This window comes from Lampetra fluviatilis, chromosome 1 (assembly GCF_964198595.1).
Source record: "Lampetra fluviatilis chromosome 1, kcLamFluv1.1, whole genome shotgun sequence".
In the NCBI taxonomy this organism is placed as follows: Eukaryota; Metazoa; Chordata; class Hyperoartia; order Petromyzontiformes; family Petromyzontidae; genus Lampetra; species Lampetra fluviatilis.
Window position 1 is genome coordinate 26467641 of NC_136275.1, and position 144179 is coordinate 26611819.

General features: G+C 51.3%; 2 protein-coding genes across 4 annotated transcripts; one reads left to right on the forward strand and one right to left on the reverse strand.

Annotated features, from left to right (window-relative positions):
- The first annotated feature begins 4079 nt into the window (after positions 1 to 4079).
- Positions 4080 to 99460, forward strand: PDE11A (phosphodiesterase 11A). 2 transcript variants are annotated; one of them, XM_078860076.1, is made up of 20 exons: positions 4080 to 4987; positions 12964 to 13122; positions 47417 to 47506; positions 50559 to 50699; positions 51577 to 51641; positions 52321 to 52441; positions 53941 to 54019; positions 56412 to 56479; positions 56669 to 56761; positions 58159 to 58209; positions 68465 to 68611; positions 69800 to 69907; positions 71051 to 71160; positions 71541 to 71631; positions 73802 to 73902; positions 75142 to 75219; positions 76762 to 76825; positions 77824 to 77898; positions 85247 to 85330; positions 98343 to 99460. In XM_078860076.1, the coding sequence occupies exons 1-20, from the start codon at positions 4094 to 4096 to the stop codon at positions 98505 to 98507; spliced, it is 2784 nt and encodes a 927-aa protein (XP_078716202.1). In that variant the 5' UTR covers positions 4080 to 4093; the 3' UTR covers positions 98508 to 99460. The 2 variants fall into 2 exon arrangements, with proteins under 2 accessions (XP_078716202.1, XP_078716211.1); XM_078860085.1 differs by lacking the exons at positions 4080 to 4987; positions 12964 to 13122 and adding an exon at positions 33019 to 33023.
- Positions 99461 to 124249: 24789 nt separating this feature from the next.
- Positions 124250 to 143232, reverse strand: LOC144934392 (coatomer subunit zeta-1-like). Of its 2 annotated transcripts, XM_078860100.1 has the most exons (10): positions 143128 to 143232; positions 139172 to 139240; positions 137447 to 137528; positions 136133 to 136224; positions 135308 to 135363; positions 134558 to 134635; positions 133366 to 133417; positions 131570 to 131608; positions 126571 to 126603; positions 124250 to 125167 (listed from the first exon to the last, which is right to left on the reverse strand). In XM_078860100.1, the coding sequence occupies exons 1-10, from the start codon at positions 143143 to 143145 to the stop codon at positions 125120 to 125122; spliced, it is 567 nt and encodes a 188-aa protein (XP_078716226.1). In that variant the 5' UTR covers positions 143146 to 143232; the 3' UTR covers positions 124250 to 125119. The 2 variants fall into 2 exon arrangements, with proteins under 2 accessions (XP_078716226.1, XP_078716236.1); XM_078860110.1 differs by lacking the exon at positions 126571 to 126603 and having other exon boundaries at positions 143128 to 143231.
- Between the last annotated feature and the right edge of the window lie 947 nt (positions 143233 to 144179).

Here is a 144179-nt window from a genome sequence, read left to right on the forward strand (position 1 = left end):
CAGGCTCCAGTTCACAACTATTGTCTCATTTATCTCTCTGGCCTCTCTATTTATATGATATATAGATGGTCCATTGCCAGAAATGCTGCCTGTTATATACTCTTCCTTTGACGAATGTGTAAACTTTTTTTCACCTTAAACCTGGAGTCGTGGTCTATCCACTGCTCGATGAAGGCCTCTTTGCAATCCCATAACCATCTCTCGCGGCCCTGTGACGTCAGGGATTATCTCGCACCCCTACACATGTGGAGCTGATCCCCAGCGTCTCAAACTCCGGCGTGGGATGTGCATGCGCGGAATCTCGCGCTTAGGAGGAATTCATCACAGCACTTACGATGCATATGTGGTTTCTCCTGCTCGCGCCTCCGAGCCGTCCCTTCTCTCTCTGAGTCACCCACTCTGTCTCTCTCTCTTTCCGAGTCACCCCCTGTGTGTCTCTCTCTGAGTTGTCCCTTCTCTCTGCGTCTCTACGAGAGTGATGAGCGGACACTGCGCGGCGGCGGCGCAGTGTTACAAGTTAAGTGTGTATTCTTATTTATATTGCAAACTAAGGAAATGTATAACGTAAGATACTTTACGTAGCCGACCACAAGTGGTAATTTGGGGGCAGCTACCTCCCCCTCTATTTCCTGGGGGGAGGGGTGGGTGGGTGAGAGGGGGGCCCAATTGAGTCAAATTCCATGGGTGGGTGCGTGGCATGCGAGAAGAAACGGGAATACCAGGGGAAGCCCCAAGCGTGAATCACCTTCCTTTCTGAGCACTTTCAGCTTACTCGACGCGAGCATCAGCGTCACCGGTTGGGTTGACAAACTTATCTCCCTTCTCTCCCTACATGCGGAATCGTTGTCGCGCTCGCGTGGACGAGCGAGTGGGAACGTGAGCGGTCATGGGATTTCTCCACCAAAGAACGATGGCTTTGCCCATTATATGTACGTGGTATCTTAATGTATTTTCCATTATAATTGTTTGTTGTCCTTTCTCCGCACCTCTGGTTAGCACGGTTTGGCTACGTACGGTGTGAAAGAGGTTCAACATACATCATCACCACCATAATCATCAACATCATCGATGAGGTCGGCGTTATAACGGGCAGGTTCCCGTTGACAAGATATTTTTGCGGGGTAGCCAGGATATGGCAGCATAGCAAATGCATTCTTGAGTCTGTCTTTGCGGCGCTGGGGTGGATTATACCCCTCGTGCACGTAGGTATGCCGGTTCCCTTCACCCGCACGCTAAGCCAAACAATCATTAATAATAACAACAAAAACACAATAAAAAAAAGAACTGTCAAGCATCGCAATGCTGCAGAAACATTGCTTAAAATAATAATCTTGAAACTCGGCGCAGCGGTTCCTGGATAGATAGATTACTATTATTACCACCGTTAATATCTAATCCAATTCAGAATCATCAGACCCAGAGTGACTGTGACCGCACACGTGGGCGTCGGGGCGACGTTGGTGCCTGCGTGTGAAATTGTTTAATGAGAGAGCGCCATACAGTGGGTGCCAAAGGATAACCGGGTACAGGCACTATTGTGTAATTGGCATCCAAATCTAAGAGGGAATAACATCTGGGTGACGGGCAGAGTCGGGAAGGATGCTTCGGGAACCATCGGGAAGGAGGGGACTCGTGGTCGGTGTGGAGAGCCTTGGGTCCGGACTGCGTCGCTGCTCGTCAACTCCTCTCTGCGCCACCAACCACGTGGCGGGTTCCCCAGCGAAGCTCGCCTCTTCTCTCCGGTGCGCCGCCAGCCAACGGCGAGTCCGGGGGAGCGGACCGAACCTCACTGGTGGACCAGGGAAAGATAGACGCTCGTCTGTGGTGTTGTGCAAGGGAAACTACCCGGAGACCGAAGACGCGGAGCTGTGCAGTAACCACAGTTAATACAGAAACTCTGACAAAGATCGTCGTGGAAGTCGTTTATTACAATTGTAACTCTATCCCAGCACCGCGCTCCCCCCAAGCTCATCGGACCTCCCTCCCTCGCTCCCTCCATCCCTCTCCTCCGCGCCCCCCCTCCTCCGCGCTCCCCATAACAGCGGCACTCCACTGCACTCGCCGCACCACTCAATGCACACCGCTCGCTCGCCACGCCACGGTGCAAGCGAGTCTCCCTGTAAATAGCCGCGCGCTGTCAGTCGACCTCTGCTCTCGTCTCCTCTCCCGACGACGAATCACTGCAACGAGGACAGCGATGAAAGAACGGAGAGAGCCCCCCAACTGACCACTCTGAAGGAGGCGGGGGGGGGCTGCGTAGGAGGGGGGTATTGTCTGGTAAGAGCTGGTGCGAACACGCACGCACACACGCACTGGCCTCATTACAACGATGGGGTAAAGTTATCTCCGCGTTATGTAATACGATACGTGATGTCAGCTAGCTGGCTCTCAAAATGTGCTCTATCGTGCCCATATATATATTTACAGTGTGTATACTCGTTACGCCTCTGAGTAGATCGCTGGCGTTGTTTTATGCTCATTTCAGCAGTTCGCTTTCCATGGTTTGCGCAAATTAACCTTTTTTTTATTCTTGTGCTTAATCGTCTACGTTACCACTTTAGTCTCAATGGGTAAACCCGCGTGGTTTAACGGTCAAGTTAACGTTGATCTGCGTCTATACGCGTGCCAGTTATAAGGAGCCGTCCATAAATAACGTCACGCATCTAGGGGGTGGGGGGTCAGACGTTTGTGACGATGTGTGACGAGATGGGGGGGGGAGAAATGTGACGTCGCGTAAAAATGCGCAACTTTAAATAAATATAGACAACACGTTCTACTTAATTAAATAGACTTTTAATACATTTTTCTCCTACAACATCAGAGTGCAGCGCCACATTAAATACGTACTATGACAATAGTTTAAAGCGATTTGAAGCATGTTTTATTTGGGGGGGGTGGGGGTCTGACTTTTCGTGACGCCGTCTGACGAAAATTGTCCAAAATCGGGTTACGTAATTTATGGACGGACCCTAAGCACACCTGTTCGAGTCATGTTCGCCAAAATGCGTGCCGTGTTCGTGCAGTCCCGCGGGAGCGTAACTATGCGTAACGCAACGTGCGCTTTCATAATTGTTCTTACCCGTACGCCAGCAAACTGAACGCGTGTTATATAAATACTGAACACCCCCTTCATCTCGACGCTTTCATTCAATAGTTACGCATGATAACTCAGACGCTGAATAAATGCAAGTTATGGACATTAATATTGATTTGGCAACCAGTGCCATTTTACCCAGGACCGTCAATTAATTCCCCCGGGGACGCTGCTCGTCCGAGCGAAGGGTGAACCTCACTGTCCTTTTGGCATTTAAACAGAGGAGGTGAGGGGGGAGGGAAGTGAAGTCTCCACCTTCATTCGCACTCCTCATCCGAGGCTTGACTTTTGCGCGACGCGCCGTCCTATTCGAGCGCCGCGTGGGTGTTCCTCTCTTCTGCTTCAGCGTGCTGCGGCAGTGCCACCGGGGGCTACTGGGCGGCCATGGAGGATTGGACGGGAAGAGGAGGAGGCGAACGAGGAGGAGGCGCACCGATTTCAGGAAGCTGAGTGGCCGCCGTTGTTCCCGCGGTGTTTCCATGATGAATGCACCGCGTGTCCACGCATTGACTATCACCGTCGCCTTGTTCTCTACACTTTAAAAGCAGACGACTCTATTAACAAAAATAATCATCATAATTACAATCGAGTGGTGGTCTCCGTGGCTAATGCCATTGATGCCACCGCATCTCGCCACCGCATCTCGCCACCGCATCTCGCCACCGCATCTCGCCACCGCATCTCGCCACCGCATCTCGCCACCGCATCTCGCCACCGCATCTCGCCACCGCATCTCGCCACCGCATCTCGCCACCGCATCTCGCCACCGCATCTCGCCACCGCATCTCGCCACCGCATCTCGCCATCGCTTCCTTCTGCCCCAATCGCGCATTTATTCCACAGTCGTCAACCCGGTCGACTGTGCTCCCACGCCTTCACATTTTCATCACCATCATCATTACCACCACTACCCACCCGGCTTTGGCTCTTCCACCTCCGATTCGTAACTTAACAAGGCGCACGTGCTCCTCACTCACCCAATCACACCCGAATGCAATCATGAGCGGCCTGGACTGCACGGCTATCGAGTTGTTCCTTGACAATCACCCGGATGTGTTCGAGGACTACCTCCTGCGCAAAGGCACCTGCAGCTCCGTGGAGAAGTGGCTCAAGCTACACAACCAGGCGGTCGTGCAGCAGCAGCAGTCGCCACCACTGCCACCACTACCATCGCCGCGTGTCCCGCACCTGCCCAAGTCTCCCTGCAGCCCGGGCAGGGCACCGGCGCCTCCTCCTCCTCCGCAGGTCGGCGAGACAACTCCCACTCCGTCCGAGGAGTTCAGCAGGGCGCTGTCCATGACGGTGGACGGCGCCCTGCCGAAGCGCGCGTCGCAGAAAGAGCTGCGCCGCTGCTTCGCGCGCTCCAAAGCGATGACGGTGCACAGGACATATGACGAGCAGGCGAACCCGCGCGAGCAGGAGTCCCTCTCCAGCGTGCGGCGCAGGGCGCTGTTCCGCAAGGCAAGCTCCCTGCCGCCCAGCACGGCGCACATCCTGAGCGCCCTGCTGGAGTCGCGCGTGAGCTTGCCGCAGTACGCCAGCGCCGCCATCGACTGCAAGTTCCGCCTGAAGGAGAGCAACGAGCACGAGTTCTTTCTCGAGATGGTCAAAGATATCTCCAACGACCTGGACCTCGCCAACCTGAGCCGCAAGATCCTCGTCAACGTGTGCATCATGCTGGAGGCGGAGCGCTGCTCGCTCTTCCTGGTGGAGGGCCCGCCGCGCAAGAGGACCCTCGTGTCAAGGCTCTACGACGTGCGCGCCAGCTCCGCGTTCTTCCCGTGCGGCAGGTGGGGGGAGACCTCGAGCGAGGTGCGGGTGCCCTGGGGCAGTGGCATCATTGGCTACGTGGCGGAGCACGGGGAGACGGTCAACATCCCGGACGCTTACGAGGTAACAGTGGCGGTGGTGCTGGCGGTTAAAGTAGCGGCGATGGCGTTGGTGGTAGTCGTGGTGGCGTTGACGGTGGAAGTGGTGATGATCATGGTATTGGTGGTGGTGACAGTGATGACATTAATGATGGTAGTGATGACATTGATGGTGGTAGTGGTGGCATTGGTGATGGTCGTGGTGGCACTGGTGGTGATTGTGTTGATAGTATTATTCGTGGTGGCAGTGATGGCATCAGCGATGGTAGTGATAACTTTTGTGGCGGTGGTAGTGATGACATTAGTGGTTAAGAATGCCATCCGTCCTGGTTTTCGCAGGATCGTCCTCTCTTTTAAGATAGGTGTTGTGAGCAAATCTGTGCGTTTCTAAGCATTCAACGTAAAAAGTCGCGGTTATTGTCAGTTGCATGCAATCCTCGCCTCTTTCGCTTTTGTGAGATATTCTTCCCGTGATACGTCCCTTTTTATTTGTACCTCAGGGTAGCAACCCCGGTGGTGATGGTGTTGGTGGGCTCTCACCTATGTTCCCCTGTTAATTGCCCGTGACTCTACTCACCACCAGGGCGAATGGTGAGGCGGCCGGGTGGTTCACGGGTCAGAGACACTGCTTGGCCACTACTGAGATCCTGAGTCCAATTACGGATAGAACCCTCCCCCCCTGCACACACATGACCACAAAACCACTTTTAACTTAGTTTTCTATTTAATTAGAATAAATTCCAGCTCTGAGGATGTAACATTTTTAGTTTGATAAACAGAATCAGATTATTTATTTATATTGGAGGAATCCGAAGAGCGATGGAGCTCTTTTGCACGTGCCGAACAATGTTTGCATGGCAGGTAAACGGTGTTGCCCCTTGACTGAGGTGACCTCAGAAGTAGTTATGATGGAACGTCATCTATGGGGATGGCAGGTGGGGAGGAGGAAATTGGGTAGGGGGTGGTTATCAGCTCCACGCTTATTTGATGACATTTGTCAAAAAAAAAATTCAGCCAAAATTGAAAACAAACTTACGTGCGCGTGTATATATATATTTTTTTACACGATGTATTCTTGTGCCGATGCCATTTGGCAGCATACGAGGAGATCCAGTGGGTTAAACAAATGTCACGAGGCGTGAGACTCATGCGTCGCTTGCGTTCTGCTCCGGCATGAGAGCGGCATGCGGGTGAGGAGCAGCTTCCCTTGCGACCACGCTTTACTACGTACGGTGCGAAATAAGTTAAACACAGACACAGACATACATACTGGGAGAAGCCAGAGTGTCGCCAGCTCCCTGACCCATTCAACGACACGGAGTTTGAATCATTCCCATTTACTTTATAAACTATAAACTATTTATTTTTTATTTTAACAGGTAAGGCACACTGAGCTATATAGCTCTTTTTTTCAGAAGCGACCTGGCTACAAATGATAGCCCAATAAAGTGGCTTATCATGTGGACATTTCTAGGAGCTAAATATTCTAAACGCAAGTTGATCCTGAATGTGGAGGGAAAACCCGGAGGACCCGGAGAAAAATCCACGCGACTACGGGGAGATAGAGAGAACATGCAAACTCCAAATATATAGGAGGCGTCAGGGTCGGGATCGATGAAACCGTGCCATTTCGCACCCACTAAGAGCCGGCTTCTCGATCGGCGCACGGGTGTCGCTCTGCACCGCATCGCCTGCACCATTGTTTGCTGGTAAAGCTGCAACCCTGAGATTACTTGGTCATGCTACCGCGAGAGGGAACTCTTACAAAGCCCCTCTAGTTTACATTTTGACTTAAAACTTTTGTGACTGCAAACAATAATATTCTTTGGTTCTTTTGATAAAGTCACGTAGGTAGAAAAAATCATAATAAAATAAAGTGAATAATAAAAATAATACTGTAGCCTGGTTCTTAATCGAAGTGAGTGTACTCACAGTCTATAATGTAGACTGTAGCCTGAAAAAAAAGCCACAACGTTTCGATCGCATCACAAGCGGTCGTGTGCTGAGCATTAGACCACTGTGACAGTATCCCCAGCGTTTACTCTTCTTCTTCCACGCGTGTGTCCCACTCATGTGAGGTCCGCTGTCCTTGCCAACCTTCTCCACGCTGCCCTGTCCTGCGCCATCTCTCTTTCCGCTCTCGGGCCACCGTGTCCGATTGCACCACATACCCCCCCGCCCGCCCGCCCTCCTCTTCTTCAGCTTTCCTCATGATTTATTTCCTTCCCACTTGCATCACCTTCCACATCATTTTCCTGTTGTCTCTCCACATAACGGAACTACACCAGAGCCTTTTCTCTCTCATCTTCTCTGTAATTTATACCACCTTGAGTCTTCCTCTCACTTCTTAATTTCTCACCCTGTCGTTCCTTGTTAAACCCAACATCCACCGCAACATCCTCATCTATCTGACTTCCATCGATTGATTCTCCCTCTTTCTTTTGCCCCAGCACTCGGCCCCATGCAACAGCCCCATCCTCACCACCGTCGTGTACTATACACTACACTATACACTCCTATACACTACACTATACACTACTATACAGTATACACTACACACTTTTACCTTCAACTAAACTGGGGCCCTCTTATCGCACACCACATAAGTCATCTCTCACCATTTCAGCCATCTAGCCCTTGTTCTTGTTCTCATTTCTCCTTTTAGTGAACCATCAGCACACATTGTTGCACCCAGGTACTTAAACTCATTCTTCTTCATTAACTGATCACTTCCAATTTGCAATCCTCCTTCTGCATTATTTCCACTGAAATTTGCCACCACGTACTGCGTCTTTGTCCGACTGATCCTCAACGCAATCTCTTCATCTTTTGCACCCATATCTTCAAATCATCTTCCACTACCACTCTACTCTCACTGCATAGCACAATGTCGTCAGCAAAAAGCATACACCAGGGGGGTTCCCTCTGAATATCTCTCGTGAGTGTGTCCAGCACCAGGCTGAACAGGAAAGGGGCTCAGGGCAGAACCTTGTTTCACTCCCCCTTTGACTTGAAGCTCTCAAGCGCTCCATAGCTGCTTTGCACATGCATTTTTGCTCCTTCATACATATCCTGGATCAGCCGGACATTTACCTCAAAAATACCTCTTCTTCTCATCCACCGCCAGATGAGCTCTCTAGGCACCCTGTCGTACGCTTTCTCTAGATCAATAAACACCGCGTGCAAGGGCCGTTTTTTCTCTCTGAAATTCTCCATCGATACACTCAGTGCAACGATTGCATCCATTGTTGACCTTCCCTGTCTGAATCCAAACTGACTCTCGCCAATAATCACCAGCTTCCTCAGTCTCCTTTCTATGATCCTTTGCCAGAGTTGCATGGTGTGACTCATCAATGCTATTTTTCTGTAGTTCCCACACTGTTGTACATCACCTTTCCCTTTAAAGATGGGAACCAATGTACTCTCTCTCCACGCATCCAGCATTTTCTCCTCAATCCAGATTATCCCAAACAGCCCCATCAATATTACAAACACCCTTTTCTCCCATAAATACGCACACATCACATTTACAACCCCACTGTCCAGTACCAGTCTGACTATCATCAGTATGTCATTTTCTCTTCTGACTTCTATCAACCTTTGTCTTCATCTCCTCACTCAGCACAATTCCAACCACATTTTTCCTTGTTGTTGTTAAATGGTATAACAATTTAAAACCATGGTAAATCTCTTTCGCTCTGCTGCCTTTCCATTTTGTTTCCTGGATGCATGCGATGTCGACTTTCCTCCTCCTCAAGCAGTCCGCTAATTCCTGACCTTTTCCTGTCATTGTTCCAATATCCCATGTGGCCAACCTTATCTTCCTCCCGAACAACCTTCTGCTCTTTCCATTTATTTCTCCATCTTGATATGTGCAGACACCGTACTACCACCGCCCGGGTCTGCACTCCCAGCAGCGGCAGTCACTGGGTCCCGAGATTTTTCGCACACTGAGGGACATTTGTTTAGGACTTTCCAATGTTTTGGCTTGAGGGTTGTACGGCCGGTTACCACCAGACGCCAACCCTCCTCCTTTATCCTCGCTATCAGACATAAATGTATGTGTTTATACATAATCTCATGTCCGCCGCTCTCGCAGTGAGACGTGATGACATGCTGCGGAGATGCCGTAAAACGCATTGGCGAGGGGTGGTGTCCCCCTTTCCGGCTAGGATCAGCCAGCATAAGCCACAGGGGGTGCCTGTCACTCGCCAGGGAGGTGGAACTTCTCCCGTGCAGGGCTGCTTGCCCCCCCCCCCCCACTTTCCCCACGTCGTTAGAAGACCACGTGCCCGTTACCGACATGGCATTGTGTGGCCCTCGCGTCACTGATGCGGAGTGCGCGGGTTGTTGCTCTTTTTTTCCCGAGTTCAAAGGCCAGGATGCCAGAAAGTGCAAAACAACACGTCAATTCAATTGATGGCGCGGATTGGGACTAGGATGAGACGCAGAGTAGTAACATTGCGAGCAGAGTTTAAAGCCAGTGCCACCCACGTGTAACAGGAGATTTTAGACTTGTGTTGTTTCTTTTTTTCTGGCCCAAAAATGCCTAATGCCATAATTCACTCTATCTGCTTGGTTAGATGTGCAAACGTGGTGTCTTCATAAAGGCCCCCACCCCCTCGAATTTCTAAATCATCTAAACTCGCAAAACCCATCCATCCAGTTCACCATGGAAGTGGAAGTTGACAATGAAAGAAAACGCATACTGACGTCTATCTGAATGCAGTCACACCATCACCCCGCACAGAAATCTGCTCTTATCAAGACGCTAATTCATCGAGCAAAGAAAGTGTCAGATGGTGACAATCTGAGAAGAGAAATTAATAATGTTAAAGTAGCGCTGCGGTTACAATGATGCACAAATAAACAGGGCATTGAATGCCAAAACCAAATCAAATAACACGAACATTGAAATTGCCCAAGTAATTAAAACGATCAAAATAGTGTACATTGCGGGAGTAACTGCTAAACTAGCCAGATGTTTGGAAAAACAAAACATCCAACTCAGATTTGGAACGGTGCATAAAATACAGAAATTAATATCTGGTATAACAGATATATTACCGAAGCTATTAACAGAATGTGTGTACAGGATTAACTGCACTTGTGGCAAATGCTATGTTAGGCAAACAGGACGAATGATCAGCACGAGACTAAAATAACATCAGAGAAATATTAAATACTCCCAAATACAACTGTCAACAGTAGCAGCACACGTGTGCCAACAAGGACACTCAATTGACTTTGATAATGTTGAAGTTCTGTGCAAAACTAGTTACGACTGGCCAAGACTAATTAGAGAATCTATTGAAATTGAAAGAAATAAAAATATTCATAATCAACGTTTTTGGGTTTAGATCGCGTTATTTATAAATCTGTCGTAACCCTCCACCACCCGACACGGCCAATCAGTAAAAAAGTGTCACGCTGACAAAAGACAAATAGTTCACTGCTTTAGCCCACCGGTGTGTTGAAGCGTGAAACCATTCCCTCTTTAGTCGGGGCGAATTTTTACTTGAAAAAATATATATGAATGCACATAGCTCTTTTTCAGAAGCGACCTGGCTATTACAAATGATAGTTCAACAAAGTGGCTTATCATGTGGAAATGTGGAGGGAAAAACTGGAGGACCCGTAGAAAATCCACTTAACTACGGAGTCACGCAAACTACAAATATACAACAGGCGTCAGGGTCGGGATCGAACCCCCGACCTCTTGTATACCAGGCGAGGTAATTAACATCTCGGCACGGCGAGATAACTATAATTTCAGCTGCTGGGAACCACCGCTTTAAAAAAAATGTATACAGATATATAAAATAAACCACAACAAACATTGGTGAACAGGGTTCGAGGGTGATTTAGCACTTGTCCAATGGGGAAACTCACAGCCAAAGCACTCGGCTCGCACTCAAACCCGTCTCAAGGTCGCAATGACGACTCGCTTATCAATCATGTTCCAGCCCGTGGGTCATCGCGCTATAATTCTCGTTTCTTCCCCGCGTGGCCTCGCGCCAATCTTTTTAAATAACATTTTAATTTGTTTCCTGACTCTGCCAGGCGATTGCACTCGTCTGCCTAGGCGCCCTCCCGCATGCATGCACGCGGTGTCCGAACAGATTTCTCTCTGTGGCGCGTGCGAGTGCCAGCCGAGTGTGTTTGAGAGTCGAATAGTTGGTGGTCATTAAGAAAGTAGGGGTTCTTTGTTAGGTGCGGCTTAGTGTAATTGCGTTAAATATTCGCAATTTCTGCACGTGCCCCAACCGCATGATTTTTTTTTTATTATCACGGTATCGCTGAGAACAGAGCCCCCTGTAAGGCACAGTTGCCACCTTTTCATCTGTATACCAATTATCCATTGGACATATCGTTGACAGTCAGCACTCACTTTTCTTATCATAACTGTGCTGTCCACTGTCAATAAAGTTCAACACAATACCGCTTTTTTGTGTTGAGTTGGTTGTCCTTCCCCCCGCACTTCCGATTGGCAGGCTTGGCTAAGTACGTTGTGCGAAATAAGTTCAACATACACGGCGGTGGCTGTGGTGGTAGAGACGGTGGTGGGTTTGGCGGTGGCAGTAGTGTTGGTACTCGGCTGGAAGGTGCCTGTTTAATGTCAACGTCAGGGTCTAGAGGCTGGGGTCGTTCTGGCCTCCTTTCTCTGACCTAGATAACAAGGCGCGCTTTGCCTGGGAGCCGGGCGGGCCACGCGCCGAGCGCCTCGAGACTCCGTCGAGCGCGGCTTTTGGCTTCCAACCTCCGGCGCGTCGCATTCAACGATGCCAGGCCAGGCTGACGTCGTGCCTCTAAGGCACTTCCTTGGCTCTTTGTGTGGGCGCCAATAGCCGTAGCGGCGGCAGTGGCTGCGCGGGTTTCCCCTCCTCCACCCACAACTCTGAGCCCACGCCATCGCTGCACTCCAACTTCAAGAGCAGTGTCACACGCATCGCCATTTTTAATCTGCACGTATTGCGTTATTGTTGAAGATAAAATAAAAATTTGTATCCAGCGGATGGACTTTCCCCTGTCATCGTAACGTGGACGTTTCACCACTGATTACTCGCCACCAATTAAAGAGAGCACCAATGCCACCCATGGAGAAAATGCCAATTTTGTATCTGATGAAAATAAGCAATCTGAATGGGAATGATGCCCTATGGGCATAAAGCTAGTTAGATAATCTTCGTATTTACATGTGTGTGTCTGTGCGTGTGCATGTGTGTGTGTGTTCATATGTGTAACAGCACTTGCCCTAACCGCCTGTTAAGGCTATACGGTGGATCTTTACCTTTGTTCACGTGTGTACTCTTGTGTACTCTTGTGTTTGCGCAGCGGTGGCGAAGTGGTTTGCGTGCTGCAATACGAACCCGGCAACCTCAGTTCGATTTCCGGCCATGGCTACAATCAGTGCCGAGCGATATCAGAACCAGTTTGGGGCACTTCCCTCGTTCGATTCCGACTGAAGTGAGCACCCGGTGCGGTATGCAAAACATCAGCACCGGAGAGACTGAAAAAGGGTGGCCCTTCACGACACAGGGCCACATCACCCCCATCCTGCACCGCGTCGGCCTTGGGGACGTTTTCTCGGCCGACAGCACTTGCCAGTAGCGCAGTGACGACATAATTATCAGCTCAAGGGGTGTGGCAGTCGGTCAGGTGGGGCCCCCAATTTTGTGGATGTCAAACGTTACCGCTGTAATTGTAATAAACAAAAAAAAATGCAATGTGGAACGTAAATGAAAGCGCTTTCTTTAAATAAAAATGTAACCGCGTTTTAAATAAGTTGTTCTTTTATAACTGTTGTTGAAAACATGTTTAATGGTGGTTGTGAAGAGGGCCTCAACTCGTAGCTTTGGCCACCAGGTGTGGGCGGGGGGGCAAGGCATCCCTGGGTCCCCCACGCTCATTACGCGACTGGCACTTCCCCTTGCCTTCCCGGTAAAGGGTACACGAGCGGAGTGGGGGCATCTTGTCATTGCTTCGCGTGTCTCGCCAAAGGACCGGCGATTCAGCGACGAGATGGACAAGCTGACGGGCTACAAGACGAAGTCTCTCCTCGGCATGCCCATCCACGACAGCGACGGGCAGGTGATCGGAGTGGCCCAAGCCGTCAACAAGACACCGGGATGGGCGCCATTCAGCGACGACGACGAGAAGGTGGGTGCGGTCCAACTACAAACGAGATCGTCCGTATGTTTGGAATTTATTTCCTTTCCCAAGCTTGGGTAAGTCACGTAATGTTAACTTGTATACGTTTCATGTATTTATGTCAGGGACGTCACGGTGGTTGTGATGTTATCTTCCACACCTGGTATGCAGGAGGTCGGAGGTTCAATCGCGACCCTGACGCCTGCTGTATATTTGGAGTTTGCGTATCTCTTCCCCCATGGTGGCGTGGATTTTTTTTCTCCGGGTCCTCCGGTTTTTCCCTCCACATTTAGAAACTTGCATGCTGATTATTTTGCGGTTTTACATTTCAACATGATAAGCCACATTCTTGAGCTATCATTTGTGGCCAGGTCTTTTTTGATAAATACGTTAACTTCAATGGGCTTTACATGGTAAGATAGTTTGGTTTTGTGTATATTATTTTAGGTGATGTGTTTACCTTTCCTATACTTTGGATTCCTACCGTGTTTTTTGCATTGCTTGTTGTTGTAACGTTCTGACCCACCCTTACTGGACATCTATGAAAAATAGCTTCGTAGCTCATCGGATTCCACCAACATTAATCAATATTTTGATAATTGTGAGTCTGAAGGTGCCGTGTTTGATAGACAATTGGAGCGACCAGTGAGACTTCACATTCTCACAGCGGTTGTCAGTGAAGGGACGTTTCTCCGAGACTTGATCCACGAGCGAACATATTCATTTGGCGACACTGTCACTTGCGTTGGCAGTGGTGCACAAACGCAAACAACAATGCGACATTCGTTATTAACAACACCTTCAAAGGGAAACACGTATATTGTGTGAGTGTAATAGGTCACATTGTGGGGCTTTTAGGGACTGGTTTTCAAATATTGTCGAATTTTGACCGAGACGCCAACATGCGTGGCTACACTTCTTCGAATAACGTTACCGGGATCTTCACCATCCAATGTAAAAGCATGCAGAGTGCGTACTTATGTATTTATGTTTTTATTCGTAACGGTTAATACATCCGGCAGTATTAGCCAAAGTCGGCTGCCAGGACTTGAACCGCGGAACCGTGCACAAAACATGCGGCGGACGCGTTATAACCCCTCCCTCGCTTACGTGGTCTGCCCTGGGCTCCGACGGAGGAATCCTCCTTACACCGGCGGTTCACCCGTGACCCCCCCCCCCCCGCGTTTGATACGGAGATTAAAGAGCTGCCTTGAACGACACCCGCGGATTGGGGAGAGTGTCCCGTTCCGTGCCATGAAGCGCGCGCACACGCGCGTCCGTATCACGAGGACAGGTAACAACGGACTGGTGGTGCGGTGTGTGGGTGATGTGCGTGGTGCCGGTGGTGCGGTGGGGTTGGTAGTGTAGTGGTTAACGCGCTGCGCTCCGAACCGCGCGACCCGATTTTCTGCTCACGGCCAACACCAGTGATGATTATTTGAACCGGTCCTGGGCCTCCCCTATGTCGACTCAGCCTCAAAATGAGTACCTGGTGCGGTGTGTAAACATCACCACTCGGGAGACAAAGGCGGTCGGGTGTGGTGCTGGCCACCCACCCCCTCGTGTGCCATTCTGACCTTGAAAGGTGCTCGCTAACAGCATTTGCTCCTACAGTCTGTTACGGCTATACAGTGGGGTGGGTGGTTTTAGGTGGTGTGGTGGTGCAAATGGTGTGGTGGTGTGGATGGTGCGGGAGGGGTGTGGGTGGTGAAACGGTATCTTTGTGTGTAGTGACATCGAATCGGTCACGTAGTAGCATAGCGCTAGCTGCTGGCAGGGAAGGGATCTGTAGCTTATAGCAGCCCTGAATGACAACAGGCCACATGATAGACCCAAGAGGAATCTATGGGAAAGGTTACGGAAGGAGCACATTGGGAACCCGCTAGAAGGATGCATAAGGGGGCGTGGCCGGGGCGGAGCCAGGCTACGCTGACAGTATAGGAGGGGTCCCAGGAGGGGACCTCAGGGCTGTTGTTTGGAGTGGAATCCCCGTCGTTGCTGCTGAAGATCTTCACCATCATCGCTGTTGTCTTGCTGCCTTCATCGCTGTCGTCATCACTTGATATTGCGCTGCTAGATGGTAGTTGGCTGTCTTAGTTCAGCGCCGTCATAGGCTAGCAACCAGCGAGAGACAGGAGTGTGCTAACAGTGTAGGGTATGTATTGTACAAAGTGTGCTTGGTGTTAATTAAAGAACTGCCTCCACGAACTTACGTCTCCAAGTCAAGTCACTACATTTGTTCCAAGAGCACACACACCACCGTGCACAGTGTTTGTAAAATCACAAAGCCAACAGAGCTCGTGAATGTTGTTAGGCTGTTCGGTCATAATATCATGAGTGAAATCGTTCATTTGGGTCGTCGCAGCACTGTTGAGACCTCCTTGTCGCAGACTGTACACCATGCATTAGCAGAGCGTGAGGACAATTAGGGGGTATGCTTGGTTAATTTCATGATTATTTGGCTTCTGTCAGCGCGAGCTATTAGTAAATAAGTCACGAACAAGCGACCGGCTGCCCATCCTCAGACTGGAGATGCTTAAGGGGGTGGAGCGAAGTGGTGGTAGTAGTGGTGGTGTGAGTGGTCAGTGTGCTGTGCTATGAATCCTGCAAAAACCGAGTTTGATTGCCAGCCAAAGCTGCCACGGTGGCGAGAGAGGGGTGCCACGATGGCGAGATGTTATCTGCTGAGGTCGGGATGGATTTTTTTTATTTTCTAATTCCTGTTGCTCCGTGCCCCCAGTGTAGCATTTCTGTGCTGCTGGTACCCACTTTATTGAGGGTGATATTGGCACGTTCAAATAAAGACTGATGTGACTGATTGATTAACGTTAGATTGTTTTTTGGGTTTTTTTCTGCGCCGAGTAGGTACAAGTTTAACTGCTGTACAGACTCTTCCCATCCCTTTGTTGTATGGTCGAGGGGACACCTTCATCCAGCAGCAGGTCGACAAGAGCTGTGAATTGCAGCCGTCCGATGTGTTGGCAAACAAACAAAAACACTCCACAAGTTCAACAATAACTGTGTGTATATGGCTATAAAATAAACAAAACATTTATGTAATAGGCAACGTTTCGGGCAATGGCCATTCTTCACTGCGCATTAATATAGAGGTCAGAGAGATATTGAGTGGTTATTAAAAATGCACTGTACACCGTGCGGCCTGATGCGAGTTAAATAATATCTTTTTAATCACCTCATGAATAGTTACACTTATAGAAGTGTAATAAAAGACTTCATCAGGCACTGCTGGTCTCCGTTGGACTTTTATTTAGTTTCCTCCTCGCACTCCGCAAACCCTGCTTACGCTCGCATTACATGACCCCCCCCCCCCCTGATGTAAAGACCAGCCGTCCCGGCTGAACCAGGATAAAATAATGCGAGCGACGGAAACACATACAGGAATCACACCAGACACAACGGAGAGTACAACGATGAACACAATCAACGAAAGGGAAGGGCTTTGGAATGAGTGCGGGTCGCCGGCCCGTCCTTCACGCGAGGCGGCGCCCTCGAAGGTCGCAGTCCCGACAGGGTTTGAGGAGCAGCAGAAACGGAATCATCCGCCACTATTGGAGGCCTGTCCTTCCCAGCACCCCGTTCCCCAGAGAGGTCCGTAATCGGGGCCCCCTGCAACTGCAACCGCGGCGGGGTTGGAGGGGCAGTGGGGCCAGGTGTCCCCGTTGCCGTGGTAGGCCCATCCGGTGCAGGAATCTATCTGTCCGGCAGGATCACCGCCGGGCCGTCTACAGGAGGCACGACAGGCGCGCTTGCAGGTTGAACAGGCAAGGGCAGTGGCGCGTCGGACGTGACAGACACCGGCAAGGCAACGTTAGGAGATGACGCATCGACACGCGGGGCAACGTAGGGTTTCAATCGGGACGTGTGAACGTACCAACGTTGCGACCCGACCCGAACGCGTGCGGACTGTGGGCTAGGGACCTCAATCAGCACAACCGGCCCTTGCCAGGGTTTGTGCAACTTAAGGGAGGTCCCCACCGGCACCTGTTGGCAGTGGAGCCAGGCCATGTCCCCCACTCGCCAAGGGGACCCACGATGAGAGTGCCGGGTGCACCGTTCGTTCGGGGCCTGGGTCTTGGCCGCATCAACAAGCCGTCATGGAGAGCTGCTCCCGGCATCCCATCAGACGACGCAGCCTGACTCCGCAAGGCCCCAAGCGAGTCATCAAGCAATTGCTCCCGAACCCACACGGAACGCGGCAAATTCAAAACCCTGTCGGCCGGTTCCGGACACGTGGAAGACGCGGGCATCTCCACAGCGGACACGACAGGCCGCGGGGGCTGTGGAACCCGTGTGCACCTATTCGTGCCAGAGGCACAGGCGCAGGTGGATCCCTGCGGCAATCGGGAGAGCGTGTCCGCATTAGCGTGACGCGAGCCCTTACAGCATTGAACATCAAACGAGAACTCCTGCAAAGTTTCCAGCCATCGTGCCAGCTGGCCAGATAGCTGGTCAACTTTCAGGGAATATTGTAAAGCCGCATGGTCCGTGCGCACAATGAATTTGCGGCCATACAAATACGGGCGGTATTGACGGACAAAATGCACAATAGCCAACAATTCCCGGCGGGTGACGCAATAGTGGGTCTCCGCCGGAGAGAGAACGCGGCTGCCGTAAGCCACAACGCGCTCGATGCCACCCTTAAACTGCGATAGGACGGCGCCAATACCCGTGTCACTTGCGTTGGTATCCACTGACACCAAGCGAATCGCGTAAGCCGTGAAACGCCGCCGCCTCCTCCGCCGGCCCCCATTTGAACCTCTGGTTCTTTGCCGTAAGGAGGTGCAGCGGCCTAGCGATCGTAGCAAATTTTGGAACGAATCTACGGTAATAGGAAGCGAACCCGACAAATCGACGTACGTCTCCCACCGTGGCCAGAGTCGGCCAGTCCCGAACACACGCCATTTTGTCCGGGTCCGTGGCCACATCATCAAGGCTGACAATGTGACCCAAATAGCGCACGGATCGTTGCAAAAGGTGACACTTCTTGGGCTTAAATTTCAAATTGGCGGAACGCACCCTAGCAAACACAGCATCCAATCTCTGAAGATGCTCCTCAAAGGTGCGGCTGAAAACAATAACGTTGTCCAACTATATGAGGCACGTGTTCCACTGCAGACCGGTCAACACGAGTTCCATCAACCTCTGGAATGTAGCAGGGGCGGCATTCAACCCCATGGAGAGACAATTAAACTGAAACAGGCCCTGCAGCGTACGGAAAGCTGTCTTTTCCCTCGACGATTCGTCCAGGGGGAGCTGCCAGAACCCCGATGAGAGGTCAAGAGTCGAACAAAAATTTTGCTCCAGACAAGGCATCGAGGGAATCATCCATACGCGGCAGGGGGTAAGCGTCTGCAACCGACACTTTGTTTAACCTTCGAAAACCAACACGAAACCGCAGGCTACCATCTTTTTTCTTTACCAGGACCACCGGAGCGCCCCATGGGCTGTTGGATGGGGAGATAATGTCGGCGGTCAGCATATCATCCACTGCACCGCGGACATGATCCCTCTCGGCTGGGCTCAACCGATGCGGATTCATCCGAATGGGACTAGCATCCCCGGTATCAATGTGATGTGAGATCAACGAGGTGCGTCCCAGATCGAAATTATCTTTGCTAAAGACGTCAGAATATGTGGACAGCAGCGCGCGAAGCGTGGACCGTTGGTACATAGTCAGGGACGTGTTTTCCTGACACAACCTGGCGATCCATCGATCGTCCTGCGACGTCGAGACCAAAACCCCCGCTACGAGGCCCTGGTGACCCGGATCATCATGGGCCGTGAAGGCGGTCGTGGCATGGGCCAGGGCCGTACCGGCCGACACCACAATATTGTCCGCGCCTCCGTTTAACACTTGCAATTACGGAGGCTGACCCGGCCGAACAATCGTCCGGGCTGCGACCAGCGCCAGGCCACCCGTAACAGCATTGGATGGCGACAATAACACACCCGCCGCCCCCTCAACCCCAGCCATGGGCTTCCGATAGCACAGCGGAATGAGCATCTGCGAGCCTGGCGGAATGTCGACCAAAACGTCGGACAGTGCCTGCACCTGGCGGTCCGGGGCGGACCGGCCCCACGGCGATGGCAAAAAGAAAATCTTCCGGCCCGCCAGTAACTCAATACCACCTTGATCGACCCTTATCTGAATCGGCGTCTTTGACAGGAAATCGGTCCCCAATAAGCAAGGCACAGCGAGGGACCTGGAGATCAACACCGTCCCCGAAGCCGACACATCCCCAACAGAAATGCGTGCCTCCACCTGACCCACGATGCCCATACTCCCTCCGTTAGCAGCAACACATGAATCGAAAACCGGTCGTACCCGCGACGGCGGGATGGATAGGAGATGGAATATAACGTCCGAGATGATAGTGGCGGACGCGCCCGAATCGACCAAAATCCGCACGTCAATCCCCTGTATTGAGCCCGGCATGGTCGAAGACCCAGTAGAGGCTGCGACCACCCTTCGAGCTAGTTTCCGCCACTGTGTCATCGTCTGACGCGGATCCCTTAGAGTCCCCCCCGTTAGAACAGGCCCCCGGAACGCACTCCGACGGTGATGAATGAGATGACAGGCCTTGCCGGGTATCTGATGCGTACCGACTTGCCTGGCGCGGGTGACCCTCCGACGTGGATGGCGCGTCCCTGGTCGGGGACTCCGGGCGAAGAGTTGGACGAGGGCGACTCCGGCAGTCACGCGCGAAATGTCCAAGACGTCCGCAGTGGTAACACGCCAAGTTGGCCCACCACCCAGTTCCCCCGGCGTCCCGGCGATCCATCGACGGGGGCCCCAAGCATGACACCGCTCCCCCTCGAGGAACCCACTGGGCCGCCGCCGCAGTGAGATCGCCAGGCCCCCTCTCGTCCGGGACGAAGATGGCCTTCGACGGTGTCCAACCGACGGCGTCTCCCTCCACGGTTGGACCCCCCTTCCAGGCGGCCATTTGCGCCCAACGGCGCAAGTTGAACTGCGCGTCGAGGCACTTGGCAGCCAACCGGGAGGTCAGCTGCTCATGGCCGCACACGGGCAGTGGAATGCCCAGGTCCTTGGACAGCTTTAACATCTTACCCAGTATCAAGGGCTCCAACAAGTCGGGCTCGGTCTCGGGATACGCTGCCATGGCCAGCTCAACCACAGCGCCGCGGAAGGCCACAGGTTACTCCTCCGGCGCCCGTTGTCTCTGGACAAATCTACGGTGTGCGTCGTCCAGAGGCTCGTATGCTTCCGCCATCTCGAACGCCCCTTTCAGCGTTGCCTTCTTCGCAGCCGCGATGGAGCGGAAAAATTTCAAGGACTTGTCATCCAGGAGCATCGGCAGAACCTCCAAGGCCTCTGCATCCATCCACTTGGCGGATCGGACAGCCGACTCAAAACGCCAAGCGAATGCGCTCCAATCCCCACCGACTGTAAATTCTTTAATAGTCGTCAGACAATGGCTGCGAGTCCCCGAGCTGCTGTCATCCGAAGTGGGCGCCCCACGTGGCGGTGACAAGATGGCGGCTTCCCGCCATTCAGTCGTGGCCACTCCCAAGATGGCGGCGTCCTGCCACGTGTCGGGAAAGGCGGGAAGCCTCGCAGAAGCCACAATGGCGGTTGGCTCGGCCCCACCCGAAGTTTCCCCCCGTAAAGGCCCGACGCATGGCTGTCCCGGCATCGTCGCTGGCGTGACCAGGGTGACCAAATCCAGCAAAACGGCCCGTAGCGAATCAATTTGCTCCGCCACGAGCCGCCAGCCGTCCTCGGCGCCCGTCGACGCAGCCACGACCGTGTGAGGTCTTGCCACGTGTGTTCTACCCTACGAGCGGGTCCTCCAATTTTCCCCTCCACATTTCGAAGCAAACGTCTAGATTATTTAGATAATTATTTTTCTGCTGTGGATTTGCATGTGAGAAGTCACTTCGTTGAGCTATCATTTGTGGCCAGGTCGTTTCTGCAAAAGACGCTAATAGCTCAGTGGGCTTTACCTAGTAAGATAAAAAAAAACTTTTATTCGTAAAAATGTTTCAAGTGATTTGTTTACCTTGCCTATAATTTGCACTCCTGTCGTGTTTTTGCATTATTTGTTGTTGTAACGTTCTGATCAACCCCTACTGGACATCTCTGAAAAATAGCTTCATAGCTCGTCAGATTCCTCCTCCAATATCAATAAATATTCCGATTCTGATCTTGCCACGGAGACCATTCCCATTCTCTCGTTGGCTCCACCAACTTGTCTGCTAAAATTGCTTGCAGGGTTTCGTACCGTCGGCTCATTGCTGAGAGTGGCAGCAGTGCCGGCGGCGAGGTGAGAGCGGGCATCAGAACCTCGAGCTGTTGCCAAACGCACAAAGCGGATGCCAAAAACGCTCGTTAATGGAATTGGCCATCTGTTCCTCATGCAGGACGCTCCTGAAGAAAAAAAATTAGTCTTGAGACTCACTGATGCTTTACTGGGTAAATAAAGGTCATCATCATAATTATCATCATTACCATCGCCTCATCAGATGGTGCAAACTAAGCAAGGTTAAGGCCGGATCGCGCGTGGATGAGCGCCCATAATACATAACGGGTGTAGAGGCTGTAAGCCTGCTATACTTTGTGGCTGGTGTAGCAGCATTTTGTTGTTGCATTGAACTTCTATGCTCCCAGGTTTATGTAGCCCGCCTTCACCAACTCGCACCGTCCGGTGTAGTGAAATGTGGTTACACAACAAACAAATACTCTTCATCAATACTCTTTGGTTCTTTCTTTCATCAAGCAAAAGACTCAAAACGAGCCCGTACATCATTTCCATCATCCTAATTACCTATTCTATTACTTTGTCACCACTGGAGGTAATGTGGGTTTTCTGTGGGCACTCCAACTTTTTGTCACGTGTGAAACCTAACACTCATTCATGGAATTGGCCAAAACATCCCCACAATGTTGGTTTATATTTTAAGGCCTTGAGAGGGCTGTGCCTCCACTTAATATAAAACAATATATATATATATTTTTTTACCAGGTAAAGCCCACTGAGCTATATAATTATTTTCCAGAAGCGACCTCGCCACAAATTGTAGATCAACGAAGTGGCTTATCACGTGTTTCTCAATGTGGAGGGGAAAACCGGAGGACCCAGAGAAGAATCCATGCTACCACGGGGAGAGAGAGACACGCAAACTCCAAATATACAGGAGGCGTCGGAGTCGGGATCGAACCCACGTCCTCCTGCGTACCAGGCGAAGTAGTTAACATATCGCATTGTCATATTGTTTTGTGTTCGTTTTGCAAAGAGCTCTGGGCAGAGAGCAGTTTGCTGAAAACGTTGGGGTCCAAAAACCTCATTGGGAAAAAAATTAACACCCGAAGGACCAGGGGAGGACATGAATGAGTGTGGAGAGGCCCTCTACATGGAAGCTGTTTTTCACGCTACGTAATTTATTACCGCCTCAGTGAGCCTCATAAATTAGGCATCGGTAAATTAACATCCCTTTAAATAATGCCCGTCCATCACTCGTGACCACACTCAACCGCGCGGCTCTTCCGCGGGGCCGGGCCTTGCCTAAACGAGACAATACTGCTCCTGCCAAAGGCTAAATTCAATTAAGCCGCAAACACCATTATAGATAGTGTACTTTATATATAAAAAAAACTAAAAAAAAATTGTACATATTTACAATGTCGGCCAGCATCTGCCCAATTCTTAACGAGTATTCTTTGGGCCTTTCAGTAAAGTCACGGAGATAGGTACAAATTAATAAAAATAATACATATAAAATAAACAAAAACTACGACGTTTCGATCACAACACAAGCGATCGTCCTGATGATCGTCCTGACGATCGTTTGTGTTGTGATCGAAACGTCGTAGTTTTTTGTTTATTTTCTCTGTATTATTGTTATTAATTTGTATCTATCTACGTGACTTTACCGAAAGACCCAAATAATATTAATCCCTGCAGTCACGAAAGCTTTAAGTCAAGATTATTAACGAATAGTTTGCATTACAAAAAAATGTATAACAGTCGAATGCAAAAGGGCAGAAAAAAACCCTTGGTTAAGAACGTCCTAACAAAAGTGTAGCTTGGTAGAACACAATCCTAGGTATGTCGGCATCGCAGCCAACGGAGGTCGCCTTACGGTGAGACTGACCTCGGCCGTTGTAATTGGGAATTTCCACCAATTGTTGTCAGGGCTGCCAAGCACCGCTCGATGCTCACTTCATCAAACATCTGGACCTTGAGTGGCACGACCCTCGCAAACAAAACAAATCAACAAACGCTTGAGTTGATGTTCGTTTAAAGATGAAGGCGCAGCCCTGCAAGTGCTTGCTCACAACCACTGCCGGTGGAAGGGCTTCACTGGAAAGATCTCGAGAGAAACCCCCTATGGAGACTACTTTGATCTACTCTTCTACGCTCGCCAGATATCCCGATCGACTAACTTAGCGTGGTGTCACCCACCTACTGGACATCTGTGAAAAAGAGCAGTAAAGCTCATCGTATTCCTCCAGTATAAATAAATATTCTGATTCTGATCTGTACTGCTGGGTGGACAGAGGCCGCGGGGGGGGGGGGTTGGAGGTTTAAGACATCTGTCACTAGAGCAAACAGACGGCATATGAATTCGGCAAGTAGTCCCAGTGTACAGTCGATTTTTCTGCAACCCAAAAAACTGGCGTGTCAGCGATCCCTGTGGCAGCGCGAGTGACGCTGGTTGAGGCGAGCCGCCACCTCACCCACTCACCCAACCATCCACGAACCCACCCACTCACCCACCCACTCACCCAACCATTCACCAACCCACCCACTCACCCAACCATTCACCGACCCACCCACTCACCCAACCATTCACCGACCCACCCACTCACCCAACCATTCACCGACCCACCCACTCACCCAACCATTCACCAACCCACCCACTCACCCAACCATTCACCAACCCACCCACTCACCCAACCATTCACCAACCCACCCACTCACCCAACTATTCACCAACCCACCCACTCACCCAACCATTCACCAACCCACCCACTCACCCAACCATTCACCAACCCACCCACTCACCCAACTATTCACCAACCCACCCACTCACCCAACCATTCACCAACCCACCCACTCACCCAACCATTCACCAACCCACCCACTCACCCAACCATTCACCAACCCACCCACTCACCCAAACATTCACCAACCCACCCACTCACCCAAACATTCACCAACCCACCCACTCACCCAACCATTCACCAACCCACCCACTCACCCAACCATTCACCAACCCACCCACTCACCCAACCATTCACCAACCCACCCACTCACCCAACCATTCACCAACCCACCCACTCACCCAAACATTCACCAACCCACCCACTCACCCAACCATTCGCCAACCCACCCACTCACCCAAACATTCACCAACCCACCCACTCACCCAAACATTCACCAACCCACCCACTCACCCAACCATTCACCAACCCACCCACTCACCCAACCATTCACCAACCCACCCACTCACCCAACCATTCACCAACCCACTCACCCAACCATTCACCAACCCACCCACTCACCCAACCATTCACCCAACCATTCACCAACCCACCCACTCACCCAACCATTCACCAACCCACCCACTCACCCAACCATTCACCAACCCACCCACTCACCCAACCATTCACCAACCCACCCACTCACCCAAACATTCACCAACCCACCCACTCACCCAACCATTCACCAACCCACCCACTCACCCAAACATTCACCAACCCACTGACCACAAGCGACGTGCGCATTGCGGAGTCGGCCGGCCCAATATATACGTCACCATCGCTCGCTCGCTCGCCCTCCATCCTTCTTCACTCGTCAGCGAACAAAGCCCCCCCCCCCCCCCATCAAGTGCGATCCGCACACACACACACGGAACAAAATAATATCTCAGCTCAGCTTTCTTCTCAGGCGAACAATAGAGAGAGGAGAGATGTGGTGGGAGGGAGCGGTGGCAATTACGTGAGGATTCGTGACGCCAGGATTAGATGCGCCGCTGGTGTGAGCGAGCGAGCATGCGTGCGTGCGTGCGAGCGTGCGCCGTGACACGTTGGTGTTGTGCGCGCGCGTGCCCCTTTTGGGATCGCGACCTCAAAAGCGCACTTCTCCGAATGTCGCAGCGTGTCGATTTTTAGCGCGGTAGTCCCGCCGCACACCATTGCTACGAGCGGGCTCACCTGTAAAGTGCTGATTTCAAAACAAAACTATTCAATATGTTTTGCCAGGTAAGGCCCCAATGAGCTATTTATAGCTGTTTGTCAAAAGCGACCCAGCGATCGCAAATTATAGCTCAACCAAGTGGCTCATAAGGTAGGAATGTATAGCGTGCCAAATGCTCTCTAAACGCGTGTTGATTATAAATGTGGAGGGAAAAGATTGAGGACCCGGAGAAAAATCCACACGACCACGGGGAGAACATGCAAACTACAAATATACAGCAGGCGTCAGGGTCGGGGGATCGAACCCACAACCTCCTTCATACCAGGCGAGGTAGTTAACATCTCGCTACCGTGGCGAGTGATGATCCGTGTTGGTCCTGGGGCCTCCATCACCACCGCAAAACCTTCACCGACTCAACCCGCATTGACGCACTGACAAGCGTGGTGGTGGTAAATAGTCAAATAACTCCAGTGACCGGACATGACGTGGGGAGGTCTTCATCCAGCAGTGGACTGGCATAGGGCTATACATTTTATTATTATATGAAGCTCATTATGATTGGTTAGCGAATCTCCACTCTCCGCATCCATATCCGCGCTAATCGTAGGGATTCAACATTTCTGTGACAATGAGCTAGGACCTTCGTAGGAAAGTAACTGTCGCGACTTACCCCGAAAAAATGGAATCGTATTTTATCGATCCTGGAGAATGATGTTGATTGGTGGTTGATACGCAGAAGTTGACCTGCACGATTCAGATTCACAGTCTTCTGATTTAGAGTTTGGTCATCTGTGTCACCGTCGCAAAAAAAAATCATATATATTTTAAATATCACGCTGGTCTATGTGGCGAGATCGACAGTTATTCAAAGACAATGCTCTATCTCTCTCTTTCTCTCTCTGAAATTGTTACTGCTGACCCATTTTTTCAGTGCCGCTGCTGTCCCGAATGTTCTTTGTAGAATAGGGTCCGTAACGTGCTGTTTTCAATCTGCAGCTCTTTTGAATGTTTCCATTCAGTGTTAATCTCCATTCAATGTAATTTTAACAAAGAGCTAATTCGGTAGGTGCTGCATTGTTGCATGAGTCTTGTGTATTACTCAACCCATCATCTCCCTGTGTTAGATAAAGTAAGAACTGTACTACTTTTCTGGAAGTCAAAATCAGTTCTGCTGTTTGATAGATGAGCCCCTCCCACCACCATAGGAATTTACACCACTAATTCTGATAAGCACCACCCCATGCTCATCTGAGCAGAAATACATTTTCAAATGAAACTCCTTGATTTGCTTTTCATACATGTTTCAAATATCACTTTTATTTAAACACGCAGTATACGTGCGTAGAGGATGTCCAAAGATAATCCTCACACTTTATGCAATCCACGAAAGTTCATGTACTCATCTCACTTCACACATTCCCCTCCGCCTCGGTCGGGGAACAACGTATGAGGACAATTGGTTGTACCCTTTCTGGTAATAAAACAGGAGGTGCTAAGATGTTAAAACACCAAACATAAACCTTTTGCAAGGAATCGTATCTGCATTAACCACGCATACTTGTGGTGAACATGCAAACAAAAGGTCCAATGACGGGGAATAACGTGGCAGCATTCCGAACTTGGTGGGAGGACGTGGTCATTTGAGAGGCCCAGTGACAACAAATACAAAGATCCCCCGTATAGCCTTAACAGACTGTCGGGGCAAGTGCTGTTGGCGAGCACCTATGAAGGCCGCCACGGCACACAAAGGGGTGGGGTGGGCAATACTACGCCCGGGCGCCTTTGTCTCCCCAGTTTGGATGTTTACGTAGTGAGTTCAACTGAGTCGCAGACGTACTCTTTGGAGGCAACACATGTATTAACACCAACACACGGGGTAACTGCCCCTTAACAGAACAACAACCTATGGTGGTGACCACCAGGCTAATTACACTAATTACACCGTAACTAGCTACAACGGACCGCAGCTTGGGTCCAGGTCCACGATTTGGAGACTCTGTAGGATGTAGAATGTAGATTTCTTCAGGATGAACAACAGCAGCCGGTCCCTCCTCGGGGACCCGGCTTATATCCTCTGTGGCGGAACTGGCCCCGCCCTTAGCCACGACCACCTTCTAGAATCCTCGAGCAGGAACTCGACCCTGACACGTGACCACCCCTAGCCCCCACTTGGGGGCCCTGTGTAGCAGAGGCGTAGCTAGAGGAGGCAGGGGGGTACATATGTCCCCGGGCGCCAAGGTAAAGGGGCGCCAAAATGAGGCTTACAACGTTACATTATAACTTATTGCGGCGGGCGCGGCAACCTGAAACTACTGCACAAATCTACACCTCAACCTAAAAGTTTATATATCCCGCCACACACAGCCTACATGTCATGTAATTACATTTTGGTGCGCGCGCCTATTAAGAACTTACATGGAAGAACGTCCCAAACAACAGACAGGCGCAGTCTTTCAGCCTTAGTCACTGGCCTGTTTTTTGGTGGCGGAAACTACGACGGCCTATTTTTAGTTCTTATTAGTGACACCACGCTCCAGGCGGCTGCAGTAGCCAGAGCAGCCCACGCACGTCAACATAGCGTGGCCTTCATTTAGCAGCATTTACTACAAGGCTCACTTTTACGTGTACGTCGCTCGTACTTATATTTGAACTGACCTAAGAGCCGAGCCATGCTCACTGGCGGACACTAAGTGAGAGTGTTACTGTGTTAGCTAGACCACCGTGCCACGACTACAAGCCACCGGACGAGCGTCAACCTCGGCGGGTAAGTCTATGCCGTTACATGGCCGCGTACGACCGACAGTATAAGCTTATAGGTGGTGGCGTCCAAAGCGGCGACCTATTTTGGTTACTTGAACAACAAGAGGTATGTTTTATGATATTTTTTGATAAATAAATTAAAACAACATTTTTTATATAGAATCAAATTTAGTATATCGATATTTTTAAATATCTGCAGCATAATCTGCCTTTAAGCGTATAAATTATGTACTTTTAATCTGCATGTATAGCCTATTATTATAATAATGATTTATTGTAGTAGCACTATGCCAGTGCCACTATGTTATTGTCTAGGCCAGGGGTCGGCAACCTGCGGCTCCGGAGCCGCATGCGGCTCTTTTGAACCTTGACCGCGGCTCCGGGGCGGATGCTAGCGAGGGGAGGAGGCGCACTGTGACACCTGCTCTGGCGTTGCCGCTGCTGACAGGTCGCCGTTCCGCTCCACACTGCCCGCCCGGTGACAGGCAATAACGTTGCCGTTGCTTTGTCACATGTTTGGAAGAAGTAAAAACCTTCCTGGGCAGCAAAGAGCTCACCTTTGCTGAGCTGGAACAGCCAGAGTGGCTGGAAAAATTACATTTTATGGTAGACATGACAGCACATCTAAACACGCTAAATACAACCCTTCAGGGGAAAGGAGGCACAGCCCTGCACATGCTGGAGGAGGTTTTGGCATTCGAGCGCAAGTTGACAGTGTTTGTCAAAGATTTACAGAGAGGTACACTGTCTCACTTTCCCTCTTTGAGAGAGTTCAAACAAAGTCATGATACGATAAATTTGGAATATTTCAAGTCTGCAATCACCACAATGCAAAGTTCGTTTGGGAAACGATTCTGTGAGTTCAGAGAGGAAAAAACGACATTATCCTTCCCTGTCACTCCCCTGGCGATCGATCCATCCCTATTGAATATGACTGCATTTGCAGGTGTAAGTCAACCTGATCTTGAGATGGAACTGGCCGATATAGCCGACAAAGATATATGGGTGTCCAAGTTCAAATGCTTGACCTCTACTCTTGAGGATGTTGCCCGTCAGAAGGCCATTCTGGCTCAGAATCATAAATGGAGTGATATTGAAAACCTTCCCAAACAGGACAAACTTGTATTCGAAACATGGAATGCCATCCCCAACACTTATATAAACATGAAAAAGTATGCATTTGGAGTCCTGTCGATCTTCGGCTCCACATATGTATGTGAGCAGGTCTTCTCCAACATGAACTATATTAAAAACAAACATCGATCACGCCTCACAGATGACAGCTTGCAAGCCTGTGTGAAAATGAAGGTGACGTCTTACAGCCCTGATGTGCAGACACTGTGCACTGAGGTTCAGGAGCAAAAATCCCATTAACCAGGTAATTTAGATATTAATTTGCAAAAATATATTTTACATTGTTAAGTGAAAAAGTCCTTTTTTTATTCAGATTGACAGCTGACTGCACGATCCTGTATATAGCAATAAGGTAAGAAACAATATATACAGTGTTATATTTGTTTTAATAGTTGCAATGGTTTTGCGGCTCCCAGTTTATTTTTTCCTTCGGAAACGGGTCCAAGTGGCTCTTTATGTCTTAAAGGTTGCAGACCCCTGGTCTAGGCCTACACATATTTTTTTCACTTCAGTGTACTCCGTGATATAATAATATATTTATAATTTTTGTCAGCCATGTCAGGAAGAAAACGAAGTGGCGCTCAATGTCGTAAAATAAAAAAAGAAGCTGAAATGGCATCAAAAATGTCAAGTACATTACTGGCTAGCTTTTTAAAGATAGCCAAGAAGAAAGAAGCTGAAGCTGCAAACTCCAACTCTTCAGAATCAGAAGATGGCGGCTATCAACCACCTATTTCAGAGCATGTAAACGAGAAGGTTGAAGACATTGCGGACTCGGAGAAAAATATGGTTCAGACAGATGTTACTGTCTATGCTGAGGAAGACTCCGAAAACACTGAAGACCAGGGCGTCGTCATTGAACAGGTTCAACATGATGATGAACTTGTTGACAGTAACGGGGAAGATGAGATAGAAGAATCTTCTGATAGAAGAGCTGAAAATACTCATGTATGATGCTGTTCCTGCTGTACTAAGGTTTCACGATGTTGGCTACTTAGAATTTGATAAAACGACAAAGCTATCGAAAATATCACAGCCTCTTCGCAATGAAATGATTACTCTCGGATCCTTGCCTTTTAAGCACAGAGACAATCTATCATCAGTATCCAGAGAACGTTAAATTACATCAGCATGGTTTAAACGCCGACTAGCGAACGGAGAGCAAGTCAATCGTTCGTGGCTATTATATTCACCAATCAATAAAGCTGCTTACTGTTTTTGTTGTCTATTATTTACATCATCGAGTTCAAACTCACGAGCTTCGTTTGAGCTAACAAACGGTTTCAACAAGTGGAGAAAGCCAGAAAAACTAAATTCTCGTGAAAACAATCCTAGCCACCGCACAGCTTTTACTTCTCCTCCGAACGAAGGATAATTGATGGCACTGGAATTGATGCAGTGGTTCAAGCTCAAATTCATTTGGAAAAACAACGTTGGCGAGATATATTGCAAAGAATACTCACCTGTATTAAGTTTCTGGTTTCACAAAATTTCGCACTACGTGGCCATGAGGAAAATTTGAATGCGGATGAGGATAAAATTGTTTGAAACTTTCTCGCGCTGATCAAACTCGTTGCTCAGTATGACCCATTGTTAGCAAAACACGTACAGCACGCAGGAGAAAATCCGGGATCAGTTTCTTATTTGTCACCGGAAATCCAGAATGAATTTATCCACATACTTGCGTCGACTGTAAAGAACCAATTGTTGAGTGATATCAGGAAAAACAAGTACTACGGTATCTTACTTGACTCAACTCCTGATCTAGGTCAGCGGGAACAGCTTTCTCAGGTCATAAGATTTGTGGATGTGGATTTTCAAACTAAAAAAGTATCAAAGAATCAATTTTAGGTTATATCGAGATATATGCAAAAGATGCAGCAAGCCTAGAAAGAGTCATCGTCGAGAGACTGAAATCTGACAACATACCTCTAGCCGACTGTCGGGCACAATGTTATGACAATGCTGCTGTGATGACTGGGCATATATCCGGCCTTCAACAACGAATATGTGACAAAAATCACAGAGCATTGTTTGTCAACTGTGACAACCACAGCTTAAACTTAGCAGGAGTACACTCAGCTAAACAGGATCCACTTGTCACATTTTCTGGAATAGTTGAAAGTATATATTTGTTTTTCTCTCGTTCAACAATTCGTTGGGAAGAGTTAAAAAAAAGCTGTGCCCATCACAGTAAAGCGGGAGTTTGAAACACGCTGGAGTGCACGATCAGAAGCTGTTAAAGCAATCTGAGGGACTGGATGAACTAGTAGGGCTGCTAGACAAATTATCTGAGGACGTAACTATGACGCCTGAAACCAGAAGTGATGCAGAACAGTTACAGGCATGCGTATTAAATTTTAACTTCATAGTTTTATTACATTTCTGGAATGTCATTCTTGGAAAAATGTATCGTGTTCAGAAGCGCTTACAGGATCCTACTATGAATTTCAAGGAAGCAGCAACTGATCTTGAATCTTTGGAGCATGTATTTGTCAAGCTTCGTGATGATTTGAGCCAAGTTGCTGTAGAAAACGCCAAAACAAGATGCACAGCCTGGGGGATCGATGTGGACAGAAGAATTAGGCGACGTCGGAAGATGCCAGGAGAACTGGCAATAGATGCAGGACTTTCAGCAGAAGAAGAAATTGTGCGCGTTATGAAGGGCGTATTTGATCGACTTCAACAGGAGATGTCAACACGGTTTTTACGACTAAAAGACCTGAACACACAATTTTGATTTCTGCTGGACGTCAAAACTCTTCTATCCGACACCGATGTCGATGCAATTCGTCGAAATTGCACAGATTTTGGAAATTTCTATGACACCGACATCAATGGCCACGAACTTTTCACAGAAATTGGAGATTGCAAAATGCTGCTCAGTAACCGGAATGAAGTTCTACCAGAAACTCCTTTGGATCTTCTTGGTTTTATTGTGTTTTATGGAGACGACATATTTCCGAATTTGCGAATTTCACTGCAAATTTGATTAACAATAGCAGTTTCAATTGCAAGCTGTGAGCGGTCGTTCAGCAAATTGAAACTTATTTTGTCGTATTTGCGGCTTCAATGGGACAAGATCGTCTCAGCGATCTTGCTCTTCTTAGCGTTGAAAGAGAAACATTGGAAAAAACTGATTTTGATTACGTGATTGACCAGTTTGCGACAGTGAAATCAAGAAAATGTCATCATTTGTAGACTATGTCAACCAGTCTACGACAGTGACTGAGTGAGCCATGAAATATAATTTCTATTGCTTCTTCAAATACAATGTTTCATTAAAATTTTAATTGTTATTCCTTATTCGATGTAATAGGAAAATGTGATTAAATATCCTAGCTACGCCTCTGCTGTGTAGACCAGAGTGCCATGGCCCTTAGTAACCCCATTTCCATGGCCAGCACTCCCGCACCCTATCATGGAGGGGCCGGCACTGCACACAGAGCGTGGTGCCATCCAGCACAGCCGGTGAGCGCTCACCGAGCCCCTCTAGGGCCGGCACTGCACCCACATCCACGTGGTGTCCGCGATGTCCCTACATCGCACACCGTGCCTCTCTAGGGCCAGCATCACACAGTGACTACCGCGATGTCACGACATTTATTCACTGCACGAGGTTTTACTCGTTTAAGGGTGAGTCGACCTCGGGGAGAGCCCAGGACCGCATCGATTCTTCGCCACCGTTATGCGTTCGGAGCACAGTTCGCTCACCACTGCACGACCGTTTCTCCGACAAACAAAGATCCCCCATATAGCCTTAGCGGAATATTGGGGACAAGTGCTGTTGGCGCACACCTATGAAGGCCAACACGGTACACGAGGGAGTGGGTGAGTGGCCAGCGGCATGCATACACGCGCGCGCGCGACCACGCAGAACCAGTTCACTGGGAAACCCATTTACGAGCAAGGGGAGCAAGCGAGTTGGCTTCCTGTGGCGGCTGCTGCTGCCGCTGGCTGGAGTGCTCGGCCGCTCGCTCGCCGCGCGTCTCCTCTTGATCGATATCAGCGGCACGTGGAGTGTGTCCCTCAAAAGCCGGACGCGGCGCGAAGGACGCAGGCCATCCCCGTGCGCCGGTAGATGGCAGCCCCGTCCCAGCCCCCCCCCCAGCACCCCCTCGCCCCCACAGCCCTCGCTGCCTCTCACCCTGCCCCCTCCCCCCCAAATCTGCATGGCTCGCTCTTCCGACGTGACCCTTTAATGTATTTATTTTTTGTTCCGTCGTGCCACTGTAACCGCGTTAGAGGGGTCGGGAGGGGTCGCGTGTGTGCGTGTGTCTGTGTGATGTGTATATGTTGGGGGAGCACGGTTAAAATCGGTGACGAATATCTGAACCTCTCCTGGGCCTCCCCTAGGTCTAATCAGCCTCAAATGAGGACCTGGTGCGATATGTAGCAAACAACGCCACTCGGGGACAAAGGCGGCCGGGCGTGGTGCTGGCCACCCACTCCTGTGCAGGCTTTCATAGGTGCCACTCGCTAACAGCTCTTGCCCCAACAGTCTATTCAGATTATACGGAGGATCTTTGTTGTATGTACGTGTGTGGCCCGGTCGTAATGGCTTTTTTTGTTTTGAGCCGTCAGTCATGCGGCTAACGTTAAACAGGCTCAAAACAAAGCTGTAGCCTCGAACAGTATTCCCCTGCCACGAAATACACTCCCCACCCCACACGCGCGCCTGCGAGAGAGAGCGGCATAATAGGAGTTGGGAGGGTGGTGAGCTAAGGACAGATGGTGGGTGGGCGGGAAGCGGTAGTGTGGCGGTGAGCGCTACGCTGCGCTACGAACCCAGCTACCCGAGTTCGATGCCCGCTCACGGCCAACACCGGTGACGATCATCTGAAGCGGTCCTGGGCCTCCCCGAAGTCGACTCAACCTCAAATGAGTACCTGGTGTGGTGTGTGAAAACCATCGCCACTGGGGAGACAAAGACAACCGGGCGTGGTGCTGATCACCCACAACCTTGTGTGCCGTGCCGGCCTTCATAGGTGCTCGCAACCAGCACTTGCCCCTACAGTCTGTTAAGGCTATATGGGGGAGCTTTGTCTTTGTTTTTTTCGTGTAAGTCTAAAGTCGATATCTGTGTGTGTGAGTCTATATGTGTATTAGTGGGTAAGTCGATGTGTTTGTATGTGTGTGGGTCGATGTCTGTGTGTGTGTAAGTCGATGTGTGTGTCTGTCTTTTTCACCCGGGCAACGCCGGGTACTTCCCGCTAGTCTTACCTATTAAAGGCATTTTTTGTCTGTGTTCGTCTGTCTCTGTGTGGGCGCAACTTGTGAAGGATTTGGCTTGCAAACCATGGAGTTTACGTTTGAAAAAGGTAGCCGGGTACCACGCCGTAAACCTCGAGGTGAGCCAGCACTATTCCGTTTTCCATCCGTCAAATTTAAAGTAGTTAAATTAACTATTTAGTGATATTATTTATTATTTAAATATTTCCTCGCGCCGCCAAAGCAACGCACACGCGTCATCGGTGGAGGGGGGGGGGATTTCTCATTCGCGTTTAAAATGCAAAAAAAATACACACAACGCTGAGGTAAATTCATCAAAGTGTCATGTCCTCTTCTCCACCCCCCACCCCAATGTGTGCACTTACTACTATAGGGTTGGTAGATACTAATATTATAGCACTTAGATAGTATTGTAGCGCAGGCGGGGGGGGGGGGGATGGTGGGGGGCGGGGGTAGCGGCCCAGCCCCCAGCCTGCCAAGTTGCCACCTCGGCAGGCTGGCCAATCTAGGCGAGGCCGAGGGCTCTGCACGGGACTAAGCCTCACCACGCCACTCTTGTCAGGTGAGTAATTTGTGCTATAAAGTCGATATATACTGCTAGAGAGTCAGCATGTACTCCTGTGGTGATAGCAGGTCCCACCACAAAATGTACTGCTGTAATCAAAGCAGGTACCACGACAGTGAGTATGCACTGCTGTTATTATAGAAGTACCAGCACAGTCAGTATGCTCTGCTGTAAACACAGTCGGTATGCACTGCTGTAGTGATAGCAGGTTCCACCACAGTCGGTATGCACTGCTGCAGTGATAGCAGGTTCCACCACAGTCGGTATGCACAGCTGCAGTGATAGCAGGTACCAACACAGTCGGTATGCGATGCTGTAGTGATAGTAGATACTGCTATTGAGTTGGTAGATACTATTATAGTTAGTAGATACTAAAACAGTCAGTATATACTGCTACAGTCAGTAGATATTACTATAGAGTCAGTAGATATTACTATAGAGTCAGTAGATACTACTATAGAGTCAGTAGATACTGCTATAGAGTTAGTAGTTACTACTATACAGTCAGTAGATACAACTACAGCATCAATAGATACTACTTACTCTGATGTATATCAGGTGTGTAGGTATATATATATATACCTACGTGGGGGTAAACACATTTTTTTTAGGGGGGAGGTGGTCGACAATTTTCGGAAACCTTTTAGATCAACTATTTACCCCCCCCTTTCTATAACTTTTTGGACTTCTCCAAGCCTTTTATAATTTTATTGGAGAAAAGGACAAACGGCCCACCGGGCTTTCACAATAGCTTAGTATCTGTGTATGTATATGTCAGGTTTTGTTGTCTCTCTCTCAAATTTAATTCTACCTGATGACGGTTGCTTGTGTTGCAATCGAAACGTCGTACTCTATTATTTAATTTATTTTCTTTCTACGTGACTTCATCGAAAGAACCAAAGAATACATTGCTAATTTAACTTATAAGTAAGTTGTTTGCTGCGAAAGTTTACTACTACTACGACTAGGTGTTGAGCAGTGTAAGTAGACGATCGATAGGCAATGCCTCGGTCTCTAAACGCTCCCCAGTCGCGTGGTGCTCAGGCACTCTCGCTCCCAGCCCTGGTGGCAATTCAAAATCGAACGCACGTGCCGGTTTTCAATCGCCGCCTTAATGGCGCCTTACTAAAACGCTCTTAATGGGCAATTGTTCAATGATTCATCGTGTGTTTTATATATATAATTAAAATAGCGTTGCTTATTCCAGAACGGAGAAAATGTAAATAACCGCTCAACACCTTCCATCCGGAGTAGCTGCGTTGGGAGCAGCAGATGGGCAAAAATAACTTCCATCGTTGCACTGTACTTCTGGGCTCCTAACGCACTACCTACCCACACTGAGCGACACGTGGTGGTAATGTATGGTCAAGTAACCCCCATGATCCGCACGTCGTGGGGAGAAAGGCCCTAGTCCAGCAGTAGATTGACAAATGGGCTGTGCATTTTGCTGAACGGAGAGAGCTTAACGCATCTAATCTGTGTCTATTTGGCAATCGGTAACGCAGCTCGCTATCCGGGCTAAAGATTGCACGAACTCGACCGGGGGGGGGATTCAGTTTCAAACCAATCCAACGTCAATGTGACAATGTGTGCTGTGCGACGAACCTGGCCCACCTGAGTTTCGATTCCCGCCCACGGGCACCAACACCAGTGAGGATTATCTAAACCGCTTCTAGGCAGTGGCGTAGAAACTTGTACATGATCAGCTCAAGGGGTTGCGGCAATCGTGTCAGGTGGGGGGCCCCAACACTGTTGTTGAAAACATCCCTTTGGGGGGGGAAGGCACACCCCCTGCCCCCACGCTAGTTACACTAAATGATTCTGCGCCTCCCCTAGGTCGACTCAGTCGCAAATTAGCACCTGGGGAGACAAAGGCGGCCGGGCCTCTTTGAATGTGGCTGGTGCACTCCAATTGCTTGGCAGCCCCAATACAGGAGTGGAAATTACACATTGCTATGGCTGGGGCTCGCCTTTCTATAGCATAGTCTGCGTGCTCCTGTCTACCCATGTCTGCACAATACGAAAACACAATTTGTCAGTGGGTTAGTCAGTCTGTCAGTCGCACATTTCGCTTGAGGAATTGTCAATGTGCTGACGTGAGTCGAATTGAGTCTTTACTCAGACGGGAATGAACCGAGGACCTCTGTTATTGATGACTAGGGGGGAGTACCCGGCGTTGCCCGGGGGGAAATATATTTTAAAACTTCTCAAAACTTAAAAACATAACATATACAAATTTAAAGAATACTTTGATCATTACATAATTGATTAAAATTAAAATAAAACCCAACGCGCGGTGGAGAAAAAACAACTTAAGCTCGCGCGCCAAGATTTTATTCTTTAAATCGCGCAAAATAAATCGAAGGTTGTAGATTTCTTTAGAATCGGCCTATTCCCGTTTAATCGATACTACAAACGATTACCATATATCTATTCTCGCCAGTCCTGGATGTGGGTTGACGCCACACATTTCATGGTCATCCCTCCCCCCCCCCCCCAAATATTCAAGTAAAATGTAATACTTTTTGCATTGTGTAGTCTGGAAGCTAACCACATGCCAAATTTCAAGTTTGTTGCATGTCGGGAAGTACGCTAAACATTTTGAACAGACATACATATTCACAAATTTCCATTTTATATATATGGAGATATAGATTCTACATCCTCCCTCACATCATGCATTGGAACATCCTGACGTTTTGGACGGCATTACCATTTGCATCGACGGTATCAGGCATACTGGACTCATTATAGCAGGCAGGGGGGGGGGGGGGTTCTTTGGGGAAAGGGGGAGGTGGTTGGTCAGGTCATTGCCATTCTGGCTCAGGTATTTAAGACTGTTCTATGGTATGGGAATAGACCCCATGCACGTGTTGTATTCTTTACCCCTGTTTTTGTTCAGACGCTTTTTCTGTTATTCTAAGTAAAGAGTTCAGAAGTTTGTTTTTTAAATATATAATAAATAATCGTGTTTAATTAAAATCCAGGTAACGTGGAAAACGAATTGAATCTTTGGGTGAGGACTCCCCAACAGTAAAACTGGACTTTGGAATATTTTATAATCGACGCTTTCGAATGCACGCAATTGCAGCTGAATATAAATCCGAGCCGCCACGCTCGGCACCGTTGCCGCCCCTGGGAGGGGGAGGGCAGGAGCCCCCCCTCCCCGTGCCCTAGCCCCCCCTCCCCGTGCCCTAGCCCCCCCCCCTCCCCGTGCCCTAGCCCCCCCCTTCCCCGTGCCCTAGCCCCCCCCTTCCCCGTGCCCTAGCCCCCCCTCCCCGTGCCCTAGCCCCCCCCTCCCCGTGCCCTAGCCCCCCCCCTCCCCGTGCCCTAGCCCCCCCCTCCCCGTGCCCTAGCCCCCCCCCTCCCCGTGCCCTAGCCCCCTCCCTCTCCGTGCCCTAGCCCCCCCTCCCCGTGCCCTAGCCCCCCCTCCCCGTGCCCTAGCCCCCCCCCCTCCCCGTGCCCTAGCCCCCCCCTCCCCGTGCCATAGCCCCCCCTCCCCGTGCCCTAGCCCCTCCCCGTGCCCTAGCCCCCCCCTACCCGTGCCCAAGCCCCCCCTCTCCGTGCCCTAGCCCCCGCCTCCCCGTGCCCTAGCCCCCCCTCTCCGTACCCTAGCCCCCCCTCCTCGTGCCCTAGCCCCCCCTCTTCGTGCCCTAGCCCCCCCTCCCCGTGCCCTAGCCCCCCCTCTCCGTGCCCTAGCCCCCCCTCCCCGTGCCCTAGCCCCCCCTCCCCGTGCCCTAGCCCCCCCCCCTCCCCGTGCCCTAGCCCCCCCTCTCCGTGCCCTAGCCCCCCCCCCCTCCCCGTGCCCTAGCCCCCCTCCCCGTGCCCTAGCCCCCCCTCCCCGTGCCCTAGCCCCCCCCTCCCCGTGCCCTAGCCCCCCCCTCCCCGTGCCCTAGCCCCCTCCCTCTCCGTGCCCTAGCCCCCCCCCTCCCCGTGCCCTAGCCCCCCCCCCCTCCCCGTGCCGTAGCCCCCCCCCCCTCCCCGTGCCCTAGCCCCCCCCCCTCCCCGTGCCCTAGCCCCCCCCCCCCTCCCCGTGCCGTAGCCCCCCCCCCTCCCCGTGCCCTAGCCCCCTCCCTCTCCGTGCCCTAGCCCCCCCCTCCCCGTGCCCTAGCCCAACCCTCCCCGTGCCCTAGCCCCCCCTCTCCGTGCCCTAGCCCCCCCCCCCTCCCCGTGCACTAGCCCCCTCCCTCTTTGTGCCCTAGCCCCCCCTCCCCGTGCCCTAGCCCCCCCCCTCCCCGTGCCCTAGCCCCCTCCCTCTCCGTGCCCTAGCCCCCCCTCCCCGTGCCCTAGCCCAACCCTCCCCGTGCCCTAGCCCCCCCTCTCCGTGCCCTAGCCCCCCCCTCCCCGTGCCCTAGCCCCCCCCCTCCCCCTGCCCTAGCCCCCTCCCTCTCCGTGCCCTAGCCCCCCCTCCCCGTGCCCTAGCCCCCCCCTCCCCGTGCCCTAGCCCTCCCTCCCCGTGCCCTAGCCCAACCCTCCCCGTGCCCTAGCCCTCCCTCCCCGTGCCCTAGCCCCCCCCCCCTCCGATCTCAGCACCGCGCAATCGTTCCAGTCGCGCACATCCCCCGCCCCCCAGACGCGTGCAGCGCACCGCTCGCACGCCCCGGTTTAATTTCCCTGGGCATCGACAGAAATCCATGGCTCTGGCGACCTGACCCCTTTGATTCGTCTCCGGCCATGCACCGGAGGCTCCCTCGCGGATGAGGCGGCTGTGGCAGCTGTTTTTATTTGGGCCATTCAGCACCGATCAGAGCGGGGGACTCATATTCTTAGGTTTTTTCGGTAAAGTCACGTAGGTAAAACATCAAAATTAATGAAAAAAAAATAAAAAAAAATCACGACGTTTCGGAGGCAACACAAGTCTCCGTCATCAGGTGGGACCGTCACAGCCGAATTAGCTGCATCAAGTGAGGCAATGATTCAAGAAGTAATCCCTTATAATCAAGTTGAAGGGGGGAGGAGAGGGGGGGGGCTCATCAGAATGTGGTAGCCAATGAATGGAACGTATCGGGAGGGAGGGGGGCGGGGCTCATAGACAGCACGGAGTGCTAAGTACAACGCATCGGGAGGGGGAGGGGGGCGGGGCCAAAACAATGGACGACGGCTTGAACGCGGTTGCTGCTGCACACGCCAACACAATGGACAGAGAGGGGGGAGGGGAGGTCTGATACACATGATAGACAAAAGAACGAAAATGCCCATGTTTATACCAATGCTGGCTGAACAATGAAGAGAGCACTGCCAAAAAATAACTGGGGATGTTAACACTCGGTAAAGTAAAGTAAAAGTAAAATAGTGCCTGTCAGATAAGATGGTCCAAAAAAGTGTAATTAAGTCTTTTTTGCGTGGTTGATAACATCTTTCCAATGATTACTAAGTTTGTACCCATCATCACGGTTGAAATTATGTCTGTGTTTGAATATTTGTATGGCTTCGTGTACAAACCTTTGATGGTAGCCAGGAGGTTTGCAGAGAACCCTGGTCTCGGAAAAGACAATTTCATGAGAGCCCACCGAGTTGTAGCAATGATCGGCAACGGCAGAAGAATCACTTCTGCCGTGTTTCAGATCTGACTTGTGCTCGCGGACACGATCAGAAACATGACGTTTCGTTTCTCCAATGTAGCAATCACCACAAATGCAACTCAATTTGTAGACTCCAGGATACTGTAAGTCAGGAACGACATCCTTCACAGATGGAATCAGATCACGGATTTTATGCACTGTACTGAATCGGACTTGGATCTTATGTTTGTTTAGAATTTTGGAGATCTTTTTGGTCACGCCTGCTATGTATGGTAACGTGATGGTTTTGGTCGGAGTTTCAAGTGGCTGTTTCTGTGTGGTGGGAGAGACAGCTTGGCGGATAGTACGGTCAGAGTATCCGTTCATCCTGAGGGCCAGATGTACATGTCTTAATTCACCGGTCAGGTGGTGTTTGTCAGAAATGCCATGGGCTCTGTGGTATAGCGTTTTGATGAGAGAATCCTTTTGAGATGGGTGGTGGTGGGAATCCGGTTTCAAATAGGAATCTGTGTGGGTGGCTTTCCTGTAGACAGAATGTCCCAAGGATCCGTCAGGCCTCCTCTCAAACAGAATATCCAAGAATGGTAGTTTACCGTCTTTCTCCACTTCCATGGTGAATCTGATGGATGGGTGTCTAGAATGTATGTGGTCCAAGAAGTGGTTCAATGCTGGGAGGCCATGTGGCCAGATGACGAAAGTGTCATCCACATACCTCTTCCATAGGGAAGGACGCAGGGTAGATGTCTGGATGGCGTCTGATTCAAACTTTTCCATGAACATGTTGGCTATAACTGGTGACAAAGGGGAGCCAATAGGGGTACCCTCATTCTGTTTGTAGAAGGTGCCATTCCAGGTAAAATAGGTGTTGGTGAGGCAATGCCTAACCAGCGCAGGTGCATCAGAATTCAATCCATGTTGGACTAAGTCCTCAATTATTGTTAGGGTGTCCGGTACTGGGACTTTGGTAAACAAAGATACTACATCAAAGCTGACGAGGATGTCATCAGGAGATAGTACCATGTCCTTAACCATAGAGACTAATTGGGTTGAGTTGAGTACTGCCGAAGAGGTCTTGCCTGTGAAAGGGAGCAGAGTATCTGATAGAAAACGGGCTAGTTTGTACGTAGGAGAGTTTATCGTCGACACAATGGGTCGTAGCGGGGTGCCTTCCTTATGGATTTTGGGAAGACCATAGAGTCTGGGAGGTCTTGCCGCCGATGGTTTTAGAGAAGGACGTTTGCTTGGTTCGATTAGGGAAGTCGAACTCGTGATGATACTGTTGGTTTTCGTCGTTAGGCTTTTAGTGGGATCGTTTTTAATTTTGGAGTAACTCCCATCATTAAGAAGGTCCAGGATTTTGTTGTTGTATGAATCTTTATCCATGATGACCGTGGCATTGCCCTTGTCTGCCGAGAGGATGACTATATCATCTCTCTTTTTTAGGTCCGCGAGTTCAGAGCGAACGCTCTGAACTCGTCAGCTTTGATGTAGTATCTTTGTTTACCAAAGTCCCAGTACCGGACACCCTAACAATAATTGAGGACTTAGTCCAACATGGATTGAATTCTGATGCACCTGCGCTGGTTAGGCATTGCCTCACCAACACCTATTTTACCTGGAATGGCACCTTCTACAAATAGAATGAGGGTACCCCTATGGGCTCCCCTTTGTCACCAGTTATAGCCAACATGTTCATGGAAAAGTTTGAATCAGACGCCATCCAGACATCTACCCTGCGTCCTTCCCTGTGGAAGAGGTATGTGGATGACACTTTCGTCATCTGGCCACATGGCCTCCCAGCATTGAACCACTTCTTGGACCACATCAATTCTAGACACCCATCCATCAGATTCACCATGGAAGTGGAGAAAGACGGTAAACTACCATTCTTGGATATTCTGTTTGGGACATTCTGTCTACAGGAAAGCCACCCACACAGATTCCTACTTGAAACCGGATTCCCACCACCACCCATCTCAAAAGAATGCTCTCATCAAAACGCTATACCACAGAGCCAATGGCATTTCTGACAAACACCACCTGACCGGTGAATTAAGACATGTACATCGGGCCCTCAGGATGAACGGATACTCTGACCGTACTATCCACCAAGCTGTCTCTCCCACCACACAGAAACAGCCACTTGAAACTCCGACCAAAACCATCACGTTACCATACATAGCAGGCGTGACCAAAAAGATCTCCAAAATTCTAAACAAACATAAGATCCAAGTCCGATTCAGTACAGTGCATAAACTCCGTGATCTGATTCCATCTGTGAAGGATGCCGTTCCTGACTTACAGTATCCTGGAGTCTACAAATTGAGTTGCATTTGTGGTGATTGCTACATTGGAGAAACGAAACGTCATGTTTCTGATCGTGTCCGCGAGCACAAGTCAGATCTGAAACACGGCAGAACTGATTCTTCTGCCGTTGCCGATCATTGCTACAACTCGGTGGGCTCTCATGAAATTGTCTTTTCCGAGACCAAGGTTCTCTGCAAACCTCCCGGCTACCATCAAAGGTTTGTACACGAAGCCATACAAATATACAAACACAGACATAATTTCAACCGTGATGATGGGTACAAACTTAGTAATCATTGGAAAGATGTTATCAACCACGCAAAAAAGACTTAATTACACTTTTTTGGACCATCTTATCTGACAGGCACTATTTTACTTTTACTTTACTTTACCGAGTGTTAACATCCCCAGTTATTTTTTGGCAGTGCTCTCTTCATTGTTCAGCCAGCATTGGTATAAACATGGGCATTTTCGTTCTTTTGTCTATCATGTGTATCAGACCTCCCCTCCCCCCTCTCTGTCCATTGTGTTGGCGTGTGCAGCAGCAACCGCGTCCAAGCCGTCGTCCATTGTTTTGGCCCCGCCCCCCCCTCCCCCTCCCGATGCGTTGTACTTAGCACTCCGTGCTGTCTTTGAGCCCCGCCCCCCTCCCTCCCGATACGTTTCATTCATTGGCTACCACATTCTGATGAGCCCCCCCCTCTCCTCCCCCCTTCAACTTGCTTATAAGGGATTGCTTCTTGAATCATTGCCTCACTTGATGCAGCTAATTCGGCTGTGACGGTCCCACCTGATGACGAAGACTTGTGTTGCCTCCGAAACGTCGTGATTTTTGTTTTTATTTTATTTTATTTTCATTAATTTTGATGTTTTACCTACGTGACTTTACCGAAAAAACCTAAGAATATGATTCCTTGCAGTCACGAAAGCTTCAAATCTAGCGGGGGACTCCTCCAATTACCAGCTCGCTTAGTGTGCACGGCGGTGAGCAATGGATGCAATAAAGTCCACGTTTTCCCCTCTGGTTTTGAGATTTTTTTTGGGGGGGACGGGGGGACGGGAGGGATTGTATTTCTCCAGCACGGACATCAGTCACGAGGATCGTGCCAGTTAGCCGCTTGGAGCCCCGGCGACACTGTTGGCGCAGGGGTGATGCTTGCGGTGATATCCTCGGCTAGGGCGATGGGAGAGGCAGCAATCGCCGCCCGTTGTGCATGTTCCTCGGTGTTTATTTTGGTCCAGATCTCACCCCCCGCCCATTGACAAAGAGGTGTTTGCTCTCGATGCGCAATCGCCTGCTGTACCAAATAAAGCTCGCTGTCTATCTGTGGTCTGCAACAACAACGAAACGCACCCGTCAACAACGAGACTGGGGTCTTAGAAGAAAAAAGGGGCGGCACGGTGGCGAGATGTTGAATACTTCGCCTGGTATGCAGGAGGTCGTAGGTTCGATCCCGACCCTGACGCCTGTTGTATATTTGGAGTATGCATGCTCACTCTCCCCGTAGTCGTATGGATTTTTCTCGGGGTCCTCCGATTTTTCCCCTCCACATTTAGAATGGCCATCGTGCGTTCAGAGTAAATGGTTACTGCTCTAAAGTTCCACGTAATAAGCCACTTTGATGAGCTATCATTTGTGGCCAGGCCAATTCTGAGTAAAGAGCTATCCAGCTCAGTAGGCTTTAGCTGGTAAAAAAATAAATAAAAACATTCATAGTTTATACAAAAAGTATATATATAGAACAGGCGACGTTGTTAGCGATGGTCCTTTCTTCATAGCACGTATGCTACGAATTTGTTTTTGTTGTCTGTACTTGTGCATTATTGCCAGCAGTAGCACCACCAAAGAATTCGTCGTTGTAACAGATGACCACATCACACAGAATGTCATGCACATATATATACACTGCGGGACGAGGGCCTACCCGCGATGTTTGCGTGGTGGAGGTAATTTGAACAACATACTTCACCACGCCGGTCAGTGTGAGTTGGTAATGTCGGGAAGAATACAACGGGGAGCGCATAACAATGGAGTCTTGCAGCACTGCTGACCACAGCGTAGCCTCGCAACAGCCTATAACGCCTGTGTTTTTTGCATTTTGGGTGGCCCATTGTTGTGTGCTCGCTGTCCAAGCTCTAGCCTTCAAAATCTTCCGAGGTCTGGCGAGAATCGGGCGCATTCCAGGCGATTTGGTCAAAACGCCGTGGGGTATGGGGGGGTTGCAGCGATTGGCGCCGACCAAGAAACGCGTGCAGAGACAATGCTTAGGCATGAATCAATGCGAACACAGCTGAACTGGTTCCCCTTCATTGATCGTCCTCATTGAACAAATGTTGCGTGCCGTCGTCAGTGTCTCTGCCTCGCTGTGCGCTGTGTTGCACCGCTAGCTGAGTAGTTAACCTCGTGTCCAATAAACCCTCAGAGCCAGGATGAACGTCCGACTCCAAACGTCATTTATTGAATTTAACGAGGTAAAACTGGTAAGAAATCAGCACAGATACAGCATTTGTTAATACCCGGAAACACCAAAACAATGAATGAACACCACAGCATCATAACATTGTCTTAGATAACTTGTTTCTAAACAATAGATTCTGGATGGACCAGGCCCCTACATTACCACTGAATAACTATACAAGAGCATAAGCTGCTGTGTTACATAAAGGCACATCGTGTATTCATCACACTGCACCCCAAATGTACAGTATTACACATAACACTAAATTGTGGATGAGATATTTCGTCGTCCTTACTCTCAGGATCGCAATATAGTTGCTTGGGTACAAGTTTGACTCGACTTATTAAATTACAAGTAACATTCACAATAAGTAGCAGGCTTCGTTGTTAACTAGGCCTCGTATTTATCATAACAATTTAACAGCATTATAAAGGCATTTACATCATTATAACGGTCATTCTAACATTATAACAGCATTGCCAATATTATAAGAATAAAAACGAACTTACAGATAATGCTTCTTAAAGTCCCACAATGGATAATTGCAGCTGGCTTCACTGGGACGCGATGTGTGCCGCCATCTTGAATTATGTGTGTAATGGCCGACGCCCGCGTGGTTGAGCGGGAATCTCAAATCGCAACTTTCTGGTCACGTGACCAAAATTATCATCAAAAACAGGAAATTCATGTGTACATAACCCCCCCCATCTGCCGTGAGGCAAAACCCCTGCCGTGAGGCAGAACAGTTAGCCTTCAGTAAAGCAGCGCAATGCGACACCCGACTTGAGTATCAGCTAACGCTGAATCTAACCACACGCAGTCTTCGGGCGATGCTACCGCCGCCGCTGCTGCATTGGCAGTGGTGCATACGCACAGCCAACAACAAACACAAATCATTGTGGCACACCCGTCATTAGCACTGCACTAGAAATAAAATAAAATTAATATAGGCGATGTTTCGGGTAGTCACCCTTCTTCAGTGCACGTGGAGAGGCCAGAGAGGTCGAGATTTCCAGAGGCAGAGGGGCATTGTCCGACACGTCGCCTATTTTCGACATCCCTGGTCGCCTGCATCTCTGGCCTCTCTTTGTGCTGTGACGGAAGGGCTGTTGCCCGACTGTGTGTCGGGTTGTCTTGTTGTTTTAACACGTAGTAGGATTTCGCGACCACTATCCTCCGCCACCACCCGACACAGCCAATTAATAAGATTTGTCACGTAAACAGAACATGCCAATTCGTCACTAGTACAGCAACACCGGTGTGTCGGAGAGCATAGCCACAACGTTTACAATCTGAGTACGACTCTTCGAATGTAAATATCAACTTTCAAGCACATTGCACTTGTGCATCCTGTCGGTTGTGTGTACTAAAATAATCCCTATTATCGTGTAATGTCAACATCACCTAACGCTGATATGGCAGCTGATGAGATTATGTCGTGCGCAGGAGCCCGATGGATTGTTTAATCGCAAGAGTGCATGAGATGGTTTCACGGCTTAGGGATGCTGTTACTTATCGAGCAATGGAAAGATCGTCCCAGCTGCTGATGATCATGATTATACAGCAAGCAGTGGCGCAGTTGTTATCTCCCAGCGCAACGAACCCGGCGACCAGAGTTCGATTCCCGCTCGCAGCCACCAACGTCGGTGACGATGATCTGAACCGGTCCTGGACAAGGGCAGCCGGGCGTGGTAGCTGGCCACCCACCCCTTCTCGTGTGCTGTTCCGGCCTTCATGGCTGCCACTTTCCAACAGCACTTGGCCGCCGATAAAAAGGTCTGTTATGGCTATACGGGGGAATCTTTGCCTTATCAATACAGTAGAGCAAGTGAGTTTTTGATAATTGGTTGTTTGCCCTTTTATCTGGCAACAAAACTGACCTTTTTTACAAGGAGTCATGTTTGCATTGACCACAATACCTGCAGTCGGAATGCAAACAAAAAACATAACTGATGATGTATGCACTGTCCTTGAAATTGATTGGTCCACACCCGATACAGCTTTCCTTAGAGCCTAGTCTCACATGGTGTTGGACCAGATGACCCCAAAAGGACCAAGTGAGTTTTGTTTTGTTTTGTCCCATTCAGTGTGCTGAACAGGCCGCTCACCAAAATCACGGCGCATGATTTGTCCACGCAGGTGCTGCAGATGTACCTGCCCTTCTGCGGGATCGGCATCGCCAACGCTCAGCTGTTCGCCGCGTCCCGCAAGGAATACGACCGCAGTCGGGTGAGCAGCTCTCGACCCACTCCACGCGATCCATGCATGCACCCACCCCCAGAGAGAGTCGGAGAGAAAGAGACCCAGACGACGGGGATACCCGGCCGTACTACGTGTCCATGGTTGAAAATTATCGCACCCCCCCCGCCCACCACCACCACTTTTGGGTTACGCGCCGCTTATTGTTTACAAACAAAATTCATAGGACTTGAGTGGACCTCAAAGGACAATTTATCTGCGCCTTAACCCCATGGAATCTCAATGATGGATTTGTGTGGTACGCTTCTCAAGGTGCCCGATCAGATACGGTTCAATGTTTTGATTAATCGCTGGGCACGTCCAGAGCTCTCAATTAAAAAAACCCAGCTCATTGCCAATCAATCCATGGTGGCGAGATGTTAAATACCTCACCTGGTATACAGGAGGTCGTGAGTTCGATCCTGACCCTTGCTCCTGCTCTCTATTTGGAGTTTGCATATGCTCTCTGTGGTCAGGTGGATTTTTCTCCGGGTCATCCAGTTTTTCCTTCCACGTTTAGAATAAACACCCGTTTAGAGTATTTGGCTGCTATACATTGCTACATGATAAGCCACTTCGTTGAGCTATCATTGGTGGCCAGGTCGCTTCTGAAACAGAACTACATTGCTCAGTGGGTCTTACCTGGTAAAATAAAAAAATATTTATAGTTTCAATTAACTGCCTCTTTGTTCCCCAGGAAAGCTCACTTGCTCTTACAAAATTAAATAAAGTTTGTGGTAATGCTGCTGCGTTGGCAGTGGCGGCACAAGTGCAGTTAACGAAAACACGCAAAAAACACTCATCACTTTGTCAACAACACTGACCTAAAAGATTAAATACAGGGTCATTGCCCGAAACGTCGCTTATTAATTTTTTTCGATTGGGGGCCAGTGTTGTTGACGATTTATTTGGTCACTTCCTCTCTGGTCTTCTCTCCAATGAGCGATTTTTTTTTTTGCGTCACTCACACCTTAAACAAATACTGGTGTCACTAACACCAAAAAAAATCTACCAGCATTACGAACGCCTTAAATTATACTGGCATCATTAATGCCTGAAAATATACTGGCGTCACTAATGCCTTAAAATATATTGGCCTGATTCTAGATGGCATCGACCCACTTTTACGAGACACCAACAGTCACACTTCCGCCCACGCAATGTAGCAGGTCTAAATGTATTCCTCGAGTTCTTAAAATGTAATAACTGGGCGTTTCTTTTAATAAAAAAAAACTATGTATTTGCCGTAGTTATGCCTGCCGATAGAAACTGCCCATATATGTAGCTGCTGCCGTGTTCGGTGTGTGATTGTAAGCAGAGCAGTCATGTTTTATATTTGGCGCAATATATTTTCGTGTGGATTTTGTCATTTAACACCGTAAGTTTTAACATTCCATGGAATTATTTTCCGGTCATGACATTTGGACCGTATTTTTGTTAGTTTTCCTTCTCACGAAAGGGGCCTTTAATCCCAATTGACTCTTGTCTCGGCCTCACTGTGTGCTGTGTTGCACCACTATCTGAGTAGTTAATCTCGCATTCAATAAACTTTCAGAGCCAGGGTGAACATCCGACTCCGACGTATTTAATTAATTGAACGAGGTAAAACTGATGGAAAACACAGCACAAAATACAGCATCTGTTAATACTTGGAATATCAATACAATGAACACTGCAGCATTATAACATTGTCTTAGATAAAATGAAACTCAACAATAGGTCCTGGATGGACCAGGCACCTCCATTAGCACTGAATAGCTATACAAGAGAATAAGCTACTGTGTTGAATAAGGTCACTTTGTGTAATCACCATACTGCAGCCTAAATGCACAGCGCTGCACATAACATTGAACTGTGGATGAGATACTTCTTCATCCTTGCTCTCAAGATCGCATTAAAGTTACATGGGCACAAGTCTGACTCGACTTATTAAATTACAAGTAACATTCACAATAATGCAAGTGGCAGGCTTCGTTGTTAACTAGGCCTCATATTTATCGTAACAATTTAACAGCATTATAAAGGCATTTACAGCATTATAACGGCAATCCCAACATTATACAGCATTCCCAGTCTTATAAGAACATATACGAACTTACAGACAATGCTTCTTAAAGTCCCACAATGAACAGATGCACCTGTCTTCACTGAGACGCTATTTGTGCCTCCACCTTGTACTCGTGTAATGGCTGACACCCTGCTTCATGGCTTAGAGAATGTTAAATCGTAACTTCCTGGTCACGTGACCAAACTCAACACCATATCAGGAAGTTCCTGTGTAATCAACACCCCCATACCTGCCATGGGGCAGAACAACTCTCGAGCCATGTTTTCAATTTGTAAACGCTGATTGTTGAAAAGCGATGTCTCTGCCTTCTGTTTCTATATATGTATGTATGTGGCACGTATGTTGAAATTCTTTGGTGCCATACACTAATCTGAGAAGGGGAATTCCTTTCCCTGCATGTTTATGGTTTCAAGTCAAAGTATTCCCTCTACTCAAATGAGCATTGGCAGCTTGGAGCCAGTGAGAATACAATTCTATATTTCCATGACAGGACCAAGTCTGTCCACACCACCACGAATGTTACTCTCCACGAAGGGAAGCTCATTACGCTGACCCCTTAAATGCTGTTGGAGGAGCAGTGTTGTCGCATGAGTTTGATTCCCGGCGATGGCTTACATGAGTGGTGAGTGGTATCGGAACTGCTCCTGGGTCCCCCTTCACAAACACGCACTGACCAGCGTGGTGAAGTATGGCCAAACAACCCTCGTGACTGACAGCATGGGGAGGCCTTCATTCGGCAGCCGATTGGACAAAGGCCCTTTTATTATGAATCTTTAATCGAACCCCAAAGTGATGATGGGCCGAGGTGATCAACTGAACCACATTTTTTGAAAGTGTAACCTTCCCATGATGAGTCAGTTGGTCTCAACACCGGTGCCACCTAGCTAGACCTTTGTGCTACAAGGCCAGGTGAATGATGGAAGTGACAAAGTGTCATTCGGGAGTGGGTGGCCTGCTACGCGGAATTACTTCTAGGCCCTGCTGGAGGTGGTCAACGACCTGTTCGAAGAGCAGACACACCTGGAGAAGGTTGTCCACAAGATCATGCACCGTGCCCAGGCCTTGCTCAAGTGCGAGCACTGCTCCGTGCTTCTGCTGGAGGACATCACGTCGCCGGTGAGCAGGCGGCTCCGCAAATTTGGCAACCTCACGGTCAAATGTTCCGATATCGTCCCTATAACACATGCGGCGATCGTGACATTGTGAAGATAATGATCCCTTTTCAATTTCCAATGACGTATGTGTACGTCATCAGTTTTTCACATACGTCGTTGGACCAGAATCAGAAGTAAAAGGCCATGCGGGAGGGCATGTGGCACAGTTTGGTGCCAGCTATTGTAGAGTGCGGTCGTGTCGCTACGGTTCTTTGCGGCGAGTACAATGTCTCAATAAAATTAACGCTCAACCGCTTGCGCGATCCGAGATTCAGCAGTGAACACGACCCACCCTGCAACTTGCAGACGTCTCCGAATGGGAAAGGAGTTATGTACGGTAAAAAAAATATGGGTTGTTTATGGAATAGTTTGATGGCATGCATGAAACTGACTTTGCACTATTGCCATCCCAGCGTGCATGGAGAGAGGCAGTTAGTCCACGTATGTCATAACACCATGGTATTTTACGGGCATGTATCCCTTAATAAGAAGAGTAGGCAAATTATTTATTTGTGAATTACAGTCCTAATTGGCTCGAAGTGTTTGTCATATTGTGACAAACACACAGGTGATGCATCTGCCTGTCATCTTGGTCAGTCAATCCATGGCACCTAGGTCTGTCTCGTGATCTCCTGTCAGCGAGCGTTCGACACTGCACGTGGCCTCAAAGTGCACATAGCCTGGCATTAAGTGCTGTGGTGACGTCACCGCCACTTAGTGGCGAATGACGGTTGTTGTTGTGCATTAAGCCACTTGATGATTCAAAACTATTTCTGTCCGAATTGTAGTCCTGGAAGAAGAAGAAAAAAAATCGTTGAATGCCCGTTGCCTCTCTGCAGGTCGTCAAATTCAGCAAAACCTTCGAACTGATGTCGCCCAAGTGCAGCGGCAACACGGAGAGCAGGTGATGATGTCTCATTCCCCAGCTGATCGTTACCAAACGTTGCATCAAAGTATCGCACGGCAAGACTTCACCATCTCATTGCGGTCCTTCGCCCGCACCTCCAATTAGCACGATTGGCTACGTATGGTGCAAAATAAGTTAACCCATACGTACGTACTGTACATACATCTCCTCCTACTGCACTCTTACCCCATTAGGGATGGCCTCGCAAGTGTGCATGCGGTCACCAATATCAATTCATGGCCCACGTCGTGAAATCAACTTTGCTGATCAACCCCCCTACTCCTCCCCTCCGCCACATCAATTCCCGCACTGCTCTCAGCCTCGCACTAAACAGTTCATGCCAAGGCCAATCATTAATCGTGCACTCTCGGGGTGCGACGACGCATCGCGATTCGTTCATAGGATCACGGTCGATACTTCGGCTCACCGTGCGTTCACGCGCGTTGAAGCAGCTCTCGGCAGGGGGGGGGGGGGGCGCTTGTGGTGCTGCACCGCCTGCCGTTTCGTACGATGATGTCTGACGTCTCGCATGCGGCCGAACGACATTTGCAGAAGCGCGGCAGCCGACAAACTCGCCGGGGGCAGCGTCATCGGGAGCGCAAAGCTGTCGCCGTACTTAGACATTGTCACCTTTGTACGTCACGTAACGGCTGCCCTCCCCCCGGTGTGAAGGCAGCCTGGAGAAGGCCACGCGCTCTGACTGGCTGATCAACAATAGCATCGCCGAGCTGGTGGCCTCCACAGGCCTCCCCGTTAACATCAGCGACGTCTACCAGGACCCACGCTTCGACACAAAGGTGAGCGAACGGCCCACCCCTCCTCCTCCACCACCGCCACTCACCTGCCAATGACCGAGTCGAGGCCCACCACCACCACCGCATAGGTTCGCGCCGCGGCGGAGCGGTGTGGATCTCAGATTTCGATATTGGACACACCGAGCCCCGTCCGGTGTTTTTCGCTCCGCGGGCTTCGGGAGCCCCCGCAGAGAAGTGAGCTCGCCCCATATGGGCTCCTGAAGACGTTCCCAGTATTAGGAGCGAAACGCCGGACCTTGGGCCGCACAAAACCGTGGCGTATGGAGCGAAAGCGCTTCCGAGAGCTCGGTCAAAGATTCTGCGCTCATGGATTTGAGACGCGATGAAGGTGCTTGACACATCTCACCTTCCCACCTGAGTTCACCTCTCCCTCTTTCTGCAGCTGCTGCTTTGTCTTATTGATGTCAAGTGCTTCTGCTTTGCTACCTTTAATAATAATATGGCGCCATGGTGGCGAGATGTTAACTACCTCGCCCGGTACACAAGAGGTTGCGGGTTCGATCCTTACCCTGATACCTGTACATTTGGAGTTTGCGTGTCTCTCTCCCCATGGTCACGTGGATTTTCATCTCGGTCCTCCGGTTCCCCCCCCCCCCCCCCCACATTTAGAATAATAAATTTCCACGTGATAAGCCACTTTATTGAGCTATCATTTGTGGCCCGGTCACTTCCAAAAAAGAGCTATATAGCTTAGTGGGCTTATCTGGTAAAACAAAAAATTGTTTAGTTTAATAAAAATCGATATTGCTTCGGAGCAGTGCTCATCTAACATCCTAAGCCAACGTATGAAATTCCACATTGCTATGGTAGGGACCAATTGTTCAATAAGACAACTGCCGCTGACTTTCCCACAAAGCGGTACTTAATTATTATTTTATAACCCTGATTCGAATGGATGGTGGGTTAAGCGACCCTCCCACAGAGGGTTGGAATGGGCAAACTTACCAATCACGATTCGAGCTCAGCTAACGGTGCCACCGAAATCATCAACACAGTCTTTCAAAACAGAGGTGGTCAAGCAAGGGGATATCACAAAAATGTGTTTGTCCTATGGATAGACTCGCCCCCCCGCCATATGGATGTGGAGTTTCTACCACTGGGTCAAGGCTATAAATGTGAGATGAGCAGTAGAAACTCACTCATGGTACATGAGTATGCTAACATCGGTAATCCTTGCAGCAGCAGCTTCTGGCTAGTGATCAAACAAAGACGGTCACCGCACCATGCACTTTCAGATGCGCTTCTGTGGACGGCTGGAACGCTCTACCTTACGATGTTATGAAGCCATTGAAGTTATGCACTTTTAAATCTAGATTGAAAACTAATTTCTTTAGAACTGCTTTTTGTGTTTAGTTTGTTATACTTATCCCGCACCTCCGATTAGCACGGTTGGCTACGTACGGTTCGAAAGAGGTTCAACAAACATATATACAACGATACCACTTGTACGTGTGTGCATGTGTGCATGCGTCTGGACACAGCTCGCAGACCAAATGTCCGGATTCCACATCTGCTCGGTGCTGTGTGTGCCAATCTGGAACAGCAGCCACGAGATCATCGGTAAGTCCCGTTCGTGCCCTCATGCCCATCATCGCTCAATGGATAACGCAAACAGAACAGACTAATCACTACACGGTATAGACTTCCCCACAAATTGGTTGTGATTTTAATCGACCTCAGTGGGTTGATGGGCTAAGTCAACCCCCCCCCCCTTTGTGATTGCGAGTTGCTCGCTCTGTCGCCGAGCTACGTGGTCAAGTTAACAGATTCCCCAGGACCCGTCACTCATTCTTCATGAAGAGTTCCAATCACCAGGGCCGTGCATCACGGGCTCAGGAACGATTCTGCCTTGTCGGCGACGAACTCCCCCCTCCACTCCCCCCGGGTGTGCAGGAGGAGGCTCGATCGATCGCCGCGTTGCGAAATCGTTCAGGGAGGGGGCAGACGGCTTTTGCGTGCAGAGGGATGCCTTCATCCGGCAGAGGATTGATCATTGCTGATGCGGACGACGGTGACGATGATAATAACCTTCGTCGATCCCCGACCGGGACTTGGACACACAACCTTTTGCTTGCGAGCGAGGTGATTGGCAAGCAGTATTGGGAGGAGAAACGCAGATGCCCTGAGCTCAATGAGGTCACGAAGTCGAAGCGTGCGTTTTCCTAGGGAGTTTGTGAAACACTCCCCATTTGATGGAGTTTAATTAATTCCTGCCGAGACGGCACTGCCTCCTGCTTCCTCCTCCACCGCCGCTCGCAGTGGCAGTGTTCATTTGACAGCTCCCAGCGGACGCCCGGGGGAGGCTGGTGAAAGCCACCTAAGTGGCCGTTCAATAGCGGCTCGGAGTCTCTCGCCGTCACACGTGCGGCGGTCTCGCCGACTCGAGCTCCGTCAACACGGCGCCTGTGCCAGGCGAGGTGCACTCTGAGGGCCACGTGAAGTGTCGAAGGCTCGCTGGCAGGAGGGGTCATGGGACAGACACAGCGGTGCCATGGGTTGACTGAGATGACTGGCATACGCACCAGCTGTGCCCCCTACTGAGTATGGTAACTATATGACCCGCATTCAAGAGGACGAACCCCACCGAAGGAGATGGAGTGATTCAATCCGTTCGTGTGCGGGTGCTGGGTGGATTGCTCACATAGCGGGATCGCAGGAAGTGGTTGGTGGCAGCAGCTTGGAGTAGACCTTCGTCCAGCAGTGGATTGACCTCGGCTGATGGTGGTGATAATGATGATGATGAAAATGGAACTGAGTGGCGAACATGGTGCTGTAACCTCGGCCACCTGAGTTCAATTCTCGACCATGGTGGCCAGCGTCCGAACCGGTCATGGGTTAACCACCCTGGCAACATCGACACCCACTAAACAGCATGGTGAAGTATGACCAGACAACCCCGCCCCCCCCCCCCCCCGGACCGACATGGCGTGGGGGAGGCATTCAACCAGTAGTGGATTGAGACTGTCCAATGTTACATTAGCCATTGTTTGTGCTCGCTCACCCACGCCTGCTAATAATGCAGTGCTTGGGGGTGCGTTGGGGCTTAGCGAGTCGCATCTCACGGGCTATCATCGCTCGCCTCCCCGTGAGATTGTGGCTGGGTGTCTCTGACTGCCCGGGCCACTGTGGTTTGGGGGCAGGGATGGTTTGTGGGCAGGGTATCTCCTGATCGGTGAGGGGTTTGGATTGATAGGAGTGGATGGAACTTGGGAAAGGGGAACCAGGTGACAGGGGAGGGACGAGGAGCGAGGGATACGCAGGGCGGCCGTGTGGCCTACAGAATGCGAGTTAGAACATTTGGTTTCCTGGAGTGAGGGCCATTGGGGCATGGAATAAGATAAGTAGTGACAGAGGAAAATTTCGGGAGCTGAGAAAAGTGTCAGGTGAAAAAGAAACATAGCGTAGGGTGTCAGATATTCAAACTGCGTCACAGCCGCGGTGTGCCCGGGTGTATTGGTGAGGCGGCCATCTTGAAGAGGACAGTCTGAAGTTGGAGCCGGGAGTGGTGGTGACGACAACCTGCTGGCCTGTGAGCGCGATCGACTGGGGTTTTGCTGTTGACTGCTGGTATGCTCACAAGTGTGTCATCCCAGCAAGCATCGTCGCTAATAATGATGAGATGTTAACTACCTCGCCTGGTATACAGGAAGTCGGGGGTTCGATCCCGACCCAGACGCCTGCTGTCTATTAGGATTTTTCTCGGGATCTTCCGGTTTTCCCCTCCACATTCTATTCAAAGTGCATGGACAGTTTTTGCCTGATATAAGTTTCCACATGATAAGCCACTTCATTGGGCTATCATTTGTGATAGCCAGGTCGCTTCTGAAAAGCAGCTACATAGCTACACTGGGCCTTACCTGGTAAAATAAAAAAAATTGTTTAGTTTAATTTAAGTCAGGAATCGAACCCCAGGCACTTTGGAATATAAACCCGTGGTGGCTTTTGTGTGCAGGTGTGGCGCAGATTCTGAACCGGATCGATGGCAAGCCTTTTGACGACGATGATCAAAGGCTTTTCGAGGTATATATGTTTTTCTTCTTCTTCTCTCCTCTTCCACCGCTGTTTATTTGCTCTCACGAAATAAGGCGTCAATCAGTGCACTTATCCTCCCCCCTTCTCTCTCTTCATTTTTGTGTTGGTTTAACTTTAACGCGGGGCAAAGCGTTACGGTTGATTTCTGTTTTTTGTCGTGCGCCGTTTTATCGCCAGGCTTTTGTCATCTTCTGTGGACTGGGAATCAATAACACCATCATGTACAATCAAGTGAAGAAGTCCTTCGCCAAGCAGTCGGTAACTCTGGATGTGAGTGCCGACCGCCGCCGCCCATTGATCATTAAGGTTGACGCGTGACGCGCTCTTTCCCAGACCCCAGGCGCATTTGCTCTTCCTTCCAGGAAGCCAGCCGCTGGAGCTATGTCACTTTTAAATCATCGAGATTGAAAACTCCTTTCTTTGGAACTGCTTTTTTGCGTTTAGTTTCTTGGCCTTTAACCCGCATCACCGATTTAGCGCAGCACACAGTTGGCTACGTATGGTGCAAAAGAAGTTCAGCGTACATACTAAACCTGTGCGTGGTGGCGGCCACGGCCGTCCATGGGGTGGGGGGGAGGTTGCACAAGTGTTACATTTGACACCGTGACGTCGAAGCACGGTCGCCCACCCCCCAAAGCGTGGGGCCCGGGGCAGTCACCCTGATTCGCCATACCCTATGGACAGGTCTTGTGGTGGCCCAGGTCCCAATTATCACCGCACATTTTGACAGAAATCCTGGAAGAAACCTCCCCCCCATGCCCACCCACCCCATTGCTGCTGGACATCTGTGAAAAAGAGCTTCATAGCTCATCAGATTCCCCCAGTATAAATAAAGATTCTGATTGTGCTGCTGAGTAGTTGTGTTGGTATATTTTATTTCACCAGCAGGTGAAAGAAACTTGTTGAGATGCGTGAATCATCACCGCTTTAGCACAGAAACGACCCTGTGGCACGTGATTCCCTGCTCAGATCAGCATGAATAATAATGACTTCAACTTGTAACCCTGTGCCGCCGCCGCTGCACAGTATGCGCTCACTTTCATAGAGAGAGAGAGGACGACTCCGAGAGAACGAGAGAGAGGACACCTCAGAGAGAGAGGATGCCTCAGAGAGAGGACACCTCAGAGAGAGAGAGGATGACTCATAGAGAGATAGGACGCCTCAGAGAGAGAACGACTCCGAGAGAGATACCTCACAAAATGGACGATTGGCTACAATATTGATGTTCGTGATTTATACATTTCTTTCTCAGAACCATATTGGGTCATGCAAGGGGCGTACTCGGTTGAAACAAAATTCAACAAGGGATCATCATCATCACGATCCATGGGCAAATAGCCCATAGGTGTCCACTGCACATTTCGTCATTTGTTTAAACTTGCCTCTGTCTTGTGCCAATATACTCAAGTGGTGCGCACATCTTTCTGGCACCAATCTCTTAATGTCGTCGTCCAAGCTAATCTTCGTTAGGTCTACCTCTCTTTCCGGTTCCTTACATTTTTCCGAACAGCAAAAACACACTTTGAATTTTCCTGTTGTCCATCCTACTTCACATGTGTCCACATACAACAAGGGGTACACAGTAGCCAAATAAAAGCGCTGAGAACCACTGTGCTAAACGCCGCGTTGACCGTCACGTTCACCCCACCCCGTTGTCCCCATTGCAGGTGCTGTCCTACCACGCCACCTGCACCAAGGCCGAGGTAGACATGCTGAAGGTAACAGCTCCCACCGCGGCGGGCGGCGACGGGATTTCAATGGACGGTTTGCGTTCACGCGTACTCGTCGATTGAATATATATGAAGTATTGAATGACGGCAGGAAACTCCTTGACGGGTAACACACTTTTTATTAAATCTTGACTTGTCACTATACAACGAGTGGTCTCTATTCCTCAGACTACACACACTTCACTTGACTCGTGGAGCATCTATTCCTCCGGCTACACACACTTCACTTGACTCGTGTAGCATCTATTCCTCTGGCTACACACACTGCACTTGACTCGTGTAGCTTCTATTCCTCCGGCTACACACACTGCACTTGACTCGTGTAGCTTCTATTCCTCTGGCTACACACACTGCACTTGACTCCGTAACGTCTGTGAAGCCTACAGGCCCACCCCGGCTTGGGCGTGGGCCACAACCTCCGAGTCCCACGAGCCGGCTCTCTCACGGACGTTCGGCTCCGGGTCCCAGGGTTCCGCCTCTTCCTCCGTCTTCCGTCTTCGCTGGTACTCTCCCCCCCGTGCGCCTGTGCGCATCCCCTTATATAGTCCCCGCTCACGGGAGACGGAGTGTATGCGGACCTCGACGTGAGCATCGCTCCTTAGTTGACCAATCACGCCGCGCTGTTCCTACGATCCGTTTTCCCCAGCGCGTGTTACCACTACACAACCAATCACGCCGCGCTGCCACACGATCACTCCCTCTCAAGCGCGTCACCGGCACACAGCCAATCACCACCACACAACCCATGACCCCGCGCTGACCCCTGATCCCCCACCGTCAGCGCGCGTCACCAACACACACAGCCAATCCCTACGCGCTGACACACGATCCCTACCCCAGCGCGTATCACCACTACATCACCCCCTCCCACATAGCTCGCAGCCGGCCCGGCTGCTAAACAACAACACACCACAACGTCAACACGAGAAAACCCCACCCCCCAGTGTGCCCCGTAACGCAACAACAACAACTCAACAACTTACGTACAAATCGACAACCAACGCAATAAAAGTCAACAACAACAACTAGATAAAAAGCTATGTACAGCCCGACGAACAACACAATAAAAGCGAATTCCAGAAAATGAACGCGTCCAGTGTCTCTGCGACCACATGCAGTGACGAGGCGCTCCGGCCGCCTCGCCTCCTCAATCGGTAGATCACAACAAGTAGCGTGACCTAGAGCGAGTCCGCCTGGCCGGTCCGTCGTATGGAACGGGACGCTGACGACCGTCCGGTGGCTCTGGCCGCTCTGGACGGCGCGGATCGGGCCTGGAAGGACCGGTCGCGCCGTGAAGATCCGGCCGCCGGTGGTCGGCAGCTGTCAGTTCCGAGACACCTGGGAGCGGATCAGGCGGAGACACGTGAGGATCAGGCAGAGACATTTCCCCCCTCAGGTCGTCGGTCACGTCACATGCTCGGCCCTCACGACACAAAGGGAGGCCATATGGAGGCGAGAACGGTTTCAGTCGGGAGGGGTGAACGTACCAACGACGCTTTCCCCCATTTTATTTGAACGCACTGGGGGCGTGCAACCCGCACGACCTCCACGGGTCCCCGCCATGGCTTCAACAATTTAGGCGACGTAGCCAAAGGTGCCTGAGGGCAATGCAGCCAGGCCCTATCACCAGGTTTCCAGTCGTGCACGGACACCTTCTGTGCACACAACCGCTCTGTCAGCTTATGGATATTAAATTTAATATGTTCAGCCAATTTCGAATTTGTTCGTGGTGCGGGTAGGCCCAGCTGCGTTTCCATGGGCGAGTCGGCTTCCCGACCGTACATCAGATAGAATGGGGAAAATCCCGTTGCTGAATGGGGGGCCATTCTATACGCGGCGAGGACCCCCGGGACCTGCAGGTCCCAATCAACATGTGCCTCACACACCTGCTGGCACAGCATAGAAGTCAAAGTCCTGTGGAGTCTCTCCACCATCCCATCCGTCTGTGGGTGGTACGGGGAGGTACGCACCTTCTTAGTACCCAATAGGTCGCACACCTCTTGCAGCAATTTACTTGAAAAATGTTTCCCTTGGTCGGTCAGCAAGCGTTCGGGAGCCCCCTTGTCCAGGACGTAGCCCTGGACAAAGGCGTCCGTCACAGCCGCCGCCGACTGGTTGGCGAGTGGCCACGCCATAGGCCACCGGGTAAAATATTCGACACCCACCAACAGGTACCTATTTCCCCTAGGCGTGACTGGAAAAGGCCCCAAAATATCGAGCGCAAACGAGTTCGTTAGTGCGCGAGACCTGAATAGATTGCAGCGGTGGATTAGATGCCACGGGCGGTGGTTTCCGCCTGGCGCAATCAACACACCCCTTTAGAATATTTACCACGTCACTCCCCATCCCCGGCCAATAATAGTCACGCTGAAGCAGAGCAAGCGTTTTGTTCACTCCCAAATGCAAGAGGCGTTCATGTGCGGCCAGGACAACTTTCCCCCTCACAGCGGAAGGCACCACAAGTGCGTGCCGCCGAGACAAACTATCCCATCTCATTAATAGGCCTTGCTTAAGTACCCAGAAGCCAGTTCGCTCCCTGCCCTCCTCGGGACCCCCCACCCTGCGGCGCAATGCTAGCAGGGAGCTGTCTTCCATTTGGAGACGGCCCCACTCAATCAGCGACAGTGAGAGTAGCGAGTCCTCTCCCTCAGGGGTAGCGGGAACATCCCCGATTGGTGCACCCGCGGTCGCAGCCAACGCCCCCATACCTTCCCCAACTGTCGGTTTACAGCGCGCCGATCCCGATAAGCACGCACATTTGTGACAAGGCGACAATCGCGACAGGGCATCGGCGTTTGTGTGGCGCAACCCCTTACGGTATGTAGTCGTGAACTGATAGTCCTGGAGGACTTCCAACCACCGTGACAATTGGCCCGAGGGTTGGGCGACCCTCAATGAATACTGAAGCGCCGCGTGGTCCGTCCGGACCGTAAAGTGACGGCCATATAGATACGGTCTAAACTGTTGTACAAAAAAAACAATAGCAAGCAGCTCGCGACGGGTGACGCAGTAGCGCTGCTCCGCCGGTGACAATACCCTGCTACCATAGGCGACCATCCTTTCGACCCCTCCAACGACTTGCGAGAGCACCCCCCCAATGCCCGTGTTGCTAGCATCCGTGTCTAGCAAGAAGGGACTCGCAAAGTCAGGATAACGCAAGGGTGGGGCACCCACCAAGGCGTCCCGGAGGGAGCAGAACGCAGCCTCCTCCTCCGGTCCCCATCGGAACTTGATTCCTTTTGCCGTTAGAGCGTGCAAGGGTTTTGCAATGGTGGCGAAATGCATTCGCATTCTCAAGAACACCCCTCTCAATCGCTGGAGGTGTTCCTCAAACGTCTTACTGAAAACAATGACATCGTAAAGGTAAATCAAGCACGTATCCCATTGCAAGCCCGACAAAACCAACTCCATAAGGCGCTGAAACGTCGCGAGAGCGGAATGAAGTCCCATGGGTAACCGGTTAAACTGGAACAGGCCCCCTGGAGTCCGAAACGCTGTCTTAGGTTTAGACTCGTCGTCGAGTGGCAACTGCCAGAATCCCGATAATAAATCAAGAGTCGAAAAATATCGCGCACCAGACAATGCATCGAGGGACTCGTCCATTCTGGGGAGCGGATACGCGTCAGCCACAGAGATTTTATTCAGGCGATGGAAATCTACGCAAAATCGCAAGGACCCGTCCTGCTTTTTAACTAGCACAATAGGTGCTCCCCAAGGACTGGAAGAAGGCGAAATAATGTCGGCTTCCAGCATATCGTTGACGGCCGACTGAACGTGTTCCTTCTCAGTAGGACTCAGTCGGAAGGGATTTTGCCTGACCGGTGCCGCATCGCCCGTTTCAATATGGTGGCGTAACAGGTTCGTGCACCCAATGTCATACTTATGCTTACTAAACACATCAGAAAACTCTATCAGCAACGCCCGCAGCGCACCCAACTGTACCGTTGACAAATCGTTCGAGTCCGCGCACAGCGAATCGACCCATACAAGGTCCTCCCTCGCTGTAATGTTCCCCGTGGGGCTCGGATCAACCTGCGCAACCAGCCGCTCTTCCGCAGGGATCCGTGCCGCGTAAGCTAGCACGGTGCCCTGCTGAATAACGGCCGGCCGCGACCCAGCGTTTAAAACCATCACAAACGGGTCCTTGTCAGCCCGAACCAAAGTGTGAGCCACCGACAAATCGAGACCCCCGACAGCCCTATTTGAAGGACCCAACAGCATGCCTTGTTCCGAGGTCTCCTCCACCCACGGTTTCCGCAACCGGAGGGGAATTAACATCTGTGAACCCGGGGGCACGTGCACGGTCTGTGTCGCTAACGCTTGTATCGTAGCGCACGCCGTCCGAATTTCAGTAGGGTTCGTCAAAAATGAAATACGGCGACCCGATGGTAGTTCAATCCAACGCTGATCGATGAGAATTTTAACGGGCATTTTAGCCAAAAAATCAGTGCCCAATAGACAAGGAACCGCCAAGGAAGAAGAAATGAAAACGGGTCCCGACAATTTTATATCTCCAATGCAAATGGACGCCCTAATCTGACCGATAATGCCCAACGATCCCCCATTAGCGGCGTAAAATGGCACGTCCACTGGGAGCAGCGGTCGACATTGGACGGGGAGAATGTTGTAAATGAGGTCCGATATAATAGTCGCCGACGCCCCCGTGTCCACTAACACCCTGACCTCGACCCCATCAATGAATCCCGTAACGACGGATGATCCCGCCGAGGCAGCCACTATTCTGTGCCCCAACTCCGACCATGTAATGTCCCCCCGGTCCCCGCCGAACCCCCCTCGCCGAACCGAATTCCCGAACCCTAACCGGCTCTCCTCCGCCGCAACGCGACGGCCCATGTGTGTCGTGCATGTAGGCCGAGCATGTGAGGTGCGCGACTTGCCGGGGTTAGTGGGGACGACTTGGGGCCTTGGTCGTCGTCCAGCCGAGGTCCCATGGCGCGCTGACGTGGAGCGCGGCAACCGGACGCCACGTGGCCCCGGAGGCCGCAGTTATAACACGTGATGAGGGTCGTCGGAGATCTCGGTTGCTCCAGCTTGCGGGCCGATCGCAGAGGCGAACGACCCCCCAACCTCCAGTCCCCCAGTCGTCCCGTGGTGAACGTCTCCTCTCGTGGGCTGACAACCTGGGGTTCGGTGACCACCGGGCCCGGAGCTGAGGCCACGGCAGCGTTGCAGACGACCCCCTGTTTACGTTGAAGGACCTCGTGCGCCTGTATACTTGTTGCGACCCGCAAGGAAGAAATATCGATCTCGTCGGCCGTGTTGATGGGGACCCCCAGGTCCTGCGCCAACTTGAGCAGTTGCTCCAAGACCATCGTGTCCTGGCCCTCCTCGTCCATACGAGGGAACGCGGCGTCGGCGAGAGCCAACAACGCCGTCCGGTAGGCGAGCACGGTCTCCGTGTCCGCCTTCCGCCTTGCGTAGAAATGATGGCGACACGCCGAGGGAGGTCCGTAGACCTTGGCCATGAGACCCAACGCGGCCTTAAGCGTGGAGCGGTCCGACCTCCGTGCTGACGTGAAGGCTGCGAGCGCGTTGTCGTCCAACATGGCAGGCAGTGCCCGCAGCGCCGTAGCATCGGCCCAGGCGGACATCTCCTGATGCGCCAGAAATCTGCGCTGGAATTGGGCCCAGTCCCCGCCATCCGCCTTGAAGGCTGACAATGTTGGAAGGCGCTGTTGAAAGATGAAGGCGTCCTCTGCCTCGTGGTTCCTCTCCGCCGCTCCGTCGGTGTGCGAGATGGCGGCCCCAATGGCGGGTGTCTGATGGCGGTCCGCAGCGCGCATCGATGACGTAAGCGGGCGCGCTTGGAGAACCGCCGCCACGTGGTGCTCGCCGTTCCCGCCAAAAGATGGCCACGCAGTAGAAAGGGCGGGAATCCCCCAGTCATTTTGGCGGGAATCCCCGGGGCGACCCTGTTGAAAGTCCACCGACGTCCCCGCTCCTCCCGACGTGCTGATCTCCGCCAGGATGGACGCGGCGGCGAGCAGCAGCTCCGCCAGACGGGAGTGCGCCTCGCGGAGCACGGCTTCGGTCCCCAATCGCTCGTCCGGCGCCCTCGGCGGATCCTGCGGCGTCGGCATTTCTTCTTCCTCACCCCCCGATGCCAGCTGGCCCGAGTCGTCAAGGTTATCCTCGCGGTCAATCTCGTGAGTCCGACGGGTCTTCCTTGTATCCATGCTTGGAAGACTGTTTCACTTCTGACGCCAGTTGAAGTATTGAATGACGGCAGGAAACTCCTTGACGGGTAACACACTTTTTATTAAATCTTGACTTGTCACTATACAACGAGTGGTCTCTATTCCTCAGACTACACACACTTCACTTGACTCGTGCAGCATCTATTCCTCCGGCTACACACACTTCACTTGACTCGTGTAGCATCTATTCCTCCGGCTGCACACACTGCACTTGACTCGTGTAGCTTCTATTCCTCCGGCTACACACACTGCACTTGACTCGTGTAGCTTCTATTCCTCTGGCTACACACACTGCACTTGACTCGTGTAGCTTCTGTCCCTCCGGCTACACACACTGCTCTTGACTCCGTAACGTCCGTGAAGCCTACAGGTCCACCCCGGCTTGGGCGTGGGCCACAACCTCCGAGTCCCACGAGCCGGCTCTCTCACGGACGTTCGGCTCCGGGTCCCAGGGTTCCGCCTCTTCCTCCGTCTTCCGTCTTCGCTGGTACTCTCCTCCCCGTGCGCCTGTGCGCATCCCCTTATATAGTCCCCGCTCACGGGAGACGGAGTGTATGCGGACCTCGACGTGAGCATCGCTCCTTAGTTGACCAATCACGCCGCGCTGTTCCTACGATCCATTTTCCCCAGCGCGTGTTACCACTACACAACCAATCACGCCGCGCTGCCACACGATCACTCCCTCTCAAGCGCGTCACCGGCACACAGCCAATCACCACCACACAACCCATGACCCCGCGCTGACCCCTGATCCCCCACCGTCAGCGCGCGTCACCAACACACACAGCCAATCCCTACGCGCTGACACACGATCCCTACCCCAGCGCGTATCACCACTACATATATATCAAATATATATCACTGCCAGGAGACAAGGAAGACGGATGTAAGCGGCGATGTTTCAGACAATGGACCACGTTCGCACTGTGTGCAAGCCCTCCCACCCACCCACCCCTGCTACGCCTTCAAACTCAACCGGAAGTGCCATTGCCAGATGTGAAGATGTGCCACTGCCAGAAGTGTTACCAAAATTTACGTGTATATATATGAATGTTAAATTTTTTTCGCACCGTATACAGCCAACCGTGCTAATCGGTGGTGCGGGGGAAAGACAGCAAACTAAACACAAACAAGTGTTCTAAAGAAATGAGATTTCAATCCAGATGCTTTAAAAGTGCACAGCTCCAGTGGCTTCCTGATATCGGAAGGAAGTGCGTTCCAGGCGGCCACAGAAGCGCACCTGAAAGCGCACACAATGCGGTGACCACCGTCTTTGTTCGATGGCCAGCCAGAAGCCACTGACGACCCGAGGAGGAGGACCGGAGTTCGCTCGCCTTTCGTATGTGCTATGTGTTGGAAATGCATTCTAATTGCGTAGTAGCCACGCACACCGTTGCAGTCCACCATGCGGGGCACGGTGCACGAGATGGTTAATTCGCTAGAGACTACCCCCATTGAGGTTTGGGAGAGCTGAATGGAGTTCAGAAGAACATGGTCTACCCTAAACCACATCCACTGCACAAACCATGGCTGCAGATGCGGATACCTGATGCACAAATGGAAAATGTGCAGTAGTAGTGTGCGACTGTAGTCATCCAGAACAGACAGTACAACGTATAACGACGCAATGCCGCGATCCACAAATACAAAGGGGCATCACAGCGATGCACTCTGCTGCTCCTAATGAAGTCTGGCTTGACCACTACAATGTGAAATTGAAGTTGTTGCTCTACAGCTACATTAGCAGTCGTGCGAAAGAAAGATGGTTTGAGATCGGCGCGGGTGGCTGTTGTGTTTCATTTTAGTAGAGAACTCTTAAGAGTCTGTTTTGCCGTGCATTATGTAATGATGCCTGCCAAACACATGCCGACACAAAATAGCAGTTCCAATTTCCTGGAAACTTCTTACAGTAAATGGCACGCGGCTCCCCGAATGGCTTTCTTCTAAAAATGTAAAAAAATACTTTTGACTGCAGGAATTAATATTCTTGGGTCTTTCGGTAAAGTCATGTAGATAGGTTAAAATACATTTTACAAAAATAACATAAAAGTACGACGTTTCGATCGCAACGCAAGCGGTCGTCTTTAGGAAAAGGGGGGGTTAGCTTCCAAGGGAAACTAATTATAAGGGTTTGAAATGGGCATAGCCCAAATGTCAGCAGCCAATGATAATATAAGCGTTCGGCAACGAGCCCGGCGGTGGTTCGTTTTCCACCAATCAAACGGCTTCCAGGTGAAAATTAGCATGTTAAAGAGAGATTAGCATGTTAATGGAAGATCGCAGAGCTGCAACCAATGGGTCGGCGCGCGAAATGACTGAAAGCGCAAGTTTGAAATGGGCGTAAAGCACGACCAACATCGGAAGGTGGTAAGATGGGAACATCATAACCAATTATGACTTAAACTGGTTGATAACGTCCTTCCAATTATTGCTCAGTTTGTACCCATCTTAGTTGAAATTGTGTCTGTCTATATATATGGATGGCTTCATGAACGAATCTTTGTTGATAGCCAGTTGGCTTTCAAAGTACCTTCGTCTTAGAGAAATTTTTTTAATGTGAGCCCACCGCATTAAAACAATGATCAGCCACGGCCGAGGTATTGGTCCTACCGTGTTTCAGATCTGCCTTATGTTCACGAACACGGTCCGAGACATGTCGCTTAGTTTCCCAAATGTAACTACTGCTGCAGACAGCATAGATTGTAGATGCCGGGGTATTGCATGTCAGGGATCACATCCTTCACAGATGGGATCAGATTACGAATTTTACGAACTGTGTTAAATCGAACCTGGATCTTGTGTTTGCTCATGATTTTGGAAATATTTGGTGACCCCTGCTATGTATGGTAAGGTGATGGTATTGATTGGGTCCTCAGATGTTTTTTTTCCAACGGTTGGGGTGATAGCTTTACGGATTGTGGAGTCTGAATATCCATTCATCTTGAGAGCTTGGTGTACGTATTCCAGTTCACTGGCTAGGTGATGACGGTCGGAAATACATCGAGCTCTATGGTGTAGAGTTTTGATGAGCGAATTCTTCTGGGATGGATGGTGGTGGGAGTCTGGTTTTAGGTAGGCATCCGTATGGGTGGCTTTCCTGTAGACAGTGTCCCATTGAGCCATCTAGTTTCTTTTCGATTAAAACATCCAAGAATGCTAACTTGCCATCCTTTGCCACCTCCTTTGTGAATTTGATGGCTGGGTGTATGGAATTGATGTGGTTGAAGAATTGGCCCAGAGCTGGTCGGCCATATGGCCAGATGACGAACGTGTCATCTACGTACCTCTTCCACAAGGACGGACATAGAGTGGATGCCTGGATGGCAAATTTTTCCATGAAAACATTGGCTACAACTGGAGATAAGGGAGAACCCATTGGGGTACCTTCAACTTGTTTGTAGAATGTTCCATTCCAGGTGAAGTAAGTGTTGGTGAGGCAGTGTCTCACCAGGGCCGGTACATCAGCATTCAGTCCTTGTTGGACCAAATCTTCAATGATTGCAATGGTGTCAAGCACAGGAACGTTGGTAAACAAAGAGACCACATCGAAACTAGCGAGCAAATCACCTGGAGATAGTGAGGTGTCCTTAATAAACGATACCAAGTGAGCTGAGTTGAGTACAGTTGAGGTGGTCTTACCAGTGAATGGTTTTAAGGTCTCAGACAGAAATCGGGCCAGTTTGTAAGTGGGTGAGTCAATGGTGGAGACGATATGATGAAGGGGTGTCCCTTCTTTATGGATTTTCGGTAAGCCATACAATCTGGGAGGTGTAGCAGCAGAGGGTTTTAAGGAAAACCCTCTGCTGCTACACAGTCTGAATGAATATTAAGACTACACAATCCGTAAAGCTCTCACCCCAACCGTTGGGAAAGAACCATCTGAGGACCCAATCAAAACCATCACCTTGCCATACAGAGCAGGGGTCACAAAAAATATTTCCAAAATCAAGATCCAGGTTCGATTTAACACAGTACGTAAAATTCGTGATCTGATCCCATCTTGCACCCTCCTCCTTCCTTGGTAGGCAGTGGAGATCCCTCCGGTGTGCGAGCTTGGCATCGACGAGTTCCACTTCGACGACTTCTCGCTGGACCACGACGCAATGATCACCGCCTCCCTGCGCATGTTCACCGACCTCGGGCTCGTGCAGACGTTCCGCATTGACTACGAGGTGCACGCCCGCAACGTGCCCGCAATGTCACGGCTCGCGCCAGGTTCTCTCCCCCCCGCCCCCCCCCGTGACGTGACTGTAATCTCTCTACTTCAGGGGTTTTTCATCCACTGTTGTGTTCGACATTGCCTCCCGCTTTTTTTATGTGTATGTGTAATGTTCAACTTTCTTCGCACTGCACGGGGGAAGGACAACAAACTGAAAACACAAAATGCAGTAATTTCCCGCTCAAGTGAACACTGGGCCGTTGCTCACATATCCCGTTTAACAGTTATTGAACCAGCGATAGGAAATTCCACATTCCTCGGGCAGAGCCGAGTATCTGCATACGCTAACAAGCAAAGTGGTGCCGGGCCGCATAGGAGACAGTCAACCCCTCCACCAGGATTTAAACTCGAGAACTTTCCAATTTGCGAGCCACGCGTTCTAACACTGAGCCACCTGGCCCAACTATTTATACTAAACTATTTTTAATGTTACCAGGTAAGGCCCACTGACATGTGTAGCTCGTTTTCAGCAGAGACCTGGCCACGATTGATAGCTCATCGAATTCACTTTTCAAGTGAAAATGTATCGTAGCCAAATGCTCTATACGCTTTTTTTAAATGTGGAGGGAAAAACCGGAGGACCCGTAGAAAAATCCACGCGACCACCACGGGGAGAGAAAACACGCAAACTCCAAATATACAGACATCGTGAGGGTTGGGATCGAACCCACGACCTCCTGTATACCAGGCGAGGTAGTTAGCATCTCGCCACCGTGGTGCCCAATTGATGTACTAAGATGCTTACGTTGCCTGCGATCAATAAATAAATAAGCCACCCCCTCGATGGAGGTGACTGCCTGAACTGGGGCCACCACTCACCGCTGGGAGAAAAAAAAACCCAACTCTGTCATAGCCAGCAGAGCTCTGAGATCAGGTAGGGGGGGGTAAAAAACAGTGCGTCAGATCGAGCGATGGACTTGGATTTTTGTCTTCATATTTATTGTAATATTAGTTGAATTGACGCGTCGTGACAAGCCTCAAGAAAGAGGCGGGGGGGGGGGGGTGGTCGGGGTTCCCCCCCCACCGCCTCTCAGCCATAATCCCCCACCCCCCCCCTCATCGAACTGACACTGCAGCCCCCCCCGTCACCCTGACCCCATTGCGCCTGTGCGTGTGCCACCCCTCCCCTCACCACACACAGACGCTGTGCCGGTGGCTGCTGACCGTGAGGAAGAACTACCGCCTAGTGCAGTACCACAACTGGCGGCACGCCTTCAACGTGGCGCAGTGCATGTTCGCCATGATGACGGTGGGGGGTGGCCCCTTTCATCACGAGCAGACAAAGAAACCCCCCCCTGTATAGCCTTTAACAGACTGTTGGGGCAAGTGCTGTTAGCGAGTAGCATCCATGAAGGCCGGCACATCACACGACAGGGCGGGTGGCCAGCACTACGCCCCGGCCGCTTTTGTCTCCCCAGTGGCGATTATTACACATCGCACCAGGTGCTCATTTGAGGCTGAGTTGACCTAGGAGAGGGCCCAGGACCGATTCAGATAATCGTCACTGGTGTTGGCCGTAAGTGACGCCGGGTTCGTACAACAGCACGCTAACCACTATACTACCACTCCCCCTAAAACACACCACACACAACACACGCACACCTCACACACCACACGCACACCACACACACCACAGAGTGCCGTCCATAGCGGGGGATACGGAGCCCGGGGAAAATCACACCATGAGGAGCTCCCCCCGCCACCCCAACGTCTTCAAAGTAAACCAGAAGTGGTACATCTGACACCGTGACATTGAAGCGCGCCCCCCCCCCCCCAAAGTCCAGGGCCCGGGGCGGTCGCTCCGATTCGCCGTAACCCCTAGGGACGACTCTGCACATACAAGCACACCGCACACCATCTTACCCCACATTGGCCTCCAACATCCCCAGTGCTAAAACATTTAACCTGTGAATTGCTGTACTCGATTTGCGATGACACACTACAGTGATACCTGGATTTTTTCGAAGTTGAGGCCTGGCTAGGAGCGATCAATCGCGACACCTGGAGGAACGTTTGAAACGGCCCATTGATGGCTTAGCGACTATGACTACGACTACCAAAGCTTGACAGGACCCTCCTGAAGGAGAGTCTTGAGACTCTTATGAGGTGTTCCTGTGTAAAGAAGAATAGTAATCTCTTCTTCGCCTTTTGTGTACGGCCGATGTGGATTGCATTCAGGTGGTCAAGCCAGATAACCGCATCAGGCGTAGCAGTGGAGTATGTCGCTGTGATGTCCCCCTCGTATTTTCGGATCGGGCACTATATAAGGACGCACTATTCTATAGTAATAATAATGAAGAATAATAATAATTTCTCCCGGTGTCCGTAACCTCCCTCCTCTCCCTGGCCGTCATTGTCCGGCTCACCGTGTCGCTGTCCCCCCCACACACAGACGGCGGCGCTATCCAAGGTGTTCACCGACTCGGAGAAGCTGGCGCTCATGGTGGGCTGCCTGTGCCACGACCTCGACCACCGTGGCACCAACAATGCCTTCCAGGCAAAGTGAGCGGAGCAGCGGCTGGCCAGGGCCCCATGCGCCATCCAAGGGGTGCCCCGCACCACCAAATGTCCCTTTGGCTGACCAAAGTTCACCCTTACCCCCTTAGCGGTGAATCATCGGTAGGGGGAGACCCCGGCCAAAATGCCACGAGGTCCTCACACAGCAGCACACCATGTTTAGTTTGTTGTCCTTCCCCCGTGCCTCCCGATTAGCACGGTTGGCTAAGTACGGTGCAAAAGAAGTTCAGCATACAACATACATATATTGGGACCCCCCCCCCCCCCTTTAGTTCTGAGGTCGGAGACAAACTGCCACCCCCCTGCGCCCCCTCTCCTCCCCCAACCCCCCCACTCTCTGTGTCTCTTCTCCGTGGCGCCCCTAGGAGTGGCTCGGCTCTTGCCCAGCTCTACGGCACGTCGGCCACGCTGGAGCACCACCACTTCAACCATGCCGTGATGATCCTGCGGAGCGAGGTACGCCGAGGGAGGCGCTGGTCTAGCAGCTGTCGAGTGTGCAAGCGGTGCAACTGCATCGGGCCCCTCAGACCGGTGGACTACGAAGTTGGGGAGGAAGGAGGTGGAATTGTAACACGGGATCCATCACAATAGCGAAAACTACTGGACATCTGTGAAGAAGAGCTTTATAGCTCATCGGTTTTCCTCCAGTCTAAATAAATATTATTTTTCTTCCCTTCTACGTGACTTTACCGAAAGAACCAAGACGATGAATCCCTGCAGTCACGAAAGCTTTAAATCGAAAAATATTCTTTTGATTTCAATTCCTCGCACCAGGGCCGCATGCCAACCACACTTCGGCTTCAATGCTCGGCAGCAGCGGCACACCGCACCACACGAGTTTGCAGAACCACGCGGAATTGTCATTTCCCTTTGTTGATTTGCAACTTGTTGAAATGCCATTAAATTGCGTTCGATTGTATTAATTTTGTGAGGCGAGTGTTCTCAACCAGCGTGGCTTTATTCCCGCAAACACTGCCGGGGTTTGATTGTCATTTTGCTATATTTAGTTTGTTCAAGGTTACATTTTATATCGTGTAAAGAGATTTGAACGAATTGGACACGGTTTCTCTGCACGACTCTGCTTTGAGATAGCGCTTGCTGCAATGTTACTGGGGTTCATGCACCACCCTACGAACCCAGCAACCTGCATGACCGGCACGGCGTGGCGAGGCCTTCATCTAGCACTGGATTGAACACAGGGCCGTGAATTATATTTATTGTTCTTATTTAAACCATTATATATGAAAACAAATCACAGTTGCTCAACGGTGTCCGCTAAGCAGTTATGTATGTATGCTGAACTTCTTTCGCAACGTGCGTGGCCAACCGTGCTAATCGGAGGTGCCGGGGTAGGGCTGTAACAGTTAAAGAGAAGTCAATTCGGGGCAGCAGACACGATCTGACAATTTTCTTGAATCCGGTTCACGGCCCACTGAGCTATCCATCTCGTTTTTCAAAAGTGACCTGGCCACGAATGATGGCTCAACGAAGCGCCTTATCACGTAGAAGTTTATCGCGGCAAAATCTTCTAAACGCATGTTTCTAAATGTTGAGGGAAAAAACGGAGAACCCGGAGAAAAACAATCTACGCGATCACAGGGAGAAAGACACGCGAACTCCAAATATAAAGGCGTCAGGGTCGGGATCGAACCCGCGACCTCCTGTATGCCAGACGAGGTAGTTAACATCTCGCCACCGTGGCAGCCAGGGGCAAAGTAGGAGAAAGGTCCCCATGGTGCAGTGTGTCAGCTGCATGCGGCGAGCCTGGGATGGGACATCGGCCGCTCATAAAACACATTCCTGCGGAGGGAGCTGGTAGGAACGTTGGGTTGCTCGGTCAATGGCCAGGGTCAACGGCGGCGTGGTGTATTCCGCAAATATGGCCGATTGTGAGGGCAGGCACAAGCCGGCGTGAGTAGGTTAAACGTTGAGTTTTATAAGGGCACCAACGGGTGACCAGCCCCTCCCCACCCAGCCCCACCCTCACCACCCAGCCCCTCCCCACCCTCCCCTCTCCACCCAGCCCCACCCCTTCCATTTTTTGATGCACGACGGACGGACACAATAATCCCCTGTGGGCTGGTGTAACCAGGAGGTTCCTACCAGTATAAACGATGGCTCTACTAGTCGAAACGAATGAATGGATTAATGCTTAGGGAGCCTTGTGGGCATGCCGGCACTGATTCTGTTGCTCCGGCACCTGCTGCATTTCCTCCTGCTGCTACATATATTGATTCTGCTGCTTCTCCTGCTTCTGCATATGCTGCATCTACTGCTTCTCCTGCTTCCGCTGCTTCTACTGGATTCTGCTCCTGCTGCATCTACTCCTGCTACTGCATCAACTGCATCTGCTGCTGCTTATCCTGCTTTTGCTTCTGCTGATTCTGCTTCTTCTGCATCTGCTGCAGTTTAGTTTGTTGTCCTTCCCCCGTACCTCCGATTTGCACGGTTAGCTGTGTACGGTGCGAAAGAACATCAATATACATACATTTATTGCTTCTCATGCTTCCGCTGCTTCTACTGATTCTGAAGCTGCTTCTGCTGCATCCACTGCTGCTTCTGCCGCTGCTGCTACTCCAATGGGTCCATTCGTCTTCCCGCAATATCTCACTCGCTTCTCCCGCAGGGCCAGAACATATTCGGCAACCTCTCTTCGCGCGAGTACGCCAGCATGATGCAGCTGCTCAAGCAAGCGATCCTAGCCACGGACCTCATGCTTTATTTCCGGTAACGTGCGCACGGTGCAAACGCACGCGGACACACAGACGGATGCAAACACATACGCATGTGCAAACACACACGGACACACGCATTGCAAGCACACACGTGGACACATGCAAGCAAAGGGCAGGGCCGAATCTTTTGTACGGCTGATGTAGATGCAAAGCAACAGCTACATTTTCACATTCAGACAGTGGCGGCTCCTGCAAAATCTCTCAGGGGGGGCAAATGTCTGGATGATTGATAAGGATAAGGTCCACCCATGCAATGGATAAATTAACAGCTTAAGCATGTAAAGGCAACTTCACTTCTTTAATATTAATGAAAAATAAAGTGACTCTTACAATACATCTTGTTTGTTTCTATACTCACTATTAATACAATCCACTCAAGTTTATTTTATTAAAGATTCCACTAGGTGGCGACAAATTATATTGTTGGATGAAACGTGCTTACGTATGATGACGTAAGCACGTTAGTGCGAGCCCTCCCGGAAGCCATAGAGAATGCATTGCAGCGCCCCCCCGTTCGAAAAAAAACATCTTTGAATGTAAGTCTATGGGGCCACTCGGGGCGATTCTCAGCCGGAGTGAAATCTCCCAAAAAGAGGCGGTACTCCACAGAACGTGACATGACGCTGATTGGACTATATCCAAAGGCACAGTGACGGCTAGCGTGACTCTGTGGTTGAATGACATTGGTGGTGCGTCGCCCAATCGCCCTAATGAAGAAACCGCCCCTGCATTCAGATGGTGAAGACAACCGTGCAATCATTACGATGGCAGGATACTCGCTCTGGAGAGTCCCTCAATGTCCAGTTTGGAGGATCCTTGTCCCAGGGCATATCTGACGCGCCCTTGGTTGGCCCTGAAGAGGGCCGTTGAAAGTGACTCGTGTTGTAGTTGTCGCTCTCGAGACTGGGAGATCGACGGTCGACTTAACAGAGTGGGCCACGTGAAGGCCGAATGTTGCCGGGCGACGAGTATTGGGCAAGCGCATCCCCCACCCCCGATGATTAATTCTACAGGACAAAGACAAAAGATCCCCTGTGTAACCTTAACCGACTGTTGGGGCAGTTACTGTTAGTGAGCAACTATGAAGGCCGGCACAGTACATGAGGGGGTGGGTGGCCAGCACCATGCCTACACGCTCGCCTATCAGCGAGCGTTGTCGTTTCTTCGAGATTCCTTCGATGTTATTTTCATATCTGAGGGCCCTTGTGTTTACTGCGATTGTTCCCACCAGGCAGAGGACCAAGTTCTTTGAGCTGGTGTCCATGGGAACGCATGACTGGAACGCACGGGACCAAAGAGAGATGCTAAGGTACGTGGAGCCAGGGTGAGCGAGCGCGGCTTATTTTTGTTCATATAAATTTTGCATCCCTCATCAGAAACCAGAAATAAAGCTACGGCTAATACACACGCACATACGCGAACGCATGCACACACACACACGCGCACACACATACATTATAGTAATTTCCAATAAATTATGCATTACTGCTCTGTAACTTTTCAAGAGGCAATGTCAGCTCGAAAGATTGATCTTTATTTCTTCGCGGGATAAAATTAACCTTAAAATTGGTTCATATGCGCGGGTGTTGTAGTAACCGTAAAGATGCAAGAGTATTGCGGTTCGTGGTGAATGCTAAAGGTCCCATGGATGACATCCCCATCGAAAGGGCCGTTGTGTGCCGGTGTCATCGATCCAACATTTACCAAAGTTGAAGAGTTTACACGAGTTACTAAATTGGGAAATGCGGAGTAGCGATCGTCAACCCCGACTCCGAAAACCTAACAAGGACCCTCTGGAAGAAAAACAAAAAAAGAGTCTTGATACAAAGCAAGGCTCTTCTGTGTAAACAATTATATGATGGGTAAAACAATAGCAGGTTTTGGGGGGCGCCTGCGTCGCCCCCCAACAACCTAGTATTCATCATAGAAAGATAGATAAAGTTGTGCGCTTACCAACGTAATGGAATGTCTGTCCCTGCGACTTGTTGATTGTGATAGCGTATGCGGGGAGTAGGGGAAATTGTCGTCGTCACAAAACAAATGGCAAAGTCGTGTCGGTGGGGGCCAAGTCGATTCTGGGAATCAACACCGAATCGCCTCGTTCTCTCTCTCTCTCTCGAGCGTTCATCATATTCATCATAGACAGAGAAAGTTGTTTATATATAAATATAATTTTACATCTGAAAGACTTAATTGAAAACGACATTTTGCGTGAATTATCTCTCGTCGTTAAGTAGATGTCCTTGCTGGGGGTTCGGTTCGATGCGGACTTTCACCTGTTTGGGATTGTGGGATCGAGATAAGGCGACATTGAGCTGGCCGTGCGAGAAGACCGCCATCTGCAGATCGATTCCATCGTAATCGAACATCTGTCCCTGTGCCTCCGTCGTTCATGCACGGGGCGCGTAGGTTTGCAGCGCCCCCTGCATGAAAACGACGGGAAGTGCAGCGTTCATCATATTCATCACAGATAAAGTTGGGCGTTTATATTATTAATTATTTTTTATTCACCTGCGTAATTTTGGATCTGAAATGTTAGGGCCGCTTTAGTTAAGGATCTTGAATCTCGATCGTCGGCCAACTCATAAATCCAACGTCTGCGTTGTTTGGGAGACCCCCCCCTCACCCCACCAGCCTTAGCCCACCCATCCGCCCCTGCGTAAAACCCACGGGTATTTCTGAATAACCTGTAGCCGCCGCTCCATCCATCGGAGTGAATTGCTCGTCAGTTAAGGCGATGAGTTGGAGCTAACCGCTGTCGGCCGCTGCCTGCGGTCATGGGGCGTTGTGTGAACGTTCGCAGCCCGCACGCCTGTGTGACGCCGAGGTCGTGGTGCTGCAATCCCCGCAGGTCAATGCTGATGACGGCGTGCGACCTGGGTGCCGTCACCAAGCCCTGGGACATCTCGAGGAAGGCAAGGGCCGCGCACCTCGGTCTTTCCGCTCGATCCCGGCCATTGCTCGGAAAGCAAGCGACGTCGTGAAATGATGTCGTGGGGAACCGTGCAACAGCGACAGTCTTTCGCTCGCTCTCAGGGCGAGGGAGAGATTCGTTCCGGAGGCGCGGGAAACCACAGACCAGTGGGGCAAGGCAGCCAGAGCCCAGCACCAATAATTCTGCGAGCTCTGGAGTCCTACATTGGGACGTTTGGCTGACTCCGCTAGTGAGGGTTTACACACGTTAGCAGGGTTGACCCCCACCCCCCTCTAATCACCGGGATGCATCGTGGGAAGAGAGAAAAGGGCATCTCATGATACCAGAAAATGGGAGAACTACAAAGAGACAAACGCGTTATCTTTAGCGGTGGATTACTTATTATAATTGTTACACATTCGGGGCTTGTAATGCATTGTGGAGACTTACCAGGTTTGCCAGGACAGAAATGTATGTGTATGTGTGTGCATATATATGCACAGTGGGGAGCAGACGTGTAGCGGTTAGTACACTGCACTACGAACCCGGTGAGCCGAGTTTGATTTCCGCTCACGGCCAACACCAGTGACGATTATCTGAACCAATCATGGGCCTCCCCTAGGTCGACTCAGCCTCAAATGAGTGCCTAGTGCGATGTGTAAACATCGCCACTGAAGATACAAATGCGGTCGGGCGTGGTGTTGGCCACCCACCCCCTCATGTTCCGTGCCGGCCTTCATAGGTGCTCGCTTACAGTACTCGCCCCAACAGTCTGTTAAAAGCTATGCAAGGGATCTTTGTCTTTGCATATATATGGGGAGCGGTGGTGTGATGGTTAGCACGGTGCGCTGCGAACCTGGCGACTTGGGATCGGTTCTCGCTCACAGCCATCTTAATCAGTCCTGGGACTCCCCCTAGGTCGGCTCAGCCAGAAATGAAAACCTGGTGCCATGTCTAAACATCGCCCGCGTGTCGGGCCGTGTCTCCGTTCGCGTGCAGGTGGCCGAGCTGGTGACCAGCGAGTTTTTTGAGCAGGGCGACCGCGAGCGATCGGAGCTGAAGCTCACGCCCGCGGTGAGAGCTCGGCTCGGGTTGCCGCATCTCGCTCGCCGCGTACGTGCGTACCATCGATTTACTTGGTGCCACGAGAGGCTGCTTTGTCATGCCTCTGATCGCACGGCCGCACTGGTTTGTTGCAATGAGGAGGCAATCTTCACAAAGCGCTCGCGCGGTATTTTCCGTCTCATTTTTTCAGATCCAACACACGTTTTGTGATGCGATATTCTTCCGTGGCGCCCCTCCAGTAAAGTTGAGCCATCATTTGTGATAGCCAGGTCACTTCTGAAAAATTGAAAAAAATTGCTTAAGTTTAGTTTCAGAACTACTGCTTCTCTTTTTCTCCGCGTTGCGCTCAGCAAACGCGACGCGGCTCTGCTCATGTTGGCGGAAGGATTGTCAGCACACGCCGCCTCTACGTCTGGGGGGGCGGTCGCGACACCTCTCGTTCACTCATTCACTCATTCATTTCCTCTTCGGATGCTTTGTTGGTAACAAAAAACTATTATTTGGTTCTTTCGGTTAAGTCACGTCTAAAGATAAAATAATAAATTAAATTAAATAATAGAATACGACGTTTCGATTGCAACACAAGCAATCATCATCAGGTATAATGAAATAGCGACATAAAATTTAACCAGAAAAACTATAGACAGACATATTAGCAGACAGATATCACCAAGATACATAGCGGGAGCAACACAGGTAACAGAGAGGGGTGATCGTCTCTGTGGGGTGGCCTTAAATAGACAGAGGGGGGGGGGCGGAGGCAGAGAGAAGGAAGGGGGGTTAGAGAAAAAATTAGCATATCAATGAGTGGTCAACAGACGTGGTGCTGCACGGCAAGTAAGCCTGAAAATCAGGAGGACACACTAAAATTAAATAACCTAGTAAAATATCGAAATGTAATGTAATGCAACACAGAGGGTCGGTCAACACACAATTAACGCATAGCCTGGTTGATTACGTATTTCAAAGATTGCTAAGTTAGAATTTAAGTGTGAACATTCTAAAGAGGACACAGGCAGAGAAAACAAATCTTTTTTCCCTCTCTCTGGCGACTTGTTTTCTCTGCCTGTGTCCTCTTTAGAATGTTCACACTTAAATTCTAACTTAGCAATCTTTGAAATACGTAATCAACCAGGCTATGCGTTAATTGTGTGTTGACCGACCCTCTGTGTTGTATTACATTACATTTCGATATTTTACTAGGTTATTTAATTTTAGTGTGTCCTTCTGATTTTCAGGCTTACTTGCTGTGCAGCACCACGTCTGTTGACCACTCATTGATATGCTAATTTTTTCTCTAACCCCCCTTCCTTCTCTCTGCCTCCACCCCCCCCCCCCCCTCTGTCTATTTAAGGCCACCCCACAGAGACGATCACCCCTCTCTGTTACCTGTGTTGCTCCCGCTATGTATCTTGGTGATATCTGTCTGCTAATATGTCTGTCTATAGTTTTTCTGGTTAGATTTTATGTCGCTATTTCATTATACCTGATGATGATTGCTTGTGTTGCAATCGAAACGTCGTATTCTATTATTTAATTTAATTTATTATTTTATCTTTAGACGTGACTTAACCGAAAGAACCAAATAATTCCTGCAGTCACGAAAGTTCTAAAATTAAGATTTAACAAAAAACTGTGTCCCTTTATGTTTCCGATTTCATATTATTGGCCAGAAAGGGGGAGACAAAGAGGCAATATACCAGGAACGTATAGAAGTGTGGGTTTTATGTGCAGGGGGCTGCTCTTTTATTACTGCAGGAGAATGCACCAAGGTCACCTATTTTGCGTATAGCTATGCAATCAGAAACCCAGGAGGATAACTTGATGCCGTGGTTGCAGCTAGCAGGCCCTGAACAAATTAAATACATTTTCCCCGTGAAATGCCATTGTATTACTGCCTTTATTGAAAATAAATCCTCTAAATATGCTTTGTACAAAATAAAAACATCAGTGGCGGAGGTTAGGCTAAGAGCAATGTTCGTCCCTGACATCTTTGCAGGTTATTATTTAAGAATTATGCCCCAAAAAAAACTAAAAGAAACTGAATTCAATTCAGCAGCAGTGTTCCGCAGTGTATAATCACTTATTAATGGAGTTGACCAAAAAAACCCATATTGGGCCACAGAGCTTGGGCAATCGTTGGCAGCTCCGGTTTCTGCATCGGCTGCCTTCCCAGTTGTCCGCGGTCTCCCGCGACTCCGAACCAAGGGAAGTCTGCGCACTGTGAGTTTGCGGTTTCAACAGTGGCCGCTTTCCATCCGCTTCGAGTCACACTTCACCCGAGTTGCACAAAAATTTTAAACTGTCCAGTAGTGTGCGACTGTGGTCATCCAGAACAGACCGGACAACGCACAACAATGCAATGCCCGATCCACACATATGTAGTGACATGGAATGGGTCACTATGAATAATAGCGCTGGTTGCTGGCAGAGAAAGGGATCTGCGGTTGCAGCAGCCCTCTCTGTCAACAGGTCACGTGATAAGCAGAGAGAGGGATGTAGGGCAAATTTGATAAAGGGGGCACATGAGGTGAGCCCGGGAACTCAGTAGTAGGTTCCAGAAAGGGGGCGTGGCCGGGGGCGGAGCGAGGCCATGCCAGGAGGATAAAAGGGGACCCAAGCGAAGGTCGGGGCTGTTGTTTGGAGTGGAATCCCGTCGGTCTGCTGGAGTCTTCATCACCGTCTTCACATTCTCGGCATTGTCAGTCAGGCAGTCTGTTAGCTATCCTGACTAAAGTGTAGTTACCCCTTGTACCCTATGAAAGCCATAATAAACAGAGTGCCTCCTATTCCTAGTGTCTCAGAGTGTATCGCTACACATACGAAGGAGACATCACAGCAGTACCCTCCGCTATTCCTCACAACGGCTATCTGGCTTGACCACCTGAATGTGAAATTGTAGTTGTTGCTTTGCAGCTACATCAGCCGTACCAAAGAAGAAGATCGACTACACCGGCGGCAGCGCAGTTTGTGATTGTGGAATGAGAGGCACTGTCTACATATGTATATATAAAATATATAATACTAGCTTATATACCCGGCGTTGCCTGGCCAAAAAAATATTTCAAAACTACTCTTAAAAATCTAACAACAGTGCTTACTGACTGTGGTGGTACCTGCTATGATTACAGCAGTGCATACCAACTGTGGTGGTACCTGCTATGATTACAGCAGTGCATACCAACTGTGGTGGTACCTGCTATCACTACAGTAGTACATACTGACTCTATAGCAGTATTTATCGACTCTATAGCACAAAATACGCATTTGAGAGAGTGGCGTGGTGAGGCCTAGTCCCGTGCAGAGCCTCCGGCCTCGTCTAGATTGTTCAGCTGGCCGAGGTGGCACCTTGGCAGGCTGGCCTATAGTGGTAGCATCTAGCGACTGTATATATGAGTAACTGCACGCATCGGGGTGGGGGGGACATCACACAGTGAAGATTCAAGCTCAGCGTTTAGTTTATTTTTGAAGCATTTTTAACGCAAAAGAAAATGTCCCCCTCACTCCCACCGAAGGCGTGCGACTTGGCATGGGCCGTCCCCTCCACGAAAGGCGCGTGAGTTCGTACATGAGTTGGTTTATAGGTTAGACTAGCGGGAAGTACCCGGCGTTAACCAGGCAAAAAATATATTTCAAATCTTCTCTTAAAAACCTGACATATACATATGTAATGTGAGCGTAAATGGGGTTGCTGCTGGGCTCTGGCCTAATCACACGGCCCGGGGTATTGGGGGGCGGAGCCCAGTATGGGAAGGCCGGATCTGACGATCCGGGAGGGGAGGAGTCAGGGTCACGTGGGAAAGAAGATATAGGTGGAAGCCCGGAAGGGATCGGGGTCAGTTGTTGGAGTGAAGAAGCGGGACCACGTTGGGTGGCCGCCGCGCCATCAGCCACGTGGCTGATGGGGCTTCGGCACACCGTCGGCCAGCGGTGTGCGGAGCGGGGAGGAGCGGGAAGGAGCGAAGCGACTGACGGGAGAGCGCGTGCGGGGCGCGCACGAGAAGGAGCTGACGGGAGAGCGCATGCAGGGCGCTCGCGAGGAGGAGCTAACGGAGGAGCGTGCGCGGCACGCGAGAGGAGCGTGCGCGGTACGCGAGAGGAGATGCTGGTCCCTTGTCAGGACCAGCGGGGTGTGAGGAAGAGTGGAGGAGCTGAGGAGGTAGCGCGCGCGGGGCGCGCGCGAGACGACGCTGGTCCGCAGAGGAGACCAGCGGGGTGCGGAGAAAGAACTTGAATAAAAGACCAACGGAGACCAGCAGTGCCTAACAGAGTATTTTATTACACATACACAGATACTAAGGTATTGTGAAAGCCCGATGGGCCGTTTGTCCATTTCTCCAACAACAAAATTATAAGAGGCTTGCACAAGAAAGTGGGGGGTAAATAGTTGATTTAAAAGGTTTCCGAAAATTGTCGACCCCCCCCCTAAAAAAATATCTTTACCCCCGCGTAGGTATATATACCTACACACCCAACATAAAACAGAGTAAGTAGTATCTATTGACTCTGTAGTTGTATCTACTGACTGTACAGTAGTATCTACTGAGCCAGTAGTCGCTACTGACTATTTAGTAGTATTTACTGACTAGTAACTACTGACCATAGTAGTATCTACCGGCCCTACAGTAGTATCTGCTGACTCTATAGTAGTATCCACTGACTATAGTAGTATCTACTAACTCTATAGCAGTCTCTACTGACTCTATAGTAGTATTTCCTGACTCTATAGCAGTAGCTACTGACCGTAGTAGTATCTACTGACTGTATAGTAGTATCTACTGACTCTATAACAGTAGCTACTGACCGTAGTAGTATCTACTGACTGTATAGCAGTATCTACTGACTATTGTGGTATTTACTGACCGTAGTGGTATATACTGACTGTTTTAGTATCTACTAACTCTGTATAGCAGTATCTACCAACTCGATAGCAGTATCTGCTATCACTACAGCAGTGCATACCGACTGTGGTGGTACCTGTTTTCTCTACAGCAGTGCATACTGACGGTGGTGGTACCTGCTTTAACTACAGCATTGCATACCGACTGTGGTGGTTCCTGCTAACACTACAGCAGTGTATACCGACTTTGGTGGTACCTGCTTTCACTACAGCAGTGCATACTGACTGTGGTGGTACCTGCTATGATTAGAGCAGTGCATGCTGAGTGTGGTGGGGACCTGCTATGATTACAGCAGTGCATACTGTGGTGGTACCTAGTTTCATTACAACAGTGCATACCAACTGTGGTGGTACCTGTATGATTACAGCAGTACATACTGACTGTGGTGGTACCTGCTATCACTACAGTAGTACATGCTGACTCTATAGCAGTATATGTCGACTCTATAGCACAAAGTACTCACCTGACAGAGTGCCGTGGTGAGGCCTAGTCCCGTGCAGAGCCCCCGGCCTCGCCTAGATTGCCCAGCCAGCCGAGGCTGGGGGCTGGGCCGCTACCCCCGCCCCCCACCATCCCCCCGCCTGCGCTACAATAATACTATCTAAGCGCTATAATATTAGTATCGACCGACCCTATAGTAGTAAGTGCATACATTGGGGTGGGGGGGGGGGAGAGAAGAGGACATGACACTTTGATGAATTTACCTCAGCGTTGCATGTATTTTTTTTACATTTTGAATGCGAAGGAAAAATCCCCCCACCCTCCACCAATGACGTGCGTGCGTTGCCAGGGGCAACCCCCGTGCAGCTTGAGCGGGGCAGGGAAATAAATAAATAAAGAGAAATCGCACAAAAACGCTATTTTAACTAATTTAAAGGTGACGGACGTGGAAAAGGAATAGCCTATGCCAAGCACGGGGCTTACGGCGTGGTGCCTAGCTATTTCTTTTTATATTTAAGTTTTTACGTAAACCCCACGGTTCGCGAGCCAAATCCCTCGCAAGCGCGCGTGCGCAGACAGACAGACAAAAAATGACTTTTTTAGTTAAGATACTAGCGGTAAGTACCCGACGTTGCCCGGGCGAAAAAGACAGACACACACATCGACCTACACACACAGACATTGACCCACACACACAAACACATCGACTTTAGATACACACACATGGAGTTACACACACAAATCGACGTACACACATACAGCGACTCACACACACACACACACATACGTAGACTCTCACACACACATCGACCTAAGCACACATATGGACTTACACACACACATATCGACTAAGAGACACACACACATGGACTCACACACACATATATAGACTAACACACATATTGGCCTACACTCACATACACATAGGGACTCACACATACACATTGACTTACACACATCTAGACTTACACACACATATGGACTAACACACACACATATGGACTCACACATACACATCGCCGTACACACACACATCGACTGATACACATGGACACACACACACAGTGACTTACACACTCACATGGAGCCATGCACACACATCGACTAACACACACACACACACATCGACTAACACACACACAGCGACTGACACACACACTTGGACTTACACACACACACATCGACGTACACACAGACATCTGGCGTTGCCCGGGCAAAAAAGACACACACACATCGACTGGTGGGGATAGGGGGGGTGGGTGGGGGTGGAATCGACAGCGGCTTGGAGCGGCTGGCTGAAGCGACGACGGCAATTAAATTATTCCTCGCACCGCGACTCGACTTCCTCCGCCGCTTCTCCCAGGAGATCTGGTCCACAGGGCGTGAGTTGGCGGTTCATTGTGGCGGGGAGGGGGGTACGGCGGTCACTGCAATCCTTTGAGAGGGCAGAGTGCGTGCCGTGGGTAGAGCAGTGAGGTTCCTGTAGCTGCGGTGCGCTGGGGCCATGGGCAGTTCGTCCACGGAACTGTTGCAAACTCTGTACGATCTTGAAACATGTCTTTTAGACTATTTCGCTAATTTTTCTGCTAGAAATGTCCAAATGATGATGGGCCAATTTGTTATTACCTCAGTGGGCTTTGTCCGGTAGGGTCAGATTCCTCCAGTATAAATAAATATTTTGATTCTGATTCTGAATTTCGAAACGATCTGATGATGCCAGAGCACAGTGGTTCACGACAAAGCGTTGAGGGTCGAGAGCGGTTGGCGGGTCCGGAGACGGTGGGGAGCTGCCAGGGCAGAGAAAGCGGCCGCGTCGCAAACCACCCGGCTCTTCTCTTAATGCCGTCTCTCCGTGATCCACCTACTCTGACGTCGTCAACGGGCTCGTGCAGCTTTTCCGAACTGCGGATGCTGTTCTCGCACAGCATTGCGCTACTTGGCAGTCCCCGTGCGTTGAGAGTGAAACTTGCCGCACCCCCACCCGCCCCCCACCTTGTGTCGTCGGCCGTGCGCAGGCGATCTTTGATCGAAACCGTAAGGACGAGCTGCCAGGGCTTCAGCTCGAGTGGATCGATAGCATTTGTCTACCCCTCTACCAGGCAAGATCCCGAACGTGCACCGGCCCTGTCATCCGTCTGTCTGTCTCTCACTTATTTTATTATTATATAAGTTATTATTTCTGCATTTATCCAGGAGTGCCACACTTCCACACTTATTTTGTCCGGGTTATTTTTCCCCTCCACGTTTAGAATAAAGGTCAATCGTTTGGAATTATTTGGCTGATATAAAATGTCCACATGATGAGAAGCCACTTCGTTGAGCTATCATTTGTGATGGCCAGGTGGCTTCTGAAAAAGAGCTGTATATCTGGTAAAGTAAAACATAGTTTTGGTTAATATAGTATAATTTAGAGCGGATTCTCACACGCTGTGTATATACCGACACACATGATCACGGATACGTGTGTGCTTAGCCGATTAGCATGGTTGGCTACATACGGTGCGAAATAAGTTCAACATAGAGCCATGCATGAATGCCGAATCGCATTGCACGCACGGACGGTTTCACCGGAGCCAGAGAAGGTGAGCCGTTTGCCACCGCTGTGCACAGTGCCCGGCATGGGTGGCATTGCTTTGCTCACCCTTGATGCGGCGGGTATCCAATTTTTCAGGAGAACGTTGTGTTTAGTTTTCATTGCGGCAAAGGGAAATGTATATGTTTGTACATATGTAGTGGCCTTTATGACGACCGAGAGGGTTGACTTGAGGCAACACGTATTTATTACAGATAACTTCAATACAGCAGAGTAGCGACCCTGACACTAGATAATTGGTGTTTTACCCTTTCATCTGGTGACAAAACTGACAGCTTTTTTTACAAGGAGTCATGTTTGCAGATGTAGTGGTGGTATTGACGTGCGCCGACTGTGACAGTGATGGATCACGGGGCGGCGCGGGGTGCGGGGTTGGGCACGCGTTGTGGGCGTGGTGTGGACGCGCGCGCCGGGAGTGACAGATGACGGGGCGGCGCGGCGTGGGTGGTGAGGCACGATGAGATGTGGGAAAAGAGGATCGTAGCCAGCGCCCGGCGATTGGTCGAATAAGTGGGTGCTCGCAGCGACGTCCGCAGGTGGGGTATAAAGGGGGACGCGCGGGAGCACTCGGGGAGAGTTACCCAGTTGAAGACCCGAAGACGGAGCTGAAGACCTAGTGCCCCGAGACCCCTAGTCCCGCCGTCCTTGTGGGGACCGGGGCCCTGTGTGGCTCGGAGGCGAGACTGTGGGACCCAGGGTCCGACGCCCACGTGGGTCGGGCTGGGGACCCACAGTCAAGACGGACACCCCGGGCAGGGAGTGTCCCGAGTAGCTCAGTGGCGTTAGTCGCCGAGTAGCTAAGTGGATGTTGGTCATCCGAGTAGCTCAGTGGGCGTTAGTCGCCGAGTAGCTAAGTGGGTGTTTGTCACCCGAGATACTAAGTGGATGTTGGTCATCCGAGTAGCTCAGTGGGCGTTAGTCGCCAAGTAGCTAAGTGGGTGTTTGTCACCCGAGATACTAAGTGGGTGTTTGTCACCCGAGATAGCTAAGTGGGTGTTTGTCACCCGAGATACAAAGTAGGTGTTAGTCACCTGTAAACGAGTTTGATAAAATAAAGAGTGTGTTACCCGTGAAGTCGTCTCCCGCCGAGTTACTACATTACAACTGGCGTCAGAAGTAAACCTGTCTTCAAGGAGTATGGACACGAGGAAGACTACCCGTACCCACGAGCGAGGTCGGGACGACGACGGCGTACCGGGGACACCGACCTCGGGAGTAGAGGACGAGGAGTTGCCGCCGATGCAGCACTTCGCGGTGATGGCCGACGCTCCGCTTGCCTCCGACACCAGCCTCCAGGACGCGCACGCCCGGTTGGCGGAGTTGCTACTCGCCGCCGCCGCTGTCTTGGCCGACATCTCCGTTCCGGCGAGCGGAAAAACGGCTGCGGGGGTCGTGGAGGAAGCGACGGTGGAGGATTCCCGCCAAAAGGCGCTTCGCGCCAAAAGTCTGGAAGTTGCCGCCGTTTTTGGGGGGCCGCCACCGATTGGCGGGAAAGACGGACGCCACGTGGCCGGACACCTCCGCGCAGCGCAGCCCACGTCATCAGCGCGCGCCGGAGCCCTCCATTTTGCGCCTGACAACCGAGCCGACATTTTACACAACTACAGCGGAGCGCGGGAAAATCTCTCCGACGTCGACGACGATCGGGTCCTCCAGCAAAGATTGCCCGCGCTGTCGGCGTTCAAGGCGGATGGGGGCGACTGGGGAGCCTTCCAACGAAGGTTCCTCGCTCATCAGGAGATGTCGGGGTGGTCCGACACCACTGCCCTGCGTGCGTTGCCAGCGATGCTTGACGACGACGCGCTTGCAGCCTTCACATCTGCTGCAAGGTCGTCCCGCTCTACGCTCCAGGCCGCACTACACCTGATGGCGAAGGTGTTCGGGCCGCCCTCCACGTGTCGCCACCAGTTCTACGATCGGCGGAAGGTGGCTGGAGAAACGACGCTCGCCTACCGCACGGCACTACTCGCCTTGGCAGACGCAGCTTTTCCCCGCATGGATAAGGAGGGGAAGGACGCCATGGTGACGGAGCAGCTGCTGGTGTTGGCCCACGAGTTGGGGGTCCCCATCAACGTGGCGGACGAGATGGATATCTGCTCCCTGGCGATCGCCACGAGCATTCACGCGTACGAGGTCCTAAAACGCAAGCCGGGGGTCGTCTGCAAATGGGCGGGGAACGCGGCACTGGCCGCCACGATCGCCGAACCTCAGCCAGCTGCGGTGCAGGAGCAGGCCTTCGCTGCATCGCGTCCGGGGGAGTGGAGAACGGGAGGTCGTTCGCCCACACGTTCGCCCCGCAAGCTGGAGCAACCGAAACCTACGACGTCCGTCGTCTGCTACAACTGCGGCCTTCGGGGTCACGTCGCAGCCGGGTGCCGGGCCCCGCGTCAGCGCGCCACAGGACCACGTCGGGACGACGACCAGGGCCACAAGTCATCCCAACAAAACCCGGCAAGTCGCGGCACCTCACACGTTCGGTCCACAAACACGGCACATTCGGGTCGCCGCTTCGCGGTGGGGGGTTCGCGGCTGGGTGCCGGGGGTTCAATTCGGCGAGGGGGGTCCGTACGCGGCCCGCAAGCAGTCGAGTGGTCCGAATTGGCCCACAGGATCGTGGCTGCGTCGGCCGGGTCGTCCGTGGTAACGGGGTTCATTGACGGGGTTGAGGTCCGGGTGCTTGTTGACACGGGTGCGTCGGCCACCATCATCTCGGACCTTATTTATAACATTCTTCCCGTCCAAAGTAGACCCCTTCTGCCAGTAGACGTGCCATTTTATGCGGCGAATGGGGGATCCCTGGGGATCATCGGCCAGATTCGGGCGACTATTTGCATTGGTGACATTAAATTGGCGGGCCCTATTTTTGTATCATCATCGCTGGCCGTTCCCTGTTTGCTAGGTACGGACTTTTTGTCCAAAATGCCCATCAAAATTCTTATAGATCAGGCCTGCATAGAGCTTCCGTCAGGTCGGAGGGTTGCGTTCTTGTCGAGCCCTACCAAAGTGCGCACGGTTTGTGCGACGGTGCAGGCGCTGGCGACTCACACTGTACGGGTGCCCCCGGGATCGCAAATGTTAGTACCCCTTCGGTTCAGGAAGCCACTCGAGGTGGGTGCGGAGGCACAGGGGGTGCTGTTGGGGCCGTCAAACAGAGCCAGTAAGGGCCTCGACTTAGCGGTTGCTCAAACCATGGTGAGAGGGGACAGTGAGCCGTTCGTAATGGTCCTGAATACGGGGTCGCGGCCGGCCGTAATTGCGCAGGGAACGGTGCTGGCTCACGCCGCGCCGCTACCCGTTGAGGAACGGCTCGTGGCTCAAGCAGATTTCACTGTTAAGTCGCATCCTCAAAGTGATGAGGGGACTGAGTGGTTGGACTCGCTGTGTGCCGGTTCTGCTAACTTGTCCGGGGTGCAATTGGGAGCATTGAGGGGTTTGCTAATCGAGTTTGCTGACGTGTTCAGCAAACATAAGTACGATATCGGCTGCACTGACCTGTTGCGCCACCACATAGCTACAGGGGACGCGGCCCCTATTCGTCAGAATCCCTTCCGGCTCAGCCCAGCCGAGAAGGAACATGTGCAATCGGCGGTTAATGATATGTTGGCGGCCGATATCATTTCGCCCTCTTCTAGTCCGTGGGGTGCACCTATTGTCCTAGTAAAGAAACAGGACGGGTCCTTGCGGTTTTGTGTCGATTTCCGCCGCTTAAACAAAATCTCGATGGCGGATGCGTATCCGCTCCCCAGGATGGATGAGTCGCTGGATGCCTTGGCGGGAGCGCAGTTTTTTTCCACACTCGATCTGCTTTCTGGATTTTGGCAATTGCCACTCGATAACGAGTCAAAACCTAAAACTGCTTTCCGGACACCTGGGGGCCTATTTGAATTCAACCGTTTGCCCATGGGCTTACATTCCGCTCCCGCCACGTTCCAGAGACTCATGGAATTGGTTTTGTCAGGCCTCCAATGGGATACCTGTTTGATTTATCTCGACGATATCATCGTCTTTAGTCGGACTTTCGAGGAGCACCTCCAGCGACTGAGAGCGGTGTTCCTCAGGATGCGTTCCACTAAGCTTAAATTTAAACCGGCTAAATGTTTTCTGCTTCGGGAATCGGTCAGGTATTTGGGCCATATCGTGAGTCGTTCAGGGATCTCGACGGACCCTGCTAAGACGCATTGCGTCAGCTCATGGCCAACGCCAACCTCGGTCACGGAGGTTCGTAGTTTCATTGGTTTCGCCTCCTATTACCGTCGTTTTGTCAAGCAATTTGCCACCATAGCCAGGCCCCTGCACGCTTTGACGGCTAAGGGTGTGAGGTTTCACTGGGGGGCGGAAGAGGAGGCTGCGTTCTGCTCCCTCCGTGACGCCTTGGTGCAGGCTCCCCCCTTGTGTTACCCCGATTTCACACAACCGTTTTTGCTTGACACGGACGCCAGCAATACGGGTATCGGGGGGGTGCTCTCACAGGTGGTCGGGGGGGTTGAACGGGTGGTCGCCTACGGTAGTAGGGTTCTTTCCCCCGCCGAACAACGCTATTGCGTAACTCGTCGTGAATTGTTAGCCATTGTGTTTTTTACACAGCAATTCAGGCCGTATCTTTACGGCCGTCATTTTACGGTCCGGACGGACCATGCGGCTCTACAATACGCTATGCGCGTGGCACAGCCATCGGGCCAATTGTCCCGATGGTTGGAGGTCCTTCAAGACTACCAATTCACGACGATTTACCGCAAGGGGTTGCGACACTCAAATGCGGACGCCTTGTCGCGGTTGCCGCCGTGCACGGACTGCACATGTTTGTTGGGATCGGCGCGGTGCAAACCCCCGGTCGCCGGCACCCCGGGAGTTGCGCTCGCCGCCACTGACACCCCGGGAGAGGACGCCCCCACGGGGAGGGATTCGCTGTTGTCGTTGCCCCTCATTGAGTGGGGCCGCCTCCAGATGTCCGACAGCTCCCTACTTACGCTACGTCGGAAAGTCGGCGCTCCCGAAGAAGGGAAGGCGCGGGTCGGTTCCTGGGTGTGCAGACAGGGCCTTTTGATGAAGTGGGACAACATGTCCCGGCGTCACGTGCTCGTTGTGCCTGTTGCTATGCGGGGTAGGGTTGTTCTGGCAGCTCACGAACGGCTCATGCATCTGGGTTTTCACAAAACGCTCGCCCTAATCCAGCGAGACTATTATTGGCCGGGGATGGGTAACGACGTGGCGAATATTCTTAAGGGATGCGTAGGGTGCGCCAAAAGGAAACCGCCACCATTGGCAGCTAATCCACCGCTGCAATCCATTCAGGTTTCGCGTATAAACGAATTGGTAGCGTTGGACATCTTGGGGCCCTTTCCGGCTACACCAAGGGGAGATAGGTTCCTGCTGGTTGGCGTGGAATACTTCACCCGATGGCCTATGGCATGGCCGCTCGCCAACCAGTCGGCTGCGGCGGTGGCGGACGCCTTTGTCCAGGGTTATGTGTTGGACAAGGGCGCCCCCGAACGCTTGCTGACGGATCAAGGAAAGAATTTTTCGAGCGTTTTGTTGCGCGAGGTGTGCGACCTGTTGGGTACAAAGAAAGTGCGTACTTCCCCCTACCACCCGCAGACTGACGGGATGGTTGAGCGTCTGAACAGGACGATTGCGTCTATGTTGTGCCAACAGGTCTGCGACGATCAGGTTGATTGGGACTTACAGGTGCCGGGGGTACTCGCGGCCTATCGAATGGCCCCTCATGCGGCGACGGGGTTTTCCCCATTTTTTCTTATGTATGGGCGGGAGGCCGATCCGGCCATGGACGTCCAACTGGGGATTTCCCAGCCACGTGCAAAATCTAAATTGGCAGACCACATCAAATTTAATATCGCCAAATTGACTGAAGCGCGGGAGGCGGCAAGGTTGAATTCGCGGTCGCGGCAAATTGCGAACGAGAAATTGCATGAGCGGAGGGTGCATACGCATGATTGGAAACCAGGCGATAAGGCCTGGCTGCATTGTCCACATGCACCGTTGGCTACGTCCCCCAAGTTGTTGAGACCTTGGAGGGGACCGGTGGAAATTGTGCGGGTTGCACGACCCCAGAGTATACAGATTAAATGGGGGAAACGCCGTTGGTACGTGCACCCCTCCCGACTGAAGCCCTATGCGGCACCGTGTGACCCCGTTCTGTGCCGTGACGACCGGGCGTGTGATGTGACCGTCGACTCGGGGAGGGAGGTGTCGCAGGCTGATCCTCACGTGTCTCCACCTGACCCACCCCCAGGTGCCTCGGGCTTGACGGCTGCTGACCGTCGAGAGCCTGAACCCCGGGGCACGCACGGGTCCTCGTTGCCTGGCCGATGTCTTCCTGAACCGCCGGCACCACCGGACGTTCAACCGCGTCTGGTGCCGTACGACGGACCGGCAAGGCGGACTCGGGCTAGGTCTCAACAATTTTCATGAAGACGTTTTTTCTCTACACCGAGCTCGCCCGGTGTTCCCCTCTGCCGGGGTACTGTCCCGTTGTAGGGACGCTCGGAAGAAGAAGGGGACACTGCACGAGTCGAAAGAAAAAAAAAAAAAATTCCATTTATTTTCCTTTTTGCATATACATTGCTATTGTCACTCGCCGGTTTGTATATATTGTTCTATTGTCGCGGTGGCATTGGTTGAGGGTTGCGGATGGTAGTGTTCGCGTCGTGTTGTGTTGTTAAGTTAGTTGTTGTTCTTGTTGTTGTGTTGTGTTACGGGGCACACAGGGCGGTTGGTATATTTTTATAGCAGCCGGGTCGGCTGCGAGCTATGTGGTAGGGGGTGATGTAGTGGTGGTATTGACGTGCGCCGACTGTGACAGTGATGGATCACGGGGCGGCGCGGGGTGCGGGGTTGGGCACGCGTTGTGGGCGTGGTGTGGACGCGCGCGCCGGGAGTGACAGATGACGGGGCGGCGCGGCGTGGGTGGTGAGGCACGATGAGATGTGGGAAAAGAGGATCGTAGCCAGCGCCCGGCGATTGGTCGAATAAGTGGGTGCTCGCAGCGACGTCCGCAGGTGGGGTATAAAGGGGGACGCGCGGGAGCACTCGGGGAGAGTTACCCAGTTGAAGACCCGAAGACGGAGCTGAAGACCTAGTGCCCCGAGACCCCTAGTCCCGCCGTCCTTGTGGGGACCGGGGCCCTGTGTGGCTCGGAGGCGAGACTGTGGGACCCAGGGTCCGACGCCCACGTGGGTCGGGCTGGGGACCCACAGTCAAGACGGACACCCCGGGCAGGGAGTGTCCCGAGTAGCTCAGTGGCGTTAGTCGCCGAGTAGCTAAGTGGATGTTGGTCATCCGAGTAGCTCAGTGGGCGTTAGTCGCCGAGTAGCTAAGTGGGTGTTTGTCACCCGAGATACTAAGTGGATGTTGGTCATCCGAGTAGCTCAGTGGGCGTTAGTCGCCAAGTAGCTAAGTGGGTGTTTGTCACCCGAGATACTAAGTGGGTGTTTGTCACCCGAGATAGCTAAGTGGGTGTTTGTCACCCGAGATACAAAGTAGGTGTTAGTCACCTGTAAACGAGTTTGATAAAATAAAGAGTGTGTTACCCGTGAAGTCGTCTCCCGCCGAGTTACTACATTACACATAGACCACAATGCCTGCAGTCGTAATGCACGGCCAAAACCAGTGACGATTATCTGAATCGGTCCTGGGCCTCCCCTAGGTCGACTCAACCTGTAAATGAGTACCTGGTGCGGTGTGTAAACATAGCCACTGGGGAAACAAAGGTGCCCGGGCGTGGTGCTGGCCACCCACCCCCTCGGTGTGCCGTGCCGGCCTTCATATGTGCTCGCTAACACCACTTGCCCCAACGGTCTGTTAAAGCTATACGGGGGATATTTATCTTCGTTACCCGTATATATGTATCCACGCATGTGCTCATACTCACACTCAGCCCAACACCCCGGCACCCCAACCTCACCGTTTCACGCGAGCGTGTAAAACGGGTCTTGGCTTGCGAAAATAATAATTTATTAATTCGCACCGTCTACCAGGACCTCATTGACGTGAGCACTGCGTTAGCGCTCGCACCACATTTTGATGCTGGAATCAAAACGCTGCGGCTTTGCATAGGGCAATTTCTTATCATTAAACTTTTTTTTTGTTTAAAATTACTATTCCTTTTATTTATTTGTACCAAGGAGTGCTTTCACAATAACAACCGGTTTCCCTTCAACATCATTATTATTATCGTCCTTATAACGACACGCACCGTACATTGCAATTTACGAGCGTATGAAGTGCGCGGCATTTGTCATCGGTTTCCCTATCAACGAACCGCGCGAACATTTTCGTGCAAAATGGGCAAGTTGCGTGCGATTTACACGCATCCAATGCACCTTCATTAAAGACACCCACCCCCCACGTTCCATTATTTGTTAATGCTGCTGTGAGTGAGCATTATTGTTTACATATGCGAGCGTGAACTTCCACTCTTTGCCGCAATGGGAGGACTCGCTCGCCACGCACCCACCCAACCACCCACCCACCCAACCACCCACCCATCCACCACCCACCCATCCACCACCCACCCATCCACCACCAACCCACCCACCCACCCACTAACCCACCCAACCACCCACCAATCCACCCACCCACCCACCCAGGCCAATTTCCACCAGCAGACACAAATCGTGAATGCATTAACTTTTGGCAAAACATCCCAGGCAGAGCCCTCTTGAAAAAAGGGACCTCGTAACTCAGAGAGGCATTAACGAGTGAACGAATACATTGCTTTCTATTATATCATTCGCATGGGCACACTCTCTCATTGGCTCAAGAGGGCCGAGCTAACCCTGATGAGTACCGCTCTGCTGGTGCTGCTTGGGCCCTGTGGCAGAGGAGCTGCGCCGGCCGTATTCACTGCGGTGGGGGGGGGGGCTCGTTTTGCGACAAGCTGCGAAATGTAACTTCGCCCTCATTAAAATGGCTGGGAGTTCGTAGTCACGGCTGAGAATACAGCAGTAGGTGGTACTACTTAGACTGCGTGCGTGTCAGAAACAAAAAAACTATACAAATTCAAGCGAGAGCCGTTTTGACGAGGCACGGCCGGCATAATGCGAGCACAGCGCGGGGACTCATCGCGCCGTGCTCATGTCGGCTCACAGCGCATGGTGGGGCACGGCTCGGCTCCCCGATACGTCGCAAGCAGCAGCAGCAACGGCCAGTGGCTCTCATCCACGGTGGGATTGAGCTGGCACAGCAGTAGCGGAGTGTGGGGATGGTGGTGGTGGGGGGGCATGCAAACTTCGCACCCTCCGGTTGGCCACGTAGAGTGCGAAAGAAGTTCAACGTACGTACGTACACTACGTGCAAATGCAGTGGGGTTAACTCGACGCGGCTCAGCACCTCCGCTCCTCCCGGGCGCAGCGGTGTCCCGCGAGCGCTTCTCAGTTGGGGCAGCTCGCTTTTTTTTTGCTGACGCCACGAGATTCGCCGCGGGGGGGGGGGACTTTACTGCTGGATCATTTATCTCGTCGTGAGTTCTCTACCCCAATAGCCGCCACCATTGGCCAGCGAGGCGAAAGCAGCAACGGCAGCAGCAGCGATAAGGCTTGTGAGACCATTCAGAATGGACAGAGACAGAGATAGAGAGAAATTGATAAACAGCAAGAGAGAGAGATTATTAACACTGGAGGAATCTGATGAGCTATGAAGCTCTTTTTCACAGATGTCCAGTCGGGGCAGGTAAGAACGTTACAACAACAAACAATGCAAAAACATGATTGGAGTGCAAAGTACAAGAGAGGTGAACAAATCACCAACACACATACAAACACAACTAAACCATCCCCATCCTACCAGATAAACCCCCATTGAGATAATGACGTATTTTTCAAAAGCAACCTGGCGACAACGAAATTGCTTATTATGTGGAAATGTGTAGCAGCCAAACAATCTAAACGCATCTATTTAAATGTGAGTGGATACAAAAAAAACTAATTCCACCAAGCTGAAATCACGTTTCAAGTTGAACATTTTATGCTTTGTTCAAATTATAAATATTCACTTTTTGGCTCAGTAATTGCGTACGCACACTTGAATTTACTGGAGGAAAACTTTGGCGAGTGGGTTGAGAGCGCGCATAGGGAGGCAACAGTATCAAAACAGCGGCAATGTACGCGCGGTTTAATGAAGCAACGTAGAACATGTGGCTTGCGTGCATTATGCGACATGCTAATCACACGCATCGCATTCGCGAGCGTTTGCCTTCGGCTCTCTTCAGGGCCACTCTGAATAGCCTGCAGGCAGCATCGTCCCGGAGTGCGCCGCCCGATTCCATCACTTCTCGGAAAACTAAGCAGATACTTTTTTAGCCCGGATAGTGTTCCTAATGGCGCCACCGCTGTGCCCATGACAGCTGCAGGGCTTCGTGTTGGCCAGCAAGGGGTGGGCGAGGGGAGGGCAACGCAGCAACGTTAATTAATGTACAAGTAAGTCTTTGTTGAACGCGGGAGATTCGTTACTGAGAAGTGCCGCGGCAAGCGAAAAAGGCGTTCCACGAAAACTATTTCCCCCGTAGACAACGTAGTGATAAAGTTGGGCGAGATGCGATGTACTACGCTCAACACTCATCGGAGGCGAGGGGGAAGGACAACAAACTAAACACGAAAATAAGTTCTAAGGAAATGAGTTCGTCAATCTAGATAATTTAAAAGTCGCGTCGTTCCAGTGGCTTCCTAATATTGGAAGAGTATCCCAGACGGCCGGAGAAGCGCATCTGAAAGCGCGCACGATGCACAGAAGCGCATCATCAGACCCGCCTGAGCAGGCAGACATTCAGACTTGATTCTACAGAGACAGGCTCCACCTCCCCCACTCCCATGGGGGTTATGGCAGAAGGTTTAAAGATACACACCGCACAGTATATTGTGTCGTCAGGCTGGGATTTTTGAGAGATAACGACCAAAGCGCACGAGGGAGGAGATGTCCACGCCATAGAGACGGAGCGATTCAATCAGAGATGGAGGCAATTCGATCGGAGATGGAGCGATGTAATTGGAGATGGAGCCATGAAATCGTCCAGCAGTGGCTAGACCATGGCTTATAACGGTGACATGAACAGACACCGACTTAGCGTGCGCCAATGCTTGTGTAATACCGTTGAGGACTCTTGGACACCCGGGGTTGAGGCACACGTATTTATTCCGCAACAGTTGTCACAACCGCGGACATACAATACTGGAGGGGGTATCGGCCCCATCACCCGGCTAGCTGGGAATACACTGCTAGCTATCTCTGACCTACCTCCTAGTCCTCCACTAACGGGCTAGGGGAGGCTGTCTGGCCCGACACTGGTAAGTCGGGCTACGGTACCCGGAGTCCCAGAGCACTAGCTCTGGTTGTCGGGACCACGCCGCTGGCTCGGTCCTGCGCGGCCCTGACAAGGGCGGCGTCCCAGGGGAGTCCAGGGCTCTAGCTAGACGATCTTCGGTCTTCACTGGTTTAGCTTTAACATTCTGCCCCGAGCCCTCTGACACATCCCCCTTTATACTCAACCCCCGCTGAGGGGTGGGGCCCCGGGCTGCCTGGTGCGGACGTCGTTGATAGCACCCCCCCCCGTGCACTTACGTAGCCCCGCCCACTGTGTTTGTTTCCCATAAGCTGCCATGCATAACGGCTCTCTCTCTCTAACACCCCTACACTTGTGTAGTGGGTTATATGGAGACGGAGTCTTCTTAGGACGCAACACATTTATTTAGCAATAACAATAGCATATGAGGTCCCTAACACGAAGGGGTAATGGCCCCTTCTACCCAACGACCTAAGGAGGTATCGCCTCCGGGCGAACGTGTCCTAGCCACTGGGACCACCTACTCTTAGCCCTCCAGCTAACGGGACCTAGGGGAGGCTGACCCGACCCTGCCAAGGTTCTCGGGTCCCGACCACTGGCCCACTCAGAACCGGCCCTGATAAGGACGTTGTGTCCAGGGATCCTCAGGGTCCTAGCCTTCTGACCACTGGCCTCACTGAGCTCCAGCCCTTAGAAGGATGGCAGAGCTTGGGGTCCAGGGTCCTATTTTCAGGCGAGCTCTTGGGTCTTCGGCTTGACGCTGACTGCCCGAGCTGCTCTGGGGTCCGGCTTTTATGGGGCTCCAAGAGTCACTCCGCCCCTGGCCACACCCACTCTCTGGAACCTTCTGGAGGGACCTAGATTGTTGCGCAATCCCCCCAGCCCCCACTGGGGGCCTGGGGTGTCCCCCTCCGGTTCCTAACCGCCCCCCAGATTGCCTGACCCACGAGTCCTACTTAGTACAGACCGGACCCGCTATTGCCCCCTGTTGGGCCCTGCATGGAGGTACACATTTTCCTGCAGTGGTGGCAGCGTATTACGCCTGACAATTACCCACCACCCTTGCGAGAATGCGACGCCCCCTGATGGTAAGGTGCTGGGTAGTTCCTCTTCCGTTACACTCGTTAGGAATTGGTGACAGATTTGTGCCAACTGCTCCCTTCTGTGGCCCCCCCCCCCCCCCCCATCGATTCCCCCCCCACCCAACCCTCCCCCGCCACCACAGACGCTGGTGAGGATGAGCTCCCGGCTGCGGCCGATGCTGGACGGCATCGTGGCGAACCGGCGCCGCTGGGAGGAGCTGCACCAGCTCCGGGAGCACTCGTGCGACTGCCCAGAGCCTCCGACTCCCGAAGACACCAGCAACGGCAAAGGCGCGGACACGCAATGAGGGGGACCGCACCACGCCGCACCGCTGCCACCCCTGCTGGCGTGCATTTAACGGCTACCACGCTGCTTGGGGGGGGGGGGGGGACGTGGAAATCGACGTCTACCCCGGAGGAGTCTACCAGGCTGCGTCGTCAGCGCGGACCCTCCCCACCCCTCCCCCGGGATTGGCGGCGAGTCACGGCCCACGACGGAGGCGAAAGGAGCGATCCGACCACGTTTATAGCGCGCCACTGCCTGCGAGAAAGCGACCCCCAACCCCTCCCCCCCCCCTGACGGTCGCATGAAGGGGTCTCCGTCCATCACGCTCGTTAGGTGACAACTCCCCACTGTGACGTCACCCGGTGGGCGGGACCGAGACTCGTCCGCGAGCTTGCCGACCGGGACGCGTCCTCCGCTCGCTCTCTCATTTGTTAGTTCGTGCACGTGCGTGGCCTTTCCCCCCCCGTGGTCCGCGAGAGTGCGACTGTCGCGTATTCATCGTGCCGCATACCTTCTCCCAGTTTTCGTGATCGACGGCGAGCTGCCCGGCGCGGTTCCTGACCGAGCTCGTGGCACGCGGGAGCGAAACGTCGGACAGCGCGCGGTAACAACCCGAAAACACGACGGATGTTAATACCGCGAAAAGCATACGCAGTGGCGTGTGCTAATTAAATTATTTAAAATATATCATTCTTTTTTACCACGTCTATGTACCCACGGTAAGATCACAATGCTGCTGCATCTCAATGGACGATGGCACGTTTTAAAAGAAGTTAAACATAATAAAACATTTTTTACAAATCGATGACTGTGGCTTGACCAGGCGACACACATGCGGACTCTAAATTCGCACCCGCGACTTTGACGGTATCCAGTTCCCACGCACGCGGTTTTAAACTGCGCGATCGCATCTATTGATATTGCACAAGAAATGGAAGGCACATCAAATTGGCTGTCACTGATATTGAACACAGCTCAAAGCGGAGCGGGAAAATCCCTCCGGACGAGGCAACGGCGGAAAGAACCGACGAGGGGTGCCGTGTCGGCCTTTGTAGCTGCTGCTCGCTACAAGCACTTGCCCCAACCGTCTGTTAAGGCTACACGGCTGGGGGGGATCTTTGTCTTACATCCCAGGCGTTGAATACGAGCAACGAGATGTAAAAAGAAATCTGCGTAGCACGTGTTCGAAGTTTTATGAGCGTTGTTAACAAACCGGTGCGCGAGCACTTGCGTAGTGGGTAGAAGTGAACAAAAAGCGCTGGGAGAAGTGAACAAACACGATTTGACGGGTGAGATCCCGACAAGAAACACTCACATTTACACCATGGGGTTCTACACAGACCATGGTGTTCCAATCCATCCAGCTGGACGTGCTAATGATGAGAATCGATCATTCGCGTAGCGTCGTTCGCGCAAATCGCATCACAATTAGCATCTAGAAATTGCACCTCAAAATGCAAGTATTAAGTAAATCACTTTCGGCCACTGTGTGTGTGGGGTTTTTTTGGTGAGGCGGGAGCAATGAAGTGAATCAAGGGGACAAGGCCGGGCAGCCCGAGCGGGTGGGCTGACATTGCGTTGGCGACACCACCGCCCCGAGCACCGTGCCAGCCTCGCTAGGTTCTCGCTGACAGCATCAGATTTGGAACGTTATCGATGAGGGCCACACGAGGAGATTCGTTGTCTCTGTGCGATTGCGTGCGCGTGTGTATGAACGTATGTATGTTGAACTTATTTTAGCACCTTACGTAGCCAACCGTGCTAATCGGAGGTGTGGGGGGGGGGGGGAAGACAACACACTGAACACAAAAAGCAGTTCTAAAGAAGTGAGCTTTCAATCGAATGATTTAAAAGTGACTTCACTTCATCCAGTGGCTTTCTAATAGCGAAAGGAAGACCGTTCCAGACGGCCGCAGAAGCGCATCTGAAAGTGCGCGATGCGGTCACCGTCTTTGATGGCGAGCCATATGCCGCTGCTGCATGGATAATTATGAGCGCGACCTTCTAACGTATTCGTTCTGCAAACGGAGGAGACAACATCTTCTGCGTGCTGTACGCTTTCATTTTAGCCGCAGCGCAAGGATTCAAATCTCTCGGGTTTCTTTTGCGCGCTAAGATGCACTCCAAGCAGCGGCCAACGAGACGAAATTTGTTGCACATGGCCGAGGCGGGCGGGGATTTTTTTGTGCCGTGCGAGTTTCAAATCGCCACACGGGAGCCGCAGGAAGTTAGAGCCACGGAGTTTCGCTGTCCAATCTCTACAAAACAGAGCAGCACCGCCGTAACAATAGGGTCAGGTTTCGTGTTGTGTAACCAGCTGAGAACTCGCAGTAGAGACCAGGATAGAGTCTCAAGAGTCTCGACCTAAAAATAAAAAAAGCATTGACAATCAAAAACAACAACGACGAAGAAGCAAATAGCGATCGGAACAACACGAAAGAAAATCACCGCATCACGTGAAGGAATCGAACATATTGCAGAGATTGGCTGGCGGGCAGCCGAGTGGTCACCTGTGGGTGCTTTAATGACGCGAGACGCCGAGAATCGAAGTGGCTCAGCGCTGATCGTTTCTGGGCGAAAGCGAGAGTACCACCATTACTTCTTGTTTCACCTTCACCTCTTGTTCAAGCCCGTTGGTTCTTAAGTTGGTGTGCACGCACCCCCTGGGGGTGCGAGACATGGGCAGATTTTTTTTAAAGTAAATAATCGAAAACACAACTTAAACACGGGCACGTAAGTAACAACTTACTTTATTTCATCAAACATTACACTTTATTTTTTTTACGATTGAGAACCAAAGGGGTGCAAGGCCGCAGTAAAGGTTAAGACCCGCTGCTCGAGCCAATCAAACGAGGTGATTGTTAAGCGACCGAGGTTCGTTCTGTAAGCATTGGCCACGACTGCGACCGACGACTCCATTTCCCTTACAACGCGACAGCTCACGACTGACGGTCGTGACGGGGCAATTGTCAGACAAATTTACACGGAGGGGTATCGGGTGGAAAGGTGTCCGCCCCAGACCCCAGACCCCAACTCCTGTGCTTGCTCATCACTGCACAAACTAATTATATCTCGATTTGAAGCTTTCGTGACTGCAGGAATCCATACTCTTTTGTTCTTTCGGTAAAGTCACGTAGGTATAAAAATAAAATAAATCACGACGTTTTGGGCGCAACACAAGGGTCCATCATCAGGTGGGAAAGCATGGCCTGTTGCTAATGCAGACTGTTTTAAAGGTTTGAAATGGGTGTCGCCCAAGGGTTACCTACGTGACTTTACCGAAAATGTTTAATTATACTAAAAGCGGGAAGCGAAATGTGTAAACTGTGTCTGCACAGTCGAGGTGGCACTGTGCTTATACAACGGTGTTCAGTCTTGTTGCCCCCTCGCTGCCGCCACCTCCGATTGGCACGGTTGGCTACGTACGGTGCGAGAGAAGTTCAACGTACTGGCGTACATACAGCGAGGGGAGTGCGATGGCTCGTCGATCAAGAGGGGAAAACAAAGACATCGTCGCGCCGCCACAGCGGGGGGAACATTCGGCCTGCATAGGAGGGAGCCCGGCTCCTCTCGATGTTGCGCCAAGAGGTTGTGCGCGTGCGTGCGAGCCAACATCAAAAAACAACAACCCCCTTGAGAGTGCAATTTACAGGACATTTGATGTCGCAAACCCGCCGACTCTAAAAGCATTTTAGATTAATTTCGCGTTTGTCCATTACAAGGCTGCTTTCCCCAAGCCGTGCTTATTTGTGTTCGCAATTGTGTTCTTGCACAAGCTCCGGGTAATGGGTGTGGGTAGAATGTATCAGTGGTGGGCATGGGGTGGGGGGAAGAGAGGGGGTGAGGGGTACGCGGGTGGGGGTGGAGAGGCGGGTGAGGGAGGCGAATCTCAGTCGGCTAACCCATGGCACCTGCTGGGTCTGTTCTCGAGACCTCCTGCCAGCGAGCCTTCGACACTTTACGTGGCCTTAAAGTGCACCTAGCCTGGCACAGGGGCCGTGGTGACATCACCGTCACTTCGTGACGAATGGCGGTTGTTTTGGTGTTGGGGGAGGGGAAGGCTTTAAATTGCAGTCTCGTGCCCAACGGAAACACCGATCTCGTCTTTGAGTCAATGACGCAAAGTCGGCGTTTAAAAAAAGTGTCGCTCGATAAGCACGGGACGCAATAGCAGCCCCTGCACGCTCCTCCTCAGCCGTCGCAAACTCTTATTAAGGCTTCCGACGAACGTGAATAACATGACCAAATTTGTTCGCTCTCACCGCTGCTTCGCGATTCGTCTCTGCCCAAAGGCGCGCGGCTATGTTTACGGTTAAATATCTGCAGTGGTAACTTTGACGCGTTGCGATGATTTAGTCATGTTATTTTTTGTATTTGGTCATGTTATTAAACTTTGACGCGTTGCGATAATATAAAACAAACAAACACTCGCATCGTTGACTTGGTGCGCGAAGTCGGTGGTGAGAACTGAAACGTGCTCATGGGTTTTCATGTGGTATCAAAAAAAAAACGAATTGAATAATATTCGGTGCAATTCGTAATTTAAAAAAAGCATTAGAAATGTCCACAAGAGTCGTTCATCACACGGAGAGTATCTCGGAATATAAAATACTGGAGTGGGTTCGTTTTAATGAGCCGCGGCTGCAAATATCTAATTCATGAGGTGTAAAATGTCATGATCTTTGGGAAATTACCTGAAAGCAAACCGTCAACATGAACACACAGGCAGCTGGGATATTTATGCTGACCACACTCGCCATTCTGGACAGGCTTAATGATGATGACCAAGCCTAGTTACAACTCTTAGCTCCAACTCCGAGAATAAACTCCTAGATCCAACACTTAGCTCCAACTATTCGCTTCAACTCCAAGCTCCAGCTTCTAACTCCAACTCCAAGCTCCAGCTTCTATCTCCAACTCCAAGCTCCAGTTTTTATCTCCAACTCCAAGCTCCAGTTTATATCTCAACTCCAGGCTCCAGTTTATATCTCAACTCCAAGCTCCAGTTTCTATCTCAACTCCAAGCTCCAGTTTCTATCTCAACTCCAAGCTCCAGTTTCTATCTCAACTCCAAGCTCGAGTTTCTATCTCAACTCCAAGCTCCAGTTTCTATCTCAACTCCAGGCTCCAGTTTCTATCTCAACTCCAAGCTCCAGTTTCTAACTCAACTCCAAGCTCCAGTTTCTATCTCAACTCCAAGCTCCAGTTTCTATCTCAACTCCAAGCTCCAGTTTCTATCTCCAACTCCAAACTCCAGCTTCTATCTCCAACTCCAAGCTCCAGTTTCTATCTCCAACTCCAAGCTCCAGTTTCTATCTCAACTCCAAGCTCCAGTTTCTATCTCCAACTCCAAACTCCAGCTTCTATCTCCAACTCCAAGCTCCAGTTTCTATCTCCAACTCCAAGCTCCAGTTTCTATCTCCAACTCCAAACTCCAGCTTCTATCTCCAACTCCAAGCTCCAGTTTCTATGTCAACTCCAAGCTCCAGTTTCTATCTCCAACTCCAAACTCCAGCTTCTATCTCCAACTCCAAGCTCCAGTTTCTATCTCCAACTCCAAGCTCCAGTTTCTATCTCAACTCCAAGCTCCAGTTTCTATCTCCAACTCTAAGCTTCAGTTTCTATCTCAACTCCAAGCTCCAGCTTCTATCTCCAACTCCAAACTCCAGCTTCTATCTCCAACTCCAAGCTCCAGTTTCTATCTCCAACTCCAAGCTCCAGTTTCTATCTCAACTCCAAGCTCCAGTTTCTATCTCCAACTCCAAACTCCAGCTTCTATCTCCAACTCCAAGCTCCAGTTTCTATCTCCAACTCCAAGCTCCAGTTTCTATCTCCAACTCCAAACTCCAGCTTCTATCTCCAACTCCAAGCTCCAGTTTCTATGTCAACTCCAAGCTCCAGTTTCTATCTCCAACTCCAAACTCCAGCTTCTATCTCCAACTCCAAGCTCCAGTTTCTATCTCCAACTCCAAGCTCCAGTTTCTATCTCAACTCCAAGCTCCAGTTTCTATCTCCAACTCTAAGCTCCAGTTTCTATCTCAACTCCAAGCTCCAGCTTCTATCTCCAACTCCAAACTCCAGCTTCTATCTCCAACTCCAAGCTCCAGTTTCTATCTCCAACTCCAAACTCCAGCTTATATCTCCAACTCCAAGCTTCAGTTTCTATCTCCAACTCCAAGCTCCAGTTTCTATCTCCAACTCCAAACTCCAGCTTATATCTCCAACTCCAAGCTTCAGTTTCTATCTCCAACTCCAAGCTCCAGTTTCTATCTCAACTCCAAGCTCCAGTTTCTATCTCAACTCCAAGCTCCAGTTTCTATCTCAACTCCAAGCTCCAGTTTCCATCTCTAACTCCAAGCTCCAGTTTCCATCTCCAACTCCAAGCTCCAGTTTCTATCTCAACTCCAAGCTCCAGTTTCCATCTCTAACTCCAAGCTCCAGTTTCCATCTCCAACTCCAAGCTCCAGTTTCTATCTCAACTCCAAGCTCCAGTTTCTATCTCCAACTCCAAGCTCCAGTTTCTATCTCAACTCCAAGCTCCAGTTTCTATCTCCAACTCCAAGCTCCAGTTTCCATCTCCAACTTCAAGCGCCAGTTTATATCTCCAACTCCAAGCTCCAGTTTCTATCTCAAACTCCAAGCTCCAGTTTCTATCTCAACTCCAAGCTCCAGTTTCTATCTCCAACTCCAAGCTCCAGTTTCCATCTCCAACTCCAAGCTCCAGTTTCTATCTCAACTCCAAGCTCCAGTTTATATCTCCAACTCCAAGCTCCAGTTTATATCTCCAACTCCAAGCTCCAGTTTCTATCTCCAAGCTCTAAGCTCCAGTTTCTAACTCCAACTCCGAACTCCAGCTTCTATCTCCAACTACTCTCGGGTGGTGGTCGGGGAGAGACGCCGTCCCTGATTATGATGATGATCACGGTGATAATAGTGATGATGTGTTGCATGTGGCATGGTGGCGCAGTGTTCCGCATGGGGTAAATGATGCACGCCAGAGACAGGATCCAGGGGGATTGAAACCTCAGTTGCTGACCGTAGTCCACCAGGCCCTCTCACGTGAATTCTACCTCAACGTGCAGGTAGCGGCCACCGTGGGTTTTGGGCACCCTCCGCCCCCATCCACCCCCTCCCCCATTTGACCCTGGCTGATTGGTCATGGGGTTGGCAGATCACGCAAAGAGTTCGTCGCAATGTGCAGCGAGATTGCCATCGCATGCCGGGCTATTGAAGGTTATCAGGGAAGGTGGCAGTTCAGCAAGGAGGTTGTTGACACATTCGTGCAGATATTTACTTTGTTTGCGATATCTCCCGTTACAGTTTTTCTCCCGTTTTCTGCTGCCCCACGAGGCGGAATAGGACTGATTAAAAAATTCGGCGAAATATCTCCGTGTTAGGCCCAAATTATCACGGAGCAGTCGATCCGCTCAATGCAATAATGCGACCTTTGACGTAGAAGAAGAGGAAAATCTCAATGTGAGACATCCTAAAACGACGACGATGACATCGTGAGAGTCTCGTGAATACATTCAGTATCACCGAGTCATATTTTCAGATGAATCGACTCGGAACTACACGTCGAGCCATTTAGAATACGCACCCTAGATGGCGTCACTGCTGATTCCATGCAGACTTGGCTGTTACCAAATGAGATCACACAGCAGACGTCACTGCTGACGGTATAGACCAGACATGGGCTGTTTAATCCGGCCCCCCGAACTTGTCCAAATATTATTATTAAATTAAATTTTACCTTCCTCCTGTAATGCCCCCATTTCCCCATTAGATGGTGCACTTTGTGTAATTCAACAAAACAAACAAAACTTAACTCTGAGTTCTCTCCGAATTTCACGAGTCCGTTCTAGACCCTACAGTTTTTTAAAGAGTTTTAAGCACAGAAATTTTTTTTATTAAAGTTTGAAAAATCATTAATTATACAAACTTTTCAATAATTTCCTCTTAACTTCGATTTAATGTTCTTTAAAAACTTCTTCTCACCAACATTACCACTCATTACCACTTTCTCCGAAGGCAAGTTTGTAAAAGAATACATGGTAAAGACAGCAAACATCTTGTGTCCGGAGATCGTAAGCAAAATTGAAGGCCGGCACCGCACACAAGTGGGTGGCGAGCACCACGCCCGGCCGCCTTTGTCTCCCCAGTGGCGATGTTTACACACCGCACCAGGTACTAATTTGAGGCTGAGTCGATCTAGCGGAACCCCAGAACCGGATCATATTATCCACTGTTATCGGTCGTGAGCGGGACGGATGGCTGGGTTCGTAGCGCAGCGTGCTAACCTCTGCGCCACCACTCCACGCACACACACACGTATCACACATACATACAGATTTACAACGCCCAGATTCTTGTGTTTCGTTTGTTCTTCCCCCGCTCTTCCGATTAGCACGGTTGGCTACGTACGGTGCGAAAGAAGTTCAACCAGCCCCACATCCCCTAGAGGCCACGACAAAGTTATGCAAATCTAACCAAGAGTCGTGACTTACCAGAGACCAGATCCGAGAATAGCGGGACCTCTGCCATAATTCTGAGCGGCGGGGCTATCGCGACCAAAGATCTCCCATCATGATCATCATCACATCGCAGCTCATTCGAGGATTTCACCGCATCCAAGTGACACTTTTAGTTGGGTAACGCGAAAATCCCCACGGCCATGCACGCTTCGGGAAATTCGGCGCATTTCGCCTGCGTTGGTAGCGCGTTCGCTTCGGTTATATCGATCGATCGATCGATCGGTTGTTCGATGCATTTGAAACTCCGGTGCAGATTCGGACGGGTTGTTTGGGGTTTTGTTTTGTTTAAGTCCGGGCCGACTGCTTCGGGCTACGCGCACCGTGGCTGCTGGCGAGGGCCGAGCCGGTGATGCACTGACGCCCCTATCGCCGGTTCCGAATGTGACTTGGTTTGAAACAGGGATGCGATCTGAATGCCTGCAAATTGACCGTTCCTCTCTCTCTCTCTCCTGCATGCCACGGAGACGGAGCACAACGGGAATATTTATCGCTCGTGTCTGTGACCTGAATGATTTGCCTACAGCTTCGGCGAGCCTGCATTCCCTTTTTTTCAAGAGAAGTGTGTTACATGCCTTTAATAAACCGGGAACATCGAGAAAGCGGAGAAATAGCACTATGATATAAATGTATGTTATTGCGTGCAATATTTTTTGTTAATGCTTTTCTCTGTTCTTTCTAGGCGATGTAAAATTAGCCATGTAAATAAACTGCGCCTTGCCGACTGAGCTAATAAAATTATACTTATTTTGCTTTCCGTCGGAACTCTCACCTTGAGCCTCTGCGTCCACGCATTATGAACACGATCCATCCACAGAGAGAGGAGGAGGGGCGTCTCTCGCGTTTGCTGCACGCTTTTTGAATATTGCAGAAACATGCGCTCGGCAAATTGGTCCCAAGACGGAATGTGGAATCCTTGCCGTCGAAAACGTAATATTACAAAATCGGAACAAGAAACCAAAATACAAAGATCCCCCGTATAGCCTTACCAGGCTGTTGGGGCAAGTGCTATTAGCGAGCACCTATGAAGGCTGGCACGGAACACGAGCGGGTGGGTGGGCCAGCACCACACCCGGCCGCCTTTGTCTCCCCAGTGGCGATGTTTACACAGCGCCAGGTACTCATTGGAGGCTGAGTCGACCTAGGGGAGGCCCAGGAGCGGTTCAAATAATCGTCACTGGTGTTGGTCGCAAGCGGGAATCGAACTCGGGACGCCGGGTTCGTAGTGCAGCGCGCTAACCGCTACACTACCGCTTCCCACCAAAAGAGACAAAGATCTCCCGTATAGCCTTAACAAATTGTTGGGGCAAGTGCTGTACGCAAACACCTATGAAGGCCAGAACGGCACGCGAAGGGGTGGGTGGTCAGCACCAAGTCCGGCCGCCTTTATCTCCCTAGTGGCGATGTTATGACGCACTTCACCAGGTACTCAAAAACGCCTTCCTAACGCCGCATTGACTAGCAGTGGTGTCTTGTGATCTCTGTGTGGGGCTGAGGTGGTGGGGGGACGATGGGAGGTGGGGGGGGGGCGATGGGAGGTGGGGGGGGGAATCAAACCTCACCCCCTTATCAGATTAACCGAGCGAACAATAGACTTTGACCAATTACAGTACTAGAATAACACCCAACCTTACAGTGTACACGATCAAATTTTTAAGCAAGCCTAAGCATGGCATTTGATCAGTGATCGAATTCATCTCGCCACGGTGGCGAGATGTTAACTTCCTCGCCTGGTATGCATGAGCACGCGGGTTCGATCCCGATCCCGACCCTGACGCCTGCTGTACCTTTAGAGTTTGCGTGTCTCTCTCCCCGTGGTCGCGTGGATTTTTCTCCGGGTCGTCCCGTTTTTCCCTCCCCGCATAATACAGGGTGTTTTAAAACGATGGGCCCGATTTCAAAGCAGTACTGCTTCGAGTCTGTTGCTATGAATTCCCACGAGACGATGAGCCGCTTTCGCTAAGCTATGCTTTTGTCACTAGATCGCGTCTGAAAAAGAGCTTATTTTGCTCAGCGCGCCTGACCTAAGTAGTGTTATCGCGCTGGGAGCATAAAAGGAGCCGAGAGCGGGGGGTTCGAGGCTGCCGGTTCTGGGAGTGGACTCGTCTCGTCGTCGCTGTCGTCTCCCCAAGATGTTGCGCTACGAAGGAGAGATGTTGGCCATCTCAGTCAGCGCCGTCCGTGTTAGACGGCTGGTGTTGTGTACAGGCTGGGCTGAGCTACTGTGGACTGTGTGCGGACGAGACCGTGAAAGTTGTCAATGAAGAAAGTGCCTCCTAGAAACTGTGTCTCTGAATCGTTGACACTACATCTAATAAAAGTTTATTTTGTAGTTTAGTTTAGAAGAGGAATTGGCAACCTCTGGAGCCGCATGCTGCCCTTGAAGGGACTGCCCAATTACGTCATTCACATTGCATTGCGGCTCTTGAAATGTGTTGTGTTTTTCATAATCAAACTTTTGGGTTAGATCGCGTTATTTATAAATGTGTCGTAACCCTCCACCACCCGACACGGCCAATCAGCAAAAAAAGTGTCACGTTGACAAAAGACAAATAGTTCACTGCTTTAGCCCACCGGTGTGTTGAAGCGTGAAACCACAAAAAAATAGTAAATGTTGTGGTTTCACGCTTCAACACACCGGTGGGCTAAAGCAGTGAACTATTTGTCTTTTGTCAACGTGACACTTTTTTTACTGATTGGCCGTGTCGGGTGGTGGAGGGTTACGACACATTTATAAATAACGCGATCTAACCCAAAAACGTTGATTATGAACGATATTGGTCGCGAAAGCCTACGTGTGTGTTGTGTTTTTGTCACCGAATCCGAAAAAAAGATGTCTCTTCTTGTGATTTTAGTTGTGTGACCCCGTAGCTCAGCGGGATGGGACGAGTGGACGCGGGTAAACACAAACCCACGGTGCATCTCTCGGCGCGCTCACGCACATTGGTCTCTCCCATCCCCTCGGCTTACGACGACGGCCCCTGCGACGCACGCGGCACCATCTGCCGATTTTTCGCCGCTGCCTAACGCCCCGGGAGGTGAGGGAGGAGGGGGTGAGGGAGGAGGGAGGTGAGGGGGGTGAGGGAGGAGGGGGTGAGGGAGGAGGGGGGTGAGGGGGGTGAGGGAGGAGGGGGTGAGGGAGGAGGGGGGTGAGGGGGGTGAGGGAGGAGGGGGTAGGGGGGTGAGGGAGGAGGGGGTGAGGGAGGAGGGGGTGAGGGGGGTGAGGGAGGAGGGGGGTGAGGGAGGAGGGGGGTGAGGGAGGAGGGGGTGAGGGGGGTGAGGGAGGAGGGGGTGAGGGAGGAGGGGGTGAGGGAGGAGGGGGTGAGGGGGGTGAGGGAGGAGGGGGGTGAGGGGGGTGAGGGAGGAGGGGGTGAGGGAGGAGGGGGTGAGGGGGGTGAGGGAGGAGGGGGTGAGGGAGGAGGGGGGTGAGGGAGGAGGGGGGTGAGGGAGGAGGGGGGTGAGGGAGGAGGGGGGTGAGGGAGGAGGGGGGTGAGGGGGGGTGAGGGAGGAGGGGGTGAGGGAGGAGGGGGGTGAGGGGGGGTGAGGGAGGAGGGGGTGAGGGAGGAGGGGGGTGAGGGAGGAGGGGGGTGAGGGGGGTGAGGGAGGAGGGGGTGAGGGGGGTGAGGGAGGAGGGGGTGAGGGAGGAGGGGGTGAGGGGGGTGAGGAGGAGGGGGGTGAGGGAGGAGGGGGGTGAGGGAGGAGGGGGTGAGGGGGGTGAGGGAGGAGGGGGTGAGGGAGGAGGGGGTGAGGGAGGAGGGGGTGAGGGGGGTGAGGGAGGAGGGGGGTGAGGGGGGTGAGAGAGGAGGGGGTGAGGGAGGAGGGGGTGAGGGGGGTGAGGGAGGAGGGGGTGAGGGAGGAGGGGGGTGAGGGAGGAGGGGGGTGAGGGAGGAGGGGGGTGAGGGGGGGTGAGGGAGGAGGGGGGTGAGGGAGAAGGGAGGTGAAGGGGGGTGAGGGAGGAGGGGGGGTGAGGGAGGAGGGGGGTGAGGGGGGGTGAGGGAGGAGGGGGGTGAGGGGGGATGAGGGAGGAGGGAGGTGAGGGGGGGTGAGGGAGGAGGGGGTGAGGGAGGAGGGGGTGAGGGAGAAGGGAGGTGAGGGGGGGTGAGGGAGGAGGGGGGTGAGGGAGGAGGGGGGTGAGGGGGGGGTGAGGGAGGAGGGGGGTGAGGGAGGAGGGGGGTGAGGGAGAAGGGAGGTGAAGGGGGGTGAGGGATGAGGGGGGTGAGGGAGGAGGGGGGTGAGGGGGGGTGAGGGAGGAGGGGGTGAGGGAGGAGGGGGGTGAGGGAGAAGGGAGGTGAAGGGGGGTGAGGGATGAGGGGGATGAGGGAGGAGGGAGGTGAGGGGGGGTGAGGGTGGAGGGGGTGAGGGAGGAGGGGGTGAGGGAGGAGGGGGGTGAGGGGGGTGAGGGAGAAGGAAGGTGAGGGAGGAGGGGGGTGAGGGGGGGTGAGGGAGGAGGGGGTGAGGGGGGTGAGGGAGAAGGGAGGTGAAGGGGGGTGAGGGAGGAGGGGGGTGAGGGAGGAGGGGGGTGAGGGAGGAGGGGGGTGAGGGGGGGTGAGGGAGGAGGGGGTGAGGGAGGAGGGGGGTGAGGGGGGGGTGAGGGAGGAGGGGGGTGAGGGGGGGTGAGGAGGAGGGGGGGTGAGGGGGGGTGAGGGAGGAGGGAGGTGAGGGGGGGGTGAAGAAGGAGGGGGGTGAGGGCGGAGGGGGGTGAGGGGGGGGTGAGGGAGGAGGGGGGTGAGGGAGGAGGGGGGTGAGGGAGAAGGGTGGTGAAGGGGGGTGAGGGATGAGGGGGGTGAGGGAGGAGGGGGGTGAGGGGGGGTGAGGGAGGAGGGGGGTGAGGGGGGATGAGGGAGGAGGGAGGTGAGGGGGGGTGAGGGAGGAGGGGGTGAGGGAGGAGGGGGTGAGGGAGGAGGGGGTGAGGGGGGTGAGGGAGAAGGAAGGTGAGGGAGGAGGGGGGTGAGGGGGGGTGAGGGAGGAGGGGGTGAGGGGGGTGAGGGAGAAGGGAGGTGAAGGGGGGTGAGGGAGGAGGGGGGTGAGGGAGGAGGGGGGTGAGGGAGGAGGGGGGTGAGGGGGGGTGAGGGAGGAGGGGGTGAGGGAGGAGGGGGGTGAGGTGGGGTGAGGGAGGAGGGGGGTGAGGGGGGGTGAGGGAGGAGGGGGGTGAGGGGGGGTGAGGGAGGAAGGAGGTGAGGGGGGGTGAAGAAGGAGGGGGGTGAGGGCGGAGGGGGGGGAGGGCGGAGGGGGGTGAGGGCGGAGGGGGGGAGGGTGAGGGGGGAGGCAGGGTGAGGGGGGGTAGAGGGGGTAGGGGGCTCTCAGAAGGCAGCGGGGGGGGGGGGTGCTAGAGGCTGGGCGCGTGGAGCGGGAGGGCAGCTCTCGGAGCGAGGTTCCAACCCCCGACGCGCTCAGACATGAGAATCGTAAACATTTGTACCGGAGGAATCCGATGAGCTATAAAGCTCTTTGTTTCATAGATGTCCAGATGGGCTCCAGGACCCCCACCACCACCCCACCCTCTGCTAGGGGGGGGGCAACACGCGCTGCTGCCTTCTCCCGCTGCGCTTCCCAAGGCGATGCTGCTGCTGCTGCGACTGCAGCGGCTGCAGCGGCTGCCGCTGTAAATTGGCCGAATGAAATGCGGCGATTGCCGCGGCTCGAATTGCTGGAGTGGGGGGTTTGAGAAAAAACGACCCAACGCCGGTCACAATGAGCCACGGTCGCCTCTGAGCGACGGCCGCCGAAACGTCAAATGATGAGAACCAAAGGGGGTTGCTGCTGCTGCTGCTGTGAAACTGAGCACCATGGGGTTATCGCGGTGTGTGCTTGGACAGCTTTCTATTGTATGTCTGTCTGTTGAACTTCTTTCGCACCACCGTACTAATCGTTGTTCTCCCGGCTGCACCGCTATGTGTCGTTGTTGTTGTTGTTGTTCTTTTTTCTTGGTTATTTCGGTAAAGTCGCGTAGAAGGGAAATAAAGTTTCATTTTTATTATTTTATTATTACCCTTCTACGTGACTTTACCGAAAGAACCAAGAAGATGAATCCCTGCAGTCACGAAAGCTTTAAATAAAAAAAAAAGTTGTTGTTGTTCAGCACGATGTCCGACGTTTCGCTCCACGTGTTGCGGGAGCTTCTTTGAGCAATCGAATGAATGGGCAGCACGTGGCACGATCCGAAAGCGCACCGGGGAACCAATTGGAAGGAGCTCTTCACCGGGTGGCCGAGGGCTTTGGTTACGTGGACCGTTCCGTATCTGCTCAGGTGACACACAATCGCACGAGGCACTTCATTCAGACTGAGCCCGCATGGGGGAGATCAATGCCAGGGTCAGGTACCACGCAATTGTCACCGTGTTTGTTGTGCACCAATCTCGTCCGCATCTTTGACACGAGGGAGATGGAGCGATTACACCGTGAGATCGTGAGAGGTGGCGGCGGCTTGTGTGGAGCCCTGCGCGGTATTCGAAGGGGCGGGCGGCCAGCACCACGCTCGACCGCCTTTGTCTCCACAGTGGCGATGCTTACACACCACACCAGGCCATCATTTGAGGCTGAGTGTACCTAGGGGAAGCCCAGGACCGGTTCAGATATTCGTAACTGGTGTTGGCCGTGAGTGGGAGCACGCTAACCGCTGTACTACCGCTCTCCACCCACTTATAATAGACAAAGATCCCCCGTATAGCCTTAACAGACTCTTGGGGGCAAGTGCTGTTAGCGAGCAGCACCTTTGAAAGCTCGCACCGCACACGAGGGGGGTGGGGTGGCTGGTACCACGCCACTTATAACACACCTGCATACACACACACCCATGCTTGTTAATTGCTTTTGAAAATGAACAAAAAACTCGAAAGGTCACCATATCAGCACGTTTGATCAATGTTCCTTTCATTGACGCAATAAAGTAAAGATAAAAGGCCATCGGGGCTCATGTTTTAAGGTCAGGTGTAGTCGCACACACGAGGTGGAAAAATAAAACGCATCAAGGAGACTTGGTTGGGATTCTCCTTGTACAGATGGAGGCCGGGTCCCTCATCAGAACGTCGAGCTGACACGGCTGAGAACCTGGGTTTGAATCCAGGGTGTCCAGCCGCTCGTGATCAATTTGAGATATCAAGTTGTAGTTAGTTGCTTGGTCACAGCTTAGTCACCGATGGCTGCTAAAAAAAACAACAACAACAACAACAACGTTAAAATATATTTCGTCGTTATTTTTGACCGATTGAAAAAAATGCTGTGAAAGTGTTTCCTCAACAGTAGGGGCTGGTGGTAAAGTGCTGCCCCAACTCGTGTGCCGATATCGGTAACAATTCGGTCATATCGCCTTCCGCGGGCCGTCCCCCAAAACAGCGGAGTGATGATCTTGCCTTCGTGCGAGATTTCTGAACAGGTCGTCTCGTAAACACGACACGGATCGAGGAAAAATACAAAAGTTAATAAACAATACAAAAACACGTGATACATTAAACGCAAGTAAACGAACCCCTCCTATAACGAGGGCCCATTTTTAGAATGTATCAAAGTGTCTAATGTGAAACGACGCTAATTTAATCTTCCAAACGACCATGGGGAGGGAGGGGGGGGGTGTTGAATTCACACGTGGTAGGCAGTGTTCCCTCACCAAGTTTCGCTCAGCTGTCACACACATTACCACACCTCTAATTGGAAAGTCTCGAGGTCAAGCAATCATACTCGTGCCCGCAATCGTACCGCGCCCATAACCGCAACAAACACGACGATTTAGCACGGTTGGCTACGTACGGTGCGAAAGAAGTGGCACGTGCACGCGTACGATTCGTCTGTGAGCACGTGTTTTTAGGCAACATGTCCCTGTGTACCAAGAAGGTGACTCGGCACAGGCCAATATGCGGGCAGGAGTCTGCCAGTCCAGGGGGCGGTGATTGTGATGCGTAATCTCAAGTGACTTGCGGGTAACTTTCGAATTTGCCAACTTTGGACCGTGACGCTTCGTCACATCCAAGGTCAGGGAGCCATTTAGCCAATCGTCTCTTCATGGTCAATGCGATGAGTACCACCTCATGTTTAGTGAGATCATGGTTTTCTCTGTCTATGGATGTACTGGCACCCACCATAGCAATGTGGAATTCCCAGCGCTGGCTTAGAACTACCAGGGAAGATGTGCGCCGCCCAATGTAAGTTGGAGCAAGACAGCGTTTTGTGACGAGTGCCTTGTTCCTGATAGCAGGTTCCCCTCGCTCTATGCGGGTTCGGTTTGTGCGATTTTGCGCTGAACATGCGGTTAACCTATTTCTACGCAAAATTGGCTTATAACATGGCGGTTTGAATTCATTCATATGCGGCTATGCAGTCGGACGTGGGACAACATTGTGTGTGTACTGTGTGTACTGTGTGTCTGTACTGCGTGTACTTCATGTACTGTGTGTGTACTGTGTGTACTTCATGTACTGTGAGTACTGTGTGTGCCACTCGGCAGGTATCTCTCTCCACGTGCGGTTTCGCTTTGTGCGCCTTTTTTTTAACGCATCTACTACTAGCACCGCGCAGAGCAAGCGGGGAACCCCGTATTTGTATTCCAGCAGGCACAGACCACGTGGCGCGTTGCAGTGGAGCATTACGGGTTTATGCTTATTATAGTACAATAAGAAAGCCTCTCTGGATCTCCGTGATGATATTGGCCTGTCTCCAACAGGCTGATGGACTAAAATATATTTTAATTTTAATGCCACTGCAGTGACATCACTGGAGCACTTTTACTCGTGCCTTTAAAGTATGTTTTCCCCCCTCATTAATCAAGCTTCAAACTCATTTAAGGCAGCTCGGGACACGCAATCCTACTCACTTAACCCCCAGCATTATTATTGTTATTTATAACAGCTGCTTGTTTATTTTTCTCATTCGAATTAATCTGATTTTCATTGCAAACGTCACAACAGGCTGCGCACCCTAAACCTGGCACAGGAATTTAACTCACTCGTTGATGGCAGGAGGCCGGGGTTACCAAACCCGGACCCTTGTTTCCCACCGGAGACCAAACCCGGACGCATAACTCAGTCAGCACCAAGGTCGTATTCCCACAACTGTGCTTCTGTATCCTGCACCAGTAATAATAACAATGATACACTTCTACACAGCGATACCGATACCGGATCTCAGTACAATTCCTGCCACCCACACGAATCGGCATCAACCTGGGAACGTGTTGCAACGCTACAGCGAAGCCCTCTCTTACACCGTTAAGCCAAAAATGCAGCGGCTTTGTTCGCGGCAATGCTGCTGCTACCTCGGTCCTGTGTGTGCGTGCGTACGGTGTGTTGGACTTCATTTGCACGTAGCCGACCCTGCTGATCGGAGGGCGCGGTTGGGGGGAGGGGGAAGGACGACAAAAGGTACAAGCAGAAAGCCTGCCCATGACCCGTAAGTGCTCACGGTCCACCCTGGAAAAGCATCCACTGCACAAACCATGGCTGCAGAGGCGGATACCCGACGCGCAACTGGAATATTTGAAACTGCCCAGTAGTAGCTTGCGACTGTGGTCATGCAGAACAAAGAGCGTGCGACGTGTAACGATGCAATGTCCACCCCCCCTCCCTCCCCCTCCGATCCACGAATACGAAGGAGACGTCGCAGGGATTCCAATCCCCGCTACTCCTGACGCAGGCTCCGGAGATCCTCGTTCAATGTTTCATTCATGGAGCCGTGGACCCCGAGCAAGAGCCCACTCGGCTCACGGCCGAATACATTCCTCGCTCCCGATAACGAGAACGGCTCTGATAAAATAATACAGAATCACAAAAATGTATTTAGACTGGAGGAATCCGATGAGCTATAATGCTCTTTCTTTCCACAGATGTCCAGTAGTGGGCGGGTCAGAACGTTACAGCAAGAAACTATACAAACACACGATAGTAGTGGAAATTCATAATCATCATCAGCAGCAACTATGATCAATCCACTGCTGCATGAAGGCATCCTACAAAATCCCTTTGCCATCTGTCACGATCCGGCGATGCAATTAATACTGAAATTCATCCTGCAGACGGGTTTATTTCATCACTCCACCACCACTTCTTAATATCCCCACTCTTAAGCTCACTCACTGTCATCGTACGTACAATTATACGATTGCTGTAAAGCGCATTGGAACAAGGCGCTATGTGCATCTTTGTTAGGTAAGATGAGATCGCACCGTCGGCCCAAGCGGACGCGCATCCATTGCTCACAGCGTGCAAATGCGACGACGTTGTGCCAGGTCCTACTGGACATCTGTTAACAAGAGCTTTGTAGCTCATCGGATTCTTCCAGCATGAACAAAGTCTGATTCCGTTGTGCGGAACGCGGTGGGTGGCACGTGCGCACGTGTACGTACGTGCGCGTACTCACGCGTCTCGCACGCCCCGCGCTCTCACGTGACTTTACATTGAAACTCACGATATGACCGAAATTAGCAGCAATAACGATTTCGATTTAAAGCTTTCGTGACTGCAGGGATTCATCTTCTTGATTCTTTCGGTAAAGTCACGTTGACTTTACCGAAAGAACCAAGAAGAGCAATAACGATGTCAGGTCGCCCCCTGCAGGCGATATGCGTCCACCTCAACCCTCCTCGGGCAATGATTTTTACAGGCAGTCCTCGCTTAGAGCTCAAAATGCGTTCCAAGGAGAAGTGAGCGCTCATTGAATCAATAAGGAGGCGAGATGTTAGCTCTTTTGTCTGGTATACAGGAGGTCGTGGGTTCGATCCCGACCCTGACGCCTGTATATTTTTAGTTTGCATGTTCTCCCCTTGGCCACGTGGATTTTTCTCTGGGTACTCAGGGTTTTCCCTCCACTTTTGGAGCATTTGGCTGCTATGTAAATTTCCACACAATAAGCCACTTCTGTGAGCTATCGTTTGTGGCCAGGTCGCTTCAGAAATAGAGCTATATAGCTCAGTGGGCCTGTAATAGTTTAGATGTAGCACCGTGTGAGAAGTCAACAGCGATTGGCCGTAGGGAGGCCAATATTATTAGTGTAATAAGACTCTTTGAGACGACTTCTGGAATCCGTCTTTTATTCACTTTGGGTTACATCTACTTCACGCTGCTGATAGACAACGTGAAGGGACAGATAGACCGAGAGAGACGCACTGCCACGTGGCAACTCGGAGCCCCGCTCTCGCGTGGCTCCTTCCTCCGTTGGTTCCCGTTCTGACCACGTGTCGTTCCTCTCTACCCCTATTTAATCCCCGGGTCACGTGATACGCTTCAGCCAATCCTCGTTAGCCTGCGTCGAATCTTCCAGGCTCCCTCGTCAGCTCCCAGGACCACGCCCCTGACTCATCTCCCCATTGGCTGAGGCCAAAGCCAGCAGAACCAATCTCCATAGCTGTCGCCCTTCCATCACATCATGGCCATGCCCCCAGGCTTCCCCCCATTGGCTGTAAACCAGGACCGGCAGAGCCAATCACCATGACAAGGTGTGATACGTCAGTGAGCCTGATATATTCTCATATTACATTAGCATCAGCATATAAATGTGAAATGTCCACCACTGGCTCAGGATCGTTGCTGTAGATACACATTGCGCTCAAGGGGTACCACCTTTGTTTTGAGTGTTGAGAAATGGAGCCGCTGTGACTTTGGGACTTAATGAATGCAGGACAGCTGCCAACCGCTGCTCAGTGCCACGTGCATGATCGTCTTACAGGTCGTAAATCCCTTCACTGGCTCCCAATCCAATCCCGGGATCAATTTAAAGATCGCACTCACCGTCTTTAAGATCCCCTACGGGCGCGTTTCCTACCTCTCCCCTTTTCCATCTCATTCTACTCCCTTCCACGTGCTCTCCTACCTCTCCCCTTTCATCTCACTGGTCTCTCCGCCACACGATCTGCGACATCTCCTCTTTCACCTCACCCGACTCCCCTCCATCCACTCTCCTACCCCCACAAGTCTGGAACTCCCTTTTCACCCAGACATCCGTGCTGTCGACTCCAGACCCCCTGTTCAATTCCAATGCTCGAAACCTTCCCCTCCGCCTCTGCCTACGACAGACTGCATATTTCTCTCGGTATAAAATCAACATGCCCACTTTCTGTACAGCGCCTTGAGACGCAGTCGCATGTAGATTCTGTATTAACACAAACCGAAATCAGTGCAAAAACAACCGCGCGAGGAGGAATCACAAACAAGCTTGAAGGCAGCCGCGCGATGAGCCGGTGCCAACAATTACCCAAGCCCTGCGGGTCCTCTATATATGAAGGTGTTACCGGCCAATCACCAGAAAGATGCGGCACTACTTGAGCATATTGGCACAAAACAAAGGAAAGTGGGAAAAAAATTACGAAATGTGCAGTGGACACGTACGATCTATCTGCCTGTGGATCGTGATGATGATGATAGGCCAATTAATGAGTGTATAAACGTGGGATGAAACCGGAGCACCCGGAGAAAACCACACGCGTGCGAGGGGGCAACGCTCTATCCCATTCAGACGGAACAGGTGGAGTGCACATTGTCGCTGCACTGCCGTCTCCTGGCGAGCCAGGGTATGGCACCTCATCGACTACCACGGGAAGGGACTTTAACGAGATTAGTGCAGCGATCCACCGACCCCTCACTGCCTGCAACAGTGCTGCATCATAAGCCACGTGCATAGCCACGACCACCGCGTTGACTGCATGCGCAAAACGATTCCGTGCAGTTTTAAATTGCATCCATAACAAAAACAAATGCCTAAACGTGAAATATAATCGCCTTCGCAAGTTACATAAATCTCTTCGCGTCCTTCTAAAGTAACTATTGCCACGGGACGACGCTGCCACGTGTGGAAATCATGTCATTATTCCAGCCATTTACGTTTGAAAAATAGTTTAATAAACAAAATAAGAGTTATGGCCGTCGTGTGTGCGTGTTGTGGTTTTTACAGCGCAAACCCACCCAGGGCCATGCTTTTGGCTCTAAACAAATGAGTTTGGGCTGGATTTAGATATATCGTTGAACGGACATTCATTTCCGATAATATACTGCAGTATCCCGTGCTCCTGAGAAATGTGCAAAGCCCCAATGGAATATGCTGTCGGCGATTGGACTGCAGCCAGTCCCGAACGAATACTTTGAACGCCGGCGCAGTGAACACGATGACACGAAGATGAAATGTGAAACCCGCAACCGGGGTTAATCCAAAGAGAACAAAACAAAACCTACTTTTAACGCCGCACGGCCAAGTTACGGCTCAAGAATGAGAGGCGCTCGCCCGTTTGACAAAAATTGGCGTTGTTGTTTGTGTCATCAAACATCGTCCGGCTTCCCCCGAATGGGCAGGAAGGAGGAAGCGTTTCCTGATCTCTGCGTGGAACTCCGCACGCTTCGTCCCACGAACACGTCCACCAGACTTCTGACGATCTTCACCACCGGCACGTGAAAAAAAATATTCAAATTCGAGAAAGTCGTCACAATGTCTTTGATGCCACCGCCCATCTGTTTGTATGTATGTACGCTTAACTTATTTCGCACTGCAGGTAGCCAACCATGCTAATAGGAGGTGCGGGGGAAGGACAACGACACTAAACACAAAAAAGCAGTTCTCAAGAAATGAGTTTCGATCTAGATGATGTATAAGTGCATAGCTCCAGTGGCTTCCTAACATCGGAAGAACGTTCCAGACGGCCCAGGAAAAATCTGCATAGCCTCCACCCTTCAGCTGTGGACACCCACTTCTTCCCAATGTCCACTCTTATTGTTTCATCGCCCATCTCAATAACATGCCCTCCTCCATCACGCGCTCGCATCCCAACAATCACTCCCTCCTCTTTTTCCATCTTCACCGACACCCCTCATTTTGCTCAGTTCCATGCTGAACCGTACGAGTTGCGTACCCTATCCTGCAATTATTTCGCGAGCGTCCTGCGCACGCGCCCGAATTCGAAGATCGGTAGCTTCCATTTGCCCTGTGAGTAACATTCAGCTCGCTTGACCATTACGATGCCATCCATACACAGGTGCGGCGTGAGGACACCCGCGAGCCGAGATGGAATCCAGGGCCACGGCTAACATCAGCGGCGAGCGATATCCGAACTGTCCCTGTAGGCAATCCCTCTTGTTCACCAAGCCGCAATGCAGGTAAAAAAAAAACATTGTCCACCCCTCCGATTAGCACGGTTGGGTAAGTACTGTGCAAAAGAAGTTCACCAATACATATGAAGTATTTGAATGACGGCAGGAAACTCCTTGACGGGTAACACACTTTTTATTAAATCTTGACTTGTCACTATACAACGAGTGGTCTCTATTCCTCGGACTACACACACTTCACTCGACACGTGTAGTTACTATTCCTCCGGCTACACACACTTCACTTGACTCGTGTAGCTTCTATTCCTCCGGCTACACACACTTCACTTGACCCCGTAACGTCCGTGGAGCCTACAGGCCCACCCCAGCTTGGGCGTGGGCCACAACCTCTGAGTCCCACGAGCCGGCCCTCTCACGGACGTTCGGCCCCGGGTTCCAGTATTCCGCCACCTCCTCCGTCTTCAGTCTTCGCTGGTACTCCCTCTCAAGCGCGTCACCGGCACACAGCCAATCACTACCACATAACCCATGACCCCGCGCTGATCCCTGATCCTTCACCGTCAGCGCGCGTCACCAACACACACAGCCAATCCCTACGCGCTGACACACGATCCCTACCCCAGCGCGTATCACCACTACACATACGTCAAACTCCCCCATTAATTATAGCGAGGGGGGGGGAGGCTTTACTCCTGAAAATTATTGACAAAGGTCTGTAAATAAACTATATCAACTATTTCCCAGGGAAGGCCCACTGAACAATATACATCTCTTTTTCAGAAGCGACTCTGGCCGCAAATGATCGCTCAACGAAGTGGCTTATTTACGTGGAAAAGTTTAGCCGCCAAATACTCTAGACACGTGATGTTCATTCTGAATGTGGAGGGAAATCCCAGAGGACCCGGAGAAATATCCATGCGACCACGGGGAGAGAGAGACGCAAACTCCAAATATACAGCAGGCGTCAAGGGTCGGGATCGAAACCACGACCTCCTGCATACCAGGCGAGGGAGTTAACATCTCGCCACCGTGGCGCCATAGGGTTAGAACAAACTTGTTAAACACTATGTTCAAATAATGATCACAGTTTTAACAAGCTTGCTACATCCCTATAAAGAGGCGATCCGCTATATGCTTTGGAGATCCTATTGGTGCATTGGTTGCCACGCATCCAGAAAACAGAAAGACGGGAGTGACCTTTTGACCCCCTTTCCGTATAACTTTATTGAACAGAACTAAACACGATGATTTTTCTCGTTACGTAAAAAAAACCCCAACGAATTCGTTTTTTTTATATTTTACCAGGTAAGGCCCACTGAGCAAAACAGCTCTCAATGGACACGTACAGCGCTCGTACGGAGGAGATTCGGCTGGTGACGGATTGTGCCGTCTCTGCACCCGCAAGGTTTACTCCCTCCGCCAACGAGTCAAGCTCTAGCAAATTGTACAAAATCAAGAGACACACGGAGTCAACATACTTTGTTTTGTGTTCCTTGTTGTATCTCTTTCCCCGTCTTCGCTGAAGTCACTGTTATCGAAGTGCACGCATTACTGTCGTCGTAAATTGGATTTAGTGCGACTGCAGTGCTGCAGAAAATACAACAACCGCACGATTTTTACCGGTGTATGGAAAAGCGGAATAAGTCGTAAATTACATTTATTTGTTTGTTAATTGTGGACAAGGTCCTCCTCCACGTTATATGGATCGTCTTGTAAGGACGCTGCGTTTAACTACCGAGTGTCAGTTTTATTCGCGTTGCTCTTTGTAATTACGCAGCCTCCAAGTACATCGATGTGTCTTCTCTAGCACCGCCACTAACGACGCACAGTCAAGATATACAGTACACACGAGGTTTACGTTGTAGCCTTGTGCCCACGACACAATTAATCAGATAATCACCACGATCCTAATCATTGCAGCGGAGTGTCATTCCGTGGTCAGTCGAGACCACTCTCTCCGTACTCGGCAAACTGCGAGGTCAAATTTTGGTCGGAGCACGACTCAGCCTATCATCCTCTCCAGGGTTGATAAAACAATGTACTACTTTTGTGGTAGGTCGGCAACGGTTGTCCAAAGCGTAAATTGATCTCCACTAAAGGCGTTACGGATTTCCCACCACTGGCTCAGCAGCTTACGGCGACGAGATGTTAACTGCCTCGCCTGCTATGGATGTCGTGGGTTCGACCCCGACCCCACCCTCCCCACCCAGCCCCTCCCCACCCAGCCCCTCCCTACCCAGCCCCTCCCTCCACGACGGACACAATAATCCCGTGGGCTGGTGTAACCAGGATGTTCCTACCAGTATTAGCAGGACGGTATATCTCAATGGGCCTTACCCTGGTCAAATAAAAGTAGATTATAGCTCAGCTCCAATGGAGATGGACGCTCGCAGCTCAACGTTCATTCGGCACACGGTGGCACTCCCAGCGTTGCAATTCACACAAACCGAAAACAACACAACTGGCGTGCCAGCGCATGGGCCGTGCTGGCTTTAATCACCGATGAGCCGCGACGTGGTGCCAGCCAGAGACGATGTTCCTGTCGAGCCGGTTGCATTATAAGCCGTGCGAGTTGAAGAAACATCAAATTAAGCACGGGGAGCGAAATCACGCGTTGGAGGGGGGGGAACGCGCGCACCCCCCACTCTCCTCCTTGTCTGTGTATGTTCTTTTTTGTTTGTTTGTTTGTCCAATTGTTTTTTTCCGAGACGCAACGCTCCACGAGGTTTAAACATAATCAGTGGCTCCCAACGCACGGTCCTGCGGATGACTAGAGTTCCCCAGCGGTCTTCAGCACTCTTCAAAATCAATCGGAATATTTATTGAAACTGGAGGAATCCGATGAGCTATGAAACTCTTTTTCATGGATGTCCAGTAGACGATCCTCTGCCAGCACGGGACTCCAGGACCCCCCCCCTTCACTCCGCCCCCCTGTTCCCTGTTCAGCGAGCACACACAGTTGCTCGCTCGCAAGGTGGAAAGGCTCTGACGAAGGTTGACTCGTCAACGCCCGTATTCCAATTGGTGTCAATTCATTAGAAAGTCAAATTCGGCGGTTGCACCTCCCCCCCCCACCCTGCTCGAACAATCGTAAAGTTCGCCTACACTCCACAGGGCGATCCACCACATAGGGTGGGGGTTAATTACCCCCCCTCCACCCACCCGCCCGCCCACCCACCTACCCTGCACCTCCACCCACCCGCCCACCTACCCCTCAAACCACCTGCCCGCCCGCTCACCTCGATACGATGACATTTTAAAGAGACAAGCAGCATACACCGATTGCGGGTGTTCATATCCGTGACAAACACCGAGTAAAATAAGCACGACGTTCAATAACGACCGCTGATACGATCGGAATTTTGTTTAAAGCGTCTACTTGTTGAAAACAGAGCACATGTGCGCACACACACACACAAAGTGTCTACACATTCCATACAATGTCCCTTTTTTAATGTCTGCGAGTATCGATTCAACATTCCCCGACAAAGCTCTATATCTTCAGACAAGCGAAACAAAATTGAACAGTCACCGATGGGAAGGTGAGCAGTGCGGGAATAACGTTTGCCTTGCTGGTTTAGGGCAGTTTCCCACCAACGCACGGTGAAAATCGGCCAACCCCTGCCGATTCGTAGAATCGCTTCTCCCCGCAGCCTAATATGTGGGCAAAGGAAAGATTAAATTTCAGCCGAAACGCGACAGCCCAAGGACGGCTTGGACTGGTTTTATTCGACGTTTAAAATACAAAATACGAATCACTCTTCTACGACGTGAAATAAACGTACTTCACGGACTCGACGTGAATCCTGTCCAAGTAGCTCGTCCAATTCTCAATTACCCACCATCCCCTCCACTCCCCCCCCAATGGATTGTGAAACATCAACCTACAATAAATAACCCAATGGCAATAGTACTTCACTGCGGGTGGCAAAACACAGCGCAGAGGTCTCGCCCGATCGTGGGGAACCCAACGCTGGTGCTGGGTGCGCGTGTGTGCGCGCGTGTGTGCGTGGGCGTGTGTCGATCAGGTTGGGGGGGGGGGCGTTTCAACGTGTGGAATGTGTTGGGAGCACAGACAATGGCATCCTTCACTTGAGAAGGGACCACTTAATCTGCTCCTTGGCCGACTGCAGCACCTGCCACGAGCACGCACGCACAGACACACACACACACGGGCGGAATGTAAGAGTCAGTTCCTCGCAGCGGTGTGCAATGCGGATCATTTGTGTGACACTCACACTTTTTGATGTTGTTGTTCTGTTGTTAGGGTTGTTTTTACGAGGGGCCCACTCCACCGCCACCAAGTTTCAATCAGTGCCATCGCAGGACACCCATCGAGAGAGAGAACAACGAGCTCGATGGGCCTTCCCGCTGAAATAAACAGAACGTTAAGGTTCATCTTCTTGGTTCTTTCGGTAAAGTCACGTAAAAGGGAAGTAATAAAATAATACAAATAAAAATAATAATAAAAATTTGTATAATATTATTTTGTTATGTTTCATTTTTATTATTTTATTATTTCCCTTCTACGTGACTTTACCAAAAGAACCAAGAAGATGAATCCCTGCAGTCACGAAAGCTTTAAATCGAAATTTAACGTTAAGGTTTTTTTTGCAGCGGGACGCGGTGCTGCTTTACGTAATCCCAATTGAGTTAAATTGCAAGTATTCTATTTTTTTGCATTGCTACATTTGGCCAATAACAGACACATTGAACGTTTTTATTTTTTAACTATGAGATGAGGAAGCTGGAGAACCTGGAGGAATCCCACACAGACAGGCGCCTGTGTCGGGAATGGAACCCAGGAATTTGTAGCTGTGAGGCCACCCTGATGCCCCGATAAACTAAACTATCTAAACTAACTCAACTTTTTATTTTACCAGGTAAGGCTATATAGCTTTTTCAGAAGCGACCTGGCCACAAATGACAGCTCAACGAAGTGGCTTATAATGTGAAATTTTATAGCAGCCAAAATACTCTAAACGCATGTTGATTCTAAATGTGGAGGGAAAAACCAGAGGACCCGGTTAAAAATCCACACGATCACGGGGAGAACATGCAAACTCCAAATATACAGGCGTCAGGGTCGGGATCAAACCCACAACCCTCCTGTATACCAGGCAAGGCAGATAACAAATCGCCACCATGGCACCTTTATACTATCCAAGCAAGGGCCAGCAGCGTCTTTAGAGGCGATGTTAGACCATGGGGGACGGGTGATGAAGCAGACCAGAATGTCACCTTAATGAATGGAAGGAAAATTGCGTTTAAGCATGAAAGCTAAAACTAGACTATTATTAGATTTTTGTTCGGGTTCAAATGCACAGATGCATTTCAAAAAGGGAAGACAATACACAGACTTCATTTAAAAATACTTGAGCAGAATTGCACACATTGGGGAAAAAAAAGATTGTAAATCACTTTAAACCTTTCAAGTTGTCGAATCAATATTGACTGGAAACAAATATAGGACTTGAAATTCGTCTGTGCTTGTGAACCCTCTACCCCGTCACCAGGTCAATGGGAGCCATGCACTTACATTCCCTTTCATGCCAAGCTTTTGAGCTATTTGCTGTATGAACAAAAAACACGGTTTAACAAAACAAAGAGAGCATTGTTATTAGCTAAGCACAAATAAATAAAGATCTGCAATTAAACATGAAAGATGCTGCGCCATCCATTCTGAATTATGGACTGGTTGTGATGGAGAAACCACGTGATCAATGGCGGAGCCAGGATTTTCAGGTAGGGGGGGGGCAACTCCTCCAGCAATGAAAAATGATAGAGGAGTTGTTAGTAAGTAAGGACTTGTCCCTTGCTTTTAATTCGACGCGTGTGCGGCGATGGCGTAGCCATCGATCGAGGGTTGAATTCGAACCGTGTGTGATTGTGTGATCGGCATCGCGCTCGCTGAAAAACCAGGGAAGTCGTGTACTGTATACGCAACTGCGCGCCATTCTGTGAGTCACGTATAACCTCAGAGTCCCTGGCATGTAAAAATATGCTACACAGTGGCAGTGGGGGTCGCAAAATGCTGATTTATTACTAATAAACCCCAATGATCCGATCGAAATTAGGGATTTCAATCGGATCATTGGGGGGGGCACGTGCCACCCCCCCCCCCCCCCCACTGGCTCAGCGTTTACAGATTTACACGAGTTTGCCAGAAGTGCTAACACAAAGAACTCCCTGCATAGCCTTAACAAACTTAGGGGGCAAATGCTGTTAGCGAGTAGCACCTATGAAGGCCGGTAGCACAGGCTACTCATTTGAGTCGGCCGATGGGAGGCACAGGACCGTTTCAGATAATCGTCACTGGTGGTTGGCCGTTAGTGGGAATCGAACTCGGGTTGCCTGGTTCGGAGCACAGCCTGCTAGCCACAACACCTCCGCTCCCCACAAAGGTACACGCACACAGGTAGGCCTCCGCAGCCAATATTACGATTCATAATTGATAATCAGATCGGGAGAATTAAATGTGCGTCGTAGACCCTTCTTTACCCGACAGCCAATGAATAAAGCTGTCACGTGATGAACAAACGTGAACAATTTATTCCTGCTGTGTTGTTGGAGAGCGATCTACACACATTTGACAATCAATTATGAATCACGCGTGCACGTAGAACAACAACAACCGCCATTCGCCACTAAGTGGCGGTGACATCACCACGATGCTTGTGCCAGGCTATGTGCACCTTGAGGCCACGTGAAGTGTCGAACGTTCGCTGGCAGGAGGTCACGGGGCAGACCCAGGTGCCACGGGTCGACTGACAGAGATGACTGGCTGATGCACCACCTGTGCCCCCTACTGTGCCAACTTTCTGTGCTTTAGCCACCCGGCGTGCCGCTCGTTGTTGTGAGCGTCGCTCCTCCGCCCTCCGTTGTTGTTGGAGGGCGACTCCCTCCAACTGCCCAGCAGCGTCTTTCATGAGCCTCCTCAACAGAGGCCGATCTTGACACCGCTGGTACCAGTCATCGGCAAGTCCACTCAGCTCCACATCCTCCTGTACCACATCACTCCATCTCTTTTCTCGCCCGTGCCGCGCCCGTTTAGCCCCCTATATCAGGCCGAATAAAAGCTGTTTAGGCATGCGGTGACTGGGAATGCGGGCTACATGACCCAGCCAACACAGCCTTGTCTGCCAAAGGAGATCACCGATGGGACTTTGCCCAGATCTTTCAACGATTTGTGAGCTCCTCACACAATCCAGCCTGGTTAAACCCAGGATGGATCGTAAGCAGGCCAGCCTAAATGTTTCCAATCGGCGAAGATGCTCCATTAGGGGGGTCCACGTTTTGCAAGCGTAGAGAAGGGATGGAATGACCATGGCCGAGAAGACTTGAAGCTTCGTGCGGAGCGACAGACCAGGTAGCTTCCACACAGCGTTACGCAACTGATGAAAAGATAATACCGCTCGACTGATTCTGAGTGAGACCTCTGCTGTCAAACCGGAGCCGGTCATGAGCACACTGCCCAGGTATGGGAAACTCTCCACTCTCTCCACAACTACCCCATCACCGATTGAGAGTTGTGGGGGTGGGTTGTCCGATGGTATAAAATACCCAGGCAGGTGCTTCGTTTTGGTGGGGCTGATGGTAAGGCCCCACCTCTTAGTGGTACACTCCAGGTTCAGCAGCAGCGCCTCCAACTCCTCCTCTGAGTGAGCGGCAATTATCAGATCATCGACATACAAAACATGACTGACCAATAGGGAGCCATCCCTTGACCGCACCCGGGCATTGATCAACCTCCCATTGTATCTGTACCAGATGTAAATTCATCTGGTACAGCCATCAAAGGCTTCACGAACTACGTGGTCTAAAAATATGTTAAATAATGTGGGAGCCAGAGGACATCCCTGTCGCACCCCAAGGTGAACGGGGAATGGCTCCGACTCCTGGCCACGTAGTTTTACCCGGGCCCGCTCACCATCATGAAGGTCCTTAATGATCATGAGCAGAGGGTCAGGGACTCCGAAAGCACGAAGAACAACCCAGAGCCCAGGCCTACTGATGGTATCATAGCCCTTGACCAGGTCAATAAAGCAGAGATGTAGGTCTTGTTGTCGTTCCCTACACCTCTCCTGTAGCAAACGGACAGAAAATATGGCATCTGTGCAGAACTGCCCTTTCCTGAAACCACATTGAGGCTCCGCAAGCCTCTCCTCAGCGTGCCTGGCAAGGCGATGTTGAATAATCCTTGCCAGGACCTTTCCCGGCACACTGAGGAGTAAGATGCCCCTGTAGTTGTTAGTCTGTGCGGTCCCCTTTCTTAAAGAGGGGGACCACAAGGGCATCCTTCCAATCCTGCGGAACCCGTCCAGTTGTCCGGAATGTTGTTATGATGTCATGTAGGACAGTCTGTGCACAAACGCCACCCTCCTTCAGCATTTTGCTTGGGAGATAATCTCTGCCCGGTGTCTTTCCTGGTCTCAGACTCTGGATCGCCTTTAGTACTTCCTCAACAGATGGCACCTCAGCTAGCCACCCAGAGGGTGACTACTTCTTCCAATATTTGAGGCACCACAGCCGCAGCAGAGTCATCCCCACTTTGTCCCACGATGTTTTCCATGTCGATGGATTTCCCCTCCCCCAGGACTTTACAGAAATGCTCAGCAAATCTGTAAACCTGTTCCTAGGGGTCGGAGATTGGATTGCCGTTTTTTCCCCTAATGATGGTAATAGGTGTGGCGCTGCAGGTTACTTTTTTGATGGAGTTAAATAGTAATTTGTGATCGTGGGCCATTGAGGCAGATTCCATCTCCTCAGCAACCCGTGACCGCCACCCATCCTTGCAGCTCCTTACGGCTCTCCGAACCTCCGAGCGAAGGCTGCGGTAAGCCTCCTCATTCTCTGACGTGGGATGCTGTAGACGATTAGAGTGGGCCTGTCGCTTTTTCTCAACCATCTTGAACACCTCCTCCGTCAGCCAGGGTCTCTGGGGAGGTCTGCACCGCGTACCCAAAGCAGCCATTGCAGCTGCCTGAGTCACAGTTCTAAACCTCGCCTATTTACCCTCGACATCAGGAGGAGTGGGGGACGATGCCTACCCCAGCCGCAAGCGATGATGAAATTCTCACTTGCAACTTTCATCAGCTAGCTGAGACCAGGCCACCTTAGTTCGGAATGGGGTCCTGGGTGTACACCCACCACCAGAGTGGAAGAATGACAGGCGCATCTTACAGATGACAAGTCGATGGTAAGTGGGCAGATCAGCTTCACGGTCGGTCCTGGTGTCAAGGACATGGGCCCGCATCCGCTGTTCTGTCGCTATGTAGTCCAGCAGATGTTCTTGCTTGGACCCGGCATGCATCCATGATGTTGTGTGGATGCGCCGATGCCGGAACAGTGTGTTGGTAATTACAAGCCCATCGGCTGCACAAGAGTCTAGCAGCCTCCTACCGTTGTTATTGAGCTGATCTGGCCCATGCCTTCCAATCACTCCAGACCAGGTGCCAGCATCATGACCAACTCGGGCATTGAAGTAACCCAACAAGATTACTCTATCCCGAGGGGCCACTTTAGCCATCACCTGTGACAGGAGGTCGTAAAAGGCATCTGACTCATCGGCCTTGCCTGCATCCCTCCACGGATGTTCATCTTCGGTAGGGGCATAAGTAACCACGACCACCACTCCTCGCCTCCGGTTGATGGGAAGGCGAGCCCAAAGTAGCCTGGGGCTTACAGCTTCCCACACCTCACTGCCGCGTTCCCACGCCCCCTTCATTCTTTTGTTCAGAAGAAGAGCCACTCCCTGGTGTTTGGTAGTCTCCTGCCCCGAGTAGAGGACTGTCCACCCCTCATGGTGGCAGGAGCCAGAGCCGGTCCACCGGACCTCCTGAATGCCAGAGATCCAGGCGGGACCGGTCCAGCTCCCGACAGAGGAGTGGCAGGCTCTCCTCCACAGTGAGCGTTCGAACATTCCACGTGGCCATCCGTAGTGGTTTCTTGTTGTTTCTGGAGGAGCCCCGCGGGTAAAGATTTAATCTCCTGGCTCCGCCAAATGGGGTTTGGCCAGAAGACGTTATAGACGACTGTCCCCCCGGGGCCTCCGTCACAAGCTTATTAACTAGATATTTTTTACGCGGTTTTGTGGTCATTTATTGAAGGTGGAGGGGTTACCAGCCCCTCGCACCCATCCAGAGCCCCCATTTGGCCGCTGTGGGAGTTGCCAACACCCTGAGGGGAAAGGCCAATCGGAATTGGCCCTCCCCCGCACAGCACTGTCCACGACATCGTTGCCCATCTAGCACCACGAGGAGGTAGGGGGTTGTTTTTGCCTAAGCGTGCACGCACGTACACACACACATATGTTAGGAAGCGTGAATAGTTGAAACAGCCTTTTTGTGAAAAGACATTGAAATTAATTGAGTGGTTCATTGGTCAGCGTGAGATTAACGGCATGTTAATATACAGTGCACGGGGGCCAGAGCGATGAGCGACTAACACATTCGGAGAGACTGTGGCAGTCGTGACGGAGAGATATGCGCAAGGCATTGTGGACTCCACGTGTGAATGTGTGTGGTGACAACGCTTACCTGCGACACGGTCTGTTCTGACAGTGATCCATCGTCAACCTGCAAGACAACGCACGTTCAGCCGCCAATATTTGCCAGAATAATAAGCTTATTTGGGGTGCCTCAGTGGCGTGACATTAAATAACCTCATCTGGTATACAAGAGGTCATGGGTTCGATCGCGACCCTGACACCTGCTGAATACTGGGAGTTTGCATGTTCACCCCGTGGTCACGTGGATTCACACACACACACAATTCGATGTATGAACGCATTGTGAGCTTGATAATTGATATTCATTGAAAGGAGAATCAATGCTCCATTGTGCTCCTAAAGGTACTGCTTTTTTGTGTTTAGTTTGTTGTCCTTCCCCTGCACCTCTGATTAGCACTGTTAGCTATGGCGCAAAAACAAAATCAATATACATGTACAGGAAACGCACTCGAATAAAAAAATACATTCACAATGCAAGAGAACCTCTCCCGGTGGGCAGCCGAGAGACAATGCTGAGCACCCATCCCGGGAGCTCTTTGCTTGGAAGATCGGAATCGGAATATTTATTTACACTGGAGGAATCCAATAAGCTATACAGCTGTTTTTCACACATGTCCAGTAGGGGCGGGTAAGACCAGATGATGACGTCACCAGCGCCTGTCTTGATTAAAAACACCAAACGGCAGAGAAGCGTCACGGCGAAGGGCCACCGTGCTGACGCTTCTCTACGGACAGCGGCTAGCGAGCTAACTATAGAGTGCACGCTCGCACCGCTGCTGCTACCGCTGTATGCATGCGTGCGTGTGTGTGTATGTGCACACCCCGAACGCTGTTTTACTAATTTAACCATCGTAAAGCGCTGGCTCGGAACACTGGCCGCTTATGATTTTGCGGCGATGAGCAAAGCAGGCGAGCGTTCGCGAAAAGCTTCACAGGGGGGGTGACGGGATGCTTGCAGCGGGAGGTCAAATCAGCGACCGCGGTTAGGTACCAATTAACGGGGCCGAAGAGACGGCTACGGAGAGAGCTACCCGCTGCTGTAAATCTGCACCCGGTGCATTTGACCAACGTCAGCAAATCTGCGAAGGGCAACGGGGGCTTATAATGTCGTCGTCGTCGTAGCCATTGTAGTTGTCATTCATGACCACGGCGTTCGCAATCGTGAGCTTTCCAACCTACAACTGGCCAAAGGCTCGGGTTGCAAGCTGGCAACCGCAAGCAAGACGGCGAGTACGGCATCTTCTCTGCCACGCGAGTGAGCGCGGGGGGACGTGCTCGTTTCCATTGGTAGCTTTGATGAGACAGTAGTGGAAATTCCATACTACTATGACCAGGTATTGGAGATCTGATGTGTGAATAGATAATTTAAATAAAATATATATTTTTTATAAATAATAAATTATCATCAGCAGCCATGCTCTATCCACCGTTGTATGAAAGCCTCCCCAAGCCCCCTGTTTATTCAACTAAACTATTTTAATTTACCAGGTAAGGCCCACTAAGCTATACAGCTCTTTTTCAGAAGTGACCTGGCCACAAATGATTGCTCAACAAATTGGCTTATGTGTAAATTCCTAGCAGCCAAATACTCTGAACGCACATTGATTCTAAATGCGGAGGGAAAAATCAGAGGACCCAGAAAAAAATCCACGCGACCACAGGGAGAGAGATACACGCAAACTCCAAATATATAACACGCGTCAGGGGGTCGGGATCAAACCCACGAATCTCCTGCACACCAGGCGAGGGCGATGGAAGGTGGCGGCAGTGTCAGGCCCTTTGCTTGGGGAGCCAACAGTGACAACGAGTCATGGCAGAACTCACCTTCAAGGCGACTCTCTGTGCCACCTGCTGCGGGTCGCTCTCCAAAATCACTCTGCGCAGAGGGGAGAAACCAAATCCGCTAGAAACGCGTCCCAAATCCAATGGCTTACGACGATCTCATCCCCGGCATGACGTTGCTTTATTCCAGCTGTCAACATGGCACCTCGCCGCCAACCTCCGTGTGTTCACGTCTGTCGGAGTTGCGTTGAAACCCTCTCTGGCAGCGATGCGTTTCTCGCCAAATATTTTTCTGGGGCCGCTGATAGATCGGAGTAGGCCACGTGACTCAGAGCCACAGAGAGAGGAATACTGGATGTGATGTGCCGGGCGCTGGCAACATCAAACAGAACCCAGCTGAAATTAAGCCCCACAACTCCATTGCGTTGAAGATTCTTTTTCACTCAAAACTATAAAACTATAAACTATTATTTATTTTTTATTTGAAGCTTTCGTGACTGCAGGAATCCATACTCTTTAGTTCTTTCGGTAAAGTCACGTAGGTAGAAAAATGTTTACATGCAGTCCTCAATGTGACAGTGCACTGCGAGCTTACATTGCCATGCTAATCACATTTACATAGTACATTTACATGTAAATTTCTCACTTTAACATCACTAGCCCCCCCCCCCCCCACTTAGTTTATGACTCTGAGGCTACGCCCATCTCTAACCTTAACAAGCAGCAGCCTGCATCAGCAGCTCCCCTCCTCTTTCTTCCGCCTGATGACGATTTCTTGCGTTGCGATCGAAACATCGTGATCTATTATTTTTACTACCAACATGACTTTACCGAAAGAACCAAAGAGTATTCTTTATTTTACCAGGTAAGGCCCACTGAGATAAATAGCTCTTTTTCAGGAGGGGTCCTGGCCACAAATGGTAGCTCAACGAAGTGGCTTATCACGTGGAAATCTAAAGCAGACAAATATTCTGAATGCATGTTGATTATAAATGTGGAGGGGAAAAACAGAGGATGCGAAGAAAAATTCAAGCGGCCACGGAGAGAAACGCAAACTCTAAATATACAGCAGCAGGCGTCTGGGTCGAGATCGAATCCACGACCTCCTGCATACCAGGTAAGGCAGTTAACATCTCACCACCACGGCGCGCCAAACTGCAATCTCTCAGAAGCCTGCCAAGCCCTGAAAATGAAATCCGCGTGAACAAATTAAGAGTCATGTGCAACGACTCACCCGCCATCCACGATCTCATCCACGGCCAGGAGAACTCCCTCCATGTTGTCCAGAACAGTCCTCTTCTCCAAGTTCTTCCTGCCAAGAGAATGCCCGGGGAGACAAAGACAGATACACTGACGGTGGTGTGGCCAGCACCATACTCCACTCCCTTTGCATCCCCGGTGCTTTACACTAGTAACTCTTTTAATGCCGAGTCAACTTAGGGAAGGCACGGGAGCAGTTTTGGTTATAGCCAGGAATCAAATTCAGATCGCCGGATTCATAGTGCAGTGCGTCGACCACCGTGCCAGAGCACCCCCCACATCAGCCATATATATTCACACACACACAATATTCCGTGCACATACAAATAGTGGAAACTGAGGATAAAAGTACTATTTAAACATTTTGCTCATTGAGTGTTCCATAAAATATTCTCCGGGTGTACCTGGTTTTCTTCCAGATGTATATACACACAACACATTAATTGGCTGAAAACATCTTCATATATAGAGGACCACAGAGCTTGGCCAATTGTTTGTAGATCCGGCTCACCCCCTCGCTTGCTGCCTTCCAGCTTGGTCTGTGGTTCCTCAGCGATTTGCAGATGCAAATTTGCATGAACCGGGGAGGCTATTTGAAACTAAAACATTTTCATAATTTATAATTATTATAAAAATGCTTTCGGGGCCAGCACACACAAAACACGGGCGCAACATTTCACCTGTGCAACATCAATGGAATGTCTCGCGAGTGCAAAAGGGCTACCTGAGCATTTGGCTGAGCGAGTCGAAGAGGCAGTTGAGGACAGCGACCAGCATGAGCTGAACAACGCAGGCACGCACGCACGCGCGTAGACGGCCGTGAGAAACAAACGTAAACGACCACTCGATTCCTCCACCGACACGCGGCACCGCAAGGCACCGCTGACGCGCACACGTGGCATGGGCAGCGGCAGTCTCATCCCGCTAACTCTGGTCATCGTCCCAGCAGTGGCGGCGGCGGCGGCTTTTGGCTAACCATCTATCAAAGACGGTTACCGAGTCGCGCGCTTTCAGACACTCTTCCCGCGGCCGTCTGGGAACGCTGGATCTGTCCACACTTTTAAATAATCTCGATTGAAAACTCATCTCTTTAGAAGTGCTTTTTGTGTTTATGTTGTTGTCCTTCACCCCGGACCTCCAATTAACACGGTTGGCTACGTACGGTGCCGAAACAAGTTTAACGTACAGTTTGTTCTCCTATAACGCAGTAGTTGCGTTCATTAAGAACATCGCGTTATAAAAAAAATTGCGTTATAATACAAAACTTCGGGCAAAGCACAGTCTGAAGAGCGTGGGAAGCATCTAGAAGCATCCAGCAGCATCCTGCCTTGTGTGATGCTATGCCGAGGCAGCCGCAAAACCGCTTATTCCTACTTGTGCAACGTAGTTCTGTTCATTCAATAGCGTTATATCCAATTCGCATTCGCGTTATAAAAAAACGTGTTCCCGAATGCATTCATCGCGTCATATTAAATTCGCGTCATGTAAACACGCACTATAGAAAACAGACTGTACATGCATCGGGCGCACCGCTCGGCAATGCGGATACCTCGTTCTCCTGGGAGCTGCCGATGACATAGAAGTGCAGGTCTACGATGCTCTTGTACACGACAGTGAGACCGTCCAGCAGGGCGATCTCGTCTGGTGACAAACGCATGGATGAACATTCACCATTGCGATATCGCCCAAGGGCAGAGGTTTGTCTCTCAACACTCGAATATATTTTGAAAGAAGGAAAATTAATCTATTTTCCTCAATTGAGCCGTATTAATCCCTAAGCCTGAATATATATTACCAATTACCTATTAAGGCTGAAAAGGCAAAAAGGGGGTTTGGTGTGACCAGCACAATGCCAAGCTGCCTTTGTCTTCCCAGTGCTGAGATAATCACCCGTCACTCCAAGTACTCATTTAAGGCTGAGTTGACCCAAACGAGGTTCAGGATAAATACAGGCATTTTTTCACGATATAACCCGTCGACTCGGAAAACAACGCTGTACTTTTCTATCCCTTACGTAGTCTGTCGAAATTGGAGATGCTGAAGGGTTCAGACGCTGCGTAAATCCAAATTGCGTTGCACTGCGTCGGCATCTTTACATTTTTTGCTGTGACGAGCGGTACCCGACAACCCATTTCTATCGATGCAGTGCGATCCTCGTACCACAGGTGTTGGCAACCCTAACCTCTCGATGCTGGAATGCGTCTGCCGGTGACTCGTGGCCGAAAGCTCACCACGCGTCGCTAAAATCGCTTTCATACATGCACCGACAAGGGCAATCCAAGCGCGCGGCGACCTTTGCAAGGTAAGGTCACCCCCCTTCGCATATAGCTGCGTCGGGTGTTGTCATCACCGTAATTGAGGAATTCACATCTCGGCAAGGGGGTAGGCGCTGAGGTGCAGGGGATAAAAGCCAGCCCCTCAAGGGCTTTGTTTCCAATGACGGACGTTTCCGTCTAGTGGCGGGAAACTGAAGTGTGTAATGTGTACGCAAAAAAAAACGCGCAGGCACGCCTGCTCTCAGTCCATAAAGACCAAAGCAATAAAAAAAACCTTGACGCATTCGACAATAGCACCGTGAACTTAAAAAAAATTAAATACAAAAATATACGCTGATGTTTCTGGCAATGGACCTTCAGAGCAAATAGAGGCTCCATCAGCAAATAAAGAGGCTCGCATCGAGAGCGGTTCTGTCTTGCGCTGAAAGAAGTAGGGCCATTGTCAGAAACGCCCGCCTATTCTATTTCTAATTTCTTAAGGCCGCACTGTTATTGATGAATGTACCGAGTGCTTTGTGTTTTTTCGTTATGTGTGCTCGTGCACCCCATAGCAAACGTCGCGCTATGGCCAAATAATTAGTTTTTACTCTCAGTCCGCTGAGTTTTGCTGAAGACGTTCTTTTCAAATGTCTTCTCATCCTTCACGGTCAGGTGGGGGTTGTCGTAATACTGCACACGCAGCGCGGTTTTGGGAGGGTGTGTGGGTGGGGAAAGAGGGACAAACAAACACACACACAGAGCGACGACATCAGGGGGTGACAATGAGTCTCATCCAAACGGTCCAAGCACACGCGCGTCCCCCCCCCCCCCACAGCCACATACGAGCATTGTCATCCGTGAGCGGGGCGCTCATCTCCCTTGGCCGGTGCAGCGGTGGAAATTCCACACTTCTGTGACGGGAACGACAATGGTTTGTGTTTTTCGACGTAGCGCCCGATGCGTCAATGGGGGGGATGGCGGGTGGGGGGCAGTTTCCGAACGCTGTGCACCACATCTCGTCTCAAACTTTTTAAAGGAGGAGCCCAAGTATCTACCCCCCAACCCCCCTTTATATACACTGCTACCGCGGATTGGCAGCGAACCCAGATGCCTTTGTTCGGTCCCTAATTCCGAGGATGCTTGTTACCTTGGCAAGCGTTATCCGTTGTTTTCCCTCCCTTTATAAATTCCCACTATATTCTGGGTTCTTTAATGACAATACTTATATATAAAAAGGGGGTAGGGGGACCCCGAGTGACAGCTGTCCCTATAGGCACAAGGTGACTCAGCGCCTAGCCTGCACACGGGGAATTAATCTGCCAGTAGTGGGGGGAGGTGATGATTGCTCTGTGTATTCCCATCCCAACTGAGTAATTTGTGGGTCATTTTTCTTTTTTCAAAGTTGGCAAATTTGGACACCGACGCCTTCGCACAATAGCCGACTCTTGCGAACGACACCAGGGGATATTTATAAAGTCCACTGTGAAACGGGTGGCGAGCGGTAGTGTCATGGTAATTCAACGCCATAGGACGACTGCTGTTTAATCTCGTCAGTGAGGTGCTCGCTGCACTGTGCGGGGGATGGTTTACGAAATTTGTTTTACGTGTGTTTTCTGAATAACGCATGCCTTTCGTATTACTGTATCGGGTATCCCTGACGAATAGTGAAACGACAGAAATCAAAGCGGTTTACAGGGGTAGGTGGTGGAGGCGAAGGCCGAGAGGCGACGGATAACAAGAAAGGACGGAGGATGATGATGACGCTGTCACGTGACGTAAGTGCGGGTTCAAGGCGACACAAATCCTGTAACGGTGTTGAAAACAAAGTGACGGCATATTTCCGGAACGACGTAAAAAGGGGGAGACGTAAATATGGGTATGACTCTACAATCAGACGATATTACTGCACTGCCCTCTGCTGCCCATACAGAGTGCGTGAATATACAATGGCTGCTCTATTCCAATGTGACATACATACGTAGATCATCATCAATGATAAAGACAGAGCGGGGCAATGGATTTAGCGTTCATGTCGAGCCCCCCATCAGTACTCGGGGGGGCCCCCTCCCCCCAACCCCGGGAGAAGCTAAAGATTCAACCGGCAGAGACCGAATTCAGCGAGTTGTATGTACGTATGTATGTTGAATGTCTGTTCGCACCGTACGTAGCCAACCGTTCTAATCGGAGGTGCAGGAGAAGGACAACAAACTAAACCCAAAAAAGCAGTCTCACACTCGCACGCGCTAAACAAGAGACGCGGTAGCTAATGATTAGGATGGATATGTTTCACGAAGGGTCTCCGAGTTCGAGGAGCAGCTGCCCCACCGCCCCACCTTGGAGAAGATTCGCTCCCCATCGGCATCCAATATGAAGATGGCCTTCACCGACAACAGGGAGGGCTCCTGCAGACCACGAGAGAGACGTAGAAAAGGGAACTCTTGTCAGCGTTGCGTCTACCACGTGCCACGGACACAAAGCCACAGACACAAAGATCGCCCGTATAGCCTAAACAGACTGTTGGGGGCAAGTGCTGTTGGTGAGCAGCACCTATGAAGGTCAGCACGGCACACGAGGCCGTGGGTGTGCCAGCACTACGCCCGAACGCCTTTGTCTCCCAGTGGCGATGTTTGTACACACTGCACCAGGTACTCATATGACGCCGAGTTGACCTAGGGGAGGCCCAGGACTGGTGCAGATAATCGTCACCGATGGTGTTGATGTCCGTGAGCGGGAATCGAACTCGGGTTGCCGGGTGTCGTAGCGCAGCGCACGTACGCGACTTTGAGCCGGTTAGCAGACACAACACACCCAAGACGCACGCATGTTAACGACACACACGTCAATGCAATTATTGCGAACATGTTAAGAGACAAACATACGGGGAAGCCAGCATGTTGCCAGACATTGGGGGACGCGTTGCCTGGTCGTGTGAAAGCCGCTTCCACACTCCCAATTCTGGCGTGCGGGATGTGTGTGTGGAGGGGGGCGGGAGGATCGTCATGCATTAACCGAGCGCGGCTCTCCAACCAAAGTTCTGTTTTGCACTGACTTCCTTGACAGCACAGCCCAAGTGTACCACAGAACTTCGGCTCGAAAGCCTGGTGGTGTTAGTAGCACTGCAAGGGGCGGACCCGCGCGGATGTCATCTCTGATACAGATCAGCAACCACAAGCGCCGCACGCGTGGATACGCGTCACCCGGCGCACACATTTCACGCACTTCGCATGCTTCACACACACTACACACACTAACCACACACTACACACACACACTACACACACACACTACACACACACTACACACACACACTACACACACACACTACACACACACACTACACACGCACACTACACACGCACACTACACACACACTACACACGCACACTACACACGCACTACACACACACTACACACGCACACTACACACGCACACTACACACGCACACTACACACACACTACACACGCACACACTACACACACTATATACACACACACTACACACACACTACACACACACTACACACACACACTACACACACTACACACGCACACTACACACGCACACTACACACACACTACACACGCACACTACACACGCACTACACACACACTACACACGCACACTACACACGCACACTACACACACACTACACACACTACACACGCACACTACACACACACTACACACGCACACTACACACGCACACTACACACACACTACACACGCACACACTACACACACTATATACACACACACGCACACTACACACGCACACTACACACACACTACACACGCACACACTACACACACTATATACACACACACGCACACTACACACGCACACTACACACACACTACACACGCACACACTACACACACTATATACACACACACTACACACACACTACACACACTAACCACACACATTAACCACACACTACACACACACTACACACGCACACTACACACGCACACTACACACGCACACTACACACGCACACACTACACACACTATATACACACTATATACACACACACTACACACACACTACACACACACTACACACACTAACCACACACATTAACCACACACTACACACACACTACACACGCACACTACACACGCACACTACACACGCACTACACACGCTATATACACACACACTACACACACACTACACACACACTACACACACTAACCACACACATTAACCACACACTACACACACACTACACACGCACACTACACACACACACTACACACGCACTACACACGCACTACACACGCACTACACACGCACTACACACGCACTACACACGCACTACACACGCACTACACACGCACACTACACACACACACTAACCACACACTACACACACACTACACACGCACACTACACACGCACACTACACACGCACACTACACACGCACACTACACACGCACACTACACACGCACACTACACACACACTACACACACTACACACACTACACACACACACTACACACACACTACACACGCACACACTACACACACTATATATACACACACACTACACACACACTACACACACACTACCCACGCACACACTACACACGCACACACTACACACACTACACACACACTACCCACGCACACACTACACACGCACACACTACACACGCACACACTACACACGCACACACTACACACGCACACACTACACACGCACACACTACACACACTACACACGCACTACACACGCACACACTTCACACACACACTACACACACTACACTACACACACTACACTACACGCACTTCACACACTACACACACACCAACACTACACACACGAACACTTCACACACCAACACTTCACACACCAACACTACACACACCAACACTTCACACACCAACACTTCACACACCAACACTTCACACACCAACACTACACACACCAACACTTCACACACCAACACTACACACACCAACACTTCACACACCAACACTTCACACACTACACACTTCACACACCAACACTTCACACACCAACACTTCACACACCAACACTTCACACACCAACACTTCACACACCAACACTTCACACGCGTGACATAATTTATGTTTACCAGGTAAGGCCAACTGAGCCATCTATAGCTCGTTTTCAAAAGCGACTTTGGCCACAAATGACAGCTCAACGAAGTGGCTTATCATCACGTGGGGACTTTACAGCACTTCTGAATGTGGAGAGAAACCCCCGAGAGAGACAGAGAACACGCAAACCCCCAAACACACACAGGCGTCGTCAAGGTCGGGATCGAACCCACGACCTCCTGTATACCACGCAAGGTAGTCAACATCTCGCCAACGTGGCACCCACCCTAGAGAAGAATTGATCCAGGTCACTCGTGCAAATGACTCATCCTGATATCTCGGCTGGCTAAGTCGACTAAACTTGAGAGGAGAGCCAGGAACCCGAGTTGCCCGGCCACGTATCCACCACGGGGGGGAGTGGTGGCGCAGCGATTAGCGCACTCCATCCACTACGAACGGAGTCCTCCTCCCGGATTTAACATCAGTGGAGGGGGGGGGGCAAAGTCATTGTGAGATCTTCATCCAGCAGTATAATAAAACTTTTTTTATTATTATTCCTATGAAAGCCTCTAAGGTCTTTCAAACCTCAAGTTTGTTTGTTGATTGAAAACTAATTCCTTTAGTGTCCTTGACCTTCCATCCGCACCTCCCGATGAGCGCGGTTGGCTACGTACGGCGCGAAAGAAGTTCACACGCACGCACACGTACACCGCTGTCAATAGACGTGGCACTTTAAGTGAATGAGTGCGGATGTCCCACACACCGCCCGCCGCATGTGATGCCACAGAGGCCCCATCGGAACCCCCAGGGGGGGAGGGAGAGAGACGAGGAAGGGAGACGAGGAGAAGACGCGCGAGAGACGGAGGGAAGGAGGATGAAGAGAGGACGATAGGCAGAGAGGGAGGAAGATGACTCGAGACGGAACGGCGAGTGGAGGACGGGGCGAGAGAGCGAAGGGAGATGTAAGAGGCGTAGGAGAGGGAGGTCGTTGAGAACAGACGAGGAGAGAGAAGTGGTGGAGAGAGAAGTGGTGGAGAGAGAAAGTGGTGGAGGAGCGTGCAGAAAGAGGTGAGCGAGATGGGACGGGAGGGAACGAAATCAGCTGTGGGAGAGGAGCAGCAGAGAGAGAGGGGAGGAGGGTGAGGAGGAGGAGACGCGGAGACACGAGGGACAGAGAGGGGAGACGCGCAGCGGACAGCCGCGCTGGTACCATCGCTGACGACTCCATGCCGCCGTCTCTGCCGACGTGGACCCCACGACGTCACGTGCCGCGTGACGTCACGTGCCCAGCTGGACCTGCGTCACGTGACCTGCGAGTTCCCCATTCCCCCCCCATCCACTACCCCCCCCCATCCCCCCCATCCCCCCCATCCCCCATCCCCCACCCCCCCCATCCACCCCCCCCATCCCCCCATCCACCACCCCCCCATCCCCCCCATCCACCCCCCCCCATCCCCCCCCCATCCCCCACCCCCCCCATCCCCCATCCACCATCCCCCCCATCCCCCCCCACCCCCCCATCCACCCCCCCCCATCCCCCACCCCCCCCATCCCCCATCCACCACCCCCCCCATCCCCCCCACCCCCCCATCCCCCCCCCATCCCCCATCCCCCCATCCACCCCCCCCATCCCCCCCCACCCCCCCCCCATCCACCACCCCCCCCCATCCCCCCCCACCCCCCCCATCCCCCATCCCCCCATCCACCACCCCCCATCCATCCTGACAGTCTTTGGGGGGGGGGTGCTGGTGTGGGAGGTGTCACGTGATCGCTGTGGCCACGTGGCGATGGAGCGTGACGTCACGCCGGCGTGGCACGAGGAGCGCCATATTATCTAGGGGGGGATCCTCTCTGTACTGTTCGAGGAAATGGCACGAGCTCTCAAGTTCTTATTCGCAGATGCCCCGTAGTGTGTGCATCGTGTTGGTCCTGACGCATGCTGTAGTAGGCACGTCCGTTCTTCCAGACGCGTGTATTTATAATGCACACGAAACATTTGTTAAAGTATGTTTATTTTTACGTTAAGTTACATATCAGACCCTGCCTTAAAAAAGAGCTTTTTTTTCAATATATGTCATAAATTCAATCGGTTGAATCACGTGTAATTACCCAGTAAGGCACATTTATTGGTGTGATCAGGCGTTTTGCCACTGTGCAGTTCCCAGACTGTGGAACGCTTTGGTAATAAGACAATTAGAATCGTGAGAGCTCTTTAAGGGGCCGTCCATAAATGACGTCACGCACCTGGAGGGGGGGGGGGGT

Bases quoted from the DNA above. Each gene is read 5' to 3' on its own strand.
- PDE11A (XM_078860076.1), top strand. From the start codon at position 4,094: ATGAGCGGCCTGGACTGCACGGCTATCGAGTTGTTCCTTGACAATCAC. The intron at 4,988-12,963 runs GTAACAGTGGCG...GTCTCGCCAAAG, and splicing joins ACATCCCGGACGCTTACGAG to GACCGGCGATTCAGCGACGA. The intron at 56,480-56,668 runs GTATATATGTTT...TTTTATCGCCAG, and splicing joins ATGATCAAAGGCTTTTCGAG to GCTTTTGTCATCTTCTGTGG.
- LOC144934392 (XM_078860100.1), bottom strand. The intron at 134,636-135,307 runs GTAGCCCTTTTG...TTCTCTTGGCAG, and splicing joins TCGCTCAGCCAAATGCTCAG to GAAGAACTTGGAGAAGAGGA. The intron at 125,168-126,570 runs GTAAGTGCATGG...TGCTCGTGGCAG, and splicing joins AGCTTGGCATGAAAGGGAAT to GTGCTGCAGTCGGCCAAGGA.